The 102366-nt window shown below is 61.1% G+C and overlaps 5 protein-coding genes and 2 long non-coding RNA genes across 17 annotated transcripts in view; 2 read left to right on the top strand and 5 right to left on the bottom strand.

Moving 5' to 3' along the window:
- Positions 1-11978: 11978 nt before the first annotated feature.
- HIF3A (hypoxia inducible factor 3 subunit alpha) lies at positions 11979-39542 on the top strand. 5 transcript variants are annotated; one of them, XR_011383908.1, is made up of 16 exons: positions 11979-12057; positions 16545-16735; positions 18177-18322; positions 19991-20075; positions 20470-20582; positions 20951-21159; positions 22630-22736; positions 22908-23055; positions 27391-27509; positions 28150-28340; positions 29546-29650; positions 33714-33985; positions 35765-35882; positions 36317-36407; positions 37213-37294; positions 39084-39121. XR_011383908.1 is itself a non-coding variant. In XM_051837401.2 (15 exons), exons 1-15 carry the CDS (start codon positions 12032-12034, stop codon positions 39185-39187), a joined length of 2013 nt encoding a protein of 670 aa, XP_051693361.2. In that variant the 5' UTR covers positions 11979-12031; the 3' UTR covers positions 39188-39542. The 5 variants fall into 5 exon arrangements, 4 of the variants coding, with proteins under 4 accessions (XP_051693361.2, XP_051693360.2, XP_069918163.1 ...); XM_051837401.2 differs by lacking the exon at positions 36317-36407 and having other exon boundaries at positions 27394-27509; positions 39084-39542; XM_051837400.2 differs by lacking the exon at positions 36317-36407 and having other exon boundaries at positions 39084-39542.
- LOC127488373 (uncharacterized) lies at positions 38627-44748 on the bottom strand. 5 transcript variants are annotated; one of them, XR_011383909.1, is made up of 3 exons: positions 44612-44748; positions 43283-43883; positions 38627-39031 (listed from the first exon to the last, which is right to left on the bottom strand). It is a non-coding gene; the product is annotated as an uncharacterized lncRNA (long non-coding RNA). The 5 variants fall into 5 exon arrangements; XR_011383911.1 differs by having other exon boundaries at positions 38627-39028; XR_011383912.1 differs by lacking the exon at positions 44612-44748 and adding an exon at positions 44321-44583.
- PPP5C (protein phosphatase 5 catalytic subunit) lies at positions 44688-69808 on the top strand. Its single transcript, XM_051837415.2, has 13 exons — positions 44688-44911; positions 49265-49506; positions 56433-56580; positions 62696-62817; positions 65327-65392; positions 65592-65690; positions 66549-66654; positions 67451-67593; positions 67715-67802; positions 68276-68316; positions 68382-68560; positions 69097-69178; positions 69265-69808. The coding sequence occupies exons 1-13, from the start codon at positions 44791-44793 to the stop codon at positions 69325-69327; spliced, it is 1500 nt and encodes a 499-aa protein (XP_051693375.1). The 5' UTR covers positions 44688-44790; the 3' UTR covers positions 69328-69808.
- Positions 48073-51811, bottom strand: LOC138846426 (uncharacterized). Its single transcript, XR_011383914.1, has 2 exons — positions 51476-51811; positions 48073-48524 (listed from the first exon to the last, which is right to left on the bottom strand). It is a non-coding gene; the product is annotated as an uncharacterized lncRNA (long non-coding RNA).
- Positions 69809-76254: 6446 nt separating the features above from the next.
- On the bottom strand, positions 76255-79324 carry CCDC8 (coiled-coil domain containing 8). The gene has a single exon (XM_070062061.1). It carries the CDS (start codon positions 78579-78581, stop codon positions 76611-76613), a length of 1971 nt encoding a protein of 656 aa, XP_069918162.1. The 5' UTR covers positions 78582-79324; the 3' UTR covers positions 76255-76610.
- Positions 79325-84832: 5508 nt separating this feature from the next.
- Positions 84833-87789, bottom strand: PNMA8C (PNMA family member 8C). The gene is given in 7 exon segments (XM_070063497.1): positions 84833-84905; positions 86835-86966; positions 86968-87034; positions 87037-87092; positions 87094-87144; positions 87146-87664; positions 87755-87789. Coding segments are annotated over 7 exon segments (933 nt in total).
- Positions 87790-98469: 10680 nt separating this feature from the next.
- LOC100354648 (paraneoplastic antigen-like protein 8A) overlaps positions 98470-102366 on the bottom strand; it is a 5585-nt gene continuing 1688 nt past the window's right edge. The window contains exons 1-3 of one of the 3 annotated variants that reach the window (XM_017338824.3): positions 101876-102052; positions 100518-101776; positions 98471-100107 (exon numbers count right to left, since the gene is read on the bottom strand). In XM_017338824.3, the coding sequence (XP_017194313.3) occupies positions 100091-100107; positions 100518-101709 (1209 nt within the window). In that variant the 5' untranslated portion in view covers positions 101710-101776; positions 101876-102052 and the 3' untranslated portion in view covers positions 98471-100090. Of the gene's footprint in view, positions 100108-100517; positions 101777-101875; positions 102053-102366 lie in introns of those variants that run through there. The other 2 variants (XM_070062060.1, XM_051837416.2) reach the window with 2 other exon arrangements.

The following is a 102366-nucleotide window of genomic DNA, read 5'->3' as shown; positions in this document are numbered from 1 at the left end:
CTGATGGGGTTTAGGGGGCACACGGTGATGATGGCCCCGTCCCTCTGTGACGGCACAGCCCAGCACGCGGGACGCAGGACATCACCCCCTGCAATCCATGCAGCTGAAGCAGCCCAGAGTCGTCCCATGTGGAGCAAGCTCCTCTCCACCTGGCATCCTCAGAGCTCCCTCCCCAAATGTCCAGAGTCACGTGACATGCATGCATTCCTGCAGGGAGAGGACCCACAGTGAAGGCCCCGCCCTCGTCACGCTGACAGGTGCATCAGTGAGCGGCCAACAGGTGGAGCTCTTGGTCCCACCTTCATGCCTTTTTTTTTTTTAAGGTTTATTTATTTGAAAGTCAGATTAAACAGAAGGAGAAGGAGAGGGAGAGGGAGAGGGAGAGAGAGAGAGAAAGATCTTCCATCCACTGGTTTACTCCCAATTGGCCGGGTTGCACCTGTCAGAAGCCAGGAGCCAGGAGCTTCTTCCTGGTCTCCTGCACATGTGCAGGGGCCCAAGGACTTGGGCCATCTTCTACTGCTTTCCCAGGCCACAGCAGAGAGTCAGATTGAAAGTGGAGCTTCCGGGACTCGAACCGGCACCCCTATGGGATGCTGGCACTGCTGTGCCACAGCGCTGGCACCACCTGTTTCAGCTTGGACAGGTGTGGTTAAGGTACCTGGATCCCTCTACCCAAGAAGGTCTCTGTCCTGGAGAGGCTGGAGGTGGCCAGTGCTTCCACCCATGTGTACACCTCCTTGTGCCAGGCTTCCTTCTGCTCCAATCCCACACGGTCACCATCTGCATGCAGGGGCCTCCCTCCCTCCCTCCCTCCAGTGCCATCATACGTGAAGGGACAGCAATGAGTTCATGGGAAAAGGGAATTAAGGAAATCTGAACGCATGCATAGTGTTTTCAGAACAGGTGTTTTTCACGAACTTTTTCCATCTCGTCCAACAGGCAAGGCCACCTGTCCCTTCCGTAGGGCCTCTGCTGTGCCCGTAGGGGTGACCCGGTCCTCCAGGCGGGTCCTCCAGCCCACCACGTCTCAGCCGCACCTTTGCTGCTTACCTGAGACCAGGGAGACAGAAAGTGCGACAATTTACAGGGAGTGGGTTACGCCTCACGGGCAGGAATCCAGGGACCACAGCAGCCTAGGGTTCAGGATAAGCTGGTGCCCAAGCTGGCTAAGCCCCCAGGGGCGGGCTAGCCTAGGAGTGACTTCCCTAGGAGGAAGAGGGTTACAAGGATGGGCTCCTTCTGTGGGTTCCCCTACCTTCTACCCTGAGAGCCCAGGCAAGGAGAGGGCAAAGCTGGGCTGCCCAGGTCCCTCCAAGTCCCCTCCTCCAGGAAGCCCTCCCTGGTGCCCTAAGCCCCTGACCCAGCCCCGCCCACTCCAGGTCTCCACTGGGAAGAGAAGCAGGCCTGGCACTAAGTGCACTGTGGCCCAGCATCAATGAACACAGAGTCCAACTCCAGGAATGAGCAGGGAGTGGATGGTTGACAGGCCTGGCTCCGCGTGTGCTGACTCAACCCTGCCTGCCCTGACACAGCGGCTGCACCTCCCGGGCTCCCTGGGTAGCTGGGGAACATCTGGGCCCCCGGGCATGGCCCCTCCCCTGCTCACCCAACCCGGTGCAGAGCTGCAGGGAGCCAGGCACCAGGAGCTCCAGGGCCCCCGCAGGAGAGGGCGGGGCGGGGCGGGGCTCAGAGCCTTCTCAGTGCTGGGTTCCTGCCCTGAGGCTGCAGTTCCCAGCAAAGTTAGCTATGAGGTCATCAGGAGACACAGGCGGCAGAAGCAGGCAGAGGTACACGGGCCCAGCGTGCCCTGGCGGCCTCGGAGCCCCCCGCCCCCTGGGAGCGTGGTCCAGCACCGCGGAGACCCCGCTGTCCTCTGGTGGGGTGCAGGCGGTGCGGGTTTTGCCCAGAAGTCCCAGAGACGAATAAAGTCGGAGAAGGACCCTGGCTCTGGCGTCCGCGGTGGCTTCCCGAGCGCAAGGCCTGGTTTTCTGTTTTTCGTTTCCCGTCCCCCGTGTGCGGGATGAGAGCAGGGACTCCCGCAGGGCGGGCTCTGCGCGGGGAATGAGCGCCTGTCCTGGGTCCATGCACTGGGCCCTGAGTGCGCGCGTGCGCTCCCACCACTGACCACCAGGGGGAGCCGGGATCGGGAGCGAGGACAGTCGGGCCCTGACCGTGGGCATCGGAGTCCCAGTCCTGTGTGTGAGTGTGCGTGAGCGAGGCCCGCAGTGTCCTCAGAGGTCGCCCAGCTTGCTGTTCATTCAGACTGGGATTTCCCCACTGTGGACACAGCCACTGACCGCCACGGTGCACAATGCAGAACACAGTGGTGACGTGGCTGGGGTGAGGCGGGGAGACAGGGTGGTGATGAGGGGACAGGGGGCCCCGGGCACGAGCAGGATGGGTCGGTGGCATCTGGCACCTGGCCCACCCCCTTCAGGGCCCCTCTGTCTGCAGAGGCTCCCAGAAGGCTTTGCAGCTGGGCTCCTGGGTACTTCTGCAGCTCTTCCTGGGGTTCCACAGTGCACTTAATATGAGACAGCTAGCTAGGTGTCCTGGGACCTGGGGTGGGGAAGGAGCCATCTGGATAGCCACTCCCCTCTGGGAGGGGCCGCGCTTCTTTTCCCATTTGGGACCAGGACGTGAGGAGGCACTAAGGTGCCTGCACTGTATCACCTTTTTTTTTTTAGATTTATTTATTTGTTTGAGAGGCAGGGGCTGAAAGAGAGACAGAGAGAGAGAGAGAGGTCTTCCATCTGCTGGTTCACTCCCCAAATGACTGCAACAGCCAGATCTGGGCCAGACGGAAGCCAGGAGCTCCATCCAGGTCTCCCATGCAGGTGCAGGGGCCCAAGCACTTGGGCCATCTTCTGCTGCTTTCCCAGGCCATAGCAGAGAGCTGGATCAGAGGTGGAGCAGCCAGGACTCGAACCGGCGCCCCTATGGGGTGCTGGCGCTGCTTCACCAGCTCCATCACAGCGCTGGCCCCTCTCCCACCTTTTCCTCCCTCTGCCTGACTGTGTTATGAGGACACACCAGGGCAGGGGTCCAGCCTGACCACCAGGCTCCACAGGAAGCAGGCTCTTCAGTCCCTGAAATGCTGACCTTGAGCCTGAGCAAACACTGACAAGGCCTCCTCCTGGGCAGCCAGAGGGGAGGGCACTCCTGGGCCTGGGGAGCCCTCCCCCTCCTGCTGCATACCTGACATTCCCCAGCACATTCTTCCCTGGGCCCTGGGCGGGGCTCGCTGGGGCAGGTGGAGAGAACTGCCCCACCACCAGGAGGGGGACTCCTGCTCCCTCCTGGGGAAAACAGGGAGGCCACAGGTGGGAAAGCCCCTGAGACAGGAAGTGCCCACCTCCCCAGAGCCTCCTGTTCAAGGCCCTGGCTCTGCCGGCTCCGCCCACTGCCACCTGGTCCCTCCCCCCAGCTCCTGTCCAGGTGTGTACAAGCAGGGCCTGGCCTTCCCTGGGCTGTGGTGCTTGGAGACCCCGGGAGGGCAGCCTGGGACCCTGACCCGCAGTTTGCAGGCAGGAAGTGAGGAGAGAGAATTGAACAAGTGGCCCCACACGTGGGACTCCTGCGCTCGCCGTCCACAAACAGCGCCTCTCTCCAGCCACTTTTTTTTTTTTTTTTTTTGACAGGCAGAGTGGACAGTGAGAGAGAGAGACAGAGAGAAAGGTCTTCCTTTTTGCCGTTGGTTCACCCTCCAATGGCCGCCGCAGCCAGCGCACTGTGGCCGGCGTACCGCGCTGATCCGATGGCAGGAGCCAGGAGCCAGGTTCTTCTCCTGGTCTCCCATGGGGTGCAGGGCCGAAGCACCTGGGCCATCCTCCACTGCACTCCCGGGCCACAGCAGAGAGCTGGCCTGGAAGAGGGGCAACCGGGACAGAATCCGGCGCCCCGACCGGGACTACAACCTGGTGTGCCGGCGCTGCTAGGTGGAGGATTAGCCTGGTGAGTCGCGGCGCTGGCCATCCATCCACCTTCACACACGGGGACTGGCTTCAGCCAAGGCCATGGTGGGGAGGGGGGGTGCTGCCCCCCAGAGCTGGGCTCCCGGGGCCTCCCCTCCTCACAGGGGGTTGAACAGGTTCAAGGGCGCTTGTCCAGCGTTGTGTGCAAAAGCTTTTGTGGCAACTTGTGAAAGAGTGGGGACGGGATTTGAACCCAGAGCTGTCTGGCCCCAAAGCCCCAGTGCCCCTCCACCCTCCCGGCACTGAAGTTTTCCTGTCCATCATCACCTACATCCACTCCTCCGAGATGCCTCGAGGGGGGTCAGGGGCCAGGTCAGGGAGGACCGGCCGGGTGCCTCCCTTCTCGGGGTCACAGGCCCAGCCTTGCCCGGGGCATGTGCCCTGTCTCTCTCTCGCTCGCTCTCGCTCTCGCTCTCTGCCCCCGATGCTGTGTAGGCCTCTGCCTCACCCCAGCTCTTGGCGGACACAGCACCCTTGGCTCCCGTCCTGCCTCAAGGCATCTCAGGAAATGCCCAAATGCCTGGATCCGGGGCCATGGAGGGTGCGCGCCACCGTCGGGAGACATGTTGGGGCAGCCAAGTCGGGAGCGCTTATCAGAGAACGAGGCTGTTTCGTGCCCAGAGCCGTTTCCGCTCCTGACTTTCCTTGGGGGAGAAAAACAGAAGTGATGTCACCTCGTGGGCGACAGAGGAGAAAGTTCCAAGGCAGCCTATCTGATAAGACCGTGCAGCACACACTCACTGAGCCCTGATTTTTCAAAAACAACTTAGGTGAGCGATCAGATTGGCACCAGGCACTGTTTGGAGGCGTGGCTTACCCTGCAAGACAGGGAAGCCAGAGGCAGGGGCAGCACGGGGCCCCTCCTCCAAGGCCCCCCTCCAAAGTGGGGGTGGCACGGGGCCCCTCCCTTACAGGACCCTGGGAGTCAGGTGGTGACTGCCCCTCGACCCAGCCCCCCGTCCACTGTCCTCACGGCAGGCAGACGCAGGGACGTTCCACAAACACCGATCTGCCTAGGACAGGGTCCTGGTGCCCTAGACATGAAGTTCAAGTCCTCCTCCTCTGAGCCCCTGGGACCCCCTTGTACTGGAGCTGACAGCCTCAGCGCACCTGCTCCCAGAATTTCCTCACCAACTCGGGGCACACGAGATTCCTGCACTTGGCCGTTTCAGAAGCCAGGTGGAAAGGGCCAGCCAGGGTCCAGCGGGGTCAGAGGTCAGCCACACTCGGACTCCACGATGCCAGGCGGGGGCCGGCAGCTCTGTGCCCTGTCCCGGGCACCACCACTGTCTGCTTGCACTGCCTTGGGCAATCAACCTGCTTTGTTCTTCACGGGTTTGCTCCCAGTTCTGGAGCTACTGCACCCTGGTTTCCTTTATTCCCCGGGGAAAACAAGACTCTGGTATGGTTTGACCCAGTCGGTCTGTGTACAATATCCCGAGTTTCCTGGAGTTTCACCCTGAATGTGACACTCACGCTAAGTGTGCTTCGATGCCTGGGTTTATGGGGTGTTTGGTGAAGGAGGACTCAGCACCAGCACCCTCAGAGGCCCAAGAGCAACAGGAGAACATGATTCCTCGTAGAACTTTCTAGAACTTTCTATAACTTTCTAGCACTTCATTCCATAAACTCGATCCTGGAGGCAGATATTTACGGGAGCTGCAACCAATTGGAATCCAAGGCTCACGAGGTCGAGTGGTCACCTGAACACAGTGTGAGGTTCCTGTGAGCAGGGCAGTGCCCACACCTAGTCCAAGACTAGAGGGACTCGGCCCGGGTGCCCCACCGTGGAGAGGAAACCCACATCCCAACCAGGACCCACAGGGGTGGAGTGATTGGGGGCCCCCACACTTGAACAGTGCTGCAAGGTGTTGGAGACACCAGGATCACGTGGATTGTGCGAAACAGGGAAATCCATCGGAAGCCCCTCTTGTAGGGGATATCTGGATTTACATGGAACTTTCTGGCTCCCCCAGCAGCCGGCCCGGTATTTGACAGCTGGGTTAAGTCTTGCTTCCAAAGGCCCCACTCTGAGTAATTGGTGCAGATCTGGCTCCCCCTTGTGGCAGATGGGGGCATAGTCCTCCTCAAAGTTCCAATCTGCCTGGACAGACACGTATTTGGCCCAACATCTAAGTCGCGGCTTTGAACAATCACACCCCGTTTCAGAATGGCTGCGCTCCAGTCCTGCCTCCATTTCCCATCCAGCTTCCTGCTAATGGCCCTGGGAAGCAGCAGGTGCTGGCTCAAGTACCCGGTGTCTGCCACGCACATGGGAGGCCTGGATTTGGTTCCAGGCTCCTGCCCTCTGCCTGGTCCAACCTCAGCTCCAGCAATTAGGGACGTTCTGGGAGTGGGCCCGGGGTGGGAGAGCTCTCCCGCTGTCTCTGTCGCTCTGCCTTTCAAATAAGTGAACATGCAAACTAAGCATTTCCTGTAAAGCAGGCCCGTTTACGAGACGGGACTTTCACCTGTGCAGAGAAACAGGTGAGATGTGGGCATGTGGGTGCCCCCTGGTCAGTGTGTGACAAAATGGAGCCTACATTTGCTGATGATTAACCAGTAAAAGGCCACTCCCTGGGGCCGGCGCCGTGGCATAGCTGGTAAAGGCACTGCCCGTGACACTGGCTTCCCATATGGGTGCCGGTTCAAGTCCTGGCTGCTCCACTTCCCATCCAGCTCCCTGCTGGTGCATCTGGGAGAGCAGTGGAAGATGGACCAAGTGCTTAGGCCCCTGCACCCACGTGCAGACCTGGAAGAAGCTCCTGGCTCCTGGCTTTGGTCTGGCCCAGCCCTGGCCGTGGCAGTCCTTTGGGGAGTGAACCAGCAGATGGCTGCTTGAGCGTGCGCTCTCGCTCTCTGTCACTCTGCCTTTCAAATAAATAAAATGACCAGTAATCTCCGAAAATGAGAGGGCCGTGAAAGCCAAAACCCGTTCAGAACAAATGAACATCACGTGTGGCTCAGAGAGCGACACTTGGTGAGGCCGTGTGAGCGGAATCGGGATCGGGTACAACGGTGTCTCATTTGATTCCCCGCTCCTGGGTCTGGCTACGTGAGGAGGGCGCCCTTGCTTGCAAGGGTCACTCGCTAAAATCTTCAGAGGTTAGGTGGTGAGGTTCTGTGTCATCCTCTGATACACGACTGGTTCAGGATAGATTGAGGATTAGAGTATAGGACATAAACTCTCTATAACAATTCTTTTTTTTTCTCCACCGCCAGGCTGAAATATTTTGAAAAAAAAAAGGAAAACACAGATGCACTGTATTATACAAAGGTCTGGAGAGCATAACAAATGTATTATTGGAAGAAAAACCAAGGCCAGTGGCTACCTGTCCTTGGCAGGCGAGCACTCAGAGACAAGTGAAGTTCATGGGAACTATCCTAATGCAAAAGTGGGAGGAGAGGTTACAAGCGGAAGAAAAACAAACCAATCCCAGCCCTGCAAACCGCGGCGAAAGTCTGTGGTTAAGTTTGAGACGTGCGTGTCACCACCAAGATGGAACCTGACCCCTCGCTCCGCCCCCATGGGTGGTAACCGGGTTCATTTAGGGCCTTCAAGCCTGAGGTAGTTGAGGGTCACCTGCAAAACACATTCTGGAAGGATCCACTCAGAATGGGACCCGATGATGTCCACCCGCGGGGCTGTGGCTCCTGGGGGCGGGTGGGAACAATTCTTAACTTATAATCAATCGTTCGAGGAATTGGAGAAGTTAGCATGTGAAATCAAGCCACTGAGAGATGCAGCCCACGTGGCCTTTATTTGTGGGCTATTTTTCACTTCCAAGTGCCTGCGCACACACACACACACACACACACATACATGCACACAGGTGAGTACTGTAGGTGTGCCCAGTGTCAGAGACATCCCAACTTCTACCGCCAGAGGGCGCTCCAGGCTTGGTTCGGGCTTCACAGCTTCCAATCCTCAGTGGATCCCAAAGGTTTGGGCAGGGGTCTCCCAGACCGCTTGTGCATACGAGGCTCGCTAACAGTGGAGCTCTGGTGAAACGGCCCTCCGCGGGAGCACACAACCCCTCGCAGAGCGTCGGCCAGCTCCCACGGTGTGAAGAAACCCTCCACGGCTGGTTGCAAACCATCAGGGGCTCCACTGCTCCCCCAGCGGGGAGGGGCTGCCTAGCGCGTCGCTGGCCGCCTCTCCGTGCCCGCGGGATAGAAATTGAAGCTGAGGGAATGTGAGATTTGGTTACCCATTTAAAAACAACGGGGGCCAGCGCTGTGGCGCACCTTGTAAAGCGGCCACCTGCAGCGCCAGCATCCCGTATGAGTACTGGTTCCAGTCCCAGCTGCTCCTCTTCTGATCCAGCTCCCTGCTTATGCACCTGGGAAAGCAGTAGAAGATGGCCCAAGTCCTTGGGCCCCTGCACCCACATGGGAGACCCGGACGAAGCTCCTGGCTCCTGGTTTCGGCCTGGCCCAGCCTCACTCATTGTAGCCATCTGGTGAGTGAACCAACAGATGGAAGATCTCTTTCTTTTCCTGTAACTTTGCCTTTGAAACGAATAAATAAATATATTTTAAAAGATTTATTTATTTGAAAGGCGACAGCGTCCCATATGGGTGCTGGTTTGAGTCCCGGGTGTTCCACTTCCAATCCAGCTCCCTGCTAATGCATCTGGAAAAATACTGGAAGATGACCCAAGTGCACCCACATGGGAGACCCACATGGGAGACCCAGATGAAGCTTCTGGCTCCCGGCTTTGGACCAGCGCAGCTCTGGCCATTGTGGTCATCTGGGGAGTGAACCAGCGGATGGAAGACCTCTCTCTCTCTGTCTGTCTCTCTCTCTCTGCCTCTGCCTTTCTGTGACTCTACTTTTCAAATCAATAAATCTTTAAAAAGCGTTTTAAATTTTAAACAACAACACAAATGTTTGAATAAATAGATGGAGAAATGTTTGCGTAGAAAAAACAAAAATTAATCCTAAGTGGCTGGTAGCATTCCTTCTGTGGGGAAACGCGACTCGCGGCACGTAGAAAATCCCTGACTTAAAAATCATTTCAGCGCATTACGTGAGACACAGAAAACACACGGAAAATCCAGGCCGTGTGTGGAGCCGCATGCGTGGCGCCCCCGTGTGGTTCAGGGTGGAACCTGCATCCACACAGCCTGGTGTTTTTGTGCTTGTTAATTTTTATTTAATTATTTGGGGGGGGGGGGGATAAAGCTCCCATCCACCAGCTCACTCTCCCAAAATACTCACAGTGGCTAGGAGGCTGGGCCAGGCTGAGGTCAAGGCCAAGAGCTCCACCCAGATCTCCCACGTGGGCCATCACAGCCGCCTCCCGGGGTCTGTGCTAGGAGGAAGCTGGGGTCAGGAGCCGACCTTCCCAGGCTGGGACGTGGGTAAGCGCTCGGGTTGTGTTTTGCCACCGAGTGAATCCGCCGAGAGACCTTCCCTTTCAGATCCTGTGGCTGGCAGGCCGTGCACCTGTAGCTGATCAGAGCCGAGAGTCCCTGCGGGAGGCCAGCGCTGGGGTGCGGTCCGCTCCCGACACCCGGGGTCACGCCCTCCTGCCACTGAGGAATCCAGAGTTGAGAGCAAAGGCTCCTAAGACAACCCCCAAACGTCTGTTTTCCTTTCTAAGAGACATCCTGAAATTGGATTGAATAAAAGCAGCCGGCTGTCCAGGACGACAGGATGTCCCCGACAGTGACAGCGACCTAACACGGGCTCGGCTCAGGATGGCCCCGGCTGCTGAGGTCTGAGCGAGGCAGGTGCAGGAGGGGCCGATGGTGCAGGGCTCTGGAGAGAGACCCTCTTGGCCTCTCGGAGGCAACCCAGGGCCTCTCCTCCAGGGGGCGCTGGTGCGCCGAGCACAAGCAGAAGACATCAAACCAACAGACCACAGCCTCTGTACAAGGAACCAGGAACCAGGACCTTTAAAAGATGGGGGGTGGGGGGTGCACGGTTCTGGGGTTTTGTGGCTGAACTCTGTTTCCCCGCCGATACAGAAAAGCACTTGTTCCCCGACACCCAGCAGCGCCCAGCAGCGCCCCACAGGCCGAGCCCCCAGGGTGTGTCCCAGCAGCACTGCACAGAGGCCACCCGCCCTCCCTGTGGGAGCTGGCGCTATCATCCAGAGGCCGAGGCTGGGCTGTTTCCCTCTCCTTTTAGATAAATATTTAAGAACATAAAACCCCGCCTGCAGTGCCGGCATCCCATGTGGGTGCCGGTTCGAGTCCCAGCTGCTCTACTTCCAATCCAGCTCTCTGCTGTGGCCTGGGAAAGCAGTGGAAGATGGCCCAAGTCCTTGGGCCCCTGCACCCACGTGGGAGACCTGGGGGAAGGTTCTGGCTCCCAGCTTTGGATCGGTGCAGCTCTGGCCATTGCAGCCATTTGGCAAGTGAACCAGCAGATGGAAGACCTCTCTCACTCTGGCTCTAACTCTTTCAAATAAATAAAACAAATCTTAAAAAAAAAAAAAAAAAGAAAAAGAATGGGTGCAAGTCGCTGGACTTTCAATCCAAGGCTGGACTGAAAGATGTGTTTTCTCCCTGTTCGCTCCCTCCCCTCCTGTCTCTCCCTCTTTCTCCTCCCAGCTGCCCTTGGGACCCAGCCACCATGACAGGAGGAAGCCCAAGCAGCCGCCCGGAACACGCAGGTGGGTGCTCCAGCCACAGCGCCAAGCGAGGCCCCCTGCAGGCAGCATCAGGCCAAGGATCAGGCTTCAGCTCCCGGCTCTCTGCCACCCCAGCGGAGCCAGCTTGCAGATGTGTGAGCGTCACCACGTGAGGTCAGCTCACCCACAGTGGTCGGAGAGACAGAAAGCACTGATGCATGAGACCTCAGTGGGATGCTGGGGGGACCCAGTGTGCACTGTGAGTTTTGGGGGGCCGGGCTGGAGCACTCCAAGCTAAGGCGACAGCAAGTGCAAAGGCCCGGAGCCGGGACTTGCCTGGAACGTAGCACGATGGGCAGAACCACTTCTGCCGGGGAATCTCTTCCCTCCCAAAGTGCATCCGGAATACTGGTCCCCAGGCTGTCCATCAGCACTGGCCCCGCCCCCACACACTCCAGTCCCTTTCCAGCCAATGCTGTCAAGAATCCTGGGAGGCCTGAGCCTCTCCCCTGCTCTTTGGATTAAACACGTTTAGTTGACAGGAGTTTCAGTGTTCGTCCGTGGAAACCTGAACGGGGGATTATAGGAACAAGGCGGGGGTTGTGGTGGGGCTCTTGGACTCCCAGCCAGGATGCCCCAGGTGCTCGGGCCCCTGCCACCCACGTGCCAGACCTGGACGGAGCTGCAGGCCCCTGGCTTCAGCTTGGCCCAACTTGCGTCCATTTGGAGAGTGAACCAGCAGATGGAAGATCTCTCTCTCTCTCTCTCTCCCCTTCCCTCCCTCCTCTGTAACTCTGCCTTTCAAATAAAATAAATCTCTTTTTTTTTATCTTTTTTTTTTTTAAAGGAAACAAAGAGCTCAGGGTGGCGTGGAGGTGGAGGCCTGCGGGGGGTGCGGGGGGCGGCTGCAGAGGGCACCCGGCTGGGAAGAGAGGGGCGAGGTGGGGGATGGGCTGGGGACCGAGAGGGAGGGGTGGGGGCCCCCCGGGGCGAGGGCGCGTGGAACGGGGGTGGGGATCTCAAGGGCAAAGGCAGAGGGAGCACAGGAGGCGGGGCTGGGGACGTGGGGGTCGAGGGGCGCGCCCTGGGGCGGGCAGTGGAGGGTGACAGAGCAGGAGGCTGGAGGCCGGAGAGCAGGGCGAAGTGGGTGGGTTTCGGGAAGGCCTAGCACTGCAACTTCTGAGACCGGGCCGGAGGGGGCGGGCGACTTGGGCGAGGAAGTCCGCGGCGAGGGGCGTGGCTGGGGGTGTGTCCCGCCCGGCGCCCCCCCCCCCACCCGGGGGACTCCAAGTCGCCTCCAGTCGCGCCTCCGCCCCCCAGAGTGACAGAGGCGCCGCCCATTCAGAGCCGCGGGCCGGGCGCCGCGCAACCAATGAGGCGGCGGGGGCGGAGCTGGGGAGGGGGCTCGCGGGGCCAGGGGAGGGGGCTAGGGGCCGCCGCCGAGGGCTCCGGAGCGGCGACGGGCGAGCCATGGCGCTGGGGCTGCAGCGCGCAAGGTACTGGGGTTCAGGGGCAGGCATGATGGGGATCGGCGGGCTCCCCTTCTGGGGACCCCTGAGCTGAGGGGTGTGGGGCGGCGCGCGGCGGCGAACCAAGGACGTCCCGGGGCGCGGTGGGGGGGCGCCCCGCTGCCGCCGAAGAGGCTACCCCTGAAGCCCTGGCTGCCCCGCCCCTCTCGCTTCGGGGTCTTGATCCCCGATTTCCTGTTACCCCGGGTTCGCACCCCCGCCTGGCTCTGGGTGCAGCTCGCGCTCCCACAGAACTGGAGGGGCGCCGTCTCTCTCCTGCCATGGACCGCACCGGCCTCGGAGCCCCTAGAGTTGGGATGGGTCATCGACACCAGACCCTTGCGATCCTAGGGGGTGCGGGGTGCTCTCCCAGGTATAGGGAGCCCCGTGGGGGTGAGCACTGAGCCCGCGGGATCTGGAGGAAAGAGACACTTTCCTGAGGTGCTTCCCAAACCCTGGGTTCTCCTGGAAGTGGGCAGAGGGTGTCCCCTGCTGGGCACCTTTGTTATGTCCTTTGGAAAGGGACCCGGTTCCAGAACAGCCAGGGGAAGCTGGAGCCACTTCCCAAAGCCTGGCCCCTTCTGTCACCCCTCCACCACCGCCAGGCCCTGATGCTGAGACAGCAGGGCCCCAACCCCACTTTCTCTTGGTGGGGGGAGGGTTGCCGTGGCCTTGACCCTGCAAATGGGGATGGGAGCGCACCCCACCTCCTCCGCACCCCAGTCTGCAATGCTCAGCTGGGCTCCTCCTGGCCAGAGGGGTTCACCTCTCAGCAGGTGCAGCTCTGTGGGCATCCAGAGAACCCAAGCTCTGGGACCACTGCCAGGGATACCTGCCTGGCCTTGGGACCCTAGGAAGCATCTTGGGTTCTCGGTTTTCCCTGTCCAATCTGAGACATCCTGAAAGCCTCACCCTCTTCCTTCCTCCCTGGCTTCGCCGGTCTGATTGGATCCCTCCACACACCCCTGTTTTTACCCCCCAGCCCGCCTCCCCCTCACCCATTCTATTCCAATCCCTGGCTCTGAGCCCACCAGGGAACTCCAGCCCACCTCTGCTGGGCCAGCCCCGGCCCCGCCCCTCGCAGCACCCCCTCCTGGCTGGGTGGGGAGCTTCTGGCTGAGCCGGGGTGCTCCCCCTTCACCACCCAAGGCCAGCCCTTTCCTGTGGTGTCATCCCACTGCCGCGCGCCGCGGCTCGTAACTCGCACCCGGATCCTGGCCGCGCTCCGTCTGCTCCTGCACCCCAGGATGGGACCTGGGCCCGAGGGGGCCTGGGAGATGGTGAGTGGGCCCCGGGCCCCTTTGCCCCCATCCCATTCTCCAGCTCAGGCCCGCAGCCAGCTCACCCCGGGGCGAGGGAGTTCTTGGGCAGTGCGTGATGGACACACTGCCCTGAGCCCACCCAAGGCAGAGAATTCCGGAAAAGAGGGCTGTGGGGACAGGCCCCCACCAACCCACCATGTCCTTGGGAGAAGCAAAGTCAAGGTCACAGAGACTCCCTTGGATCCGCACCCCAAGTCCCTTCTCAAACCCAAACCCTGCTTCTGGTTCCTCGGGCCACCTCCGGGTGGGGCTAAGAGGGGGGTCCCTGCCAAGACACACCCTGAGCTCCCCAAGCCCCCAGATCCTCTACACTTTTTCCAAGACCCCCACTTCCCAGCTAAGCACCAGGAGAGAGGAGGCCAGAGCAGCCCCGAACGTGGGGGCAGGGGCTCCCACTTCCAGCTTCCCTTTGCTCGCTGGGGCAAGTGCTTCGGGGCAAGGAAGAGGTGGGCTTCTCGCCCTCCTGTTTGGAGGGGCGCCAGGCCCTAGCCCCTCTTCCCCAAGCCTCACCCTGGGGCCTCCCGGCCCCGCCCTCTGTTCTGGGCTAGAACACGGAGGAAGGGTGGCAAGGTTCCAGCTGCACGTCTCCAGCTGGGCAGAGTGCCAAGGGGCTGGACCAGGGCTGGGCATGGGGCCAGCTGGGGAGATCTGGAGGCTGGTGGGGGGGGGTGGAGAGAAGGGGGAAGGAGGCGCTGAGGCCACTAGGCAGAGGCAGGCGGGGGCCCCCACCACAGCACGGCAGTTAACAGCGCAGGCCCCAGGGTCCGGGAGAGCAAATCGCAGCTCAGCCGCTTCCTGGCTGTGAGGCCTTGTGCCCGTGACTACCTCTCTGAGGCCCCGTTTCATACCCTGAAAAAGAGGGGTCCTATCTCCCCCTCCCCCACCCCAGATCAAGCGAAGGAACCAGTGGGGGAACCAGATGGGGGGGGTGAGGAGGGGGCCACCCAATATTCAAGTCAGAGTTCTATGGGGGAGCAGGCCAGCTATGCTGTTGCCACCTGGTCCCGCTTCCTCGGAACACAGGGACACGGGGACGGCCCTAACAGGTGCGCTGCACCTGTCCGGGACACTCTGGTGCCCCGGGAGTCCTCAGCCGCAGCTCGCCATCCCTGACCTGGACAAGGGGAGAACCCCAACTTTAACCCTTCCAATGCACCAGCCGGTTGCCAGCCTCTGTGTTCTAAGCCCTTGGCCTCCATGGAGTCATCTTCCTCCTCTAAACAACCCTTGGAGGTGACCGGGCTCGGGCGGGTATGCAACTTGTGCAAAGGCAACGGAGTGGGCAGCTGGGACCCCGAACCAGAGCAGCTAGCTCCCAGCACGCTTCCCATCTCATCGTCTCGAGAACAGGCCCCCAGCTGGGAGGAGGGGGTCCCTCTCCCGCCACCAGCTGGCCCCCTCTCTGGAAGTAGCAGCCCTGCCCCGGAGAGAGAGTTACAGAGTCCAGCTGCCTGGGGTGGCGCCGGCCCCACCCCCGTTCCTCTTCCCACTCCCTCTTCCCTCGGTCTGGGCCCCTGCTCCGCCAGGCCCGCCCACCCCCACCCTCTGGGCAGGAAGACAAACAGGGCTGGGACAGAACAGGACGGAATGTCCTCCAGGCCGGCGGGAGGGGGCTGGGCCCCCCCATCTCACCCCCTCCAGCCCTCCACCCAGGCCGGGCCCCTTCTCCCGGCCCACCCTCTTGTCCCCAGCGCTATTTTTTCTCTCTGTAGTTGGACAGGAAACTCCTCCCCCCACCACCTCTCCTGCCCAGGGGGTGGGGTTGATGCCACCCCAGAGGTGGCCTCTGCTCCCCTGAATTTAGGAAGGGCCTGCCTCCCTGGGGTGGATCACAGGGGAGACAGCGGAGAAAAGACGACCCCACAGTCAAGGCTAGCAAGTGACAGCCGCCTATTTATTAGTAACGGTTTTTGTCAATGTTGCAACACAGGTAAGACTGCACGCTGTACTGGATGTCATAGACCTTACAAGTTTTGATTCAAAAAGAAAAGGCAAGCATTTAACACAGTGGTTTAGACTCCAAGCCGGACACCTGCAGCCCATATCTGAGAGCCAGGGGTTCAAGTCCCGGCTCCACTCCCTGATTGCAGCTTCCGGCTAATGGGCACCCTGGGAGGCAGCAGGTGAGGGTTCAAGTAGCCAAGCCCTGGCCACCAGGTGGGACACCTGGATTTCATTCTGAGTTCCTGGGCACTTGGGGAGTGAACCAGTGGGTAGGAAGACTTCTTTTTCTCAAATAAAACGATTTTGGGGGGAAAGTATGGAGGCTTTAGCTTCGGACAGACCCGGCGAGGAAGGGAGGTTTCCCAAAACCTGGCCATGAACCCAAGGCCACAAAGAGGAAACCTAAGAGTGCAGGCAGACCTGTGTCCACCCCGGCCTCTCTGCCCCTCAGCAGTCTCGTTTGCAAAGGGGATGATGATACCCTTAACGTCTTCCCAGGGTTGTCTGAGCTTTCAGCGGTCAACGTCAGGTGTGCACTTGGCATTGGCACTGCAGGGACAGACAAGGCTGGGGAAGTGGCAGGTATTTCTGACAAGATGATGTCATTCCAAGATGATGTCATTCTTCCACTCCCAGCACTGCCTGCCGCCGTCAGAATGCAGGTAGTGCAAGGTGCTTAAAGCGCACAGCGAGAGGCGAGGGGCTGGACAGGACGCCCCCTGGCCCCTGCTGGTGGGTCCCGACACTTTGAGATCTTCACTCCTAGTTCCGGGAGGCTGAAGGGCAGGGGACCCTGGAGGCTGCAGGCACCTTCCTGCTGCCTCCCGCCTCTGCCCCCACCCCGCCCCCGCCAGCTCAGCCGGCCCCCTCCTAGCAGGAGGCCCCATGGTCCCCTAGGCGCCCCTAGCCTGGGAAAGAAGCTGAAGATAAGTCAGGGAGGGGACAGCGCGGCCGTGGGCACGCCTGGAGAGAGAGCGAGCGAGCGAGCAGTGAGGCGCTGGGGACGGCAGCATGGGCGGCCACGGGGACAGGTAAAACTCGGGGCTAGGAGGGGCTTCAGAGAGCCCCGGGGACGCACGGCGGGGCCTGCACGGCGCCCGCTCTGCCCTCTGCGAGCCCGGGCCCCTGGGGTCTGTGCCCGACGTGCGCCTAGCGTCCACCGCTTTGCCCTTCGGGGACGCCACCCCTGAACGCTGCCCACGCCCGCAGGTCGAGCACGGAGCTGCGCAAGGAGAAGTCCCGGGATGCGGCCCGCAGCCGGCGCAGCCAGGAGACCGAGGTGCTGTACCAGCTGGCGCACACGCTGCCCTTCGCGCGCGGCGTCAGCGCGCACCTGGACAAGGCCTCCATCATGCGCCTGACCATCAGCTACCTGCGCATGCACCGCCTCTGCGCCGCAGGTGAGCCCGGCCGCGGGCATTCCCGTCCCCGCGCCGCCCCGCCCCGCCCTCGGGAAGCTGCAGTCCACGGAGACCCCGCCTCCCGGTGCTGTCTGTCCCTCACAGCCCCGCCCCCTGGAGGCCACTTTCCAGGCCAACCAGAGCCCGGTGCTCTTGGAAGTCCCGCCCCCTTGGAAGTCTATCATTTGAGAGACCCCCCCCCCCCCCGCCTCCTGGCTGTGCCCTTAAAAAGCCCGGGCGCCCCAAGAGCTGGAGGCCCCGCCGCTCCCTCACTCAATTAACATATTTAAAAATTTTTAATATATATTTATTTGAAAGGGAGAAGGATAGAGAGAGAGAGAGAGCTCTTCTATGGGCTGGTTCACTCCCCCCAAATGGCCACAATGGCCAGGGCTGGGCCAGGCTGCAGCCAGGAGCTTCATCCGGGTCGCTCATGAGGGTGCAGGGGCCCGAACACTTGGGCCACCCTCCTCTGCTGCTTTCTCGGGCGCGTTAGCAGGGAACTGGATCCGAAGTGGAGCAGCCTGGACTCTAGTCAGATTGCGCAGCTACAGGGGATGCCGGCATTGTAGGCAGCAGCCTAGCCTGCTGTGTTGCGTTTTGGAATCCTGGCACCCTGAAAATATTATATTATTGGAGAAGTAGAGTCATCCTCTGGCAGGCTCTGCCCATTAGGCTGCGCTGCCCCATAGACTCTTACTTCTCTGGGAAGCTTGGGCCCCTTGGGATCCTGTCCCCTGGTGCCCCTGCTTCTTTAGAAGTCTGTGGTGTTTTTTTTTTTTTGTTTTGTTTTTGTTTTGTTTTGTTTTGTTTTTGACAGACAGAGTGGACAGTGAGAGAGAGAGAGAGAGAAAGGTCTTCCTTTTGCTGTTGGTTCACCCTCCAATGGCCGGCATGGCCGGCGCACTGTGGCCGGCGCACCGAGCTGATCCGAAGGCAGGAGCCAGGTGCTTCTCCTGGTCTCCCATGGGGTGCAGGGCCCAAGCACTTGGGCCATCCTCCACTGCACTCCCTGGCCACAGCAGAGAGCTGGCCTGGAAGAGGGGCAACCAGGACAGAATCCGGCGCCCCGACCGGGACTAGAACCCAGTGTGCTGGCGCCGCTAGGTGGAAGATTAGCCTAGTGAGCCGCGGCGCCGGCCAAGTCTGTGCATTCTTTAGAATTCTAGAACATTCTGCCCTGCAGGGACTCTGGATAGCTACTCCCCGCCCAGAATTCCCGTTCATCCTCAGCCTTGGCCCCTTAGAGTCTTGACCCTTGGGATTTCCACCCCCTTGGATTCTGTCCTAATTGCAATGTGTGGTGGCCCTGTCCTCTCCATCGTGGGACTCCAGCCTGCTCCCCTGGGTTCCCTGGAAGTCCCTCAGATCGAGGACAGGCAGAGGGAGGCTAGCCAGGGTGCACCCACGAGTGACGGCAGTGCCCTGCCCCCCGCGCCAGGGGAGTGGAACCAGGCGGGAGCAGAGAGAGAGCCGCTGGACGCCTGCTACCTGAAGGCCCTGGAGGGCTTCGTCATGGTGCTCACCGCCCAGGGGGACATGGCTTACCTGTCGGAGAACGTCAGCAAGCACCTGGGCCTCAGCCAGGTGAGAGGGGCTGCCTGCAGTGGGGACCGCGACAGGCTCAGCCCTGGACAGTGGGACTGGGATGGGACAGCCTGGGTGGCGGTGGGAGCCCCCCAGGAGGCGGGTACCTGACCCAGCCTGGGAGAGGGGACGGAGGGCTTCCTGGAGGAGAGGACATCTGAGCCGAAAGCCAAAGGACTTTAGCCAAAGGGGAATCGGGAGTGGGTGGGACCAGTGATGATCGGAACGCTCACGGCAGAACACTTTGGGAACATGAAGACGTTCATCCTGGCTGGGCACAGGGTGCGGAGGAGCAGAGAAAAGCTACACATCGACACGGACGAGGCAACACAGGGTCAAATTCAGAAACTTATTTCCCGGGGAGCCGGGGAGAGAGTGTGAGCAGAGGAGAAGCTATGCGGAGGTAGAACCAGATTTACATTTGAAGATTTACATTTTATTTTTTAAAAACTTGTTTATCTGATTGGAAGGCAGAGTAAGAGAAAGAGAGATTTTCCTTCTGCTGGTTCACTCTTCAAATGGCTGCAGCGGCCAGGGCTGGTGCAGGCCAAAGTCAGGAGCCTGGAGCTCCACCTGGGTCTCCCAAGGACTTGGGCCACCATCCTCTGCTTTCCGGGGGCGTTAGCAGCTGGGACTTGAACGGCGGTCTGGTAGGGATGCCGGCATCACATAGTGCCTGCCCCCAAGATGCGCATTTTAGTAAGTTCTCTCTAGGGCCGGGAGCTGCGGCTCACTAGGCTAATCCTCCGCCTTGCAGCGCCGGCACACCGGGTTCTAGTCCCAGTCGGGGCGCCAGATTCTGTCCCGGTTGCCCCTCTTCCAGGCCAGCTCTCTGCTGTGGCCAGGGAGTGCAGTGGAGGATGGCCCAAGTGCTTGGGCCCTGCACCCCATGGGAGACCAGGATAAGCACCTGGCTCCTGCCTTCGGATCAGCGTGGTGCGCCGGCCGCAGCGTGCCAGCCGCGGTGGCCATTGGAGGGTGAACCAACGGCAAAGGAAGACCTTCCTCTCTGTCTCTCTCTCTCACTATCCACTCTGCCTGTCAAAAAAAAAAAAAAAAGAAAAAAATAGAATAGTCTCCCTCCAGGGAGCTGCAAGGCCATCCCTCTTGATTTTTAAGATTCATTTATTTGTTTGAAAGGCAGAGTTACAGAGAGAGGTAGACAGACTGACAGACACACAGAGGTCTTCCATCCACTGGTTCATTCTCCAAATGCCCTCAAGAGCCAGGGCGGGCCAGAAGCCAGGAGCCTGGAACTCCATCCAAGTCTCCCACATGGGTGGCAGGGGCCCAAGCACTTGGGCCATCTTCTGCTGCTTTCCCAGGTGCATTGGCAGGGAGCTGGACTGGAAGTGGAGCTGGTGTCTCGGGCCTGGGGTCTAACCTGCTGGGTCCCTGTATCGTGTTTTTACCTTGTTTTGCTTGCTTGTTGTCTTTGCTCCGCACACGCACCGTAGCCGGTCAGCGCCGCAAGGCTAGCGTTTGTGCAGAGGGCCTGGGGAGTAGTAGATGATGGAGAAATGCTTGCGCAGGGAATGAATGGAGGAGGGGGAGCCTGGTGCGGTACCCCAGGCTCCTGAGCCGGGGCAGGGGTGCCGAGGAGTGGAGGGAGGGCTGGGGCAGAGGCTCCTCTCCAATTCGCCGCCCGCCCCGCCCCCTGCCTCGCAGCTGGAGCTCATTGGTCACAGCATCTTTGACTTTGTCCACCCCTGCGACCAAGAGGAGCTGCAGGACGCCCTGACCCCCCCGCCGAGTGAGTGCCCACTTCGCAGAGGCGGAACCTGAGGCCCCACCCACCCCTCCCCAGGCCTTTCCGGTGCAACAGAAAAGAGGGGCGTGGCCCCGCCCCGGGGGGCGGGTCTGAGGAGACCCCCCCCATGGTCCCGCCTATCCCGGAAAGGAGGCTGAGGGGACCCATGGCCCCGCCCCGCCCGGGGGGTGGGTCTGAGGGGACTCTTGGCCCTGCCCTAACCCGGAGGGACCTAAGAGGACCCCCAGCTCCACCCCGGGGGGGTCTGAGAGGCCATGCCCTCCCCCCATTGCCCTCTCTGGTGCCAGGTCCCAGTTTGGGGGAGGAGCCCAGAGACGTTAGCTGGGGAGCGCTGGGCTCACTGCAGCTGTCCGGCCTTGACCTTGTCCGTCCCCAGGCCTGTCCAGGAAGAAGCCAGAGGCTCCGACGGAGCGGAGCTTCTCCTTGCGCATGAAGAGCACCCTGACCAGCCGCGGGCGCACCCTCAACCTCAAGGCGGCCACCTGGAAGGTGGGCGGGGCCTGCGAGGGGGCGGGGCCCTGGGGCCTGCTGGGGCTGGGCGGGAGCCCCTAAGGATCCCACAGGGAGTGATTGGAGTCTCCTAGGGTCTCCCAGGCCCCGTCTTGGGGGGGGGGGTCCTTCGGGCATCTGGGAGGTTGGCGGGCCTGCAGTTGGGGTCCTTGGAATCCTGAGGTGGGTTTCCGGGTACCTGGAGCTGGGGGTCCTCAGCCCCTTGAGTTTGCAGCCTGGAATCTGGGGGTCCTCTAAGCTCTGAGTCTGGAGTCCTCCACTCCCCGCGGGGCCCGCGGAGACGTCTCCCAGGCCCACGGGCGGGCCGGGTTCCAGATGCATCCTGCCTGCCCCTCCCCGGCCCCCAGGTGCTGCACTGCTCCGGACACATGCGGGCCTACAGGCCTCCTGCTCAGACTTCCCCGGCCGGGAGTCCCCGTGCGGAGCCTCCCCTGCAATGCCTGGTGCTCATCTGCGAAGCCATCCCCCACCCCAGCAGCCTGGAGCCCCCGCTGGGCCGGGGGTCCTTCCTCAGCCGCCACAGCCTGGACATGAAGTTCACTTACTGCGACGAGAGGTGGGCAGGGCCCCATCCCAGCCGCCCAAGTGCCCAGGCTGTGTTCCCTCCCCTGCCTTCCCAGCACCAGTCCTTTCTCTCTGTCCTGTCTCCGTGCCTCCCCAGTACATCAGTCTGTCTCTTCCTGTCTGTCTATAATTCCTAGGCATTCTTTTGTCTTTGATTTTCCCTCCGTATGTGTGTGTGTGTGTGTGTTATCCCTCTGAATCTTTTTAGTATCTCACTCTCTTTCTCTTGCTTTTCTTAAATGAGTCAATTCATTAAAAAAAATTTTACTTATTTGAAAGGCAGAGTTACAGAGAGAGAGGGAGAGAGACACAGAGAGATATCTTCCATCCACTGGTTTACTCCCCCAAGTGGCCGCAAGAGCCAGGGATGCGCCAAGCTGAAGCCAGGAGCCAGGAGCTTCTTCCAGGTCTCCCATGTGGTTGCCAGGGACCCAAGCGCTTGAGCCGCCTTCTGCTGCTTTCCCAGTTGCATTAGCCGGCAGCTGGATCAGAACTAGAGCAGGTGGGATTTGAACCACTGCTCATACGGAATGCTGGCATCGCAGCAGGTGGCTTACCCCACTGTGCCACAACGCCAGCCCCGACTGAGTGAACTCCTGTAAAGCCAGTTAGTCTGTGCTCAGCACACAGGAAGCACTCAAACTGGCGTTATGAATGCTCTCCCTCCCTCACTCCCTCCCTTCCCTCCCTCCCCCCTCCTGGAGCATCTGGGTTCACACGGCTTGGGCCTAAGTCCTGGCCATGTGGCCTTGGCCAGCGGACTGCACCTGTCTGTGTCCCCGTGTGTCCTGTGCAGAGCGTGGTACGGCCGGGCACTCGGTGCACTGCCGGGCACACACATCATCATCATGGTTACTGTCTTCTATTTCTTCTCTTTTTTCTTCTTCCCTTCTGGCCCCGTTTCTTTCATTTTCTCCTTTTTTCTTCCTTTTCTTCCCCCCCCCCTCACCCCGCCCCGTCCGGCTCCCGCCCTGCTCTTGCTTAGTTTCTTGTTGTCCGGCTGTAACCCAGCACCACACACACAGGGGCTCCCAACAGCTCAGATGCGCCAGCTCGCCGATCCCATCCGGAGACCAGAAGGTAGAAGGAGCCCCCAGGGCTGAAGTCAAGGCCTGGGCTCCCGCGTCTTCGGAGCACAGCGCTCCTCCCTGCCTGTCTGTCCTCCCTGTCCCATCCGTCCGTCCGTGCATCCCCATGGTGCTTCCCGACTCCAGCCCTCCTGCCTCCTCTTCCAAGCCCTCCGTGACTCCCCGGGGCCCCTTGAGACACCCTGGGGTCATCTCCCCACCTCGGGGACCGGGACCCTGATGCCGGGGCCGCCCTGTGGCTCCACTTCTCCTGCTTCTCACACTTTCCCTTTCTCTGTTGCAACCCTGCCGCTCCTCCTCCTGTCTCCCTGGCCCAGCCCTCACCCACCTCAGCCACCCGCACCCTAACCAGGCCCTGCTGCACCCACCCTCAGGATCGCAGAGGTGGCCGGCTACAGCCCCGATGACCTGATTGGCTGCTCCGCCTACGAGTACATCCACGCGCTGGACTCAGACGCTGTCAGCAAGAGCATCCACACCTGTACGTGTCCCCTGTCCCCGAGGCCCCGGAGCACTCCCCGCCGCACTCAGCACCAGCTCCCTGCTCCCCAAGCCCCCCCTGCTCCTCCCTCCAGTCCCCCTCCTGCCCACCCCTTGGCCCCAGAGCCCTCTCTCTGGCCCTGACCCTGGCCCCTGCCTGCTCCCTCCCCAGTGCTGAGTAAGGGCCAGGCAGTTACGGGGCAGTATCGCTTCCTGGCCCGGAGCGGTGGCTACCTGTGGACCCAGACCCAGGCCACGGTGGTGTCCGGGGGCCGGGGCCCCCAGGCCGAGAGTATCGTCTGCGTCCACTTCCTGATCAGGTGAGCTGCGTGTATGTGTGTGTGCCAGGCGTGCATGTGTGAGCAGGCGTGCATTGTACACATACGTGGAACATCTGTGGCCACGTGGATGCACACACAGCTGTGCACGCATACGGAGGAGCTCTTGCGCCCAGTCTCATTCCTGTCGCCAGCCTGAGGCCCCGCGGCCACTGGGCCTGCCCTTCCCAGAATGTCAAATACAGAAAATCACGCGGCATCTGGCCCCTGCGTGTCGTGATGTACTGAAGGCGCGGCCATGCCGTGGTGCGTGTCCGTGGCACCCACACGGAACACACGCATTTACCAGTCAGGGGGTCACGGGTTTGTAGATTTCATTTCTGGGGGCAAACGCTCGGGAGGGGGCCGCCGGCTGGAAACCGGCTGTGCACTTGGCGTTCCCATCGGCAGCGAGAGACTGTGATGTTCTGGTTGCTGCATTCCCTTGCAACATCTGGGTGTTTCTTTGGTCCTGTGAGTTTGCTTTGTCTTAGCATCAGTCCTTCTGGGACAGGTGTGTAATGGTGAGATCATAAGCTGCCCCTACCCCGTTCCCTGTCTCGGGGTTTTCGTAGAAAACAGGGGTGCAGGAGACGGCCTCGGGGCTTTCCCTAGAGCTGGGGAGTGTTCCGGAACACGAATCGACACACACCTTTCGCTTCCGCGCCACTCACAGGCCTTCTGCCGCTCCCTGGTCTCCTTAGGAGAAAACCTGAGGCAGTTAATGGGTTAACGGGGCTCTCCCGGGGACTTCTGCCTCCCTCGCCTCTCACTCACTCACCAAACCGCCAGGCCTTTGCACACACTGCCTCCCTTGCCCAGCGTGCCCTTCTCTCTCCCCTCCTCTGCTTCCTCCCGGCTCACGGCTCACGCACACTTGTCTCTCCAGCCTCGGCTCAGACGTCAGTTCCCGGAAGACCCTTTGCCCGCGTGCCCACAGAAGGTTAAGTCTCCTCGTCGTCCCCTGCTGGTGCCCTGTGTCCCTGTGATTATCTTGTCCCTTTTCAAAGTTGCGAGCCCCGAGCTGCTTTATTTTCTCTTAATCCTCATCACTCTCTCTGCCTTACACTGGGCTTACACCAGTCATAGGTGCTGGTGTGGATTTTCCAGTAGCCACGTTAAAAAAGTAGAAAGAAGCAGGTGAAATTAATAGTAATAATTCGCACGATGCAGAACGTCCAATGATGATTTCCATGTGTAATCAATAGGAAAGACCGATTTTTGATTTTTTATACTCAGTTTTTTTTTTTTTTTTTTTGATAGGCAGAGTGGACAGTGAGAGAGAGAGACAGAGAGAAAGGTCTTCCTTTGCCGTTGGTTCACCCTCCAATGGCTGCCGAGGCCGGCGCGCTGTGGCCGGCGCACCGCGCTGATCCGATGGCAGGAGCCAGGAGCCAGGTGCTTCTCCTGGTCTCCCATGGGGTGCAGGGCCCAAGCACCTGGGCCATCCTCCACTGCACTCCCTGGCCACAGCAGAGAGCTGGCCTGGAAGAGGGGCAACCGGGACAGAATCCGGCGCCCCGACCGGGACTAGAACCCGGTGTGCCGACGCCGCTAGGTGGAGGATTAGCCTAGTGAGCCGCGGCGCCGGCCAGCTACAGACATTTAACATGCAAATAATATATTTCAGGTAAGGCCCTTTAATTCCCCAACAGGGTTTTGCTCCCTGTGAAGGCAAAGGAGCTTTGTCTTGTTCTCTGCTGGGTTCCCCATGCCCAAGACACAGTAACTGCTCAGTAAAAATAAAAACAGTGATAGCAGGGGTGGGTGTCTGTCTTAGCAGAAGGCAGCCGACTAAGACGCCCATGTCCCGCCTTGGGAGCCTGGTTTCCTTCCTGGCTCCGGCTCCTGACTCCACTGCCTGCTAGTGAAGACCCTGGAGGCAGTGGTGATGGCTCAGGGAACTGGTTCCTGTCACTCACGTAGGAGCCCCGGCTCCCAGCTTCCGTCCCAGCCCAGCCCCATCCCTGGCCGTTGCAGGCATTTGGGGAGTGCTCCAGGGGGTGGGAGCCCTGTCTCTCTCTCTCTGTGTCTGTTACGTGTTTCTTTCTCTGTCGCTCAAATTAAAAATCTTAAATTAAAAAAAAAAACTTTAAACATCATAATAGCAAACACGTGGGGCTCACCACAGACCCAGCATCGCACACACACCGACGCAGTCCTGACAATCTGCGGAGGAGGTGCTGTGCCTCCCGACTCAACAGGGAAATACAGGTCTGGAGAGATCTAGTGGCGGAGCTGGGATTTGAACCGAGGCCCCTGGCTGCAGAGTCACAGGATGGCCTGACCAGGAGCTGTTCGTGGAGCGAGTGCTTGTGGGGCGTGTGCAGGTGTGCCAGCCCCAGTGTGCACAGCCTATGAGCACCCCTGCCTGGGGGGTGTGCCTGTGGCGCCTGTGTCTCTGCACACACGTGACTGTTGGGTGTGTTTTTCAGGGGGATTAGCGTGGTCCGGCTGCAGGCTCAGGATGTTTTAGGCCAGGGGAGGGTTTAGTGAGAGTGGGGAGTGGTCTTAAAGAACTGGAGGGAGGCTAGCGCCACGGCTCATTAAGCTAATCCTCCGCCTAGCGGCACCGGCACACGGGGTTCTAGTCCCGGTCGGGGCACCAGATTCTGTCCCGGTTGCCCCTCTTCCAGGCCAGCTCTCTGCTGTGGCCCGGGAGGGCAGTGGAGGATGGCCCAGGTGCTTGGGCCCTGCACCCGCATGGGTGACCAGGATAAGTACCTGGCTCCTGCCATCGGATCAGCGCAGTGCGCCGGCCGTGGCAGCCATTGGAGGGTGAACCAACAGCAAAAGGAAGACCTTTCTGTCTCTCTCTCTCACTGTCCACTCTGCCAGTCAAAAAAAAAAAAAAAAAAAAAAAAAAAGAACTGGAGGGAGGACCAGGCCCACCTGCGTTCTGCCTGGTGGGCTGCTATGCAAATGAGATGCAAACTGGTCTTCAGCCCCGCCCGACCCCACGGAACCCTGGCTGTCCCCACAGCTGGAGCCCGCCAACGGGAGGGGAGGTAGGTGCAGGGGACAGAAGTGTATTTATAAATCTGTTCTCTTGAGTTTGTCTATGAATAGAAGCCTCTTAAATAAACCCTTATTCATAAAACTGTAGCCCTATGCATTCTTCATGCTTGGTAATGCAATGAAGAATATGAAAATATGTTGTTCATCAATGGATTTATCGGGATAATGTTTATAGGTCAACTGAGAGGCATTGGTTGCCCCGTACCCCTGAGCCTGCTCTGTCCCTGCGCCTCCCTCCTCTGTCCCTGCGCCTCCCTCCTCTGTCTGTGTCACCCACCCCACCCCCAGCATTCCTTCTCCACCCAGGCTGTGCTGAACGTCAGATTTTTCTCTCTTCCCTTCCACAGATGGAACTTGGGAAGTGCCAAACTTAACTCTCTTTTAAATGCTGTGACAAGTTGAGTATCCCTGATCTGAGACGCTGGGGGCTGGAAGCGTCTCAGGTTTTGGATCCTTTGGGGCTTGCGTATTCCCGATGAGCTACCTTCACCTGTGTTTAGGTCTCCTTATCGGTATAGGCGGGAGCTCACGGCGTACACCACGTTGTAAATAGTTTTGAGCCTGAAACACAGCTTCCGTGGTGTGGAATTTTCCGCCTGTGGCATCATGTTGACGCTCCAGAAGTTTCGAATTTTGAAGCATCTCCGGGTATCAGATTTTCGGATTAGGGACGTTCAACCTTTGAATGCATGGAATCGTAAACAATTTTTTGCACCAAAATTATCTTTTTATCCCCTTTCCACAAACTTTTTTTTTTAAGATTTATTTATTTGAAAGTCAGAGTTAGACACAGAGAGAAGAGGCAGAGAGAGAGAGAGAGAGAGAGGTCTTCCATCCGATGGTTCACTCCCCAGTTGGCTGCAACGGCCGGAGCTGTGCCAATCCGAAGCCAGGAGTCAGGAGCTTCTTCCGGGTTTCCCAGGTGGGTGCAGGGGCCCAAGGACTTGGGCCATCTTCCACTGCTTTTTCAGGCCATAGCAGAGAGCTGGATCGGAAGTGGTGCAGCCAAGACTTGAACCGGTGACCATATGGGATGCCGACGCTTCAGGCTAGGGCGTTAACCCACTGCGCCACAGCGCGGGCCCCTCCTTTCTGCAAACTTTTGGAAGCACCTTCGTATGATAAGAGAGCAGTCCACAAAAATCAAGTCCTCATGGAACAAAGAATGGTGGCAAATGATTTTCTGCAAAGCCCCCTCCAGCAGGGACACAGCTGCTTCCTGTGATAGGGCGTGCCGTGAGGGGCTGCCGGGGCTGGCACCAAGGACCCTCCCTTCTCTCTCTGACTCCCACCCCCCCTTTCTGCCTTGTACCCCCCCAGCAGGGTAGAAGAGACCGGAGTGGTGCTGTCCCTGGAGCAAACCGAGCAACACTCTCGACGACACCATCAGCGGACCGCTGCCTCCCAGAAGGGGGGTCCTCACTCTGGGGACAGACTTGGTATGGGCGCAGGGCAGGGGCTGAGCAGGGGCTGTGCCCCCGGGACCCTTGGGAGAAAGCCCAGACCGTGTTGGACCTGAGTCCCGCCTCCCTCCCCTTCTCACTCCTAAGCCACACTGGCTCCCTTGGCACACACCCAGTGTTCGTGCCCCAGGACCTTTGCACACGAAATCTCCTCTGCCCAGAATGTTCTGCCCAGTTTCATAACTGCTCAGTCTCTTGTTGCCTCAGCTCCGAATCCTGCAGTGGTGCCACTCATCGCTCTGGCTTCCAGTCACCCTGATCCTCCTGGGTCCGGCTCCTGTCGCCTCTCTCCCTGTTGGTTCCTGGGGGTGGTGGGGATTTGATATCCTTCCATTTCCTCTTGACCTCCGGGGGCCTGAGGACCCCCTGGGGCGCTTGGCCACTCCTTTCTCCCAGCTGATGAGCTCCCCAGGGCTGAATGACCCAGCACCTTCTGGGCCATGGAGGGCATCCTTCCCCCCCAATCCCGACCCTTTGCCCAGCTCTAAGGACTGTAGCCACCCTGCTTGCTTGTCGGAGATGTCAGCCTGTCCCCTGGGGTTGGTGTGGGAGGACCCTGCCCTCAGCCTGCCCTAGGTGACCAGCTGTGTCCTCCCCGCGCCCACGTGTACTGCAGACCCCCGCGGCCCCCGGATCCTGGCCTTCCTGCACCCCCCTGCCCTGAGCGAGGCTGCGCTGGCCGCTGACCCCCGCCGTTTCTGTAGCCCCGACCTCCGCCGCCTCCTGGCGCCCATCCTGGATGGGGCTTCGGTCGCCACTGCCCCCAGCACCCCGTCAGCCCCGCGGCGCCCCCGGAGTCCTCTTCCGGTAAGCAGGCCCGCCCCCTGGCATCCTCAGCGTCCAGGCCGTCTCGGCCTTGGGCTTGAACCTTGCTGGTTTGGGGGCTGTGATGGGGTTGGGGTTCCTTTGAGACCTGGACTCCAGGATCTTCAACTTTTAGAATCCAAGAGTTCAGCCCCCAACCCGGGGGGCGGGGGTGGAACTGGCATGGGAGACCCCTCTGAACTTCAACCTTGGAGTCAGGAGTGCCCCATACCTTGCTTTACCCAGACGTGGATTTAGGTCTTGAATCTGCCACTTCCCACCTGTGTGGTATACCCTGGGCAGGTGCATTCTTAAATTCTTTTTCTTTTTCGTGTTCATTTATTTTCACCTACTTAAAAGGCAGAGAGAGAGAGAGAGAGAGAGAGAGAGACATTCCATCTGCTGGTTCATTCCCCAAATCCCTGCAATGGCTGGGACTGGTCAGGCAGAAGGCAGGGACCAGGAACTGAATCCAGGAGCCCCACCTGGGTGGTAGGAACTGAACCACTTGAGCCATCACGTCTGCCCCCAGCACCTGCATTGGCGGGAAGCTGGAGTCAGGTGTCAGACCCAGGAATCAAACTCAGTATAGGATGTGGGCATCCTAACTGCTAGGCTCCTAAACTCATGCTTTTTTTTTATTTTTACTTTTAAAGATTTATTACTTGAAAGGCAGAGTTACACAGAGAGAGGGAGAGACAGAAAGAGAGAGAGAAGGAGAGCTTCTATCCATTGTTTCACTCCCTAAATGGCAGCAATAGCCAGGGCTGGGCCAGACAGAAGCCAGGAGCCTGAAACTCTGCCTGGGTCTCCCAAGTGGGTGGCAGGGACCCAAGCCCTTGGGCCATCCTCCACTGCCTTCCCAGGTGCATTAGCAGGGAGCTGGACCAGAAGTGGAGCAGCCGGGACAGGAGCTGGCACCCATGCCGGCCTTGCCAGTTGTGGCTTAACCTGCTGCACCACAGCACTGGCCCCTAAACTCATACTTTTTGTTCCATTTGCCGTGAGCTTTTTGAAGTCCCCTTGAATGTACCCAGGCACAATGACTTTTGAAGACCCAGGTCCAGATTTTTTTGCACTTCATTTGAACCCTTGGTGCCCTGCTGTCTGACATACAGCCCCTGCTGCTACTCCTGAGCTCCAGGCTCTCTTACTGTGCACACTTCCGGGCTCAAGATTCCCTTAAGTCTCTAATTTGATTCCCACAGGCTGATCTCCCAGATCAACTACTTGTGGGCATGGAGAAGGCACACGGACCCTTTGTCACCAGGAAGGACCTGGAGGTAGTGGAGACAGATCTAGAGGTAGCTCAGGTAAGACAGGCATGGAAGGGGCAGCCTTCACCTTGTGGGTGGATGGATGCATGGATGCATGGCTGCATGGGTGGATGGATGGATGGGTGAGTGGATGGGTGGATGGGTAGATGGATGAATGGATGGATGGGTGGATGGGTGGATGGGTGGATGGGTGGATGGATGGATGGGTGGATGGATGGATGGGTGGATGGGTGGATGGATGGATGGGTGGATGGGTGGGTGGATGGATGGATGGATGGATGGAAGGAAGGATGGGTGGATGAGAGGGTGGATGGATGGGTGGATGGGTGGATGGATGGATGGGTGGATGGGTGGATGGATGGATGGGTGGATGGATGGATGGATGGATGGGTGGATGGATGGATGGATGGATGGAAGGAAGGATGGGTGGATGAGAGGGTGGATGGATGGATGGGTGGATGGGTGGATGGATGGATGGGTGGATGGATGGATGAGAGGGTGGATGGATGGATGGGTGGATGGGTGGGTGGATGGATGGATGGGTGGATGGATGGATGGATGGGTGGATGGATGGATGATGTTTAGGCAGACATTTGGATGGATGGATACTTAGATACATAATCAAATAGGTGGACCGACTGTCGGTTCCTTGACTGGATGGATGTTTGAATAGATGTTCTATTGAACAGCTAGCTAAGACAACAGAGGCATGATGCATTAGGTATCTCTTGCTGCATAACAAATTGCCCCAAGACTTACCACCTTACAACAGCTAATGTGTAATACGCCCATGGTGTCTGAGAATGGGTCCCTGGGAGCAGCTGGCTGGTGGCTTTGGCTCAGTGTCTCCACGCAGGTGAAGTCAGGCTTATGGTCAGAGCACGTGCTGCCAGGCCCACACACACGGTTGTTGGCAGCCCTCGGTTCCTCGCCGGCTTTGGCTGGAGGCCTGAGTTCCTTATGGTGTGGGTCTCTACAACATAGCAGTTGGCTTCCCCCAGCACCAGCAATCCAACACAGAGAGACAGACAGGAAGAAGCTGCAGCCCAACCTCAGAAATGGTTTTCCACCACGGCTGCCACTGGCCCATAGCGGTGTTGAAATTCGCCTGGGCGCACCCTGGAAGAGCACTGATGCGGAAGCACGCCCACTGCTCTGCAGGAGCTGTTCTCCGTGGTTCTTGGTGCAGCCCTGTGGGCTCCTCATCCTGTCTGAGCCCTCCTTGGTCATCAAAGAAATGAGTGTTTGCACCTGACGCTTTCTCACTCTGCCGCTTGCTTCTAGAAGCCTCTCTGCATGTGGTACCAGCTGTGTCTGTTCCCACCCACGCTGGCAGTGTCCCTGTTCATATAATCCTCATTTTTAGAACAAAACCAACCCTGTGAGCCCTCTGTGGATCTCTTGGGAGCTCACTCCGTTACCCAAGCCTCAGCCGCAGGTCACCCAGAGATAAACCCTGCTCTAACTTGGCCTCCGGCTGTTATCTGATGCAGATCTCGGGGAGGGGGGGGACCCTCCCACTCGGGGGGACCCTCCCACTCCTCAGAGTCTGACTGGAGGGGTCTGAGGCACGCTCTTGCCTCTTTCCAAAATCTTAACCGGGAGTTCTCCAGTTGCTGCCAAGCTCCCGCCTTAGCCCATGCTTCCCTGAGACTGTCTCTCTGTGCTCAGACCCCATTTAATTTTAGCACCCTTCGCCACCCCAGGGGTCCCTTCAGCCAGCCAAGGTGAAGGGTACGGTCTCTCCTCCAGCCTGCCAAGGTTACCCAAGACCTCTGACATCAGCCCCAAGTCTGAGGACCCCCAGGGTCAGCCTCACCGCCGAGCAGCTACCTGCCAGTTTGGAGATTAGCACAGATTCCCTCTGGTGGCTAACTTGCTAGGAATTTGCAGAGACTAGGATTGCACATGACTTAGAACTGCAGTTTTATTCTGGCAATCAAGTCAGGGACATTGAGGGCAGCAGCTGAGACGTCCTTGGGGTGCCCACATCCCGGGTCCCACTGCCCAGGGTTGAGTTCTGGCTCCAGTTCCCATTCCAGCTTCCTCTAAGGCAGACCCTGGGAGGCAGCAGGTGATGGTTTAAGTGATGGGGTCCTGCCACCCATGTGGGAGACCGGCACAATTCTGACTCTCAGCTTTGACCTGGCCCAGCCCTGGGCGGTGTTGCAGGCGTCCGGGGAGTGAACCAGTGAATAGGAGCTCTGTGTGTTTGTCTCTGTCTTAAATAAATAAAAACATAAAAATAAAAAGAGCACAAATAAGAACCAAAGGAAGAAATGCATAGGGTGGGATAGGGGGCTGGGCAGCTCCCCAGTAGGAAGCTACCATGTCCTTAGAGTCCCATTCCCCTCCCAGCATTGGTGCTGCCAACCCAGGAGCTCACTCCAGCTTCGGTGTCCAGAGTTTAAATTGGGGTTCCATTATGTAGGCGTGGTCACCCACATAACTGAATTCATCCCCAGCCCTACCTCTAGAGGTCAAGTTGATTTCTCGTGGTGCAAAGCCCTAACCCTCAAATCACATGGTTCATCTTTTGGGCATGGCCAGCCCCCAGCATCTCATTAGCATAAACTGTCTAGGCAGCCCATCAGGAGTCACTTCATTAGCATAAACCATCTAGGGAGCCCATCATGAGTCAGCTCATTAGCATAAACTACTAAGTGTTGTCCAAGGTGCCCACAGTGAATAACACAGCTGTCTCTCTGGGGAGGCTGTGGGGGCTTAGAGTTTACCTCTCAGTTGAGACAAAGGCCAGCCCTCTCTTTGGGGAATGTTAATTCTTTGTTACCCAGGGAGGTTGAGAATTTCAAAACGCTCCAATCCCAGCTCTCTTTCTTTCTCTCTCTCTCTTTCTTTCTTTCGTTCGTTCGTTCGTTTTTGACAGGCAGAGTAGACGGTGAGAGAGAGAGACAGAGGGAAAGGTCTTCCTTTTGCCATTGGTTCACCCTCCAATGGCCGCCGTGGCTGGCGCACTGCGGCCGGCGCACCGCGCTGATCCGAAGGCAGGAGCCAGGTGCTTCTCCTGGTCTCCCATGAGGTGCAGGGCCCAAGCACCTGGGCCATCCTCCACTGCACTCCTGGGCCACAGCAGAGAGCTGGCCTGGAAGAGGGGCAACCGGGACAAATCCAGTGCCCCGACCGGGACTAGAACCTGGTGTGCCGGCGCTGCAAGGCGGAGGATTAGCCTAGTGAGCCGCGGCGCTGGCCCCCAGCTCTTTCATGCTTGACATTTCTTCCTTGAGCTTCTCTCCCCAACTTTGGCTTTCACAAGTAGCAAGAAGGTACCAGGTGGCACCTCCAACACTCTGGCTGGAAATTTCCCCTGGTTTCCTCATTTTTAAAAAGGATTTGTTTATTTATTTGAAAGTCAGAATTACATAGAGAGAGGGAGAGACACAGAGAGATTGAGATCTTCCACTGGTTCACTCCCCAGATGGTCGCAAAGGCTGAGGCTGGGCCAGATCGAAGCCGGAGCCAGGAGCTTCTTCCTGGTCTCCCATGTGGGTGCAGGGGCCCAAGGACTTGGGCCATCTTCCACTGCTTTTCCCAGCTGCATTGGTTGGGAGCTGGATTGGAAGTGGAGCAGCTGAGACATGAACCAGCGCCCATGTGGGATGCTGGTGCCGCAGGCAGCGGCTTTGCCGGCTACGCCACAATGCCCGCTCCTGGTTTCCTCATTTCTAAGTCGTCACTGGCAGCCCCCTCGAGGATCTGATTTTGATGGCTATCTCCTTCCAGGTGCTCTCCAGAATTCTCCCAGCCCCGCCCAGTGCTCAGCCCCAAGGCCACGCCCACATTCTAGATGTTTGGGCAGCGTCCCATGCTGGGCACCACAATCTTACCCACGTCTTTTTTCTGGATAGTCAATTACCCCAAAGTGTGTGGATTAAAACAACCACATTTGTGGCCTCAAATCATTTCTGAGGGTCGGGGGTCCGGGTGGTCCCTGCTCTGCGGTCCTCTGAAGGCACTTTATACCCACTTCACAGATGAGGAGGCACGGACTCCTAGCCTCAGGCCCAGGACGCGGGGGTGGTGGAGCCCAGTCCTCCCGGGGCCCAGGCCTGTGCTCTGAACCCCCTCCTGCCCTCCGCAGGACACCGATGCCCTGGACCTGGAGATGCTGGCCCCGTACATCTCCATGGACGACGACTTCCAGCTCAACTCCAGTGAGCAGCTGCCCAGGGCCTGCCACAGGCCTGCGGGTACCACCCCCCGGCCCCGCGCACGGAGCTTCCACGGCCTGTCCCCCCCAACCCCTGAGGCTTCTCTGCTGCCCCGCTGGGGGAGTGACCCCCGGCTGAGCTGCTGTAGCCCTTCCAGAAGGGACCCGCCAGCGTCCTCCCCCGCGGCTGGGGCTCGGAAGAGGTGAGCCGCAGACAAGGGGGCGCCCTGGCTTCAGCCTCACCCCCCACCCCTTCCCCACCCCACCATGTCCACTCCAGCCTGGCGCTCCCGGCCCCGCACATCCCAGGTTTGTCCCAAGCTCTCTGCCTTTGCCCAGGTGTGTCCCACTCTGGATGCCTTCTGCTGCTGTCCTGTAGCGCAGCGCCACCTGCCAATCAGGTCTCTCTCCTTTGGCACATCCGTACCTCCGGCCTAGTGGCGGTTCTTGTCACAGTCACTGCTACGGGGGTTGGAGAAACAGCCGACCACTAAGGTTCCTAACATCTTTGAGAATCTGATCAAAGCTACGGATTCTTCCCCAAGAAAATTTAAATACACATGCACACACAGATAGACAATTGTGTACAAGACCCAAAAGGGTCTTTCTTGGTCCCCCTTCTAAGGATATTACATGACACTAAGACTCAACTTTTTGCTCTCCAATTGAAGGCATGTGCCCATTTGGTCTCCAGAGTGGCCTCTTTACTGTCCTGAGGCTTTTATGGGTGTGCCTCGGTATCTCCGAAGGCTCCCAGCTTGGGGCTCAGCATACAGTGGGTGTCTACTAATGTTGATTAAATGAAGGAGGGAGGGAATTCATGAAGGATGGATGGGTGACTGGATAGATGGACGCATGGCAAGTGGGTGACTAGACAGGTGGATTAATGGAAGGGCAGATGGATGAATGAGAAGATGGAAGGATGAATGAGTGAACCTGACTGTGGGTGAATGGATGGGTGGATGGATGGTGGGTGGTCAGGTGGATAGATGGATGGGTAAGTGGCCGGGTGGTGGATGGATGGTGGGTGGGTTGGAAAGATGGGAAGGTGGATGGATGGATCAATGAGTAGGTGGGGGGTGTGATGGGTGGATGGGTGAGTGGGTGGATAGGTGAATAGGTAGTTGGTTGAATGGACATGTGGGTAAGTAGGTGGTGGATGGATGAGTGGGTGTCAGGTGGGTGGGTGGATGGATGGGTGGGTGGGTGGACAGATGGGAAGGTGGATGGATGGATCAATGAGTAGGTGGGGGGTGTGATGGGTGGATGGGTGAGTGTGTGGATAGGTGAGTAGGTGGTGGATGGATGGGTGGGCAGGTGGTCAGGTGGGTGGATGGATGGGTGGGTAGGTGGGTGGACAGATGGGGAGGTGGATGGATGGATCAATGAGTAGGTGGGGGGTGTGATGGGTGGATGGGTGAGTGTGTGGATAGGTGAGTAGGTGGTGGATGGATGGGTGGGCAGGTGGTCAGGTGGGTGGATGGATGGGTGGGTAGGTGGGTGGACAGATGGGGAGGTGGATGGATGGATCAATGAGTAGGTGGGGGGTGTGATGGGTGGATGGGTGAGTGGGTGGTCAGGTGAATAGGTGGTTGGTTGGATGGACGTGTGGGTGAGTAGGTGGTGGATGGATGGGTGGGTAGGTGGTGGATGGGTGAGTGGGTGGTCAGGTGGGTGGATAGATGGGTGGGTGGGTGGAGAGATGGGAAGGTAGATGGATGGATCGATGAGTTGGTGGGTAGGTGAGTGGGGGGTGAATGGGTGAGTAGGTAGGTGAATGGATGAATGGAGAGATGGACAGAAGGTTGTATGGGTGGCAGGGCGATGGGTCATTGGATAGACGAATGAGAAGGTGGGTTGGTAGGGTTGCTAGATGGATGGATTGCTGGGGTAGAGCACTACATAGATGCTTGGGGAGTGGGTGACGGCCATCACCTGCGCGGGTTTGCTGTGTCCTGAGCGTTTTGCCCGTTTTCCTCCAGGGCCCTGGCCCCGAGCTCAGAGGCCCAGGCCGAGGGGGTGGAGCTGCTGGGAGTGAGACCCCCAAAACGGCCCCCCAACCAGGAACCCGGAAGCTTCCCGCTGCCTTCCCTCAGCCTGGTATGTTTGGGGATCGGTGGGAAGCTCTGACCGCAGGGGCCTGGCAGGCTTGAAGCTTGTTTGATGGAGGGGGGCCCCAGCGAGGAGCAGGGGCCAGCTGCAGGTGGACAGAAGGCCAGGGGTGCAGCAGAGCCTGGGCCCCCATGCTCCAGCTCGGGTGTGGAAGGCCACTGCAGATGCACGCCAGTCGGGGGAAAGCCCCAGGAGGGAAGTTAAGCAGGTCAGGGGAGAACTGGCAGGTGGTTAGTGCCCAAGGCAGCATCTCTGCTCCCACGGGACCCCCTCCCCGACCGGATCGGGCCTTGGGCTTGGGTTAGTGATGAGGGTTGAGAGGGCTGACACTGGAGGGACACTGGCCCTGGTCTGCCGCCTGGTAGCTGTGAGACCGTGGGCAGGCAAGGTCACCACGCTGAACCTGTTTCTCATCTGGACAGCAAGCGTAGTTCCATCTCACAGGAGCAACTTAACACAAAACCAGGCTCTTCGCTGATACTCCGTGGGCTGTCAACAAATGGTGGACAAACGGTGGGCATGCACACGCAGGCGGCCCTCTCCCTCCCGCCCCCGCTCCCCCCAACCCCACGTCTCCCGGCCTCCGGCCTCACCACTGCTATCCTGCACACCAGCAAACAGAATGCGCTTTCGAAGTCAGCTTGGATGGCGTCACTTCCACAAGGCCTCCCTCTAGGACCTTCCGTGGCTCCCTAGTACCCACAGAAGTGCCCTGGCTCCTTACTCTGCCCCTTATTCAAACATGAGAAATGCGGGTGATGATACCAACAGCTTACTGGAACCGAACGCCTGCCATGTTTACACACTGGCTGGCTAACTTATGTAATCCCCGTGAGCACTCCGGAAATATTATTCTTACACACACTGACACAGGAAGCTGGAGCCACTGTCTCAGTCTAGGCAGGAAACAGCACAAAGCTGTGGGCTGGGTGTAGCAGCTGCCACCTGGAGAGCCGGTACCAGCCCTAGGCTGAAGATAAAGGACAGGGTGGTGTCCGGACCTGGCCAGAGCAGGGTCCATTTGGTAAGGCCCATGGGAGGTACAGCCAACCCACAGTGGCCAGCAGGAAAGCAGCTGGAAGATCAAATGGCCCCCCTCCCCCTCCCGCCTGCTGGGGTCTCCCGGCAGGAACCCCGAGTGAGGCTGCACAGGTCGGCCTCGCGTGCCATGGAAGGAGGTGGCTGTGGAGGCACACACCGGGGACGTCTGGGAGTGACCTGGCCGCCGTCACAGAGCTGGCCACGGCCCCGCAGCCATCCTGTCTCCTCCGATCCTGATGGTGATGCTGACGACGATGGCTTTGTCTCCTCACCCCAGAGTTTCCTTCTGACACGAGGACCGGCCCCAGGGGGCCAGCAGGAGCCCAGCGCCCCCCTCCTGGGCCTGAGTGAGCCCCTGGGTGAGTGGTAACCTGGATCCCCCCTCTGCTCCGGAAGACGCCCTGGGTGACTCAGACGGGTGGAGGGGGGCCGGGTGGACTTCCACTGTCCAGGGGGGACCTTGGTGGAAATGAGCAGCCCCTTCCTCCTCTCCTGGGCACTGCGGCGGGGAAAGAGAGACCCTGCAGGAGACGGGGCTGGTCTGGGCTCCCCTGGGGGATTAGCCAAGGCCAGGGGCAAACCTTGGCCTCTTGAGCCTGTGTAGCCTGCAGCTACAATTCAGCTTGACTGAATTGGGCTTGGATGGACCTCTGCTGTTCCCGGCTTTGGGATCATTCATGCACTGACACATGAACACACATGTGCAGAGCCACATGCATGTGTAGGCACACAGACACGCACGTGTGCACAGACACACGCACACGGGGGTGTCTGTGGGGTCTGGTCACTGCCTCTGTTCTCTGCCACAGGCATTGGGACTCTGTTTACCCCTCCCCTCGTGCTTGCAACAGATAATGTGTGGGACACACAGAGACCTCGCTCTGAATAACACACACACAGCAAGCCCAGCCATGTGGAGCGGACACGGTAGGGGGGGAGAGAGACCACCACGAAGAAGCGAGGTCAGGCAGGAGCACGAGGCACGGGAATCTGTGCACCAGGAAGACCATGCGTGCAAGAGGAGAACAAGGTTCCCGTTCTAAATAGCAGGCTCACAGGTGGCCCCCGAGGAGTGAGCCTGGATGTGGTCCCCAGGCAGAGGGGACGGCCAGTGCTGAGGTCCCCAGCTGGAGTGTACTTCTGTCTTATTCGGGGAACAGCAAGGCTGGCGTGGCTGAGGCCGAGAGCGAGGTGAAGGCAGAGTGCCCTGTGATGGCTTGAAAGTTATGCTCCAGGAAGCGGCCCCAGGGCCTTTGCCTAGCCTGGTCCCACTCTGCCTGGAAAGCTCACACTCCAACCACACCCTTTAGGGCTCAGATCAACCAGGACTCGTTCTAGAAAGCTCTCCCTGGCTTCGCAGACCCATAGCTTGTCACAGAGGTGTCTGTGTCACCGTTTGATGATTTGGCTGGCTTCTCCCTGTGAGGGCAGGGAGCCAGCGCCATCTTGGTCATGGCTGGACTTCCCCTGTGTGTGGCCGGGCAGTGGCAGAGGACACCGGAGGTGCTCGGTGCATTACTGTCATGAGTCGCTAACGTTCGTTAAGCGCTTACGGTGCCGCAGGCTTGGTGCCAAATCCTTCCTGTGCGGCATCGCACCCAGGGCCCTCACGGGTTCTCCTGTTTCCCACGAGGCCAGGGAGTCCCACCCATCCCGCTCCAGCAACCAGCACAGTGCCTGGCACCTCATGGATGAACAGTGGGTATATTTTGTACTTGATCTTAGCCGAAAGGCCGAGAAGCGATTAGCAGGTACATTTTGAATGAGTAAATCCTCATAAACATGGCAGGTGTGAAGCTCACTCACTAAGCACCCACCAGTAGCAGTTCACGCTCAAAGCGCTGCACGCAGATTGACTCCTATACTCCTCACAGTAGCCCCAAGAGGATGGTGCCATTTGCCCATTGTACAGATGAGAAGACCGAGGCCCAGCTAGGTCAAGTCACTTTGCTCCAGATCACACCACAAGCACCCGAGAAGCCTTGGATTCACGCTGGGACAGCCGTCCGGCTCTGAACTGGGGCTCTTCTTGACCATGGCCATCAACAGCCTGAGCGCTCGGGGCTGCTGGAATCCAGGAAGGACACGTTTGGCTGCTAGGAAGATGGCACAGGTTGGGCTGATGGCTCCCCCCATCTCTCCCCGCAGGCCTGGGACCCTCGCTGCTCTCTCTCTACCCGGAGGACGCTGCCGCCGCCGCCCAGCCTGCGAGCCCCTTCCAGCCAGTGGCCAGCTCGGCCCGCGCCCACTGAGCCAGCTCCGCGTCCCGCCCCCCTTCTCCTCCCGCCCCCGGGAGAACCTCAGCCACACTCCAAGCCGGCAGCCAGCACACAGGATGGGGACCCCCTCCTGAGCGGCCCCCGCCAGCCCTGGGCCTACCTCAGCCCCCACCCCTCTGTGTGCTCCCAAGCTGGGGGGCCGAGTGGGGTGATCTCAGCTCAGTGACCTCTGTGGGAGGGGGTGCTCGGCCCCCTCCTCCTCTCTCAGGACTTCCCGATCCGTGATTACCTCACCACCCTCCCTCCGACTCTTGGATTCATTTTGGGGATGCAGGGCTGGGGAGGGCTGGGGGTCAGATCCGTGATTTGAGTACGGATAACTGAAATCACATTTTTTTCCCTGTCCCTCTTTTAGTTTTGTTCTTCTTCTCTTTCTGATGTGGTCTTGAATCACTAGGAATTGCCCAAGGTCCACAAGCAAGTGGCGCTCTGACCTTCCCCCTCCTCAGGTATCAGTGGGGGAAGGCACTGGGCCAGACCTCACCCCCAGAGACTGCTGTTGAGGCCTCGGCCTTCCACGCTGGCCCCCCACCCCCCCAGCTCTGCCTGGCCCCCCACTCAGGAGTCCCTGCTACCCCCAGCTTCACCAGGGCAGTGACTCCACTGTGGTCTTCCTATTCCTGGGGTCGCCTCCACCCTCCTCTGGTTCCAGACCGTGCAACCTGACCACTGGTTCTAGGCTGCACAACGTTCTGCCTTCTCCTGGTTCCAGACCGCACAATCCACAGCACGGCCTGGTCCAGACCTCACAGCCTTTCCCATCCTGGGCCGCATACCCTCCGCACTCTGGATCTACAGCCTGTGACCACCCATGCCCCCGGCTCTAGAACTCACTCTAGAACTCTGGTCTCCTCTTGCTCTGGATTTCTCCTCGTAAATCCCTCTGGTCCTCAGTGTCACACCCTCTAAGCTCTTTTGGTCCCAGATCTTACAACTAATGACTTCCTCTGGTTCTGGACCGCACAACTCCAGGCTTCTCGTTGGTTCTAATCTTCCCAGACTGTGATGCGTGTGGTTCCAAATCCAGACCTCCTAACTTCGAGTCGTCTTGGTTCCAAACATCGCGATGCCCAGTTGCTTCTTCCTTTCTACATCAAGACTTTCTTCCCGGCCGGCGCTGCGGCTCACTAGGCTAATCCTCCGCCTGTGGCGCCGGCACACCGGGTTCTAGTCCCGGTCAGGGCGCTGGATTCTGTCCCGGTTGCCCCTCTTCCAGGCCAGCTCTCTGCTGTGGCCAGGGAGTGCAGTGGAGGATGGCCCGAGTAATTGGGCTCTGCACCCCATGGGAGATAAGTACCTGGCTCCTGCCATCGGATCAGCGCGGTGCGCCGGTTGCAGCGCGCCGGCCGTGGCGACCATTGGAGGGTGAACCAACGGCAAAGGAAGACCTTTCTCTCTGTCTCTCTCTCACTGTCCACTCTGCCTGTCAAAAAAAAAAAAAAAAAAAAAAAAAGACTTTCTTCCCTACCACAATGAAGTGGACTGAGCTTTAGGTCTTGGTCCTCCTGACCCGTTCTTCCAGAACCAGACCACGCCCCAGTTCTGTTCAGTTCTGGACTCTCAATCCCACACCTCATGATCTGCCACTTGTCTGGTTCTAGACCCCAGCTGCTAACGCCTTCTGATTCTAGACCCACGCTTTAAGTCCCTTCAGTTCCAGTCCTCACAGTGTCCACCTCCCCTCACTCCAGACCCACGCCAGGTCTAGAACCAGCCTTCCATCGTCTGATCAAGGACCTTGCCTCACCCGTTTCTCTGCCTCTAGAGCTTACAACCCCAGACTCCTTCTGTTCTAGACTGGGTAAGTCCCAATCCCTGTGGCTCCAGAACTTGGTCTGGGGGCTTCTTTCTAGCTCTGGTCCCTACTCTCTAAACTTCTCTGCCTCGCAGCCTGCAGCTGCCTCTGGTTTCAAACTTCACGTCCTGTGGTACTAGAACCCAGCTCCCCAGTGCTTCTGGTCCTAGAGTCTGGACTTCACCCTGGACACGGCTGTGGGTCTGACTCTTTGAACCCCTGCCTTCCGCATCCCAGACCCCACCCTCCTGACTCCACTCTGGGCTTCTCACTCTGCTGACCTTGCCCCAATTCCTACTCACGAGTCTTGTCTTCCCTTTCTGGACCCCCACCCTCCAGGGCCTCTGCCCAGGAGCTTCTCTGACGTCAAATCCCTCACGTTGCCCTGGGATGCCTTTGACTCTCAACCCCAGCCCTCCCCACACGCGCGCGCCTGGTTTAACCCAGATGTCTGGAAGAACAGGGGCTTCCTTGCCGCCTTGGGTGGGGCTCAGAGTCCAGGAGAGGAGACATCTCCCCGGCCACACAGGCACGTGCACAGCCCTTTCTGCATGTCACGGGTAGGGAGAGGCCAGGACCTCCCACCTCTCTGTCCCCTGACCCCCAGCCCCCTTCTCTGACGGTGCTGCTCTTGGCTTCCCACAGGAAACGCCTCCTCCCAGCTCTGTTCACCCCTTTTGTGGAAGGCGCCACTCAGTCTGTTCACTTTTAGGGGGTGTCCTGTCCAGATTGGTGCTAAGGGGGGGTAGAGGGTCTGACTCCTCCCACTTCGTTGGGTGACTCAGGCCCCTGATGAAGGGAACTGTGCTGAGTTAGGGAGGGGGAGAGACTGGATCCACAAATCTCTGAACCCACAGACCTCTAGACCACCATAAAGACCTTGCCTTGGTGGGCACCAGAACCCTGTGTGCTGACTCTTTCGTGGGGTTGCATCCGGGGTGTGTGTGGCTGCACTGGGTGCCCATGTTGTTTCTGACTGTGTGTGTGGTGACGTCATTGTGTGACTGTGTGTGGGTCTCTGTGATGTAACTGTAAACCTGTGTTGGTGAAGGCTGTCATTCCCTCTCGCTGTGTGTGGATGAAACTGTCCTTCCTGCTGTGTGTTTCTGGTTAGTCGTGTGGCTCTCTGTGCTCCTGAGTATGGGAGGCGTGGTGTCTTCTCTCCCTGTAACCTTGTAGCTGGCTGTGATGTGGTTCTGGGTATCAGTGGGATTGTCTGACGCTGCAGTCCCAGTTATGGCTGTGTATCTGTGTGAAGCAACTCTGTACTTTAGGGTGTGCGTGGGGGCCGGTGCTGTGGTGCAGCTGGTTAAGCCGCCCACGTGGGTGCCGGCTGGAGTCCCGGCTGCTCCCCTTCCGATCCAGCTCCCTGCTGCGGCGCCTGGGAAGGCAGCGGAGAACGGCCCAGCTCCTTGGGGCCCTGCACCTACATGGGAGCCCAGAGGAAGCTCCTGGCCCCTGGCTTCAGTCCGGCCCAGCTCTGGCCATTGTGGCCATTTGGGGAGTGAACCAGCAGATAGAAGACCTCTGTCTCTGTAACTCCTCTTTGCAAATAAATCTTAAAAAAAAAAAAAAAAAAAGAGGTGTGTGTGTGTGCCTGAGAGGGAGGCTGTGTCTGCAGACTCCCGTGTGGGAGGAGTGTCTGTGCTGTCACCCGGCTCCTGGGTGCCACACAGAATCTTTTCAGCTCAAACCTTTGCCTTGGATGCCTCGTTCCTCCCTCCCTCTCCTTACATCAGGTCTTGTTCAGATTCCCCCCCCCCCCCCAGGAAGCCCTCAGCTGGAATGAGGCCCTTCCAGAATAATCTCCCCTCAAAGCCCCTCCCCCCTCACTGCAGCCCGAGGTATTCTGCCCCGCTCTGAGCACCTGTAAGAACAGAATATAAGCTGGCGCCACGGCTCGCTAGGCTAATCCTCCGCCTTGTGGCGCTGGCACACCAGGTTCTAGTCCCGGTCGGGGCGCCAGATTCTGTCCCGGTTGCCCCTCTTCCAGGCCAGCTCTCTGCTGTGGCCCAGGAGTGCAGTGGAGGATGGCCCAGGTGCTTGGGCCCTGCACCCCATGGGAGACCAGGAAAAGCACCTGGATCCTGGCTCCTGCCATCGGATCAGCGCGGTGCACTGGCTGCAGCGCGCCGGCCGCGGCGGCCATTGGAGGGTGAACCAAGGGCAAAGGAAGACCTTTCTCTCTGTCTCTCTCTCTCTCTCACTGTCCACTCTGCCTGTCAAAAAAAAAAAAAAAAAAAAAAAAAGAACAGAATATAAAACGCACTTACTCCATGCCTGGCCCTCGTGAGATCTTCCAATCCCCTGAGCTGGAAACAGAAATCATCCCCACTTTCCAGAGGATGGTAGTGAGGCTCCCTTCCCGAGGCCACGCGGCCGGGAAAGGGCCCAACCGGACTTAAATCCAGGATTCAAATCCATCGCAGAAGCTTCCTCCCCACCTCTCAAAGAAAAAAACAAGAAAAAAAAATCAAAGCCACAGGGCCGGTTCTGGCACACAGAGGCAGCAGGGTAATGAGGCTGACATGTGGCACAGCGGGTGACACTGCTGTGGGCCCCTGGCCCCTAGTGCAGCCCCAGCTTCCGAGTCAGCTCCCTGCTAATTCAGCCCAGGAGGGAGGGCCTGCGGGGAAGGGGAACCGTCCATGGATTGGGAGGCGTAAGGCCCAAGGAGGAGTTTTGTGGTGGTCTGAGAGAAGGGGCCTGGGAGGATGGCCCAGGTACCGGGGCCCCTGCTACCCGCACAGCAGTAGCTCCAGGATGGAGTTCTGGGCTCCTGGCTTCGGCCTGATCCAGTCCTTGGGGAGTGACCCAGCAGACGAAAGAGCTCTGTTTCTCCTTCTGTCCACTCTGCCTACCGAGGAAATAAGTCTTAAAAAAAAAAAAAAAAAGCGCAGGCATTAGGTGGGACAGGTGCACGCAGGTACACAGACCTCTGCAAACCTCAGCGACCACATCCAAGGCGGAGATGGGAGATAAGGCTAATACTCCCCCCCCCCCCGCCTTAACAGGGCGACTGGGGGTCCTGGCGGGGGTGGGGGTAAGAGAGGTGGGGTCAGACTGCAAGGATGCGACAGAGCCAGTGTGCAGACAACCGCTCTGGAGACCCTCTCCACGGGGAGAGAAATCGGAGAGAGGCCGAGGCCGGGGTCCGGGCAGGAGACCACCAGGAGAGCCCCTGGAGACGTGGCAGCATCCGGAGAGCCGCAGCCCGGGGGTGGGGGAGGGCGGCGCTCACGACCTGCGGACCCCGCCCGAAACCTGGGAACACCGGACCCGCGGCCATGGGACGCGGGGAAGCCACCCACCGACCTCCGAGAGGGGCAACTGCAGTCAAGATCCGGGCCGAGGCGCTCAAGGTCACCCAGGTGCCCGTGCCGCCCAGCCCCGGCTCTGCGTGAGCCGCGGGGCAGCCACACCCCCGCCCCCCGTCCCCCAGGGAAAGCCCACTGCAAGGACCCGGAAAGTTTGGTGGGCTCGGAACGCGTTCACGCCGGGAGCAGGGGGCGACGCCGGGCCTTTATTCCCCGCGCGCTCCCGCTTCTCCTCCCCTATTGGCTGCTTCTACGAAGGGCGCTGCCGGGGGACCCTCTGGTCACCTTGTCCTCCGCGCGCTCTATGGCGAGGGGGGCCCCTGCGCAGGCGCGCAGAGGGCGCCTTTGGGGCCCGCGCTTTACGACACTTGTGCGGCAGCGGCGGCGGCCACTCGGCTCTCCTTCGCGACGGTTCGGCCGGGTGCCGCGGGCGGCCGTTGCCAGGGTGGGGGTCGCTTTGCGGCATGGCGATGGCGGAGGGCGAGCGGACTGAGTGTGCTGAGCCCCCCCGGGACGAGCCCCCGGCTGATGGCGCGCTGAAGCGGGCAGAGGAGCTCAAGACGCAGGCCAACGACTACTTCAAAGGTGCGCCCGCGCCGGACAGGGCGAGGGAGGGTGGACAGCGGCCCGGGCCGAGGGGTGCCGGGCCCGCGCGGAACCATGGCAACGCGGAGCGGCAGCCTGGGCGCGGGGCCGGCGCGACCCGGCCGGCGGGCGTGGGGCGGCTCGGGATGGCGCTTCCAGGGGGCGACGCGGCGGGGCCTCCGAGGGAAGGCTGGGAAATACCTAGACGTGGCGTACCGGGCGGGTAGACTGAGGTGAGCGCTGCCCGGTGCGGGCAGGAGGCGCACCTGCAGGGGGCGCTACCGCGTGGGACTGGGTGGCAGGGCAGTGATGGCGCCGCCCGGGGTGGGGAGGCCCGGGGTGGGTGCCGCCGAGGGGTGTGGGGGCGAGACAGCCCAGTGGGGAAGGGGCTGTGGGGGAGGGGAGCGGGTCGGTGGATGGGGAGGGGTGAGGGAAGCGGGGATGAGCGCTGGTCGGAGAGACGGGGACGTGGGGGTGGGGTGGGATGGGGGTTGGGGTGGGGGGAGCCGTTAGAAGAGCTTGCCTTTGGGGGAGAAGTGGGGGCAGGTGTCCGTTCATTCATTCATTCCGTGTTTGCTGAGCACGTGTTGTGTGCGGAGGGCTGGCCTAGGCCCCGTGTGGCCCCGCTTGTAACTGACCCGGGCAATGCAGACACCGAATGAAAAACGCGAATAAATCCCGTGCTTACTTTGCTGACGGGGGCCCTGGGAGAAGCCCAGCAGGGCAGGGAGTTGAAGACGGCCCTATACGGGGTGGGAAGCAGGCAGTTTGAGGGAGAGGGTGTTGTGTGCAGGGGCAGTGACACGTGCAAAGGCCCTGGGGTGGGGGAGCGAAAGGCCCGTGTGGCTGGAGTTAGCCGGGGAGACCGACAGGAGGGGAGGTTAGGACAGGGCCCGGGTCAGGCAGAAGTCTGGGAAGGGACACTTGAGTGGATTGATGGCCAGATCTGGGCGTGGTTGTGGCTGGAAAGGCCCCGGGGGTGGGTGAGGTCACCTAGGAGGAGGGTCTGGGGAAGCCCTGGGGTGGGACCCTGGGGAGGAGGAGGGGCTGGCGCCGTGGAGAGGGAGCGGGGAAATCAGAGAGAACTCTCCTAGGAGGGGTCGGGCCCCGGACACTGCCTGGGCCGGCCCTGAGCGCTGACCGTCAGTCGGCTCAGACTCCATGAGGCCTGTGATAGCCAGGAGGGCAGCTGCTGGGACCGGTGGAGTGGCCAGCTAGGGGGCCGCGGGAGGGGCGAGGGAGTGAGGCAGCAGATCTTGGTTCTGAAGGGGCGGGGGTGCTGCTTGTGTCGGAGCTGGAGGGGGCTGGAGGGTGGCCCCGTGTGAGTGGATTCTGCCGGAGGGAGAGGGTGGGGTGCGGAGAGCTGGCGGCAAGTTCAAGTCCCCGGCTGGGGACTGTGGGGGCCGTCCTCCGGCTGCGGGGAGCCACGGAGGTTCCGAGAGCACAGTGCCGTGGGCTGATTGGCTTTGGGAAAGCCCGCCAGCTGCCACGGACTCCAGGGAAGGAGAGGGTGTGGGGGGCCGGTGGGCTTGGCAGGCTGCAAGCTGAGTCCAGGAGCGAGGGCCGGCGGGCGAGGGGGGAAGCTGAGTCCAGGAGTGAGGGCCGGCGGACGAGGGGGGAAGCTGAGTCCAGGAGCGAGGGCCGGCGGGCGAGGGGGGAAGCTGAGTCCAGGAGTGAGGGCCGGTGGGCGAGGGCCGGGCGCCCCAGGCAGGAGGGGCAGGTGGAGGCCCGGGCTGTGCAGGCACCCTGAGCTCTGCCGAGGCCAGGTGAGTTCCGGGAAGCCAGGCCCCGCGCACAGAGGCGAGCGCTCCCGGTGCAGGGCTCTCGCTGTCTGGCAGGCGGTGGCAGGCACAGAGCCCCAGGCTCCTGGGCTGTGGGAATAACAGTAAAAGGCGTAATTACCGCTTGCTGTAATTGAGCCCCCGCGTGGTGGCGGTGGCGGTGGCCGGGCCGGCACGGGCCTGATCCTCCCTGGGCACCGCGTGCGCACTGGGTAGGAGCAGCCTTGTTCCTTTTATAGAGGAAGCGAAACCGCTCCCCCAAGGTCAGGGCGGGTGAGCGCGGCCGGATATCCCCTTCCTCCCACCTGCTCGGCACTCAGCGTGGAGCCCAGAGCCAGGCTGGCCCTGGCGGGGACCCCCCCCGACGTTCCTCCGTGAGCTCAGGGCCCACCCCAGAAGTCCTGGAGGGCAGCACCCAGTGCCCGGCCCCGTCCAGGATGGGACTCCACTCTCCTCTTCCCATGGGCCTCAGTGTCCCCGTCCTGTAGAGTGGGGACAGGGATGTCGCGGAACCCCTAGCTCGCGGGGAGGCTGCTTGGCCTGGGGGACCCCTCGCGTCGCCGCAGCTCCGTTTCCCCGACTCTAAGATGGGAGCTGTCTGGGGGCTCAGACTTGTGAGGCACGAGCGTGGCGGCCGGGTGTGGCGTGTGGGGGACCCGCCCCCCGGCGCCTCTGCCCCGCATTGAGTCATCCGCTCGTTCACTTCCTGTACACTCTGGCTTCCTCTGCAGCGGCCACTTGGGCTCCGCAAGTTCGTGGCACCTGCACAGCAAGGCCGCGCCCGCTGGGGTTCCTGGGGCTCGGAAGGCAGGCTGGGACACCTCTCCAGTCAAGAGCGCCGTTGGCCGGCCCCAGGAACGCAGCCAGGGCCTGGAGGGAGTCCTCGAAGGCGCTGGCATGGGGGGCAAAGCCAGGCTGCCTGCCTCTGCCGGTGCAGGCCTCACACACCTGAGGGGACACGCTCGTCACCTGGCCGTGGCAGCCCACAGGGAGCGCCTGGCTCTCACGGGTCCAGGAGGGCTTCCTGGAGGGGACTTCTGAGCCGTTGGAAGGCTTGCGGGAGTTAGCCTTGTCGCTGTGTTCCTGGCTGCATCCTGCGACCTCTCCTTCCGCTCTGCTCACCCCACTCACTCCTCCTCGGGTCTCGGCCCTGGTGTCCCCTCTGGGCTGTCTGGGAGGCTCTGTCTCCTGTCCCTGACTGTGAGCCCAGAAAGGCAAGGCAGGCGTCTGGGGCTCAGATCGGGGAGATGGGATGGGCAGACAGACAGAGACCCTGGTCTGTGGCGAGGGCGGGGCGGGCCTCCCGTCCCAGGCCAGGTGTCGCACAGGCAAAGGGTGCGATCAAGCTGGGGTCTGCGGGAACAGATTTGGGTATTTGACCTTTTTTTTTTTTTTAAGATTTATTTATTTATTTATTTATTTTTGAAGGGCAGAAAGAGAGAGAGAGAGAGGTCTTCCATCTGCTGGTTCACTCCCCAGATGGCTGCAATGGCCGGAGCTGAGCCAATCTGAAGCCAGGAGCCAGGAGCTACTTCCGGGTCTCCCACGCGGGTACAAGGGCCCAAGAACTTGGGCCACTTCCACTGCTTTCCCAGGCCATAGCAGGGAGCTGGGCTGGAAGTGGAGCAGCTGGGACTCAAACCAGTGCCCATATGGGATGCTGGCACTGCAGGCAGTGGCTTTACCTGCTGTGCCACAGCGCCGGTCCCGGGTGTTTGACCTTGAGCAGGGCTTCTGTGGTTGGTTTGTAAAGTGAGCTCCACATGGCTCTTATACCATGAGATATGAAGGTTCCTGGCCAGGATGTAGAGTGCAGGGCACAGCTGGACTCACTGGGGAGGAAAAAATAACTTATACATTTTGACCTTGGCTAGATGTTGTACCCTGTCGCTCTACCTTAGAACATCAGTGTTCAGACCCCAGTGTGACAGCCAGAGTCGGGGGGTCGTTCCCGTCAGCCCCCCCCAGCTCCCGCCACCTTCACACACCAGTTGCTCACTGGCGCTCAAGCATACGGCTCGCCCCTACCACAGGGCTTCTGCACCTGCTGTTCCCGTGTGCGGAGCGCCTGCTCCTGGCGTGGCACTCCTCTGGCTCTGTTGATATGTGCTGTTCCCCTTGAAGCCTGAGTACATTCCTTCTGCTTTCCCACTTCCTGTTCTCCCCACTGGCCCCCGCTGGCCCCTGCGGAGCGAGTTTACTTAGGGGAGCTGGACAGCCAGGCTGCTCAGGACAGACTCAGGCTCGCCTGATTGGGATCCCAGCCCGGGCACTCACTGCCACGCCCCTCGCGGGTCCAGTAAGCCCACCAGAAGGCGTGTCCGGCTTGGGGCCGTGCGGCATGGGTGATTGGGTGGCTGGACAGGTGGGGTCAGGGCAGGTCCTGGAGACTGCAGAGGGGACACGGCCGGGGCTGGGCTGGGCTGGTGGGGACAGAGAAGGGGCAGGCCGCGGAGCCTTTCCACGCTCAGTTGTGTGCTTGGGTTCCTGTCTGCACAGCAGCGCCCTGGGCCAGTGCCCAGCCGAGGGCCTGTTCTCGCTGCCTCATCGTCCTCCTCCTCTGTCCCCATAGCCAAGGACTACGAGAACGCCATCAAGTTCTACAGCCAGGCCATCGAGCTGAACCCCAGCAATGCCATCTACTACGGCAACCGCAGCCTGGCCTACCTGCGCACCGAGTGCTATGGCTATGCGCTGGGCGACGCCACGCGGGCCATCGAGATTGACAAGAAGTACATCAAGGGCTACTACCGCCGGGCCGCCAGCAACATGGCACTGGGCAAGTTCCGGGCCGCACTGCGGGACTACGAGACGGTGAGCGGGCCTGGGGGGCTGGTAGGGGAGGCCTGTCTTGTCTGTACCCAACACTCCCTCACCCAGCGCGTGCCCACGGTGCCTTGGCCTGGGTTCCCATTGCAGTGCTGCCATCACACACTTGGTGACCCTGGGCAGGCGACCTGGCTTCTCTCTGTGTTCTCTGTCCTTCTCAGAGCCTGGGGATGGGTGGGCGGGCACTGAGCCATGGCAGCAGCCCTGGGAGGCGGGCACTGTGGCTGCTCCCTGGTGCAGATGAAGTTGAGGCCTAGGGGCATTTAATCACCTGGCGGGTGACCTCCAGCTGGCTTTGAGCCGCAGCAGCCCGGCCCCCAGGACTGTCTCTCCTCCTTCAGAGAACTTGCGCCCTGCAGGTGGACAGCATCAGGCTGTGTCTGCGTTGTTCTGCCCCCACCACATGTAGATACACTGTCCGCTCTGAGCACCTGGGTGGGTGGGCTGCGGAGCCACAGGCTGCAGCTGGAGGGAGCCAGGTCGGATCCCTGGATTGGCTGCTGGCCTGGGGTGGAGAGTAGATTGCAGGCTGGGTGACGGCCTGGGCCAAGGCCAAGGCCAGGGTCCACTGTGTCAGAGTCGGGGCAGAGGTGTGGAGGGGAGCAGGGTCCCTTCAAACTTGGGCTCCAAAGCCATTCCCTGGCCAGGCCATGCCCTTGTTGTCCCCGGGTGCCCTCATCTGGAAAGTGGTGACAGGAGTGGGCGCCGATGAAGTGGGGTGTGAGCAAAGGTCCCCGGTGGTGGACGGCATGGTAATGAGTAACCATGAGTAACCCAGGGGACGGGCCGGCACCAGGAGGGAGGAGAGCCCCGGGGTCACAGCCGGGGCGGGGTCTTTGCCTCTGTCCCCTGCGGGGAAGCCTTTCTCTGGGCAGGAACAGGCTCCCATCTGGGCCTGAGCCGCATCCTCCGTGGGGCTGGCGTTCTGTGGCCGGCTGCTTCAGAACCGCAGCCCAGGCCCTGTGCGGGGCGGTGGGGGTCCCCAGAGCCCTTTGCAGAACCGACCTGCGACTGGGCCACATGACGCACTCAGCTGTCGTGGCCCCTTTCCCAGCACGCGCCCTCCCAGCTGCCTTGGGCAGCCTCCACGTGAGCCTGCGGTCCTGGCCCGCCCAGGCCTGGTGCCTGCGCCCACACGCCTGCAGGGGGTCAGCCCTGCTCCAGCTGGCCTCCTTCCTCAGGCCCTGGCTCAGAGCAGTTCGGGGTCCTCGGGCAGCTCCCTGTCTCCGGACACTACCGGAGTGCTGGGGCCATGGCCGGGTCTGCCACGCAGGCAGAGCTCACATGTGACCTGGGTTGGCACAGAGGAGCCCATGGCCCTGCCTGCCAGCGGCCTGGGGTGAAGGCCTCCCCACCTCAACCCGTCTCCTTGCCCGTGCGCCCGCTGTGTGCCCAGCACTGCCGTGAGTGCTTTGCATGCGTGAAGTCAAGCTGTTTTGTGGCGGAGAGAGCAGAGTCTAGAGAGGGGCCGCCTCGCTCACGGCCACCAGCTAGCACCTGGCAGCACTGGGGTTTGAGCCCGGAGCCCGTGACGGCAAGTGGCAGTGGGCCCTGAAGCCACTTTGCTGGTGTGGCGTCAGCACTTCGTCCGGTCGAGAAGAGAAAGGGTTTGTTGAGGAAGTGTGTGCCTGTGGTGGAAGGTATTTCTCACCTGGATGGGCTGTGCTGAGTGTGAGGCAGTGGTGAGGTCTCGGGGCCCCTGCGGGCGCCACGCTCAGGACGCAGGGTGTGTGCTGTGTGGCCCCAGCGCCTCTGTTCTCCTGCATCTCAGCGCCTTGTGAGAGATACGCGCTCCCTGTCTCCGGGGGTGCGGTTGTTGTGGGGGGGAGCTGGGTGTGTCTCCACGCTGCTCAGGCCCCAGACCCTGTGCGGTAGCGGCCACGTGGAAATCCACCCCCACCCTGACACGCACTCCTCATCTCCTGGGTAATCCTGGGGCGGCCCCACCCCTTACCGGGTCCTCTTCTCGGGAGCCGCCTCCTGTTTTCTTTCTGTCTGCTCAGAACTGGGGTGTCCCGCGGGCCCAGGCCGCTCGTGGGGGACTCTGCACACTGGCCCAGCCCGGCGTCGCGCCGTTTCTGTTGGTGTCGGTGCTGTGCTCTGGGTTAGGGTCTCGCATGGCTCAGCGCCGACAGCTGGAGGAGCGTTTGCCGTGTAGGTGCCCGCGCTCGTGGGGAGCAGGGCTGTGAGCGTCAGCAGGTCCTGCAGGCGGCGCTTGGCCAGAGCCAGGCACGCCTGCCCCTCGGTGCTGTGAGAGCTCACTGCACCCTCACGAAAGCCTTGCATGCCGGGGCTGATGTCCCTTATTGACCCAGGAGGTGACAGGCCCAGGGGGTAGGTCACTCCTCCCACGTGCCACAGCCAGAGGTGTGGCCAGTCCCAGAGCCAGGCTCCGGCGTGGGTGTTTGCCATGGGCCAGAGTTTGTGGCACAACACCTGCCCTTGGCTCTGGCAGCCCCCGCCCCTCCATGGCCTCTCTCTTCTGTTTCCTTATACAACAGTGCTGGGTGTGGCTTGCTGAATCAGTTCACCACAGGGTCCCTACCTGAGGATGCTGCTGACAGCCAGATGTGGCCAGCCAGGGTGGCTGCTGCCCAAGAAACCTGGCCCACCCCCTGGCCGTCTGCCCCACAACCACAGCCCAGCAGGTGGTAGAGGTCCGTACCTGTGGGTCACCGTGCCCTCAGCCTGGGCCCTGGCTCTCGCTGGCCTCTAGTCCTCTAGTCCGCTGCCCTCTGAGAAGCGCAGCTGCAGGAGGTTCCGGCGCTTCATTTGGTGGCAGGGCCTGAGCTGAGCTGCTCGCCGGCCCTTGGCGGGCTAGGCTGCTCCCACGTGCTGTGACGGAGGCCTTGCCCCAGAGAGGGGAGTGCGTGCGTGGGCATCCCTCTCCGAACCCCGAAAACTTCCCAGTCCCCCGCGCGTGCTGCACACCTGTGTTCCCATTTGTCCACTCAGGCCCTGTGGCTCCTGCCTGTGAGCATTCCCAGCTAAAGATATCACTTCCTGCGCTTTTTAGGTATTTTTTTAAAGGTTTATTTATCTGTTTGTTTGAAAGGTAGAGTGACAGAGAGGAAGAGGCAGAGAGAGAGATCTTCCATCCATGGTTTTGTTTCCCAAATAGCTGCAGTAGCCAGAGCTGGGCTAGGCCGAAGCCAGGAGCCAGGAACACACCTGCTCTAGTTTGTGGGCGGCAGGGGCCCAGGACCTGGGCCGTCTTCGGCTGCCTGCCCAGGCCGTTAGCAGAGAGCTGATTCTGAAGCAGAGTAGCCAGGACTTGAGCCGGCGCGCTGATGTGGAATGCTGACACAGGTGAAGTGACTGCTTACCTGCCGCACCACAGCACAGCACCCCCGTCCCTTTTTTAAAACTTACTTGAGAGACAAAGCTCCCATCTGTTGATTCACTCTCCACAGGCCGGCAATGACTTGGGAGCAGGAGCCAGGAACCCAGTTAGGTCTCCCACACAGGTGGCAGGAACCCAGTTAGGTCTCCCACACAGGTGGCGGGGACCCAGTTAGGTCTCCCATACAGGTGGCAGGAACCCAGTTAGGTCTCCCATACAGGTGGCAGGAACCCAGTTAGGTCTCCCACAGACGTGGCGGGGACCCAGTTAGGTCTCCCACACAGGTGGTGGGGACCCAGTTAGGTCTCCCATACAGGTGGCAGGAACCCAGTTAGGTCTCCCATACAGGTGGCGGGGACCCAGTTAGGTCTCCCACACAGGTGGCGGGGACCCAGTTAGGTCTCCCATACAGGTGGCAGGAACCCAGTTAGGTCTCCCATACAGGTGGCGGGGACCCAGTTAGGTCTCCCACACAGGTGGCGGAGAGCCAGTTAGGTCTCCCATACAGGTGGCGGGGACCCAGTTAGGTCTCCCACACAGGTGGCAGGAACCCAGTTAGGTCTCCCACAGACGTGGCGGGGACCCAGTTAGGTCTCCCACACAGGTGGCGGGGACCCAGCTGCTTGAGCCCTCACTGCTGCCTCCCACGATCTGCATTAGCAGGAAGCTGGAGCCAGAGCCAGAGTTAGGCCTCAAACCCAGGTCTCTGGTGCGGGACCCAGACATGCTAACTGCTAACCGTGTACCTGCCCCTGAAGATACCGGTTTTTTGTTTAAGATTTATTTATTTATTTATTTGAAAGGCAGAGTTACAGAGAGGCAGAGAGAGAGAGAGAGAGAGAGGTCTTCCATCCACTGGTTCACTCCCCAGATGGCCACAACGGCTGGAGCTGCACCAGTCTGAAGCCAGGAGCTTCTTCCAGGTCTCCCACGCGGGTGCAGGGGTCCAAAGACTTGGGCCATCTTCTACTGCTTTCCCAGGCCATAGCAGGGAGCTGGAGTGGAAGTGAAGCCGGGGCGGGGGCAGGGTAAAGCCACTGCCTGCAGTGCCAGCATCCGGGACTCTAACTGGCTCCCATACAGGATGCCGGTGCTGCAGGCAGTGGCTTTACCTGCTACGCCACAGAGCCGGCCCCAACCAGTTTGTAAAACTTATTTGTTTTGAGGGCATTGTAGAGTCAGGTGCAGTTGTAATGTGTAAATCTTAATTTCCTCCTGTGATAAATCTGCCGTGATGTAAATATTACAGTCAGGATATCGGCATTGATACAATCTAGATATCGCTTTTTATTTTTTAATTTATTGATGTTATTTATTTGAAAGACAAAGGTCTCTCATCTGCTGGTTCACTCCCCAAATGCCAGCCACAGCTGAGGCTGGGGTGGGCTGGAGCCAGAGCCAGGAGTGTGGGCAGAAGGGGCCCAGCTACTCCAGTCACTGCCTGCTGTCCCTCAAGGCGCACATTAGCAGGAAGCTGGAATTGGACTCAGAGCTGGCACCCGAACCCGGGCCCTCTGGTATAGGACACAGGTGTCCCAAGTGTGCCAGATGCTCACCCCAGCTCTTCATAGAGAGCTGCAGAGCTGGGGGCTAAGCTGGCAGGCCTCTGGGGTCCCCAGCAGATGACCTCTCCCAGAAGCGGGAGCCTGGGCAGGCCCTGGGCGGCCCGGGCCTGGCTGCAGCAGGAGGCCTTGCAGTGAGCACCTGTGGGCAGCCGTGGATTCTCACACCGACCCAGAGACGGGGGGGGGGGGCGCCTGCCCTGGAGGCCTGGCCCTGGAGCTGTGCAGGTGACCGCCCCCATGCTGCCTGCCTGGAGGGTGGGCAGGGTCCCTGGGGACAGGAGGCAGCCGGAGCTGGTCCTGGCCCTGCTCTTTGCCCTGCGTTGTCCTTGCTTGTCTCCTGCCCCAGCCTGCAAGCCCCCTGAGAATGACTGGTCCTGAATAAACACTTAGTCACCATTCTTCCTCAGTGCCAGGGACACAGCCATGGCTAAGCGTTAGCCCTGCCTTCACCAGGCCGTCTTCAGTGGGAGGGACAGACCTGTCCCCAGCAGTGCTCAGCACTGGGGTGAGAGAGCCCGGGGGAGGAGGGGGAGGAGGAGGAGGAGGAGGAGGAGCTGGGAAGGAGTCGGGGGTGGAGACCTGGAGGAGGAGGGGCTGGCGTGTCTGGGGCCTTGTGAGTGGTCCAGCTGTCAGTGCTGGGCAAGCAGAAAGGGGAAGCTGGGCGCGGCCTCGTGGGCCAGGCCAAGTGGCGGCTTGGACCTTATCCTGGGTGTGGACTCATGACCTCTCTCCTTTGGGAAGGACTCCAGGGCCAGACTGGTGCTGCCTCCCTCCCCTGCCTGCACCACACCCAGGCCCCAGGTAGAGCGGCCTGGCAGGGTGCCCCCGCCTGTGCCTGCCATTCCCCAGCCTCTCCACAACCCCTGTGGCCCATTTATTCACCCCCTGCCCTGGCCCACAGGGGTCTCCTGGCTCATCCTGCCGGGGGGCTCCTCCACTCCCACTTCCCCTGTCCTCTAGTGCAGGCGCTGAGCAGGTCGGGGGGATCCAGACGTTAACTGCAGGCTGAGAGGTGGAGTCACTGGGCTGAGGTCACGTTTCAAGTGGCAGAACAAAGGATCCGAACCCGGCTCTGATTTGTTATTTTTTAAATTTTATTTTAAGAGTTATTTATTTGGGCTGGCACCGCGGCCCACTAGGCTAATCCTCCGCCTTGCGGTGCCGGCACACCAGGTTCCAGTCCCGGTCGAGGCGCCGGATTCTGTCCTGGTTGCCCCTCTTCCAGGCCAGCTCTCTGCTGTGGCCAGGGAGTGCAGTGGAGGATGGCCCAAGTGCTTGGGCCCTGCACCCCATGGGAGACCAGGAGAAGCACCTGGCTCTTGCCTTTGGATCAGCGCGGTGCGCCGGCCGCTGCAGCCATTGGAGGGTGAACCAACGGCAAAGGAAGACCTTTCTCTCTGTCTCTCTCTCTCATTGTCCTCTCTGCCTGTCAAAAAAAAAAAAAAAAAAGTTATTTATTTGAAAGGTAGTTGATGCAGAGGGTGAGAGAGAGAGATCGATCTTCTGTCCATTAGTTCACTCCCCAAATGGCTACAACTGCCAGATCTGAGGCAGGACAGAGCCAGAGCCGGGAACTCCACTGGGTCTGCCACATGGCGGCGGGGGCCCGAGCACGTGGGCCATCCTCAGCCGTTTTTCCCGGGCACATGATCAGGGAGCTGGATAAGAAACAGCCGCTGGACTTGAACCTGAACTTCTGGCACTGCAGGCAGCAGCTTAACCCACTGTGCCACAACGCCAGCGCCCGGGTTGCATTTGAACAGGGTGTAATAAGAGCACTCACGTGTGTGACAGGTTCACCACTCAGCAGCCCTGTGTGGGCAGACCTGTTCTGTCCAGAACCGGGTGCAGAAACCCAGGCCTGCCTGGGGTAGCGAATGGTGACCCCCGGCGGTCGGACTTGAGCGCCCACAGGGCCCAGGACTGGGCAGAAAAGGGGCAGCCGCTGTGTCCGCACCTCGGCTTGCTGCCCTGACCCCTCCCTGCCTCCTCCGCTCCCCCAGGTGGTAAAGGTGAAGCCCCATGACAAGGACGCCAAGTTGAAGTACCAGGAGTGCAACAAGATCGTGAAGCAGAAGGCCTTCGAGCGGGCCATCGCGGGCGACGAGCACAAGCGCTCCGTCGTGGACTCGCTGGACATCGAGAGCATGAGTGAGTGGCCCGGCCGTGCTGCCGCCCGCACACAGTGCGGTGCGCCTCCGCCCCTGTCCCCAGGCTGCTGGGCATTGCCAGGAATGCCTCCGTCCACAGCCGCTGGGCCACAGGCTCCCCGGCGGGCGAGGTGGGTGAGCCACGGCCTCACCGTCTCACTGAGCCCTCCTGCCCCTAGCCTGGCCCTGCAGCGGGGCGCCAGCCCTCAGGGGCCTCCATGTCTGCGCCTCAGGCTGCAGCTGTGAAGCGGGCGGTCCCCATCCTGCCGGAGGGGAGAGAGGGCGAGCACACTATGGCATCGGCTCAGGCAGGAGGGGCGGCGCGGGGTCATCCATGACCACGCATGCTGGGGGCCTTCCCCGCACACCATGCAGGCTGCGCTCAAACCTGCTCTCCCGCTGTGTGCCTGGAGAGGGCGTCAGAGGCCCGCCAGGCTGAGGGTTCAGCCCAGGACTGCCGCCACAGCCCCTGACCTGTGCGTCTGACCGAGCACCCCACCACGGCCCCTCAGGTGGGACGGGAGTGTCCGGGGCATTGCCAAGGGCACGGTGAAAAGACGGAATCGCAGCAGGCTCGGTTCAAGCTCTTAATTGGCTTTCGCGTGCGGTTCTAGCAGGGAGCAGCCCTGCACCTGGAGCACCAAGTGTCCGTTCAGCGCAGCCGGGGAGGCGGGGGAGCAGACGCAGGCGCCGGTGGGCTGCCCGCCCAGAGCTCCCTTCCTGCTAAGGCAGGCGCGTGCACAGAACAGCGGCGGCGCGGTTGGTTGGCCCCAGGCTGCTGTCAGTGCACTGATTAAAGCCGAGGGAATCCGTGCTGGGCTGAGGCTGGCCTGTTGGGATTCAGCCCTCGGTCTCCTTTCTGACTTGGGGGTGTGCAACTTTGGGGTGATTTGCTCCACTTTGGTTGCTCGGTTTTCCTAGCACAGGCTCTCAGCCCACACCAGCGGCCTCCTTTGACATGTATGTAGAGACACGTGGGGGAAGGCATGTGGAAAGGGAGTGGAGCATCCACGCCCTCCGGCTGCACCACCCTCCAGGAACCTCCACATGCTCAGCTGTCAAAGCCGCCCAGACCAGGCCTCTGGGTGTTTATGGAGGCTTCCTTCCACAGGCCTGAGTGATCAAGTCACTGGTGAGCAGCTCCCTTCGGTCCGGTCCCATCTGGGCAGGGCGAGGCTGTGGGGCGGGGACTCTGGGCCGTTGTTAGCCTCCAGGCAGGAGGGCCGCCTTCATTGTTGCCCAGGTTTGTCAGGTTGGGGGAGGCACCAGCACCCACCGGGCCCTTGGGAATTCCGGCCTGGGGTTTGAAAGCGCAGTCCGCCACTTGCTTAGGGCTCGTCTCTGCTCTGGCACTTTGAGTGGTGGCCCAGGTCCCAGGCGCCATGCCAGGCAGGAGTGGCAAAGTGGCGATGACGTGGGAAATGACAACTGAGCAGCCGTGTGGTCACCACACCGGTGCTGTCCTGGGGAGCTGCGCGATCCCACCAGCTGTGGGGACGCTGCTCTTGCCCTGAGTGTGCTGGCCCCGCCCGCTGTCATCCTGTGTCACAGCCACTCCCCTCTGCGACGGACTCGGAGGAGGTCTGTGCACCTCCGGACACATGCCTGTCCTCTTGTGTGCACAGACCAGCGCTGTGGCTTCTCTCTGGTGTTCTGGGCGTGGGCACCTGCCAGGGTAGCATCTGTTCCCGTGGGTAGCCCCCAGGATTTTTCCACCTGGGGGTCCACCTGCGGTCACTAGCCGTGTGGGACGGGCGCACAGGCCGCTCTCCCTGCTGTTCTGGGCCTGGGAGGGCGTGAGGGGAACGCGTGCAGGTGCGTCTGTTTCTGCGTGGCTGCAGCTCCCCTAGTGTCGGCCGTCTCATAGACCTAGGTGGCCGCCCCGAATGGGCACACAGAACCCTGGGAGGGGCTCCTTCTGACGGGCATCACATGTCTTCCTTTAGGGCCCCCTGAAAGTCTCATGGGACGGTGCCACGGGTGTCCTGCAGCAGGCATGCTTCCGCTGTGGCCAGTGACAACCCAGACCTGGGGGCTTTCACTGCTGATCAGTTTCCCACCACTGCGAGGGCAGCCTGCTTTACCTTCTTAGGGCAGAAGGCGTCCTCGCGTGGCTCGTCCTGCTGGGAGCTGCCATCCATGCCCCACACAGCCTTGCTGGCCAGTTGAGAGCCATTGACCCGCCCTCTGTCCGGTTTCCTCCTTGTTTCTCCAGGTGGCACCCCCCACCCCACCCCGGGCAGCAGGAGCCCCCAGAAAGCACTTCCCCTTTGTCATGGACTCTGCCGTCACCCTGTCCCTCGTGGGAACTCCAGGTTTCAGCATCATTTTGTGTCCTCGGGCATTGAGGTCCCTTCAGGGAGTGCCCCCAAGTGGGAGTCACCAGCCCAGTGGTCCTCGGTAGGGGGCTCATAGAGACTCACGTCCTGAGCCCAGTTTCGGCTTCACACAGGGCTGTGCCAGGGAACTGGTCCCGCCAGCAGCCCGGCTCCTGTTCTACCGGGGTGGGGGCTCGGGCAGTCTTTAAGACAGGCAGAGAGAGGTCTCCTGTCCTCTGGTTCATTCCCCAGATGCCTGCAACAGCCGGGGCCGGGCCAGTCCCAAGTCAGCAGGGACCCAGCTATTTGAACCTTCACCTGCTGTCTCCCGGGATGTGCGTTAGCAGGAAGCTGGAGCTGGGGACAGGGCCGGGACTCGAACCCAGGCCCTTCAGTGTGGGATGAGGCCGTCACAAGCAGCAGCTCAGCTGCCGCAGCAAATGCGCTTCTAGGCTGGGACAGGCTTATGGGCTCCCGCTAGTGTGCTAGTGGCTAGAAGGCGGGTCCGCGCCTCCTGCCCTGGGCGCCAGATGGAGGAAACATTCCCTGAGTGGTCCAGCTTCGGGTGGGTCTTCAGCCTAGCAGGTAAGATGCCTGCGTCCCAGGTTCGGTGCTGGGGTTTGATACCGGACCCCAGCTTCCTGCTGACGCGCCCCCTGGGAGACAACGGGGACGCTCGGGTGGCTGGTCCCTGCCTCCCAGGTGGGAGACCTGGCCTGAGCTCCCGGCTCTCAGCTTGGGCCCAGGCTACCTCGGATTGGTGTGGGTGTTTGGGAGTGACCCAGTAGACGGAGCTCTGTGTTTGTCCCTGCCTCCCAAATGAAGAGCTAACAAACCAGCTCCCTCCCAACTGTGCCCTCATTTTCCCAAGAGCAGCTGCACTAGGGCTTTATCATCAGGTCTTGGTTACACAGTGCTGGTTAGGGACACAGCACCCCTCCCGCAAAGCATCACAGGGCCAAGGGATGGGGGCTTGAGACGCTTGGAGGAAGTGGGGACGAGTCAGAAAGGGACAGAAAGAACCAAGTGCTGCACCCCGGTGTCTTACGCAGATAGGAGTCTCGGGTCAGGGAAGTCGTTTTCCGCGGCGTCTGCCTGGGGACGCTCTTTCCTGCTGCGCTCCCTGATGAGCTGAGGGGGCTCCCTGGAGCCCTGCTGGCCATTTTCTTTCTTTTGAGACACAGAGACAGAGAGCTCCTATCCATCGCTTCACTCCCCAAATGCCTGCAACGTGCAAGCCTGAACCAGGCTCCAGGAAATGAGCCAGGTCCCCCGTGTGGGTAGCAGAAACCCAGTTACTTGACCCGTCACTCGCGGCCTCTCGGTGCACAGGAAGCTGGAGTTGGAGTCAGAGCCGGGAGAAACAGAGACACAGCTCGCGTTCCAGTTCCGATGATCCTGCTGACCCTCCCGTCTTCACAGTCTCTGAGCCCCACTGTGGCCCAGATAGGTGTCACCAGGGATCTTGGTTCCACAGTGCCTGGGAGCCCCGGGACTCTCTTTGCCTCCCCCTAATACCCCATTCTACCTGCTTGTGTGCATAGGCTTCAGGTCCCCAGCAGGGGGTTGAGCAGAGACCCCAGCTCTGTCCGCAGAGAGAGTCTTCCGTCCACTGCTTCACTCAGATGCTGCCAACAGCCAGGGCTGGGCCAGGCGGAAGCAGGAGCCAGGAGCTCCATCCTGGTCTTGCATGTGGGTGGCAGGGGCCCAGGGGCCCAGGTACTCTGCCTGACTACCGCCCCGGGCAGTTTCAAGTCCGCTTTCTCTGGCACCTTTGCTCTCCCACACTAAACGCCCCCCACCCCCCGTTAAATACCGCAATGCCTTCCTGTTGGGCGATCAGCAGGGGTTTCCTGGGGTCACCCCACCTTCAGTCCTGCTGTGGGTAAGACCTTTGTCTTAGTCATTTCTTATTAACCTCCCAGAGATTCCACCCTGCTGGGGCAGGCCCCAGGCCGCTCTTTCTCCTTTCAGTTTCCTTCCTATCAAGGTCATCGTCAACTTTGGTCCTCAGAAACCCTTAAAAAATGTCTGTCTGCCCTCTGCCCCTGGACATTCTCTTGTGGATTAGTCTCCTGTTCTGAGACTGCAGATCCCATCAGGCTTGCTCCAGGGCTCAGTTTTGCGCAGTGAGGTCACTTTGGGGGCCCCTCAGCCACAGCAGTTACCATAACCTGTGTACCCACATCCGGGTCCTCATGACCCGCACAGGTGACCCTGTGGGAGGGTCCCACTGGCATTTGTTGGGGGGACAGGCATCCCCGTCCTCATGTTAAACGGCCATGCAGTGGTTTCTCTCCAGGCCACCGGGCTGGCTGTTCCCTCAGGAGTGGCCTCCTGGTGTCTGGGTCCCGCACAGACCTGTGCTGGGCCCATTGTGAGCCCTGGGTCCCCCTGAGCCCGGGCATGCGCTTCCACTCTGCAGCATCTGAACCCAGGACCCTGCCCCTGAATGGGTCTGCCCTGCCCTCGCCCTGCACAGTTTACGGCAGGCACCTCAGCACCCAGCACCTGCCAAGGGAAGGGTGCCTCCCACTCGTACCCCCCGCCCCTCCCCACGCTGCCTGCCCCCTGCTAATTACTGTCTTAGAGGCGCTTTCCCTGTCCCTGGGGAGTGGCTCGGTGGCTGCGGCCGGAGCGCAGAGCCTGGAATCCGAGCTGTCCTCGCAACAAGGCTGGGCCTGGCCCCTCTGACTCTGCCTTTGGCTGCTGCAGACAGCAGTGAGCAAGCGGGTGCCTGTTTCGCTGTCCTCTTGTTGGCCTGCATTTCCTCGCACACCCAGTGGCCCAGCTTCCTGGGGCTGGGAGCCGCCTCTGCAGTCCACTGGCAATGGCCTTGGCTTGTTAACCCCCTGCTCCCCAGCCCGAGGGCCATCTGCAGTAGGATTTCTTGAGCTGTCACAGTGCTGGCTGGAAAGGGACCGGGGCCTGCCGGATCCAGAGCCAGCATTTTGGCGTGAATTGTCGACAGCGAGCTGCGCCGTGGGCAGTGCAGGCTGGGAGCGCCGTCCTTAGGGAGAAGGGTGCGTTGCTTCTGGGCTGGATGGGGTTGTAAGGGGCTCCCTCAGCACTCTGCAGAGGCTTCTGTGGCCTCGGGTCCCCGAGAAAAGTGGGATTCTCCTGGCCGGCAGCCGCTCGGCCGCCTCCGCCACAGCCCCAGCTGAGCGCCCCTCGTTCAGGTCACTCCTGACGCTGTCCGCTGGGAGATGGCACTGCACCCTGCAGGCGGAGGGCTCGGGCCACATGCCAGCCACGGCCCAGGGAGCGCCACCTGTGGTCTGGGTTCATTCAGTTGTCGGAGCGGCCACAGCGCTCCGAGGAGACGGCCTGTGTGCACTGGATTACCAGGAAGTCCTGCCCCGCCCGCGGGGAAGGCTGCAGAGCCTCCGTGTCCTCTGGGCGCCCTCCTCACAGCCACCCGCGCGCGGGCTCAGCTCCCCTGAGGCTTTGTGGGCTTCTGCAGACGCCTCCTTCCCTAGGCGTGGTCTGGCATCACTGGCCCTCCCAGTGGGGCTGGGAAGTCACCACCCCCCGTCCTGCCGTGGTCTTCCCCGGTGCCAGCGAAGCACCTGCTAGCCCACAGCACGGGCAGAGGCACTTCGCACTGTGCAGTTGCGTGCCGATCCTAGAACCCAGTCCAGGAAGCACGCGTGTGCCACAGCTCCTCCCAGTCCTCCCACGCCCCGCGCCTCCCACTGAGGGTGGCCAGGGTGTGTGCCACAGCTCCTCCCAGTCCTCCCACGCCCCGCGCCTCCCGCTGAGGGTGGCCAGGCCCTGACTCTCCCCCACTCACGCCAGCCATCGAGGACGAGTACAGCGGACCCAAGCTGGAGGATGGCAGAGTGACAATCACCTTCATGAAGGAGCTCATGCAGTGGTACAAGGACCAGAAGAAACTGCACCGGAAGTGCGCCTACCAGGTAACGGGCCTGCGGGTTCTGCCGGCCCTGGGCGCAGAGGCAGCGTCGTGTGAGCGTCGCGTGCGAGGCCGTGCGGGCTGCAGGATTCCAAGGTGGATGAGTGAGACAGCTGGGGGCCTGTGCGGGACTTCCCGAGGGTGGGGTCGACAGGCAGGTGACACGGAGGTGATGGGGGGAGTGAAGGAGCCAGCGGGACCTGGCTGCCTGTCGGTGGACCCAAAGGCAGAGGGCCTGGGCGCGGGCCCGCGCTCTGTCCCTGTAAGACCACGCGTGAGAGGCTTCAGCAGTTCGTGGAGAATCATAGAGTCATCCATGCATCTCAAAACCTTTTTACACCAAAATCAACTGAACTTTAATTTCATTTCTCGTGAACTTGAAGTCCCCGTGTAGCCTGTGGCAGCCTGGGCGTGGCTTCTGTGACAGGAGTGACTTCTGGTTGTGTGAGAGCCGCGGGGAGTGGCCTCCCTGCGCAGGCCCCCGAGGTGCGGGCAGAGAGGCAGCCGGGAGCCTGCTTTGCGTCCGCTTAGTGTAAAGATGTCGGTGGACTGCGTCCTCTCCCTGGGATGAGCGGCACGCCTCTGTGAAGCAGCGAGTCCGATGGGCTGACAGGCGGGCTGTGGATGGGAGGGCTGAGCAGTCACCTTCCGTGTGACGTGGGACCGCGGGGCAGACGGCCGGCGGGTGGCGTCTGGATCCCTGGTGCGGGCTCCTGCGGACGGGAGCAGAGCCCTGCCGTCATCCTGCGGCTGCCTGTGGAGGCGGCTGTTCCCCCGCTCCTCACTGTGCGGCTTCAGCCTCTGACCTGGAGCCGTGGCGTGGGTGCCCTTGTTTTGGTTGTGGTCTGCTGTGCCGTGTCCTGAGCCTCCGGGACGCCTTGCCTGGACTGGGAAGCAGGCTGGCGTCTGGCAGCACAGCACCCACACCCAGGCCTGGGACCGCCTCCTGCTCTGCTTCTGATCCAGCTTCCGGGGCCGCAGGCAAAGGCCCAAGTCCTCGCATCCCTGCCACACACGTGGGAGACCTGGATTGAGCTCCTGGCATTGGCCCGGCCACTCCTGCCTGTTGCAGCCAGCAGGTGGAAGATCTCTCTGCCTTTCAGATAAAATGAAAACAACACTGTTCAGAAGGACGGTGGGGACTGAGGCCTACAGATTTCCCCCAGAAGGGGGCGCCCCTTTCTCCTGGGGGCTGTGGGGCAAGGCCACCCAGCCTGATGCGCAGCGCAGGGCGGCTCTGTCTGGAGACAGCTCACTATGGCTGTGTGTTTTGAGTCAGCGGCTCCTGGGACCCAGGAGAGCTAACTCCAGCCCTGCTGCCAGCCTTGGGCCTCCGGGAGTCTGCCGCGCTCGCCACGCCCAAAGACTGCTGAGGGGGCGGTGGCCAGGCTCCGCAGCTTCTCTGTCCCATGGGCCCCGCGGCCCGGAGCTCTCCAGCATCCTGCTCTCCACCATCCTGCGGTGTGTTTTGTTTTGTTTTGTTTTGTTTTGACAGGCAGAGTGGACAGTGAGAGAGAGAGACAGAGAGAAAGGTCTTCCTTTGCTGCTGGTTCATCCTCCAATTCCCACTGCGGCCGGCGCACCGCGCTGATCCGAAGCCAGGAGCCAGGTGCTTTTCCTGGTCTCCCATGGGGTGCAGGACCCAAGGACTTGGGCCATCCTCCACTGCACTCCCTGGCCACAGCAGAGAGCTGGCCTGGAAGAGGGGCAACCGGGACAGAATCCGGCGCCCCGACCGGGACTAGAACCCGGGGTGCCGGCACTGCAGGCGGAGGATTAGCCTAGTGAGCCGCGGCGCTGGCCCTCATCCTGCGGTTTTTAAACTTCACCATTTCCCCAGCTTTTTATCTTGGAAATGCTCAGAGCTGCAGAAGTGTCGGCACCCGCACACCCCCAGGCCCCCGGCGCCGGCTTGTGCTGGTGCACTTGGCCTGAGTCTGTGCACCGCGCTCTCCCGTTCTCTCGGCCCGAGCCTGCGCACTGCGCTCTCCCGGTCTCTCGGCCCGAGCCTGCGCACTGCGCTCTCCCGGTCTCTCTGCGTTCTCTCGGCCTGAGCCTGCGCACCGCGCTCTCCCGTTCTCAGCCCGAGCCTGTGCACCGTGCTCTCCCCATGCACCTGCAGGCAGGTGGACAGACTGCGGAGGCCGGCTTCAGTCTGTGGGAGGAGCACCTCCATTTCCAGATGGAGTTTCCCTCCCCAGCTTTCCCCGAAGCACCCTCTAAGCTGTTTGTGCAGCGCCGCAGGCTCCATTGAAGGCAGAGCGCCACAGAAGGGGCTGGGCTGGGCTGGGCCAAAGCCAGGGGCCAGGAACCCAGTCCAGGTCTGCCCCGCGGGGGGCAGGAACCCCCTTGGCCGTGGCTGCTGCCTGCCAGGGTGCGCACCAGCAGGAAGCGGAGTCGGGGTCAGACCAGGCCTGCGGGCTGGAACGCAGATGCCCCGTCCAGCAGGCTGAGCACCGGCCCCTGGTGCTTCTGCCAGGATCCAGGAGGCTCACTGCCCGCCCCCCTTCCAGATTCTGGTGCAGGTCAAGGAAGTCCTCTCCAAGCTGAGCACGCTCGTGGAGACCACGCTGAGAGAGGTGCGCTGGGGGCGGGGCCTCTCGGACACCCCCACCCGACCCGGTCTCGTCTCTGCATTCTCGTCCCCTGACTGTCTCCCCCGACTGTCTCGCATGCGGCTTCTTGGTCTGCCCTGACCTTTGCCCCTCCCCTCACCTCTGCCCCCTCCCCACGTCTCTCTCTGGGCCCCTCCCTCTCCGGTGGCCTCTTTTCTTCCAGACAGAGAAGATTACGGTATGTGGGGACACCCATGGCCAGTTCTACGACCTCCTCAACATATTTGAGCTCAACGGTTTACCCTCAGAGACCAACCCCTACGTATCCTTGTGTGCAGAGCCGCCTCGCCCACCCCCAGCCCTGACCCCCAGCCCAGGTCGTCTCGGGGAGGGGAGCCCCTGGAGAGCAGGCTCCGCCAGGGAGGGAGCGGCCTGAGCCGTGAGCAGTGCCCAGGTGGGGGGCAGTGGCAGGCTGGCCTGGCACTCCAGGCTCCTGGCTCGGTCAGCTGTGCTGTGTGAGCCGAGCCGGTGGCCGGCCTGGTGTCTCTGAGCTGAGGTGCCGTGTGACCCGAGCCAATGGCCGGCCCGGTGTCTCTGGGCCCGATGTGCTGTGTGACCCGAGCCAGTGGCTGGCCCGGTGTCTCTGAGCTGAGGTGCCGTGTGACCCGAGCCAGTGGCCGGCTCGGTGTCTCTGGGCCCGATGTGCTGTGTGACCCGAGCCAATGGCCGGCCCGGTGTCTCTGGGCCCGCTGTGCTGTGTGACCCAAGCCAGTGGCCAGCACCTGGCAGTGCCCACGCCACATTCCATCCTGGCTTTGCCGCTCCCCAGTGGTGGGACCGTGGCTGGTTATGTTGCCTCCTGGAAACCACCCTGGTTTCCTCTGGTGAGTGCCAGGGCCGCCTTGGCGCCCTGAAGGGTTTGCAGAGAGGATTCCGGGCTGACGAGCGGTCGCTTTGTTGGCCACCAGGTTTGTGAGCTGCTGGTGGGGGCCCTGGGCCTGTCCTGAGGCAGCTGCAGCAGACTGCACACCGGGCAGGGAAGGGCCTGGCACGGCCTCCTGAGCCCCACTGAGTCCCTGCTCCTGGGGGAGAGCTCACGGGAGCTTGGGGGCCAGGCGAGGGGAGAGGACAGCCCCCCACCCGTCTGCCCCAGCCCACGGCTGTTTCCTTAGCGGGGTGGATATTCAATGGCGACTTCGTGGACCGCGGCTCCTTCTCCGTAGAAGTGATCCTCACCCTTTTCGGCTTCAAGCTCCTGTACCCAGACCACTTTCACCTACTTCGAGGTGAGCCACAGGGCAGCAGGCTCAGGTCCCTGGGGGCTGGGGGGCACTCACTCTCCCTGGCCTGATCTGTAAAGCAAAGAAAGCCATGGCAGCTGCACGTACAAGGGTCCTGGGGCAGTTTCTGTCATGTCTGTGTTCCACCTGGGTCCGTGTGAGGGCGCAGGTCCGGGCAGGGCCGCTGGAGGAGGGGACGGGTGGAGCTCTGGGCTTTGATGGGGGCTGATCAGGGCGGAGTCTGGGGCTGGCTCTCAGTGGTTCCCACCTCCAGGAGGCTGCTGGACACCGGGAAGAGCAGGGCAGGTCTGGTTCTCACGTGAATGACAGCCTGGGGCAGGGGCTGCCCTGTGAGAGGTCGGGCCAGTGGGGAGGGGCGCAGAGAAGCAGCAGAGCAGGAGGAGGGAGGGAGTGGGCTCCTCTGGTCAAGACCCTCCCTCACCCCCGGCCCCTTGGGACTGCCAGCCTGGAGGGTACACAGTGGGAGGACTCGGCCACTGCCCAGGACGGGGGTGGTTTCGTGCCTCGGCCACTGCCCCGAGGGTGGAGCTGTCAGTAGGGCAGGGCCTGGGGCCTGGGTGAGATCTCCCAGTCCAGTTGCTGCCTTCAGGAATGGTCTGAGCGCAGGGTCCACCCCTCTGGCTGCTGCGACGGGCCGCTGCGGGCGCTGGGACTGACTGGCTCGGGCTGCCTGCCACATGGGCAGTCCAGCCTGATGCCCAGGCCTGCACCTGCGGGTGCCGGGCGGGGGGAGACGGGGGACCTGCGGGCTGAGGGCTCTCCCTCTCCCGCCGACGGCCAGGCAACCACGAGACGGACAACATGAACCAGATCTACGGCTTCGAGGGCGAGGTGAAGGCCAAGTACACGGCCCAGATGTACGAGCTGTTCAGCGAGGTGTTTGAGTGGCTGCCGCTGGCCCAGTGCATCAACGGCAAAGTGCTGGTGAGGACGCGGGGATGGGCACCCGGGCAGGGGCGGGGCCGGCCCTCCCCCCCTCCCCGGGCACACGGGCAGACGGGCGGGGCCGGCCCTCTCCTCACCTGGCCACCCCCTGCCCCCCCAGATCATGCACGGGGGCCTGTTCAGTGAGGACGGCGTCACTCTGGACGACATCCGGAAGATCGAGCGGAATCGGCAGCCCCCAGACTCAGGTGAGGAGGTGGGGCCGGCGCCCCAGCAGGGCGCAGCAGGTGAGCCTCGGGGCCCCTGCTGGCCGGGGGGCTGGAGCGTCCACGGGCAGGGCGAGGCTGTGGGGAGCCCTGGGAGCCCATCTGCTGGCCCTTGGAGGGAGGCTGCAGCTCCGTGCACCTGTGCGAGTGTCACACAGGGCTGGGGGTGCAGCATTGGAGCCGACTCCCCGAGAGCAGCAGCTGCCGCCCGCGCACAGTCGGGCGAGCCCGGGCAGCTTGGGGGTGGGAGGAGCCCACGGTGTGGCTGGCGTGAGCTCGACTGGACCAGATCCTGCAGGGAAAAGTAGGTGAATGGGGTGCGGGGAGGTCGGCAGGGAGGCTGGGGCTGGGAGGGCAGGCCCGGCAGAGGAGGGCCCCGTCCACCCGCCTCGGGCCGCGCTGGGGGCTGGGCACGGCCGGCCAGGAAGCCCCTGACGCCTCCCTCCACCCCCCAGGTCCCATGTGCGACCTGCTCTGGTCGGACCCACAGCCACAGGTGAGTCTCGGGCCCTCGGGGGCGGCGGGGGTGGGGCGGCAGTCTCTGAGCCCCGTCTCCCGCAGAACGGGCGCTCGGTCAGCAAGCGAGGCGTGAGCTGCCAGTTCGGGCCTGACGTCACCAAGGCCTTCCTGGAGGAGAACCACCTGGACTACATCATCCGCAGCCACGAGGTCAAGGCCGAGGGCTACGAGGTGGCGCACGGTGGCCGCTGCGTCACCGTCTTCTCCGCCCCCAACTACTGGTGCGTTCCCGCCGGCCGCCCTGCCGGCCACAGGTTTTGTCTGGGTTCCAGTTACTTAAGGCCGAGCAGCAGAGGGGATGCCGCGTGCCCTCCCTTGCCCTTCCCCGTCTGGGCTGTGGTCTCCGCCGACACCCCCAGTGTCTCCCAGCGATGGCACGTCCCCCGCCAGAGGCGTCTGCGCCATTGCCAGAGCCCAGTCACCGCCGTTCCCCGCGTCGCTGGTCAGAGCAGCACCGAGCGAGGGCCCCGTTTGCGGTCTCGTCCCCGAGTCCCCGTCCCATTCCCCACTGCCCCAGCTGGGCCGCTGGGCCTGCCGGGCCGCCTGTGCTCCTGGCGTCTCCTGGGGGCAGAGCCAGCGGCGCCATCAGACCTCAAGTCTGGTCTCCGCTCCTCTGCCCTGGGAGCCCCGCCCGCCTGCCCTCCTGTCCCTGTGTCCTGGCACTGCCCTTCCCAGCCCTGGCCCTCCAGCCTCCTGCCTGTCTCCCTCTGCCCCTGCCCAGCCCCTGGCCACACTGACCACTGCCCCGCCCCTGCAGCGACCAGATGGGGAACAAAGCCTCCTACATCCACCTGCGGGGCTCCGACCTGCGGCCCCAGTTCCACCAGTTCACAGCAGTGGTGAGTGGCCCTGTCCCCTCTGCCGGGCGGGGGGCCGGGCGGGGGTCTCGGCTTCCTGACACCAGGCTTTTCCTGTTCGCCCGCAGCCTCACCCCAACGTCAAGCCCATGGCCTACGCCAACGCGCTGCTGCAGTTAGGGGTGATGTGAGGGCGGTGGCGGCCTGCACCCCAGGACCCCTCCGCTCCCGCCAGACCCCGGGCTGGGCAGAGCAGGCCCGCCCAGGGCGACGTCGGACCCCCTTTTACTTTGTAAAGTTTGTATTTATTCCCCTTAGGTGTGCAGAGGGGGTGGGGGCAGAGCGAGGGCTGGCCAGGGGGCTGCTCCCTGGACGGAGGACGGAGGTGGAGAAGCTGGGGCGGGGCTCAGCCCGGGCATTCAGGAGGGAGACCGCCGCGGGGCGGGGTGGGGCGGGGCCGAGAGGCTGCCCTGCCCCCCTCGTTTGCATGGCTCCTCCCCGCTAAAGCAATAGGGCCCTGCCATAGGAAGACCCCAGCCAGGGTCATCAGGGAGGCCTCGCCTGCACCCCCACCTGAGCTCCAGGGTGGGGCTAGGCTGGGGCCTACCCCCTCCCCCAGCTATTTTATGTCTGTAATTAAATATGTTAAAATAAAGTCATTATTGTAAGTCAGCCCGTGCCAGGTGCTGGAGCTGCCGGTCAGGAGCCTGGGTCGGTCCCGCCCGGGGGCGCTGTCACTGACACCAGGCGCCCAGGCCTGTGAGGGTGACCCGGCTCGGGCCGCACTCCGCGGCGTTCCTGAGGAGACGGACTCGAGTTTATTCTGGTGCAAAAGATGTTGAGGTCGGCGCGTTCTGGTGTCCACAAAGGCACGGGAAGCCTGCGGGGTCTGCGCTCCGCCCTCCGCCCCCCCCCCACAGCCCAGACCGGAAGTTGCCTTGGTTTAGACTTCCGCTGGGCTTTGTCTTCCCAGAATCCCTCGGGGATCATACTTTACCCGGGTGACCGGAAGCCCGGGCCGGCGTGCGGTGGAGACGCAGGTGTCCCGCACCAGAGCACTGGCTGGGTCCCGGCTCCAACAGCAGCGAGCGCTTGGCCGTGGTGCTGGGGGGGGGGGGGGCTGCTGCTCCCGCACGCAGACGGCGTGAACCAGCGGCTGACACCCCCTCTCCCTTCTCCACCCCTCTCCCTCTCCAATACAGATCAGAGCTAAAAAGCCTACGCTGCCTCGCCTGTGGCCCGCGCCTGCCCCAGGTGGGCTCTGCACCCCGACGCCCAGGCCCCCTGACGGGGGGCGCCCCGGGTTCCCCAGCTTCCCGCAGAAGCCGGCCTTCGGGCTTTGAACCGGGCTCTGCCTGGGCCGGCAGCACCGCCCAGCTCGGTGTGGTCAGCGGCTTGGAGGCGGGTGTTCTGCGGGGACGCAGGTCTCAGCCCTGTGCTAGCGCGGGCTTTGTGCAAGGGGTGTGTGTGTGTGGCGAGCACGTGGCGTGGAGCAGGTCAGGCTGGGACGCACCAGGCCGCGCGTGGGAGCTGCAGTCTCCACTGGGCCCATTGTCAGCTGCGGTCACCAGGCCGGGAGCCCGCCCTCGGCCCAGGAGCTGTTGGGCTGTTTCTTCCCAGGGTGCGGGGTGAGGCGGGGGGGGGGGGGGGGCGACCGTGGCCTTCCTCTTCCTCTTCTAGGATATTCTGGGGCTCCCCCACCCTGACCTCACCTCCCACCAGCACCACCCCAGTTAGCGGTCCTAGGACCGGGCACGCCAGGCCTGGAGGCCACGTGGAGACCCAGCAGGGCCATGGGTCCTGCTGAGCTGAGCCCCTGTGGGCAGCTGCCGGGCCAAGAGGCGGATGCTCCGAATACTCGAGTGCTCCCAGCTCCCCCGGCCCAGGTTCACAAATGCCCCCGTTGGCGCTGGGACCCTTGAGCGTGGCCAGCGGGCAGAGGCACCTCCCAGCAAGCCTGGAGCCAGAGAAAATGTACCCAGTGCAGAAGCAAAGCCCGGAAACCAGCGAGCCAACCCTGCCCCACAGCTGAGCGAGCTGCGCTCCCGCGCGGGAGGTGGCCTGCGCCCTCTGCCGGCCGCGCGGGGCACTGCGTGCGAGGCCGCGAGGCCACCAGCTCAGGATGGCAGGTGGCGCTGCGAGTGGAGGACGCCCGTGGCCTCGCCGCTCTGTCTGTGGGACGAGCTTCCCCTGACCGCGCCGTCCGAGACTTCCCCCCGAGGCCCCACGTGACCTAACAGTGGCAGCAAATGCAGTGCCCTAGGATGAGGGGGGCGAGCTTTATTTGAGCTCCTAAGAGGGCCTTTAAAGAGATCGCCAGGGCCGGCCTGCAGCACAGCGGTGGATACAGTCGCCGCCTGCAGTAGGCACAGGTTCGAGTCCCGGCTGCTCCACTTCGGATCCAGCTCCCTGCGCCCACGTGGGAGACCCAGTGGAGTTCCTGGCTTCAGCCTGGCTGTTGCAGCCATTTGGGGAGTGAACCAGCAAGTTTTTTTGTAATGATCTCTCCCCATCCAGTCCGGCTGGGCTCCAGCTGTCAAGTTCATCCCAAGAGGGAAAGTTCTGGCTGTGGTTGAGGGCACAGGGACCGGGGAGACCAGTGCCCCAGGGCCTGACCGCCGCCCTCAGCCGGGTGCCCATGGAGACCGCAGCCTCAAATCTGAACGAGTCCGTCCGGGGTCGCCTTGAGCCCCCAGAGTGCGGGTGCTTCCTTTGGGGTGGTCACGCCTCAGGGACTCCCAGACGCCTGGCCGCCAGCTTTTCTGATGCCCGCAGCCAAGTAACTGCAAAATGGAAGCGAGACCAGTGCGAAGGGAGGAGCAGAGCCAGCGAGTGGGCAGGAGTCCCCGGCTCGCCCCTCGGCGTGCAGGACGTGGCGTGACGGTTTGCCTCGGTGCATCGGGGGCAGCCAGGCGCCCTTCGAGGGAGGAGGGCTCTGCTTCCCCGCCGCCCCCAGCCCGCGCACGCCGCGGCGCTCATGGTGCCCACCAGGTGGCGCTCAAAGACCGCTGGTGAGAGGCGTAGCTGTGGTGCTGCCTGAGCGCGCAGGTGCACGGTGGTGGTGGTGGGGGGTAACCTGCATAGGTGAGTCCGCTCTGAAGCGGGAAACTGGGATTCGACGCTGATCACTATGCACAACGACAGCTGTCATTTCTATAGCTTTTTTTAAAAAATATTTAAAAGGCAGAGGCAGAGAGAGAGGTCTTCCATTCGCTAGTTCACTCCCCAATTGGCTGCAACAGCCAGAGCTGAGCTGATCTGAAGCCAGGGGCTTCTTCCGAGTCTCCCACGCGGGTGCAGGGGCCCAAGCACTTGGGCCATCTTCTGCTTTCCCAGGCCACAGCAGAGAGCTGGATCGGAAGTGGAGCAGCCAGGACTTGAACTGGTGCCCATATGCGATACTGGCACTGTAGGCGGCGGCTTTACCTGCTGCACCACAGCGCCGGCCCCATTTCTATAGCTCTTACTGCACGGCACTGTTGCAGGGCCTCAGAGGGCTTCGGTGCAAGTTTAGGCACGACTGAGGCTTGGAGAGGGCCGGTGACCTGCTCAGAGACGCACAGCGCTGGATTCTGAACCCAGACCGAATGACCCTCACTAGCTGCCCCCAAAACCCCAGGCAGGGAGGAGCGGGTGGCGGGAGGGAGCACCGGGGTGAGCTGAGGGCACATCGTGGTGGCCTGGAAGCTGGAGCACTGTCCAGGGCTCCCAGGGGTCGTTGGACCCTCCATTCTAGTGACAACAAGACAACAGGGCCGTCAGGTGCATCCACGGAGCAGGAGCAGCGTGGGGTGGGCAGGGGGTGGTGGGTGGGAGTGAGCCCTGGAAGCACCCTTCCCCCACCACGCCATCCCCCGCGTCTCTTGTCCCATCTGCTGCCTTCTAGCCATAGAGTCGGCTTGAAGGCCGGCCGCGCAGAGACCCCGCATCCCGCAGGGAAAGCCTCCTCACACAGCGCCCCGCACACCACTAGCGCGCAACGGGGCCGGCGCAGGCTCCTCCTCGGGTCCTGGCTCCAAGCGACCGCGCGGGCGCCCGAGGGTGGCGTGGCGGGGGCTCAGCCTGGCAGAGCCGCGAAGGCCGGGATGAGGTGCTGGGGGTCCCCGGGAGGGTCTCGCGCAGGGGACGGAGAGCCGTGTGCTGTAAGAGCCGCAGCCATCAAGGGGCGAGGCTGGAGCCGGAGACCGGGGCTGGGGGACCCGGCCAGGGGCTGGACCTGGGCAGGGTCGTGGGGGCCGCAGGAAGCGAGGGAAACGATTTGCAGAACGAGAGGGCGCACGTGCGGTAAGGAGCGTAGGTTTGGAGAAATTGGATGGAGGCGGGGTTTCACTCCCATTTCCCAGATGAAGAAACTGAGACTCGGGGGAAAAAAGGGAGGGGGGAGTTCAGACCCGAGTTTGTCTTACTCCGGGCCCCGCTCCAGACCCCACCCCGCCCGCTCCCACCTCCCCCTCCTTCAGAGGCTGAGTCAGCGTGGGCCCTTGGGGCTGCTAAAGTGGGGGAAGGGGGGTCCCGAGGCTCCGGCAGCGTGGCCCTGTTCTAGAACCGCCGGGAGAGAAGCCGCGGGACCCTGTGCCCCGACCCCGCCCGCACCCACGCGGCAGAGCCGGGCGCGCCCGCCAGGCGGCGCTGCAGCACCGCCACGCAAACCTTGCGGGCGCCCCGGCTGGAGCGCGCCGGGGGACTGGGCGCCGCCGGCCTGCGCGCGGGTGGGTCGGGGCTGGGGTGCTGCGACGGGCTGTCCGCCGCGGACTCACTTGTTTCTCCGAGAGTGCTCCCCAAAGCACAGTTCAGGTGTGGTGGGCGCTTGGCCTGGCGGTTAAAACGCTGCCCGGGCCGTGGCGGAGGGCCTGGGCTCCGTATCCAGCTCTAGCTCCGGCATCCAGCTCCCTGCCAACGGGGACCACGAGGGGCCCCAGCGATGGCTCCAGAGCTTGGGTCCCTCTGCCACCCACGTGGGAGACCCGAATGAGGCTCCCGGCTTCAGCCTGGCGCAGCCCTGGCCGGTGTGACCATCTGGGAAGTGACCCGGTGGATGGTAGATCTCTGCCTCTTGTCTCCCCCTGCCCCCATAACTGTGCCTTTCAAATAAACAAAATAAAGCTTTTAAAAATAAATAATTGGGGGGCTGGCGCTGTGGCTCACTTGGTTAATCCTCCGCCTGCAGAGCCAGATCCCATATGGGCGCCGGGTTCTAGTCCTGGTTGCCCCTCTTTAAGGCCAGCTCTCTGCTGTGGCCCGGGAGTGCAGTGGAGGATGGCCCAAGTGCTTGGGCCCTGCACCCGCATGGGAGACCAGGAGAAGCACCTGGCTCCTGGCTTCGGATTGACGCAGCTCCGGCTGTTGCAGGGCTGGGGGGATGCCCCCTGGCTACCCCAGGGCACATGGTGGTGCGGGGGGACCCCCAGCCCCTCCTTACCCCAATCCCCTGCCGCTGTCTCTTCTGTCACCCACCAAGGCTTCAGCTGGGGGCCCAACATGTCCCATTGCTGTCCCCCCCACGTGTCGTCTGCTGGAGGGGGCGTGGGGTCTTGGGCCCCTCCCCTCGGTCACCTGGAGTCCACGTTGGAAGGCACAACGCTACAGACACCAGGAGCTCTGGGTCACCCCGGGCTCCTCCCAACCTCTGGGGCCTCCCGTGCTGGGGTTGCTGTGGACGGCGAGAGGTGGCGTGGGGAGGGCTGTGTCCCACGGAGAGGGGAGGTGGGAGGCATCCCGGAGCAGATGTGTCCACGCTCTCAGGGTGTGTGCAGAGAGGCTGCGAGGAGAGCTGCTGTGTTTGTGGGTAGTTCTGTCTGTGTCCGTCCTGGGCTGCTTTTGCGTGACTGTGGGTGCTCGCGACAGCCGGGCAGGGCGCGTGCACCCAGCACAGCGCGCGCGTGAGCACAACCCGTGTGTGGCCACGCACCCACCCGGGCGCAAGTCGCGACAGACTGCTCAGTCATTGGCGTCCGATCAGGGCGCGCCTGGGTCTGCACGGGGCTTAGACGCGCGTGTGTGCGCGCGCGCTGCCTTCCAGGCTGGGTCTGGGGGCGTGCGTGCGCGCAGCGTGAAGCGGGCGGAGCCCACGCTGCTGAGGGTTGTGAAATCAGCACCCGGCTTGGTGTTCAGCCCATCTGGCCTCTCACCTATTTGCTAGGGCCACACCCCTTTCCGTCCCTCGGACCCCAATGCCCGCCCCTCCAGACCCACCCAGTTCCGGGCGGCCGGGCGGCCGGGCGGGGAGGGGCAGTCTGCAGCCTGCAGCTCCCGGCCACGGCTTCTCCCCGCGTCTGATTCTCCCTGACTCTGCGTTCCCCTTCGCCAGGTCCGCCGTGGTCACCGCTCCAAGGCAGGCCCACGGCCACCGCCAACCACAGTGTGGGCGCTCAGTCAGTCCGGAGCCACGTCCCCTCGACCCCCAGCCCCAGGCGGGGCCCACTTCACACCTCCCCGGGGCCTCGGGCTGCCCGGGAACCTCGCAGCTGGGCGCCCACTGCCCCGAGCACGGGGGTCCTAGCAACGACCCCCTCCCCCGCAACACAGCCGGGAAACTCGGAAAACAGCAGGCGGAGGAGAAAGCGAGGGCGCGGGCGGGACGCAATTCTCCAGTTCCCAGGGGAGGAGCTAAGAACCTGAGGCCAGGCTTGCCCCGGGCCAGGAAGACAAAATGGGGTGGGGGTGGGGCGTGGGGGCGAACGCCCTTTTCTCCCGTGTTCAGCGTAGCTGGGGGCTGGTGGGTGAAGCGCGCAGGCAGTTCAGACAGACTCTCTCCCCTCCCCCCACCCGGCCTTAGCAACCCGCCTCCTTGCCCCTTCCCCACACCTGGCCCGGATGTTAGGAGAGCTGGGTCAGAACCCACAGAGCCAGCCCAGGCCAATCCATATCGCTGGTGCCAGTGTCCTGGGACTCTTGTCTTTTTAATGCATTTCCCCCCGGGGTGGGGGTTCAGAATCCCCATACCCAAGATTGGGGTGAAGTGTGCAAGCCCTGGGCTGAGCACCCTCGGAACCAGCAGAGCCCAAGGGTGCAGGGATGGCAGGCAAAGCGGCGACATAAAGACAGGAGAGCCATCGCGGAGGCCGGGACGGGACAGCAGCAAGAGGCATTTGTCGGTTGCCAAGTCCAAAGCTAAGAAATGGACTCGTAAGCATTTTTATTTGCTTGTTGGCTCGAAGCCTCGGTTCAAGTTCAAGGAGGCTGCCCACGTGACACAGGCGGGCAAGAGGGAACCAGGGAAAGGCGGGAATCCGCTCCGTCCGCGGCTGAGCACCAGGAACCGCATTGAGGACGCACGAGACGTGGGCGAGGCAGCCCCACAGTCTCGGCTTCTTTACATTCTCTGGGTTGCTACACGGAGTTTGTTTTTGTTTTTGTTTTTAAACCAATGCATGAGAGAGAAAACTTTCACGAGAAAGGGAAGCGGCTCAGCGGGCGGAGGGCGGGGTCGAGGGGTCCCTCCACCAGGCTCCCCGAGGTGCCCGCCTGAGCCCCCTCACAGCTGGGCTTCCTGCTCTCGCTCCCCCCGCCCCCCCTCGGCCCTGGCCCCCGCCCTCAGCACCCGGAGGCTCCTGGCCTCCCCTGCCCGGGGGCCTCTCCTGGGCAGGACTGGCAGCCGGGGGCTGTTCCAGAAGGCTCTCCAGCGCTTGCGAAGCCACGAGAAGCGCCCAGGGGTCTGGAATCTCACGGTCTTGACCGGTTTGCGGGCCCTGGCTCCTGGCACGGGCCCTGTGGCTCCCAGGGCAGGTGGAGTTTCAGCTTCCTGGATGGCTGAGGCCTCCGCCCTCTGACTACCTACAGCCCCTGCCCTTGGATTAGCTGAGGCCTCTGCTCCCTGATTATCTGCACCTTCTTCCCCTGGATCAGCTGAGACCTCTGCCCTCTGGTTATCTAAAGCCCCTGCCCCCTGGTCTGCTAAGGCCTCTGCCCTCTGATTATCTGGACCTTCTTCCCCTGGATCAGCTGAGGCCTCTGCCCTCTGGTTATCTAAGGCCCCTGACCCCTGGTCAGCTACAGCCTCTGCCCTCTGGCTATCTAAAGCCCCTGCCCCCTGGTCAGCTGCAGCCTCTGCCCTCTGATTATCTGCAGCTGCCACCCCCTGGTCAGCTATGGCCTCTGCCCTCTGGCTATCTAAAGCCCCTGCCCCCTGGTCAGCTGCAGCCTCTACCCCCTGATTATCTGCAGCTGCCACCCCCTGGTCAGCTAAGGCCTCTGCCCTCTGGCTATCTAAAACCCCTGCCCCCTGGTCAGCTACAGCCTCTGCCCTCTGATTATCTGCAGCTGCCACCCCCTGGTCAGCTAAGGCCTCTGCCCTCTGGCTATCTAAAACCCCAGCCGCTTGGTCAGCCACGGCCTCTGCCCTCTGGTTATCTGGACCTTCTTCCCCTGGATCAGCTGAGGCCTCTGCCCTCTGGTTATCTAAAGCCCCCTGGTCAGCTATGGCCTCTGCCCTCTGATTATCTGCAGCTGCCACCCCCTGGTCAGCTAAGACCTCTGCCCTCTGGCTATCTAAAACCCCTGCCCCCTGGTCAGCTACAGCCTCTGCCCTCTGATTATCTGCAGCTGCCACCCCCTGGTCAGCCACGGCCTCTGCCCTCTGATTTTCTGCAGCCCCTGCCCCCTGGTCGGCCAGGACGCCTGCCCCCGCCCTCCGACGGAGGCGGAAGGAGGCCCAGGTGATCTTGGGCCTCCATCGCCTGGGCCTGGGCGCCCCTCCAGCGATGCCCGCCTCCCCACGGCCGCCGCCGCCACCACCAGCGCGCTCTGGCTCCACGCCCTCGGTGGAGGCCCTCCTGGCCTCGCCCAGCCTGGGGCTGGCCCTGGGCGCCCAGCCCTTCACCCTCTGCTTCAGCCTCCCCCAGGACACGCGGCCGACGTACTCTCGCCACCGGTCGGCCCTGGACAGCGGCGGCCCCGGGTTGTCCTCCACCACGGGCACGGGCACAGCGACGCGGCGGCGCGCGGGCTGCGCGCTGGGCTGCTTCTCCCCGCGCCGCAGGAAGGCCTCCACCAGCTCCTCGTCGTCCTCGCTCTCCACGTCGCTGCCCAGGAATTTGCTGCCTAGGTAGCTGACCGGCATCCTGCGCACCCTCCGGCCGCGGCGCGCGCCCCTGGCGGCCTGGGCTCTGCACGCCTCGAAGTCGCTGAAGTCGCTGTCGCTGGCGTTGCTGCTGTCGTACGTGCCCACGACCAGCCGCGGCGGCGGCGTGGCCATCTGCGGGACGCGCCGCCTCCCTCCGGGCTCCTTGGGCCTTTTGGGGGGCTGCGGCGGGTGCGGGGTGCTCTTCTCGATGAGACGCGCCACGTCCTCCAGGGTGCGACCCTCCTCCTCCAGGAACTGGGTCAGCCGCTCCCGGAATTCCGCCTCCTTGGTGGCCGGCTTGGAGATGACCCTCCAGACGGCCCCGGCCAGCCGGATCTCCCGGGGGATGAGCAGGTGGTCCACATCCTCCCCGATCTGCAGCATGCCCACGGTGGAGTCCTCCTCGCGGCGGAACACCTTGCCGATCTTCTTAAAGGTTCCCACCGGCTTCAGGGCCTCCACCAGCACGTCCAAGTCCACATCCTTGCAGGAGTCCGGCACGCTCCATAGGATCAGGCTGTCGGGGGACGGCAGGAAGCCCCAGGGGAACCAGCCCCCCACGTGGCTCTTCTCGAGGGTCTTTAAGATCTCCAGGGTGGTCTCTGGGGCCGGCGGGCCAAGAGCCCGAACAAACTACCAGCAGCCTCGGGTCTTGGGGCAGAGGTAGGGGAACCAGGGACCGGGCGGGCTCTTCGCTCGCAGCAAGCCCAGTGCGTGCCCAGATTCTGCTCACCCCGACGCTGGTGGGGAAGCAGCGCGCAGCCCGCTCGCGGGAGCCAGAGGGACGTGGGTCCCCAGCCTCGAAGGCCACGCCAAGTCGGCCGGGGCCCACCGGCTCCCTGCCGCCCCAGGCACCCGGGACGTGGGTGGGAACCTGAGAGCGGACTCGGCGGACAAAGACGGACAGGCCGAGGCTATTCAATATGGCCGAGCGCCGGGAGGCCTCGGCCCAGCCCCCGCGGGAGGGTCTCCCGCCCCCAAGGCTGGCAGGCGCCCGGCTCCGGCCTGACCTTGCCGCGCCTCCCACCTCCCAGCCCGCGCGCTCGGGGCGGCGCAGCCCAAGGCCAGGAAGCCGCTCGGCGCCCGCCCCCCGCCGGGAGGCCCACCTCCCCTTCTCCTCTTACACTCCCGGCCCCGGGAAGACTGACAGGGGGGCTGTCCACTCCCCTCGGGGCAGCCGCGCTCTCCTCCCCCGCCGGGGTGTGGCCGCGCCCCGCGCCTCGCTGGGGCCCCGATCCGCAGCGCCAAGGGCTGAAGCCCACGTCAGCACCTGACGCGCCAAGGCCGCGGTCCCCAAACCTGCCCTTCCCGAACGTGCAGGCCCCGGAGGAGGGGATGCCAACGCCGCCACGGGCGCCACCAAGCAGCGGTTTTCAATGCACGTGGCTAGTGGCCCCAGAGCCCAGCTGCACCCCGGGGGGCGTGCTCAACGAATATTTTGAGTGTGTGGATGACTACCTTAAGATCTGTTTCCACGGTCACAGACTATGTGGCAGGGTTTCTGGGGCCACTTCCCATGTCCTGGGCGTTATTCTAAGTGTTTGCCATGAATAGCTCATCGGATGCCCACTGCACTGTGTGTGGGACAGGGACTGCGCATGGTGGGCCCATTACGCGGTGGGGATCCGGCGCCCCAGGAATCAAGTGCACCTCCTCATGGTCATCTAGTTAGGCAGCAGTTGGGCCTGGACCTGACTTCTCAGCCCTGTGTGTGTGTGTGTGTGTGTGTGCACGCGCGGGTGTAGACCAAAGTCTAGACATTTCCACATGCAAACCGTGTGTTCGAGTACTGCCGACAGCAGCTGTTTCCACGCAGGGGCATGGGGACCCCCAGAGGCGGGAGAGACTTGCATTTTTCGTTTTCCAGGATTGCTTGCATTTTTAGCGATCGGAAATATCAATTCAAATAAATTAAATGAAACCCGGTGTCCCTAGGCCCCATCACAGACAGGCTGGCTGAGGACCCCTGCGGTGTGGAGCGTTTGTAAGGTTCCCCAGGTAACACACACAGGAACAGCGGGACTAGCAGTAGTAACAGGTGGCCGGCCTGGGGGTCTCCCTGGACCCAGGTGTTTGCTATGTGCCCAAGGCACCTGGTGCCAGGGCCCCGGTGGGGGACCCTCGCTTGCAGCCTTTTACCAGTGGGCGAATTGGCACTGCTCCGGGCTACCCGGTGCTCCCAGTGGAGGGTCTGATGCCGGAACCAGGTCCCAGCACTGGAGTAAACCCCACCAGGCTGCCGAAGACCCGGCTGCCAGCTTCATCCCATTCTTCTCCCTTCATGGCCTCAGCCCCTGAAGCCCCCCCCCCATCTCTTGCCCCTTGTCACTGGGGGTCCCTGCTTCCCCCGCGCCACCTGCCCCCACCTGGGCTCAGCAGCTGGGGGAAACTTTGGAAAGATCTCCCAGAGCTGTCGCTACTCGTTTGAAAATTTTCCATTTCACACAGAATAAAAGCCTCGTCCTCACCACTGCCCACAGAGCCCTACAACATCTCTCCTGCCTCTCTCCTATCCTCTCCTCCTCACTCCACTCTGGCGACACCACCTCCTCTCTGCTGAACACCAGGCTCCCCCTGCCCCAGGGCCTTTGCCCTTGTCCAACCAGAATGTCCTGCCCCCACCTTACTCTGGCCCCTGCTCAAAGGTCATCTTATGACAGGCTCTGCAGGCTGACCCACCAGGGCTCCTGTAGCCTGGGAATCCTTAACCCTTTCTATGCCATGAGCCCTTTTCAGAAGTTTATTTTATCTTTTTTTTATTGACAGGCAGAGTTAGTGAGAGAGAGAGAGAGAGAGAGAGAGAGAGACAGAGAGAAAGGTCTTCCTTCCGTTGGTTCACCCCCCAAATGGCCACTACAGCTGGCGCCGCGCCAATCTGATGACAGGAGCCAGGTGCTTCTCCTGGTCTCCCATGCAGGTGCAGGGCCCAAGCACCTGGGCCATCCTCCACTGCATTCCCGGGCTACAGCAGAGAGCTGGCCTGGAAGAGGAGCAACCGGGACAGAATCCGGCGCCCCAACCAGGACTAGAACCCTGGGTGCTGGCACTGCAGGCGGAGGATTAGGCTAGTGAGCCGCAGCGCCAGCCCCCCACGGGTTTTTTAAAACACACAAAAACCTGGTGTGGTGATGACCTTAATACCAGTACAAAAATGAACGAGTGGGGCAGCACTGTAGTGTTGAGGGTTAAGCTGTGGCTTGCAAACCTGTGTGTCCCATATCAGAGCACCGATTCCAGTCCTGGCTGCTCCCCTGCCGTCCAGCTCCTTGCTAATGCGACCCAGGAAAGCAGCAGAGGACGGTCCAAGTGCCTGGGCCCCTGCCACCTGCGTGGGAGACCTGGATGGAGGTCCAGGCTCCTGATACTGACCTGGCTCAGATCTTGGTGGCCATTTGGGGCGAGAACCAGTGCATAGAAGATATCTCTCTCTCTCTAACTCTGCCTTTTAAATAAATCTTAGGTGGCTGAGGTCCCCGCCGGCCTTTGCAGTCGCTGGCTCGCGCCGGCTGTTTGTGCTCTGCAGAGCCAGGTCCCTGGGGTCCCCCGGGTTTTGCTCCACCCGCAGCAGCCCCCGCCCAGCCCGGTCGCGGCCCCAGGGCCTCCCGCAGCCCCGCCCACTAGCGCAGAGGTTCCTTCCGCGCACTCGCGGTCTCCATGGCAACCACGGACGCTCCCGCACTCGGCGGAGCCAGGAGGCAGGGGGCTGGGGCCCGGGGCGGAGTCCCGCGGGGCAGCTGGGGAGCTGGGGCGCCGCGGAGGGCTGGGGCGGGCGGCTCCTCCCCAAAGCCGGTTCGCCTAAAAAATTGCCATAGAACCCCGAGAGGAGAATCCCGGGACACCCCGGGTTAGGAAGGCGGGCTCAAGGATCCCAGAAATCGTGCCAGGGTGACCTGGGAGATGAGATATTCAGGTGTCGAAAGCCGTAGAAGGTTTTCTGGGGGGGAGGGCGAGAAATCCGCCCCCCTCCAAGCAGTTGAGGGATGCTCCCGCCACCATCGAAATGCAGAGATAGGTTTTAAAGGAAACAACAAGAGAGCAGGGCGGAATCCCACTACCCAGATGCAAAAATAATACTGAAAGTCAGAGATAGAGAGAGAGAGAGAGAGAGAGAGAGAGAGAGAGAGAGGGAGAGGGGTCTTCCATCTGCTGGTTCACTCCCCAGATGGCCGCAATGGCCAGAGCTGTGCCGATCCAAAGCCAGGAGCCAAGAGCTTCTTCCGGGTCTCCCATGGGGGTGCAGGGGCCCAAGCATTTGGACCATCTTCTTTTTTTTTTTTTTTTTTTTTTTTTACTTGGGCCATCTTCTGCTATCCCAGGCCACAGCAGAGAGCTGGATCAGAAGTGGAGCAGCCGGGACTTGGACAGGCGTCCATATGGGATGCAGGTGCTGCAGGTGATGGCGCTGGCCCCTGTAGTTTGCGTTCATTCTCACTGAGCCCACAGGAAGTGTGCAGTGCTCCGCCTGCCTCCACCCTGGCTGTGCCGGCTGCAAGGAGGAAGACTCCAAAGGCAAAGCTCCACCCTTCACTCCGACCTTGACCCTCAGGAGTAACTGCCCCTGAAGTGAGCGCTGTCATGGGGGTTCCGAGCCCTGGGGTTCAGTGTTGGGTGAGGGAGACCTTGGAAGCGTCCCAGAGGCCCCGCCCTGGCTGCGCCCCCACACGGCGGCCATCATGCAACTCCCCTTTCTCATTTCCAGGAATTAGGTCAAACATGCTGAGTCGGCATCTGGATGATTGCAAGCTGAAGTCGCTTAGGAGGGGTCGATTCGGAAAGGGTCCCCAGAATGCGCACCCCCACAGCCAGCTGGGCAGATTCTGCTGGGGCGGGGGGGCTCCTTCAGACACAAGAGGCCAGGGAGCAGAGCCTGGCCCCCAGGGCTGTGTGACCCTGAATCCACAACTCTGGAGAGCCACTCGTCTCCCCCACCAGGAACCCCCCCACCCCATGTGTCTCAGTGACACCCCTGGATGTGCTCCCCTTGTCTGGGGATCCCCTTGTCCTGTCATTCCTGGGGGTAGGGGCTTGGCCCAGCACTTGAGACACTGGCTGGGATGCTGGCCTCCCCATAGCACAGTGCCCGGCTTCTATGCCAGCTTCCAGCTGGGGAAACCCTGAAAGGGGGCAGGACAGTGCTGGCCCAAGGGGTTGGGTTCCTGCCACCCACGTGGGAGGCCTGGTTGAGTTCTGAGTTCGAGGCTTCCTGCTTCAGCATGGCCCAGCCCTGTCTGTTGTGGGCATTTGTGCAAGAAGACCGCCAAGCCCAAGTGGTCCTTGTTGACACAAAACACAGTTGGCACAGGGAGGTTAAGTGGCTTGTGCAGGCTCAAGCCCTGCTTTGTCACTCCGCATCTGTTCTTGCAAAATCCAAAAAAACTCAGAAAACAGAAAGTTTTGTGCAAAACAAAAACAAGAAAACACCCAGGAACTGGCATTGTGGCTCAGCGCATTAAGCTGACACCTGTGACGCCAGCGTCCCACACTGGACTGCCAGTTGAGACCCAGCTGTTCTACTTCTGATCCAGCTCCCTGCTAATGCACCTGGGAAGGCAGCGGAGGATGGCCCAAGTGCTTGGGGCCCTGCACCCATGTGGGAGACCTGGAAGAAGCTCCTGGCTCCTGACTCCCACCTGGCCAAACCTCAGCTCTTGCGGCCATTTGGGGAATGAACCAGCGGATGAAATATCTCTCTTTCCATCTCTCTCTCTCTCTCTCTCTCTCTCTCTCTCTTTCCATAACTCTGCCTTTCAAATAAACCAGTAAGTCTTTTATAAAAAACCTTATTTTTAAGCTCATTTTTTTTTTTAGAGGCAGAGTGGACAGTGAGAGAGAGAGACAGAGAGAAAGGTCTTCCTTTTGCCGTTGGTTCACCCTCCAATGGCCGCCACGGCCGGCGCATCGCGCTGATCCGATGGCAGGAGCCAAGTACTTATCCTGGTCTCCCATGGGGTGCAGGGCCCAAGTACTCGGGCCATCCTCCACTGCACTCCCTGGCCACAGCAGAGAGCTGGCCTGGAAGAGGGGCAACCGGGACAGAATCCGGTGCCCCGACCGGGACTAGAACCCGGTGTGCCGGTGCCGCAAGGCGGAGGATTAGCCTAGTGAGCCGCGATGCCGGCCTTTTAAGCTCATTTTCTATGAGCTTTTTGAAGTCTGCTCACACTTTATATTGTGGAATCCTCTCCCAGGGGGTGGAGGTCTGGCCAGCCCCCCTACTCACATTAATGCTTCTGTAGTGAGATGTAGGAAGTGGTTTTCAGAATCTTTTTAGCCACCAGGTGGTTTTTTCCAAATTCACCTTCCTTGGAGCCTCTCCAGCTATCAGAAAGCAGGCTGGGATTGCATTAGCACACATCTTACCAGTTCAGATTTGCACAACATAGCACCCACCACAAAGGCGGCTCACGGAGGTCAGCCCCAGCCTGACATCTGGGCTCCTTGTGACTTTCGGTTTTTCGGGTTTGCCTTGCTGGTGATGCTTTGACAGGAAAGTGACTCTGCATCATTAAGGGTCTCACGCGACAGCTCGCGTTGCGGTCCCAGAACACGCGCCAGCCAGAAGATCTCAGAAGAGACGTGGGAGGCGATTTGTGGTTTCATGGGCGACCTTGAACTCACAGTTCGCTGGTGGGGTATCACAGAGGTGAACACGGCGTGCGGAACCCCACAGCAAACACCACATGAAGCACGATACAGTCGTAGGCTGCACTTCGGTGTAAGAGGCGTCACCACGTCCCTTGTTCTCCGACAGCCGAGCCACGACAGGGAACAGCACGCAACAAGCTTGGGCAGAGATCGGTCTAGAGCTCCCACTGCCCTGACCAAGGATCCTGCAGAAGCTCAAATGAAAGTGAACCACGGCGAGGGGGCGTGGGGCAGGTGGGGGGTGGGTCTCAGCCTTCCCATCCAGTAGACGTGTGTCCGTGTACATTATATTCTTGAAAATAAATTCAGCTCAAATCTTCTAGGATCCCTGAACTCCTGGTAATTTGAGAACTCAAGGGTGCACCTGTCTACCCGCCAAACTCCAGCACGTCTGGATTTTAGCGGATTTTTTTTTTCTTTCTTATCTTCACAAGGGACGCCACTGGGGCGGGTGTGTGTGTGTGTGTGTTCAATATTAATGCTTTTTTTTTTTTTTTTGACAGAGTGGACAGTGAGAGAGAGAGACAGAGAGAAAGGTCTTCCTTTTGCCGTTGGTTCACCCTCCAGTGGCCGCTGCAGCCGGCGCACCGCGCTGATCCGAAGGCAGGAGCCAGGTGCTTCTCCTGGTCTCCCATGGGGTGCAGGGCCCAAGCACTTGGGCCATCCTCCACTGCACTCCCTGGCCACAGCAGAGAGCTGGCCTGGAAGAGGGGCAACCGGCTCAGAATGCGGCGCCCCGACCAGGACTAGAACCTGGTGTGCCGGCGCCGCTAGGCGGAGGATTAGCCTAGTGAGCCGCGGCGCCGGCCTAATGCTGTTTTTAAAAAGAAGCACTGTTGGAAGTGTTCCTCCTTCAGGGAACCTTCCCTGGAAGTCTCGGCGATTCTGGTCCTTCATCTGGGGAGACCTGTATGCAGCACCCTCTGTCCAGGCACCACTCCGGGCAGGGAGTCGCGCTGTGACCGCTGCAGGCGGGGAGAGGGTCCACGCAGCTTTGCCCAGGATTGCACGCATAGTAGGCAGCCATGGCTTTGGCTTGACGCGCGTCCAGGGGGCGTCCAGCACTGGACGGGCCTGAGCTCCCCGGGCTGCCTCCTGCCCCGGCCGCAGGGGCGGGCGCCAGCACCCGCGGGGAGCAGAACCGGGCCATCCGGCACACACTCGTCTGCGCAGGCGCTTGGGGCAGCCGGCGGTCTCCATGGCAACGGTAGGACGCGCCGCTGCGCTGTGGCTGCGACTGCGACTGCGCGGCCGGTCCGCAGGGCTCCCCCGGTTGCTGGCCTGGCTGGGCGGGTCTTTGGGTCTCCCCCAGCCCTGACTCCGAGGTTACCCTCCCGCACTCAGATACTACACACACACCCCACGCACACTCTGCCCGTTCTCAGACGTTGCCCGCAGGCACCACCCACACACGCAAAGACACGCACGCCCTCGCCTATGGACTTGGCTGACTCCAGGGTTACCTGCACCGGCCCAAATGTTGACTGGGCCAGGCACGAGGGCAATTTCTGGGTCTGTTTCGTACCCCGCCGTATTCCCCAGGGCCTTGCACACTGCAGGTGCTTGGAAAATAGTTCTCGGGTGCAGCACGCGTGAATGAAGCATGCGCACTTAGCAAGACGCTGTAATCACTGAGCGATTCCCACAGGTGTTCAAATGCCACCTGCGCTCCCGCACGTGTACGCAAGTCGCTCAGATAAGCTCATCCCCTTACTGAGCTCCACCAAGGCGGGGGTTTCTGTGGGGCCGTGCCCCGGGCTGGCTCCTGTACCGTGTGCAAGGAAGGAAGGACCCACGCTCAGCCAGGGGTTGACCACGCCCACTCAGCTGTTACCCACAGGTTAGGGAACTCAGATAAAAACGCCCACTTGATTGGCACTGGCTTGCTGCCCAATCTTACCCCCTCCCACTCTCACCCCCCATGACCCACTCGGGTCATGGCACCCCCATGCCCACTCGGGTGACCTCCCCACTCCCTGCCCCGCCCCCCACATGTCACCAGCCGCGAGGTGCCGCCTGCGGTTTTTCTTGTGCTTCTTCCTGCTCCCATTGTCATCGCCAGCCTTGCTCTCCTTCTCTGGGGAGTCCAGAGTGGCGGCCCGGGTTCTGCGTCTGTGGGGCCCCCTGCCTGGGCAGCTCCCTGGGGACCATGGCTGGTAGGGACAGCTCCTGCATCAGCACCCAGGCCGCACCTGCACCGTCCTGCGCTCGGTCTGCAGGAAGAGGTTCAGCTTGGTCAAGATCTCCACCCACCCCTCTCCACACTCCGCCCTTGCCCTCGGGCTCCCGGGGGCCACAGCGAGGTGGTGTCCCCCGACAGCCTAACGGTGGGGCGCCCTGCACCTCTCTTCTCCACAAAGGCCTTTCCAGCCACCTCGAACCTGCCCGGGGGGCTTCGAGGGTCCCGGATGATCTCCTCGAACTCCAGGATCCCCAAGATCATGAGGGACCTGTAGCTGTCCACCTCCAGGGTCCTGCACCGTGCTTCATCCTTGGCTGCGAACAGCAGCCTGCCCAGCCCCCTAGGCAGCAGTAGGCCCACCGGCTCCGGCCTGAGCTGCCGGGAGCTTCCGAGGGCCGATCCAGGGTGCCCCGCACGACCCGCTAGGAGAGGAGACCTAGCAGAGTAGGCCCAATGCGTCCAACCCCAGGCGTGGATGCCCCAGCCCCACGGAGAGGGCGCCAGGCAAGGCCCACGGGTCCCCACGTGTCCGACAAGCACAAGCGAGAGAGCCCCAGCTGACTCCCTGGGCCAGGCTGCACTAGGGGGGTGGGGGGTGCTGACGCCTCCACTGGGGGGATCGCGATCCGTGGGGGGCCCACTGGCAGGAGGCTTGTCCCCTGGCCCTGGCCCCCGTGGCCTCGCTAAGTCCAAGTTGGGGCCCCTGCACTTGCTCCTGCAGTGACGTCACCATCTCCTTCCGCTCTGCGGCCGGGCGGTGTCCATGGCAACTGCTGGAGCATTGCCCCTGCCATTGGCCTGCCTGACGCATGGAAATCACAGTGGGAGGGGGTCACTCGGGGGTGAGTGACCCCCTCAGAAGGACTCAGAAGGACGCGCCAGTCCTCGAGACAGCGGCTGACCGCAGGGGCCTGCGGGGACAGGGACAGGACAAGAGGAGCCTGGAACATCTTTTGGGGCCAGAAAGTAAGGAGGTGCTCCAAGAATGACCAGAACATTTGGGACAATGCGGGAGTTGGCCTGCAGGGCTCCACCGGGGACTTCAACTCTCGGGCAATCTGCCCACCAACATGGCGAACGAGGTAACATGGTAACCCCTGGAGCAAACTAAGGGTCTGGAGGCCGCGTGGCTCCAGGCGGGCGATTTTGCTGGGGCGTGCTGGCTGGGGCGCGGTCTCCAGGCACCTGCGCATGCAGCGCTTTCTCATCAGTGGGAGGACAGACGCGTCCTGACTTCGCGATGTCCTTGTTTGTGACACACATGCAGAGAAATAAACACAGACACACAGCCGGGCCAGCCCTGGCCGCTGCAGCCATCGTGGAACCGGATTGTCAAATTGAATCAATCTCTCTCTCTCTCTCTCCCTATAACTCTGTCTTTCAAATAAATAAATCCATCTTTTTTAAAAAAAATCACATTAAACTCAATATTCATGATGTCCCCCCCCTTTTTTTTGACAGTCAGAATTAGACAGTGAGAGGGACAGAGAGAAAGGTCTTCCTTTTCCGTTGGTTCACCCCCCAAATGGCTGCTATGACCAGCACACTGTGCCGATCCTAAGCCAGGAGCCAGGTGCTTCCTCCTGGTCTCCCATGTGGGTGCAGGGCCCAAGGACTTGGGCCATCCTCCACTGCACTCCCGGGCCACAGCAGAGAGCTGGACTGGAAGAGGAGCAACCGGGACAGAATCCAGTGCCCCAACCGGGACTAGAACCCAGTGTGCCGGCGCCGCAGGCAGAGGATTAGCCTGGTGAGCTGTGGCACCAGCCCCATGCTGTCCTTTTTAATACAAAGATGGAGTAAATCGGCCCCCACCTATCTGCCGCGGATGTGTGAGTCCTTGGTCCTCGGTCACACATCCCAGCGCCTGTGCCCATTCCAGACTGAGAACAGACCACAGAGTGGCTCACTTCTACCTTCCCCGGTGTTCACTGAGAAGTGTCCTTGTTCCCGCGGGGGGCGACGCGCCGGACATACTTGAGTGAGTGAGACAGGCTCCGCTTTTAGCTCAGTCCTATGGTTGCCACAGACTAGCTCCACCTGTTTACAGTTGGCGAGAGAAGCCCTATAATTATCCCGAAGGCGTGTTCTGATTCCTGGTGTGGGGTGTGTGACTGGGCTCCGTGTTCCTGGGATGTGTCTTGCTACAGTTTAAAGAGAGAAGTGTCTTGGGGACCCTGTGCAGCTAATCCTGTCTAGTCTTATCCAGGAAGGCTTCCTTGAGGAGGTGACATTTGAAAGTTTTTTTTTTTTTTTTTTAAGATTTATTTGAAAGTCAGAGTTATAGAGAGAGAGGAGAGGCAGAGAGAGATGTCTTCCATCCACTGGTTCACTCCCCAATTGGCCCCAATGGCTAGAACTGTGCCAATCTGAAGCCAGGAGCTAGGAGCTTCTTTTGGGTCTCCCGCATGGGTGCAGGGGCCCAAGGACTTGGGCCATCTTCTACTGCTTTTCCAGGCCATAGCAGAGAGCTGGATAGGAAGTGGAGCAGCCGGGACTAGAACCAGCATCCATATGGGATGGCGGCACTGCAGGTGGCGGCTTTACCTGCTACAGCACAGCGCTGGCCCCTCCCACTCCCTTCTGTTTCTTTCTTTTGGTTATTCAGTTACTTATTTCATTTGAGGGACACAGATGCGGTCAGAGAGTTCCCGTCTGCTGGGTTCCTTCCCCAGATGCCTGCACAGTCAGGGCTGGACAGAGCCAGGAGCCAGGAGCCAGGAACCCCATCCAGGTCACCCACTGAGATGCAGGAACCCATCACAGCTGTCTCCCAGGGTCGGCACTGGAGGAAGCTGGAGCCAGGAGCGGGAGCTGGGGTCGAACCCAGGAACCCCAAGGTTGACCAGAAGCCTGATTTCTGCTTCTACCCCCTTATCCATAATGGTGTCACAGGGCTGTCACTGGCAGCAAAGGATGCTGGGAACACAGGTCCCTGGCTTTCCGGCTTGGACACAGGAGGGGGTTGGGATTGACAGTTGGGTTTCCAGGGCAACCATGGAGTTCAGCGTCACGGATGAGACAAGGGGAGGGTTGGACACCAGCAGGGGACGCGGGAGGGCCCCATGGGGGTTGAGAGGGACTCGTCTCCTGGGGTGGGAGGCTAGCAGCCTCGGGGCACCTGAAATACTCTGTGGTTCTGGAATCTGCTGTGGTGAGGGGAAGCCAAGCAACCACAGTGACATCAGCACTAATTTGCATCCGGCAGCTGTGCTGGGTGCTTGTGCTGCCGACACAAACCCACTGATGGCTCCAACAAACGCTGTCATCGATCCGTCAGACTGCCCCTCACCGGGCCCCGTCTTGTTCCCTGCGGTAGCCAGAGGGGTCCCTGGAGGAACCAAGGTCAGAGACTTCCCATAGCTCCTGTCCTCCAAGTCCAAGTCTTCTCTTTTGTCCTGCAAAGTCCCAGACGACTGTCCCCTCCTACACCCCTACACCTGTCCTCTCTCTGCCCTCATCCTCCCCGCCATTCAGCCACACTGGCCGTTTGACTTTTTCAATGACAATTCCAGGCTCGCTGCGGCCACAGGACCTTTGCACTTGCTGAACCTGCTGCCTGGGCGTCTCTTCCCTTCGCCTCTGCCACACAAGGCCTTCCTGACCCAGCCCTGCCGCCCCCTGGGATTTGTTTGCTCCACAGCAACTCCGCCATCCGGATCCGGCAGGGTTTACTCATATCTTCTGCTGCTGTCTTCCTCCCTCTCTCAAATGGGAGCCCCCTGGGGGCCGCTGCCCATGCCGGGTCTCCAGCATGGGGAACAGGGTAGATGCTCAGCCAACCCCCCCCCACCCCACCCCCGTGGTTGCTCTCAACCTGAAGATGGTCTCAGCTAACGTTCACCCAGCTCCGGCCGTGCGCCCGCCTCCCCCCCCACCCGCATGCACTTCCCACGGACCCCCCTCCTGGCGCCCAATCCTCACTGGCAACGAGAGAGCCCAACTTACAGATGGAGACACCGAGGCCCAGGGAGAGGCGCAAACTTCCGGTATCGATTTCTGCCGCAAACGCCGGCACCCGGCTCTCCCCGGACAGTTCTAGAAGTCCCGAATCTAAGATGCGCCCCAGCGCGGGGCTGCTGGGGGAGGCGCCCTCGCCTGGCCGCCTCCGGGGTGGGAATAGGGGGGCCGCGCCGTCTGCAGATGCTGGCTCCCGGCCGTTCCCGCCTCACTCCCAACCCCACGCTGCGGTCGCCTGCTTGGGTGCGCACAGCACAGCAGGAACTGAACCCGGGCGCTCTAATGTGGGAGAGCAGCGGATCCCCAGGGCTAAGTGCCTGCCCCCCCCAACCCCGCACTACTGTCCACTCCTCCTCTCTCCTTTGTCCCTCTGTTTTGGGTTGGATTGCGCCCTTACTCTGGAAAAACAGCTCTGCTGGGAGCTGGTGCTGTGGTGGGGCAGGTGAAGCACCCACCTGGGCTGCTGCCATCCCCATGTGGGCGCCGGTTCAAGTCCCGGCTGCTCCACTTCTGGTCCAGCTCTCTGCTACAGCCTGGGAAAGCAGTAGAAGGTGGCCTAAGTGCTTGGGCCCCTGCACTCGTGTGGGAGACCTGGAAGAAGCTCCTGGCTTCGGATCAGCCCAGCTCTGGCTGTTGTGGCCATTTGGGGAGTGAACCAGAGGATGGAAGACCTCTCTCTGTCTCTCTCTCCTGCAACTCTGCCTTTCAAATAAATCAACAACACACAGGAAGAACACAATCATTGACAAGTTTGGAAATAGAGGGAAGAAAACAGACACACCAGATACACGAGGACTTTGAAAAGTGTGTGGAAAATGAAATTAAAAATAAATGTATTTTGTTGCAAAAAATTGTTTAAATCCATGCACAGTTTTGTTTATAATAGCCATTTCCAGAAACTTTTTTTTTTGACAGGCAGAGTTAGACAGTGAGAGAGAGAGAGACAGAGAGAAATGTCTTCCTTCTGTTGGTTCACTCCCCCAATGGCCACCACGGCCGGCCTCCCATGTGGGTGGGCACAGGGACCTAAGTACCTGGGCCATCCTCCGCTGCCCTCCTGGGCCACAGCAAATAGCCGGACCAGAAGAGGGGCAACCAGGACTAGTGCCTGGCGCCCCAACCGGGACTAGAACCCGGGGTGCAGGCACCACAGGCAGAAGATTAGCCAAGGGAGCCATGGTGCCGGCCTCCAGGAACATTTTTGAAAACCTTTTTATCCCTGGATTTCAGGGAAATAGAATTGCTCCAAAATAAATTTTTTTATTTCTTTTTTATTTCTTTTTTTTTTTTTAAAGAAATATTGATTTGAGAGGTAGAGTTACAGACAGTGAGAGGGAGAGAGAGAAAGGTCTTCCATCTGATGGTTCACTCCCCAAATGGCCCCCATGGCCAGAGCTGCGCCAATCTGAAGCCAGGAGCCAGGAGCCAAGAGCTTCCTCCGGTCTCCCACATGGGTGCAGGGGCCCAAGCACCTGGGCCATCTTCTACTGCTTTCCCAGGCCATAGCAGAGAGCTGGATTGGAAGTGGAGCAGCCGGGACTAGAACTGGCGCCCATATGGGATGTGGCACTGCAGGCTAGGGCTATAACCCACTGCACCACAGCGCCAGCCCCCCCGCCAAACTTTGAAATTGAAATGCATAAAGCCAGTCTCTCATAGCTTCTGAATTCTTTTCTGCTTAGAAAAACAGTCCCCTCACTTCTCAGACTATGTATCCCTCCATCATCTTCCCTCCAGAGAGCTAGACGGCTTCATGGCTTGCTTTATTTAAATCTTTGATCCATCTGGAATTTATTTTGGTAAAAAGAATCCAGAATTTACTGTCTTCTATTCCAAAGAAACGTTGGGCTGCTGGATCTCTGTCTTGCCTGGTTTGCAACGCTGCCTTCATCCCAACCGAAAATCTCCTGATTCATAGCGCGTTTTGCTTCATTGGCAATGTCTCTGGGTTTCTTTCCAATGGTGACAAGTTTTTTTCAACAGCTTCTCCTGCACTCCCACGTCCAGGAGCTGGACAAAAACCAGCTGGGGGTTTGGGTTTTAGAGCAAAATGATGGACACTGTCCACAGCCGTCCACACGGCTTAGCCCTGCTGGGAACGTCACGGCTTGCCCACAGCACGAGATCAAGCCTCCAGCCCGTCTCTGTTACACGTTCCCCTGTTTTTCCAGACCTGCTGCACACAGCGGCCGGAAGCCGTGCCTGAGCTTTATTTGCCGTTGGGACTGAGCGTGACAGAAACACACGGGAGAGTTTGTCAAGAGCAGGCATGCCCAGACCGACAGAAACGCTCACCGCTCACGGCACAGGCAGGCTTTGCCTTGCCAACAAAGTCGCTTTATAACAAGTGCAAATATTTGCCCAGGGGACAGCAGGAAATAGTTCCTAGAACTGCAGGCAGCTCTGCGGAGCTTACCAATGTCGGTGGCTGTGGCTTGGGGTGGTTTAGCATCTTTTTTTTTTTTTTTTTTTTTTTTAAGTAACAGGGTTGCTATGTTACTGTAAAGAAGTATAGAGGAATGAAAACTGGCTGGCATTAGTGCTTCAAAAAAAAAAAAAAATCAGTGTTACAGAGGTAACGGGAGGGACTCAGTTCCCCGCTCAGGGGGTCTCGGGTTTGCTGTTGTCCCTTCTAGAAAGCAACTGCCCGGGGGGGGGGGGGTCCCTGACACCTGTCAGGCAATGGGGCGGGGTCAGGGGGAGCCGCGGTAGGAAGTCTTTGCCTTAAGCGGCGAGCGAGGGAGAAATGCCAGAATGGCCCCGCGCAGGATGCGAGCCGCGGTCAGCTGCGCTTCCAGAACGTTGTCCCCGAGGCCAGCGCCCCCGGCTTCCTTGTGCTTGAGCGTGACCAGGCGCGACACCTGATGGACTTCGCAGGAATGCAGAAGCCGTAAGCCCAGGCTGGAATTTAAAAAATTATCCCTTGGGGGACCTAAGACCTCTCCTAGCCAAAGCCACATTGATAAAACTTAAGTATGCGCCCGGAGGTGACCGGAAAGGCTTTTTTTCCAAGAGCTGTGGCCCAGCCAGCTCACTTGGCAACAGGGAGTCCTGTGGGCTCCGCACGTAACGCAGGCGGCAGGCTTCGTGGCTCTTTTTTTTTTTTTTTTTTTTTTTTATTAATTTACTTGGAAGAGCTGGAGATATATAGGACTATGGATGGATAGATAGATACAGAGAGAGATAGACAGATAGACACACACATAGATAGATAGAGAGGTCTTCCATCCGCTGGGTCACTCCCCAATTGGCCACAATGGTCAAGGCCTGGGCCAGGCTGAAGCCGGGAGCCTGGAGCTTCTTCCGGGTCTCCCACATAGGTGCAGGAGCCCAAGCACTTGGGCCACCCTCTCTGCTTTTCCGGACACACTCAACAAGCAGGCAGCTGGATCAGAAGTGGTGCATCTGGGACTCAAGCCGGCGCTCTGTTACGGGAGACACGCAGCATGGCAAGCGGTGGCTTAACCCACAGCGCCAGCCTCGAATTAACCACCGCACACACACACACACACACACCCTGTAGGGCTGAGTATTTAACGCGCTGTGCTGCAGGCCACCGCGTGGGCCACCCGCGGCCTTGCTTCGAGTTCCAGCCACTCTGCTTCTCACCCCGCTCCCTGCCCATGCGCCCGAGAAATCGCAGCAAACGCCGCCCCCCGCTGTAGGCTCCCCTCGCCCCCACCCCCGGCCACCTCTGCCCACTTCTGCGGCAGTCACGTGGAAACAGGTCAGCCCCTCGACACAAAGAGCCCTGAATGTGCGGGAGAGGGCCCCCTCCACCCGCCGTGGTCCCAGTCTGGGCTCCTCGGCTGCACCCCGGGACGCAGTGACCAGGAACTGAGAGGCGGCAGGTGCACGACGCCTGGCGCATTCGCGGGCACTTGGGGTGTCAGGGAGTGGCGTGGAGGAAGCCTCCAAGGCGGGGCGCAGGGACACGCTAGACGGCAGTGACGGGGCAGGGGCTTGCTGGCGGGGGATCCCCAGCGCTGGGGCCGGGCTCCAGTGACCCAGGGCTCCGGTGACCGCCGGCCTGCGGGTGAGGAGGGCGCGGCCCCCGGAGGAAGCCGCACAGCCGGCTGCGGGCTGGGCGAGGCGGCCCGACCGCCCTCGGTCAGTTTCCCGTCAGGACCCCAGATTGGCGTCTTGTGCTTTGCCGCCTCCCTCAGATCCGGTAGGCAGTGCCTCGCCATTTGTAAAGCAGTCAGCTTAGGGGGGTCGTGGCGCGTCCGCTGTGCGGGGTGGTTTGGTGTCGAAAGGCGTGGCTTGGGAGGAGCTTCGCTGTGGCCCCTGAAGGGCCGGGCCGGTGTGGGCGGGGCGTTGGGAGGGGCCGGGCCTAGGTGGGCGGGGCGTTGGGAGGGGCCGTGCCTGGGTGGGCGGAGCGTTGGGAGGGGCCGGGCCTGGGTGGGCGGAGCGTTGGGCGTGGCCCTGGGGCGCCAGCGGCGCACCTGTGTTGGTTTGGGACGATGCCTCCAGCTACCGTTTAGGCGGCGCTTACCTTCCAGTAAAACGATTCAAGCCGAAGGCCTGCAAGTGCTCTTAGAGCTGCTTCCTCAGCGGCCGCACGGTATCTCCCCCTCCGGGGCGCCCCAGAAATCCTCTAGCAGTGGTCCGTGACGCCTCCCCTCCGTCTTGCAAAGCTGCTAGGGTGCGCACCCCTGGTGTCCCTGGGCGCATTTGATGTGCGCGTTGTGAGCCCCGTGGCCGGAGCCACACGGCCCCGGGAGGACGCGGGGAGCCCTGAGAAACAGTCGCGAATGATCCGATCAGGTGGGCAGGGGCTTCGCGGGGTTCGGGGTGCAAGCGAGGCCTTTGCAGCCCAGGGACCCAGCCTGGCGGAGGGGTCGTCAGGGGTCGCTGACGTCTCGGAGCCTGCACTGCCTCCCCGTTTTATTTAAGGATAAAATAAGTAGCTATCAGAAAAATACTCAGAAATGTGTTTGGCACATTGTATGCTATTATATTTTTTGCTCGATTAAATTAGCAAACCTATGATCAGATTTTGTTCACTTTTTCTTCTGTGAATTCCCTGTTGAGATCCTTAGTTGCACTGTTCTACATTTGTCTTTTCCTTGATATATATGAGCTCTGTAAACCCAGGAAGATCTCTCTCTGTAACTGTGTCTTTCAAATAAATAAATAAATCTTAAAAGAGAAAGAGAGAGAGGAGAGACAGGCTGGTGTTGCCGCAGAACGGGTTAAACTGCCACCTGGCATCTCATACCGCCACCAGTTCAAGTCCCGGCTGCTCCACTTCCCATCCATCTCCCTGCTAGTGCTCCTGGGAAAGCAGCAGGGGATGGCTCACGTGCTTGGTTCCCTGCACCCCCATAAACCAGGGTAGAGTGTCAGGCTCCTGGCTTGGTTCTAGCTGTTGCAGCCATTTGGGGAGTGAACCAGCACATGGAAGATTGATCTCTCTCTCTCTCTCTCTCCTTAATATTTATTTATTTATTTACTTGAAAGGCAGAGTTACACAGAGAGAGGCAGAGAGAGAGAGAAAAAGAAAGAGAGAGGTCTTCCATCCGCTGGTTCACTCCCCAACTGCCTGCAACAGCCAGAGCTGTGCTGATCCGAAGCCAGGAGCCAGGAGCTTCTTCCAGGTCTCCCACACGGGTGCAGGGACCCAAGGACCTGGGCCATCTTCTACTGCTTTCCCAGGCCACAGAAGAGAGCTGGATTGGAAGTGGAGCAGCCGGGACTTGAAATAGCGCCCATATGGGACGCCAGCACTGCAGGCAGCAGCTTTACCCACTGTGCCACAGTGCTGGCCCCTAAAATAAATCTTTTAAAAAATGTGTTCACCTTCTCTCTGTCTCTCTCTCACTAACTCTGTCAAAAAAAAAAAAAAAATGTGTTCACCAGTTAGTTGTCTTTTGACTTTGTGGATTTGTTTTATGATGATTTAAATGTTTACACAGTTAGGCCGACTAATCTTTTCCTGGAGGACTTCTGGGCGTGGAGTCTTTCTAAGAAAGAAATGCCGGCCGGCACCATGGCTCACTTGGTTAATCCTCCGCCTGCAGCACCGGCATCTCATATGGGCGCCGGGTTCTAGTCCCGGTTGCCCCTCTTCCAGGCCAGCTCTCTGCTGTTGCCAGGGAGTGCAGTGGAGGATGGCCCAAGTGCTTGGGCCCTGCACCCCATGGGAGACCAGGAGAAGCACCTGGCTCCTGGCTTCGGATCGGTGCAGCTCCGGCTGTAGCAGTCATTGTGGGGGGTGAACCACTGTCTGTCTCTCTCTGTCTATAACTCTACCTGTCAAATAAATAAAAAGAAAAAGAAAAAGGAAGAAATGCCTCCTGCTTCCTGAGTGCTTCTTGATCTCATCTTTCACACTGACATCTCCCATCCATCTGCAGAGTATCCTGGGAACAAAGCAGGAGGCAGCAAACCCAATATCACCCTCTTTCCCCCAAGGGCCTCGCCAGCTTTCGACGCACTGGCTGTGTTTAGAAAATCCCTTTTCTGTCCTACCAATCTAAAAGAAATAGCATCGCTGTCAGAGCCCACATCATCAGATGCGCAAACTCTAATTCTAGATCGCTTATCCTCTCCGCATTTGGCTGACCCACTTATTCGGCATTAAATTACAGAGCCGGGGCCAGCGCTGTGGCGTGGCGGGTAAAGCCACTGCCTGAGACACTGGCACCCCGTATGGGTGCCTGTTTGAGTCCCAGTTGCTCCACTTCCAATCCAGCTCTCTGCTGTGGCCTGGGAAAGCAGTGGAAGATGGCCCAAGGACCTGGGCCCCTGTACCCATGTGGGAGACCCAGAAGAAGCTCCTGGCTCCTGGCTTCAGCCTGGCTCAGCCCTGGCTGTTGTGGCCATCTGGGGAGTGAACCAGTGGATGGAAGACCTCTCTCTGTGTCTCTTTCTTTCTCTGTGTAACACTCTTTCAAATAAATATGCCTTTGAATACTTAGAGTGATATTGAGGCTCATGTCCCACTTCGTTATTGATTAGGAAAGCCGATCTGCCCACGCTGATTCTCCTGAATGTTCTCCTTGTTCTCAGAGGGAAGAGTTTCACGTGTACATTACGTCCAGATGTGACAGGCCCTTTTTTTTAAAAGATGCATTTTATTTATTTGAGAGGCAGAGTGAGGGGTGCGGGTGGGGAGAGAGAGAGAGAGAGAGAGCCCTTCCATCCCCTGGTTCATTCTGCAAATGACCCCAATGGCTGGGGCTGGGCCAGGGTAGAGTCAGCAGCCAGGAGCTTCATTCAGGTCCCCCATGTGGGCACAGGGGCACAGGGGCCCAGGTTCTTGGGCCGTCTTGTGCTGCTCCCAGGTGCATTAGCAGGGAGCTGGGTGGGAAGTGGAGCAGCCGGGTCTCACCAATATGAGCTGCTGGTGCTGCAGGAGATGATGTCACAACACCGGCCCCAGATATTCATCCTCTTGTATCCGCATCTACTTAAAAAAAAGATTTATTTTTATTTATTTGAAATATAGAGTTACAGAGAGAGAGAGAGAGAGATATCTTCCAACCACCAAATGGCCATAATGGCCAGAGCTGAGCTGATCCAAAGTCAGGAGCCAGGAACTTCCTCCGGGTCTCCCACATAGGGCCATGTTCTACTGCTTTCCCAGGCCACAGCCGAGAGCTGGACAGGAAGTGGAGCAGCCGGGACTTGAACTGGCACCGGTATGGGATGCCGGTGCCGCAGGCTGAGGCTTAGCCTACTGTGCCACAGTATAGTAGACCACAGATGGGAGACCAATCCCTGGCTTTTAAATCAAAAAGGAAAAAGTAACACTCGGGGGTCCTCCCCATCTGGAAACCCTCCCCTCTGCGGAGACCTCGGCACGCTGGCAGGAGCCGCAGCCGGGGAGAAAGATGGCTGCTGCTCAGGTCCAGGGCAAGCGCGATGGCTGGGGTCCAGGCACCCTTCCCTCAAACTGCGCACGGAGAGCACACTGAACAGGAGCCTCATCAGCTTTATTTACACGTACACGCATGGTGCCAGGCGTCCACACAGCGCAGCCCTAACGGACTTGATCTTGGACCTGGGCCCCTCGGGAGTCCGGCTCGCTCCCGCGTGCTGTTGTGCACACGCACACGGAAAACCCTGCTGCTAGCGATGAGCGGCTGCCACGCCTTTTCCCTGCACCTGCAGTGAGGCTCCCGCTGAGAAACAGGCCTTAAAGCTGAACCCCCAACAGCTCACGTTCTTCAAAGGGGGCAACTCGGACAGAGCCATGGGGGCACAAGCACGGCCAGTACATAGCTGGGGAGTTGTGGCAGAACGGGGAGGGGGCATGGGGATCAGCAGGGGAGACCTTCGGGCCTTCAGCAGGTGCATGGGACTGGACTCCGCCCACTGGTGCAGAAACACCGAACTCGAGCCCTGCACACAAACAAGCTAACACCTGCCGGTGTGCACAGAGGAGGCTGGTTAGGGTTGTGTGGTCACTTTCCACACTCGAAAACACACGAGAGAGAGGCTGCCCCACATGGCTCTGGATGGATGCCTTGGACTCAGGGCAGAGTGTGGCAACCACTGGTCCCGGGCACACGCACACACACACACACACAGACGCACACTCACACACACGTGTACACATGCATATGACATGGCAGTCCAGTCTTACTTAGCATGTCTCAGATCAGAAGGGAGATGTCAGCCAGTTTTTTCCAGGATTTCCTTCCCCCCACCCTGTACATGAGGAGGGGTCTTCAGCCCTGCCCACTGGTCACAGCACAGACCGGAGCGGAAAAGAGGCCGCCCCACTCTGCCAAGGCCAGTGAGCGAGCAAGGAGTCAGGGGAAAGGCTGGGCGCCGGTGAGCACCGCACGCACCCTGCCGGTGCACAGAGGGGAGTGAACGTTCTAGAACTTTCCCAAGCCACTTACCCACTCTCCCGCTTCTGAAGATGAGACACGGAGGGGAAAGAGCAGGCCTGGGGGAGAGAGAGGCAGAGGGAGTCGCCCGCCCCCATCCCTCCCGCCCAGGGCTCGTGGGCCATTTACCTCTGGGGGCCAGGCACCCACAAACTCATCCCCAAGCGTCCCAAGTCTGGCCTGAGCCCACAAGAGAAGTCGCTGCTCCGGCCTGGGGCTTCTTCCCAGGCCCACCTTCAACTCCTCCGCCAGGCGCTCCCAGATCAAAGCTTACTGGTATCTGCGGATAAACAAGACCAGCGAGGGTGGAGGCGGGGACAGGTGTCAGGAGGCGACAGGTGTCAGGAGGGGACAGGTGTCAGAAGGAAGCATCCCTGAACTCCCAAACTCCGGGCACTCGGAGAGGCCGAGTGACCATGGCGACCCTCACCAACGAGAAGGGGGTGGGGGTGCTGTATCCCCTCCTACCCCTCCCCCACCGCAGGGGTCCCCAGTGCTGGCCCTCAGGAGTTCCTAAGAGCAGTTTGGGCTCCCGTCCCCAAACCTCACCTGTGCCATCAGTCTCCTCCATGCGCTAAGGCTCCCCACCCCATCACCCACTTGATCCACTGCACGCTGGGTGCCTCTGTCCCCAGCCACTCTCCTCCCACCACTCCTGACACATGGGAATCACTCCTGTGTCACGCTCACCAGCATAGGCATGGGGAGCGCCTCCCGGCCTGGCCGTGGGAGCCCTGGACGTGGAGGCAGGCGGCTCTGCGGGCTGCGGGCCCCTGGGGACCGGTGCCTCCCTCCTGGGGATGGTTCCTTTCTTGGGAGTCGCTGGCTTCTTCTGGGCGTCTTCGGAACCCACCAGGACGTAAGAGCCGGGGCCCAGGCTCACCTTCTTCTTCTTCCTGGGGGGCGTCTCCTGACTCCCGTCTTGGTCTGACTCACAGGCGGCTGCACGGCTCCCGGAGTCCACGGCTGGGTCCCCGGGCACCTGCTTCCCGGCTGACTCCTCCTGCTTCACGGGGGGCTTCGGGGGGCTCCTGCCCGACTTGGAGACCTCCATGCTTTCCGCCTCTCCAGCCCTGGCCTCCGCCTCCAGGGCCGCCTGGCTGGATCCGTGGATGCCTCTGGGTTGTTTCCAGGGTGCTGGCTCCTGCTTGGGGTTCTTCTGCTTGTTTCTCCTGGAGCGAGACGCGGCTCCCGCCCTGCGGACCAGGGGCTTCGGGGGGTCCCCCTGGTCTTCCAGCTCTGGCCAGGCGCCGCCGGCATCCTCCACCTTCAGGGCAGAGCCCACCTCGGCAGCAAATCCGGGCTCCTTCTTCACCTTCTTCCCTGCTGTGCAGGCCCAGGCCGCCGCCGCCTCGGCCAACTCCTGAGCTCTGGCTTCGTCCCGGCTGCGGGTCTGGGCGTCCATGCAGAAGATGACCTGCACGACTGCCCCCAGCAGCACGCCCAAAGCCTCCGCCCAGCTGTCCGAGGGCCGACCCTGGTTCTGGGGCTGCGGCTGCTGGTTGAGCTGCAGCAGGTGGACCACATCCTCCCAGGTACGCCCCTCGGCCTCCAGGAATTCATGCAGATTCTTCAGAAACTCGGCATCCTGGGTGGGGTCTCTACAGACCACCCTCCAGGGACCGCCCCGGCCTGGGAACTCCCGGGGGAGGGTGCTCAGGTTCAAGCCCTCGCCGACCTCGAGGAGGGCGGCCTTGGCGTTCTCCTCCCGCAAAAACATCTTGTTGAGCACGCGGTAGGGGCCCAGGGGGGCGAGGACCGCGTTCAAGGTCTCCTCGATTTCCGCTTGGCCACAGTCCTCCGGGATGCCCGTGACCAACAGGGACCTGTGGATGTCCACTTCCATCCCCCGACACCAGTCTTCCAGAAGGTTCATGGCCATGGCCCCAAGAGCCCAAGAGGCGGGTGGACGGATGTGGGCTGCTGGCGGCGGACCCCAAATATCAACCCTGCAAGGTCACCAGACGGTGAGGTCAGATGCGCGGGGAGAGGACCCCTCGTGATTTCCCAACACCCTCCTCCCCAGCCCGGGGCCCGAATGCTCACACGTGTCCGGGAAGCTGCCCTCCGTCCCGCCCCCGGGGCCTGGCACCGGCAGCCCCGCCTCCGACAGTACAGCCGGGCCAAGGACAGGCCGCTGGGATGCAGCCCCTCCCCAGGGCTGGCCCCGGCCACCTCGGCGCTGCAAGACGACAGGCAGCTGCCGGCCGCCCCCGGCTCCAACCCGGGCGGATCACGCGATTCCCAGCCTCGATCCCGGCCGCCGCGCGGAGCCGAAGCCGGCGCCCCGCAGCGCGCGCCTGCGCACTTGCTCCCGCGCCCCGGCTCCCGGTCCTCCGCGGCGCAGCTCCGGCGGTCGTCATGGCAACTCGCGCTGGGTTGCTAGGGCTGATAGGGGCTCTGGGCGGCAGGTGGAGGTGCACCTGTCCAGGCCTTCACCCAGCAGAGGGACTGGACATGCTCAAGCTGTCCCACCAGACCCTCTCTTTCTGCCCATGTGGACCTTGGGAGCAGGGGTGGGGTTCCGGGTGCCTGCGCT

This window comes from Oryctolagus cuniculus, chromosome 18 (genome assembly GCF_964237555.1).
Source record: "Oryctolagus cuniculus chromosome 18, mOryCun1.1, whole genome shotgun sequence".
Lineage (NCBI taxonomy): Eukaryota > Metazoa > Chordata > Mammalia > Lagomorpha > Leporidae > Oryctolagus > Oryctolagus cuniculus.
Note: the sequence above shows the minus strand (reverse complement) of the source record. Positions and strands in the feature narration are given on the sequence as shown.

Bases quoted from the DNA above. Each gene is read 5' to 3' on its own strand.
- CCDC8 (XM_070062061.1), bottom strand. From the start codon at position 78,581: ATGCTGCAGATCGGGGAGGATGTGGACCACCTGCTCATCCCCCGGGAG.
- PPP5C (XM_051837415.2), top strand. From the start codon at position 44,791: ATGGCGATGGCGGAGGGCGAGCGGACTGAGTGTGCTGAGCCCCCCCGG. The intron at 44,912-49,264 runs GTGCGCCCGCGC...CTGTCCCCATAG, and splicing joins GGCCAACGACTACTTCAAAG to CCAAGGACTACGAGAACGCC. The intron at 68,317-68,381 runs GTGAGTCTCGGG...CGTCTCCCGCAG, and splicing joins GGTCGGACCCACAGCCACAG to AACGGGCGCTCGGTCAGCAA.
- HIF3A (XM_051837400.2), top strand. From the start codon at position 12,032: ATGGCGCTGGGGCTGCAGCGCGCAAG. The intron at 21,160-22,629 runs GTGGGCAGGGCC...ACCCACCCTCAG, and splicing joins TTCACTTACTGCGACGAGAG to GATCGCAGAGGTGGCCGGCT. The intron at 22,737-22,907 runs GTACGTGTCCCC...CTCCCTCCCCAG, and splicing joins CAGCAAGAGCATCCACACCT to TGCTGAGTAAGGGCCAGGCA.